Source organism: Moschus berezovskii, chromosome 21 (assembly GCF_049115385.1).
Source record: "Moschus berezovskii isolate FMDL1 chromosome 21, NW_MosBer_1.0, whole genome shotgun sequence".
Taxonomy (NCBI): domain Eukaryota; kingdom Metazoa; phylum Chordata; class Mammalia; order Artiodactyla; family Moschidae; genus Moschus; species Moschus berezovskii.
In genome coordinates this window covers 20,864,591-21,008,769 of record NC_142480.1, presented here as the reverse complement: position 1 = coordinate 21,008,769, position 144,179 = coordinate 20,864,591, and the positions used below count along the sequence as shown (strand labels likewise).

General features: G+C 38.6%; 2 protein-coding genes across 2 annotated transcripts in view; one reads left to right on the top strand and one right to left on the bottom strand.

The window, feature by feature from the left end:
• Nucleotides 1-61,220: 61,220 nt before the first annotated feature.
• SEC23A (SEC23 homolog A, COPII component) lies at nucleotides 61,221-125,162 on the bottom strand. Its single transcript, XM_055418283.2, has 20 exons — nucleotides 124,999-125,162; nucleotides 120,704-120,945; nucleotides 119,275-119,332; nucleotides 118,966-119,052; nucleotides 117,820-118,056; nucleotides 116,588-116,667; nucleotides 115,268-115,412; nucleotides 108,812-108,970; nucleotides 107,354-107,469; nucleotides 99,447-99,570; nucleotides 96,779-96,859; nucleotides 93,741-93,830; nucleotides 92,013-92,119; nucleotides 87,000-87,153; nucleotides 82,759-82,836; nucleotides 80,942-81,103; nucleotides 78,928-79,014; nucleotides 76,506-76,661; nucleotides 74,167-74,232; nucleotides 61,221-64,051 (listed from the first exon to the last, which is right to left on the bottom strand). Exons 2-20 carry the CDS (start codon nucleotides 120,922-120,924, stop codon nucleotides 63,962-63,964), a joined length of 2,298 nt encoding a protein of 765 aa, XP_055274258.1. The 5' UTR covers nucleotides 120,925-120,945; nucleotides 124,999-125,162; the 3' UTR covers nucleotides 61,221-63,961.
• A 12,214-nt stretch (nucleotides 125,163-137,376) lies between these two features.
• Nucleotides 137,377-144,179, top strand: part of GEMIN2 (gem nuclear organelle associated protein 2) — a 21,908-nt gene continuing 15,105 nt past the window's right edge. Inside the window, exons 1-4 of the mRNA XM_055418287.2 lie at nucleotides 137,377-137,561; nucleotides 137,937-138,021; nucleotides 139,361-139,450; nucleotides 139,719-139,778. Coding sequence (XP_055274262.2) covers nucleotides 137,392-137,561; nucleotides 137,937-138,021; nucleotides 139,361-139,450; nucleotides 139,719-139,778 — 405 coding nt within the window. The 5' untranslated portion in view covers nucleotides 137,377-137,391. The remainder of the gene's footprint in view (nucleotides 137,562-137,936; nucleotides 138,022-139,360; nucleotides 139,451-139,718; nucleotides 139,779-144,179) is intronic.

Sequence of the window (144,179 nt, the reverse complement as noted above, 5' to 3'; positions counted from 1 at the left end):
CATGGGTTCTCAAGGCAAGAATACGGAAGTGGTTTGCCATTCCCTTCTCCAGTGGACCATATTTTATAAGAACTCTCCACCAAACTGTAAAATTGTTAAAGAGATGGGAATAGCAGAACATCTTACCTGCCTCCTGAGAAATCTGTATGCAGGTCAAGAAGCGACAGTTAGAACTGAACATGGAACAACAGACTGGTTCCAAATAGGAAAAGGAGTTCATCAAGGCTGTATATTGTCACCCTACTTATTTAACTTATATGCAGAGTACATCATGGGAAATTCTGGGCTGGATAAAGCACAAGTTGGAATCAAGATTCCAAGAGAAATATCAATAACCTCAGATAAAGCAGATGACACCACCCTTATGGCAGAAAGTGAAGAGGATCTAAAGAGCCTCTTGATAAAAGTGAAAGAGGAGAGTGAAAAAGTTGGCTTAAAGCTCAACATTCAGAAAACTAAGATCACAGCATCCATCATTTGCTATGGTCCCATCACTTGATGGCAAATAGATGGGAAACAACGGAAACAGTGAGAGACTTTATTTTCTTGGGCTCCAAAATCACTCCAGATGATGACTGCAGCCATGAAATTAAAAGACACTGGATCCTTGGAAGAAAAGCTGTGACCAACCTTGACAGCATATTAAAAAGCAGTGATGTTACTTTGCCAACAAATTTCTGTCTAGTTAAGGCTATGGTTTTTCCAGTAGTCATGTATGGATGTGAGAGTTGGACTATAAAGAAAGCTGAGCACCAAAGAATTGATGCTTTTGAACTGTGGTGTTGGAAAAGACTCTTGAGAGTCCCTTGGACTGCAAGGAGATCCAACCAGTCCATCCTAAAGGAAATCAATCCTGAATATTCATTGGAAAGACTGATGCTGAAGCTGAAACTCCAATACTTTGGCCACCTGATGGGAAGAACTGATTCATTAGAAAAGACCCTGATGCTGAAAAAGATTGAAGGCATGAGGAAAAGGGGACGACAGAGGATGAGATGGTTGGATGGCATCACCAACTCGATGGACATGAGTTTGAGTAAGCTCTGGGAGTTGGTGATGGACAGGGAAGCCTGGTGTGCTGCAGTCCATGGGGTCACAAAGAGTTGGACACGATTGAGCAACTGAACTGAACTGAAACTTTATTATACCACACTATTCAGTTTCATTCTTTGCTTTTCTTTCTGATTATTAAAAATAACAGTGCACACGACTTTCTAAAATTCAGTGAATTTACAAATCAGTCTCTCTATACCAATTTTAATAACTAGTGAGAAAACTGGAAAACAGAAGAGCTCAGGCTTAGCAGGTGATGCTAGTGGTAAAGAATCCACCTGCCAGTGCAGAGACATAAGAGAACATGGGTTCAATCTCTAAGTTGGGAATATCTTCTGGAGGAGGAAATGGCAACCTCATCAAGTATTCTTGCTTGGAAATTTTCATAAACAGAGGAGCCTGAAGGGCTACAGTCCATGGGGCTGCAGAGAGCTGGACATGACTGAGCAGCTGGGTGACTAAGTAAACACACATAGAAGAGCTCTAAAATATCACCTTCTTCTGCCTTCAAGAGTTAATCAGTGGTAATACTTTATACATCCTTTTCTGTTTAATTTTAAGTAGTCATTCATGCAATAAATCAACAAATACATATCAGTGCCTGATATGCGCTTGTCTTTACCCTACGTATTAGCAGTACTACTATGAACAGGACAGTTAGGCTGCCTGCTCCTGTGGAATTAGCATACTGGAATGGAGACAGATTTTAAAAATATATAAATATATAATATAGTCATATACATACTCTGAAGAAAAACGATTTCAGCTAAAAAGTATCATTTACAGAAATGGGAACACTGGAAAAGGAAGGGAATCAAGAATCTGGTTTTACCTACAAGATTCACCAAAAGCAGTGCTAAAGGAAAGGTTCATAGCAATATACGCTTATGTCAGGAAACAAAAGAAAAATCAAATAAATAACCTAACTTTACACCTAAAGCAACTAGAAAAAGAAGAAATGAAGAACCCCAGGGTTAGAAGAAGGAAAGAAATCATAAAAATTAGGGCAGAAATAAATGGAAAAGAAACAAAGGAGACTATAGCAAAAATCAACAAAACTAAAAGCTGGTTCTTTGAGAAGGTAAATAAAATAGGCAAACCATTAGCCAGATTCATCAAAAAAACAAAAAGGGAGAAGAATCAAATCAACAAAATTAGAAATGAAAATGGAGAAATCACAACAGACAAAACAGAAATACAAAGGATCATAAAAGACTACTATCAGTAACTATATGACAATAAAATGGACAACTTGGAAGAAATGGATGAATTCTTAGAAAAGTATAACCTTTCAAAACTGAACCAGGAAGAAATAGAAAATCTTAACAGACCCATCACAAGCACAGAAGTTGAAACTGTAACCAAAAATCTTCCAACAAACAAAAGCCCAGGACCAGATGGCTTCACAGTTGAATTCTACCAAAAATTTAGAGAAGAGCTTACACTTAGCCTACTCAAACTCTTCCAGAAAAATTGCAGAGAAAGGTAAACTGTCAAACTCTTTCTATGAGGCCACCATCAACCTAATATCAAAACCAGACAAAGACGCCACAAAAAGAAAGCTACAGGCCAATATCACTGATGAACATAGATACTCAACAAAATTCTAGAAAACAGAATCCAACAACATATTAAAAGGATCATAAATCATGACCAAACAGGCTTTATCCCAGGGATGCAAGGATTCTTCAATATTTACAAATCAATCAATGTAATACACCACATTAATAAATTAAAAAATAAAAGCCGTATGATTATCTCAATAGATGCAGAGAAAGCCTTTGACAAAATTCAACATTCATTTATGACAAAAACCCTCTAGAAAGCAGGCACAGAAGGAACATACCTCAATATAATAGAAGCCATATATGATAAACCCACAGCAAACATTATCCTCAATGGTGAAAAACTGAAAGCATTTCCCCTAAAGTCAGGAACAAGACAAGGGTGCCCACTCTCACCACTACTATTCAGCATAGTTTTGGGAGTTTTAGCCACAGCAATCAGAGAAGAAAAAGAAATAAAAGGAATCCAGATTGGAAAAGAAGAAGAAAAACTCTCACTGTTTGCAGATGACATGATCCTATACACAGAAAACCCTAAAGACACCACCAGAAAATTACTAGACCTAATCAATGAATATAGTAAAGTTGCAGGATATAAAACCAACACACAGAAATCCCTTACATTCTTATACACTGCTGCTGCTGCTTCTAAGTCGCGTCAGTCGTGTCCGACTCTGTGTGACCCCACAGACGGCAGCCCACCAGGCTCCTCTGTCCCTGGGATGCTCCAGGCAAGAACACTGGAGTGGGTTGCCATTTCCTTCTCAAATGCATGAAAGTGAAAAGTGAAAGTGTAGTCGCTCAGTAGTGTCCAGCTCTTCACAACCCCATGGACTGTAGCCTATCAGGCTCCTCCGCCCATGAGATTTTCCAAGCAAGAGTACTGGAGTGGGTTGCCATTGCCTTCTCCAATTTCTATACACTGTCAATGAGAAAACAGAAAGAGAAATTAAGGAAACAATTCCATTCACCATTGCAATGAAAAGAATAAAATACTTAGGAATAAATCTACCTAAGGAAACAAAAGACCTATATATAGAAAACTATAAAACATATATGAAAGATATCAAAGATGACACAAATAGAGAAATATACCATGTTCATGGATCGGAAGAATCAATACAGTGAAAATGAGTATACTACCCAATGCAATCTATAGATTCAATGCAATCCCTATCAAGCTACCAACTGTATTTTTCAGAGAACAAGAACAAATAAAATCACAATTTGTATGAAAATACAAAAAACCTTGAATAGCCAAGGCAATCTTGAAAAAGAAAAATGAACTGTAGGAATCAACCTACCTGACTTCAGACTATACTACAAAGCTACAGTCATCAATATGGTACTGGCATAAAGACAGAAATATAGATCAATGGAACAAAATAGAAAGCCCAGAGATAAATCCACACACCTATGGACACCTTATCTTTGACAAAGGAGGCAAGAATATACAGTGGAGAAAAGACAATCTCTTTAACAAGTGGTGCTGAGAAAACTGGTCAACCACTTGTAAAAGAATGAAAATAGAACACTTTCTGACAACATATACAAAAATGAACTCAAAATGGATTAAAGATATAAATGTAAGACCAGAAACTATAAAACTCCTAGAGGAAAATGTAGGCAGAACACTCTCTGACATAAATCACAGCAGGATCCTCTATGATCCACCTCCCAGAGTAATGGAAATAAAAGCAAAAATAAACAAATGGGACCTAATTAATTTAAAAGCTCTTGCACAATGAAGGAAACTATAAGCAAGGTAAAAAGACAGCTTTCAGAATGGGAGAAAATAATAGTAAATGAAGCCACTGACAAAGAATTAATCTCAAAAATATACAAGCAGTTCATGTAGCTCAATACCAGAAAAATAAATGACCCAATCAAACAATGGGCCAAAGAACTAAATAGACATTTCTCCAAAGAAGACATACAGATGGCTAACAAATACAAGAAAAGATGCTCAATATCACTCATTATCAGAGAAATTCAAAACAAAACCACAATGAGGTACCATCTCACACCGGTCAGAAAGGCTGCTATCAAAAAGTCTACATACAATAAATGCTGGAGAGGGTGTGGAGAAAAGGGAACCCTCTTACACTGTTGGTGGGAATACAAACTAGTACAACCACTCTGGAGAACACTATGGAGATTCTTTTAAAAATTGGAAATAGAACTGCCATACAACCCAGCAATCTCACTGCTGGGCATACACATCGGGGAAACCAGAATTGAAAGAGACATGTGTTAACCCAATGTTCAGTGCAGCACTGTTTACAATAGCTAGGACATGTAAACAACCAAAATGTTCATTGGCAGAAGAATGTATAAGAAACTGTGGTACCTATATACAATGGGATATTACCCAGCTATTAAAAAGAATGCATTTGAATCAGTTCTAATGAGGTGGATGAAAATGGAGCCTACTATACAGAGTGAAGTAAGTCAGAAAGAAAAACACCTACATAGTATATTAATGCATATATATGGAATTTATAAAGATGGTAATGAAGACCCTATATGCGAGACAGCAAAAGAGACATAGATATAAAGAACAGACTTTTGGACTCTGTGGGATAAGGTGAGGGTGGCATGATTTGAGAGAATAGCATAGAAACATGTATATTACTATATGTGAAACAGATCACCAGTCCATGTTCGAAGCATGAAACAGGGAACTCAGAGTCAGTGTACTGGGACCACCCTGAGGGATGAGATGGGGAGGGAGGTGAGGGCGGGGTTCAGGATGGGGGACACATGTATGCCCAAGGCTGATTCATGTCAATGTATGGCAAAAACCACTACGATATTGTAAAGTAATTAGCTTCCAATTAAAATAAATTAATTTTTTTAAAGTTACCAAGATTATTTTTAAAATTTTTAATATAATTTGTACCTTTATGTTCAGAAAACTTATTAAGCACACAAATAAAAAGATCTAACCTATAAATTTTATAATAAAATAGGCAATGACTTACACCTTAATTTTCAGTTTTATATTTCATAAAAACTTAGAAAAAGAATAAAACAGAGATTCTAACTTTTAAAAAACGAATTAAATAAACAAACAAATAAATCAGAAGTTCCACAGTTGGTCACAAAGGCTGTAAAAACTCTCGCTATGGCTTTTAGAGCCTTGTTTACTGCTCATTGATCGCCATGACAATGCTACCATAAATAACCCGATAGACTGCTATGTATAATCACAGAAGACATCCATATGCATGAATCACCTGTCAGCGCTCCAATCCCATCATTTTCAATACCTGTCAACAAGCCATCAAGGACTCTCTGAGTCTGTGACACAAACAAAACTTACTCTCTCAAAAAAGTATGCAGCACTATACATATTTTGGGAGTAGAAGGAAACAAAACAAGAAATGCCCACTATTTGCGGTAAAGAATGTGTATGGGTTTGCCAGTTCACTAGGAACTGTTCTCTGACCCACACCCCTCCCCCAACAGTGCAAGGATCCATTTTCAAGCATAAAAATTCAAACCCACTTTTCATTTGTGCCTGAACAATACACACTGACTCACTTCTCATGAAAGGCAAGGCAGAGAATTCTCTCAGAATGTTCTAGAACAAACTACCAAATGCAACTAAACCTGGCATGGTGTCTATCAGCCACAGCAATTTTTCAGGAAAAGTTTTGGTCACTTGGGCAGAATTAGTTGAAATGGATCAGTAGGACCGGGAAGATGTTAGACTGAGAGGCTACTGATAATACAAGGTCAGCTGAGAATCAAGAGTCAGGACAGAAGGATCAGCCTCCAGGCCAACAAGATAAGCAGTATGCAATTACTTGAACCCAGGAACAGGACAAGGGATGAGATTTTACAGACAAAAGCTAGGACTCAAAACAATTCACAGTGAGAGGAGAGACAGGCAAGCAGTAACTCATGGAGAACGATTCATAGGTGGGGGAAGCAACGAGCAGAGGTCCAGTACCAGCAAGTAAAAGATCCAAAGCCTGGGGAGAAAAATGTGTCATTTCAAGGCATCAGCAGTCAAGGCCTCATGTTGTAAATCTGACTCTGATACAAAATTTGTCTCAGCCAAGCATCTCATATGCTGGCTGCCGAGTCTCTGCACACAGCTGCAGAGAAATAAGTGGCTTCACCTGTCTAGGAGATGGTTTCTGGTGATTCTGAAAAAGAGAAGCCAAAAATAAAAGCTGAAGTAAGAGTGTGCATTTTTATTGATCTAGTAACATATATAGAAATAAATGAGTGTGCCATTTAAATAAGACTAATAATGCAGAAAACAGTACCCCTGAATTTGTTTCACTTATGTCTACAGAAAATGACTAATGTGGGTAACAATAATAATGATAGTCATAAAAAAAAATTTTCTATAGGGACTTTTGTGGGTAACAAGAAAATAATAGGAACAATAGTAGTATCTAATATTATTAAGCACTCATTAGCCAGGCTCCATTCCTAGGTGCTTTTCATGTGATGTCTTTTACTCATCTCAACGATTCTGTTAGGTACTATTATTATCTCCATTTTACAGACAAGGCACACAGACATTAAGTAATTTTCTCAGAGTCACATAGCTAGTGAATTTTGACTTGAACACGTTTCCAACTTCAGCAGCCACGCCTAAGAGAAAGAATTAACATGACACTAGATCTTGTGATGGATCAAAGGAAAGAAAAAAAAATGTTCACATTCCAAACTCTCCCTTCTCAATTCTGATTCTGTACATCAAACAGCCTAACAGTCTCTCCTCTACCATCCTCTCCTTCTCAGACACCTGAAAATGCTAAGCATGGAAAACTTGCAAAGGATTAACATTTACTAAAATATATAGCATTACCTGATGCCAGGTTCCATCCTCAATACTTTATATAAATGACCCCATTCAGCAGGTGGCTTTAGAGTGTTGAACCCTCCAGTCAGTCCCTTCCGCAAACCGAAGTATACTTTTACTAGCAGCTATTATTGCATAACGGAGAAGGCAATGGCAAGCCACTCCAGTACTCTTGCCTAGAAAATCGCATGGACAGAGGAGCCTGGTGGGCTGCAGTCCATGGGGTCACTACTAGTCGGACACGACTGAGCAACTTCACTTTCACTTTTCACTTTCACACATTGGAGAAGGAAATGGCAACCCACTCCAGTGTTCTTGCCTGGAGAATCCCAGGGACAGTGGAGCCTGGTCGGCTGCCATCTATGGGGTCACACAGAGTCGGACACAACTGAAGCGACTTAGGAGCAGCAGCAGCAGCAGCAGCATTATTGCATAAAGCCAGAAAACAAATCCCAAGTTCATGCCAAAGGTCATAGCCAGAAAGATAGGTTTCAGAGGCTGGGGTAGATAAAAAATGAAAGAAACAGGAAGAGAACTTCTTGACAGTCTTGATGAATACTACAGAAAATGAGCTCAAACAGTGTGCTTGGCTTGTGTGTTTATGACAGACCTTCATCTGAGGAGGTCAAAAGTATCTGAACGGTGCAGGATGAAAGCAACAAGTTCTTTGAACTTCTCAAGGCTGGGCCATGCTTAGCTTTCTGTACTTCATGTGTGATGAGAGAGTATAAAATTCACTGAGAATCCCAGGGACAGGGGAGCCTGGTGGGCTGCTGTCTATGGGGTCACACAAAGTCGGACACAACTGAAGTGACTTAGCAGCAGCAGCAGTATTGTCCTTCCAAACAATGACAAATATATGGGGCGCAGTTACTCCTTGTCTATAATCAGATGCTAAAAATTGTAATAAACAGTGAATAGATTAGAAATAAAATGAGAAATGAGTATTATCATAAGGATGAGTCAGAGGATAGTTAAATGGCTGTTTCCATTCAATCTGTCTACTCTAGCCCTTCTCGTAAGGGCATTTCACACATTAAGAAGTGACAAGAAAGCAACCAATTAAACATCTGTCACCACTTTCCCTGTAGTATTTAATCTACAACAACTTTCCATTTCCTTCTAAATGAGAGTTGATTATTCAAGGGAATGCTGGCTGCATTGTACATGACTTTGACTTGGCCCAGACTAGCATTAACCAGTCAACATATCAACACTGAAACTCACAAGTTCAGCACAACAGAAAAGGAACATTTTCACCAGGGTTCAGTGAGGTTGCCTGTGTAAGCATTCCATTCACTGACAGTAACAAAATTAATGAATACAGTCATCTGGATGGTGCTTTCAATGCTACCCTTAAACTGACTTTCAAATACTACTAACCAAAGATTCAAAAATCACAAAATGAAAAAGATCATATCTAATGGCTACATAATAACAGACCTTGTCTATTAGGAAATGTAGGAAATGTTTCATGTTTTAATTTCAATCTTAAATTTTCAGGTCTTCATTATAAGGGGTGGCTACTCCAACTGCCTTTGTGACGTAAATCTATTTTGACCATTAGCTCTGCTCCTCCTTAAGGAGCCCCCAAATTTTCCCAGTTCTGCTCCTTTTGCTCGCAGGACCCTATGATCAGTATTCAAAACCAAAGATGTATGAAGCCAAATGGCCATTTGCTTTCAAGGTTATACAGTTACTCAAAGAATGCACTTAACTCTCTCATCTCCCACCACACCCGCTCCTACGTCCTTGTCTCCAGATTCACAGAGCTGCTCATCTTCCCTTAAATACACTGTGTGACTCTATGAGTTGCTCACTGTTCTAGTCTACTCCGGCCACCACAACAAAATGCCATAGGCGGTTGGCTTAAACAACAGAAATTTATTTTCTCACAGTCCTGGAAGCAAAAACTCCAAGATCAAAGTGTCAGAAAATTCAGATTCTTATGAATCTGAATCTTATGAATCTTTGCAACTTGCAGGCAACCACCTTCCTGCTTTGCCTTTAAATGAATTTATTCTGTGAGCACATGAAGAGGAAGAGAGCTCCGGTGTCTCTTTCGTTCCTTCTAAAGACATCTGTCCTCTAAGAATCCCACCCTCTGACTTCAATGGACCTTAATTACCTCCTGAAATATATAGTCACTTAGGGGGTGGTTATGGCTTCCACATATGAAGTTGTTGGGAACACAATTTAGTAGATAACACTCATGCATTATCACCAGTCGGGAAAGGTCCTCCCTCTCTCTTCCCCTGAGAGACATTCCACTTAGTGTCCACCTAAATGTTATCATCTCCAAGAAGCCTTCTCCAGTTACATTCAGGAATAATTTATTACCATTGGGCCACTACATTTTCCCCCCATCACTTCTTGTTAGCAGCTCATGTGCCTCTCCTCACTAAAATGCTATGAGTTCCTTGAAAACAGGGACTCTTCTCAGACTCATCATGCATCGCCCGTAACACCTACCACAGTCATTCTCTCTGTCTCTGCAGTGTCAAGCGGATGACTACACACAACAGGCACTCAGTTAAAAAAAAAAAAAGGGAACTTTCTTTTTCTCTCTGCTATTCACATTTTCTCCAATTCCCCTTTAGTCCTTTTTGTCCTCTTTATGAACTCTCTTCTTTCCCTTTTTCCTTTCCACAGCATTAACATTTTTCCAAGCTCCCCACCCCAAAAATATAACTTGCTCTCTCTTCCCTTATTTCCTCGCCTACATACTTTATAAAAAAGAAACACAAGAAGAAAGGCTTCAAGTATGATTCCCAAAGTGCATCTGCATCCCAGACCTCTCTGCTGAAGTCCAGTTCCGCGTGCCCATATTCCTGATTGACAGCTCTACTGGATGTCCCACAAGCAGTCCAAATACAACAATCCATCTACGCATGGAGAAGGAAATGGCAACCCCCTCCAGTATTCTTGCCTAGAGAATCCCGTGGACAGAGGAGCCTGGTGGGCTGCTGTCCATAGGGCTGCACAGAGTTGGAGATGACTGAAGCGACTTAGTAGCAGTAGTAGTAGCATCTACACATAAGTCACCCCACATCAAATCAGTCCCCAAATCCTGTAGATTAGACTGCCCCATCATCTCCCATTCTGCCACTTCCTTAATTGAGCCTGGTATGCAACTTGTCAGGATGATAACAATGATGGTGGGTGTGAGGGTAAGGTGGTGATGATGTTACTGATGATCTTGATGACAATTACTTCAGCAACAACTTAATTATTTGCCCAATTGTGGGTCTAGGCTCATTCCCACCATTCCCCTACATTCTCTTTTTGATCCCACCAGACCAAATACAATTCCCCAATTACACGTGATATTTCCTGTTATGTTTCTATACACTCCTCCCTCAGCCAGAAGTATCACCCTCCACCTTCTGAATCCAATTCATTCTCACTCATCTTTCAAAACAGGTCAAGCTGCCACTTCCTACAGGAGGACCTCCAGGATATACTTTGTAGCCAGTGGAACTGCAAGCAATATCACCTATGTGGAAAGATAAGCTAATTTTCCTTCCTTATTCCTGACTTTCCTCTTCTGAGTCAAAGGTCTTCACTGCCCCAGGAAAAGGAGTGTTCTACACACACACAAAATGTACCTATGACAGGAACTAAAGGGTCATCCGGAGAAGGCAATGGCAACCCACTCCAGTACTCTTGCCTGAAGAATCCCATGGATGGAGGAGCCTGGTAGGCTACAGCCCATGGGGTCGCTAAGAGTTGGACACGACTGAGCGACTTCACTTTCACTTTTCCCTTTCATGCATTGGAGAAGGAAATGGCAACCCACTCCAGTGTTCTTGCCTGGAGAATCCCAGGGACAAAAGGAGCCTGTTGGGCTGCCGTCTGTGGGGTCACACAGAGTCGGACACGACTGAAGCAACTTAGCGGCAGCAGCAGCAAAGGGTCATCTGACTTTATAAATAGAAATTGGATATCATGCTGCTTTCCCTAATCACAAATTTGAATTATCCAAAAGTACATGAGAACTTAGGCTCAATTTTAAAAATAAAAAACTATGTATTCTATCATATTAGATATTGTTTTTTCACACAGAATAAGCAGAGATCCTTCTACATAACTCTTTCTGGGTGAAGTGAATTAATCTCAACTGAGAGTTACTCTAACAACACTGAGATATCCTTGAAACCACTATAACTACAGTTAGTCTCAAAATAAGTTTAAAAGCAATAAAATACCTTAAAGAGTTGCAAGGTAGTCATGTTTGGGTCACATCCTTCGGAAAAAAATTGTAAGATATAAGCCTTAGTATGACTGTAAAATCTGCAACTGCCACAGATGACATACACGGCTCCGTGAGCAGTGTCATCAATGTTGCTAACACGAAACGATGAGACAGATCACCAATACCCACGGCCTGAAATGTAATCAATACTACAACATAGAAACTAGGCTTATTATGTTTCAACATGGCCAGGTTTAAAAGGATAACAGCAGAATAAAAAAACAGTTCTTTATTTACTTTTGTGAGGAGACGGAAGAAACCCTTAACAAGTGGGATAAGACGCAGCTACATGAGCAAAAAGCTTGTATCTGAGCAGCCCCTCTCTGCTCGAAGACTGCAGTAGACCTAACAGCTGAGATCTGCCGGAAAACACCAGCACAGGCAGCCACAGCAGTGAGGAATGTGGGAGGGGTGGGTTCCATCTGACTAAGGTTTCAAGCTGACCACTCCTAACTGTATACAAACTGACTGGGGAAAAAGGACCTAAGAGAAAGCTATTCGAGTGTCAAGGGTTTTCATGTAGATTTCTTCATCCAGCAATTGATTCTGGAAAAAAAAGCTATAATCTCACTGACTAATAATTAGGTTTTTAAAAATTTAATCCTACAAATTACTTTCAAAATGTTTGATGGTGCTCAACCTACATGATTTTTCACAAACTGATTTTCTAAGGTAGAAAACTAAGAAGCCATGTAGCAAAGAACAACAGACTTCAGTTGTGACTACTCAAGCAAGCCAAAAAAAATAACCTTCTGGGAACAGAGTGTGGAAATGTTCTCACAACCTCCAGTATATGCCCAAAAAGTAACCATAAGCCATTCATCACCTTTCCAGATGAAGAGCAAAGAGATCCATATAGATAATATAACAAAGATAAGCATAAAATGACAGGACTGATTTTCTTATACAATTTATACTGTCTCATTGCTCTATAATTACACTAGGTATATTTTTTGAATTACAAACCTTAACACCAAACAACCTTAATTTGCATCATAAGCTATAGATTACCAAGTACTTTCTTAGGCATTAACTCTAGTAATCCTTAAAATATTACCCTCAGATATATCTCTCATTTCTGCTGAAGAAACTAAGGTGTAGAAAGGTTAAGGGGCTTGCCCAAGGTCATGCAACTGTTGAAGTCTGAGCCAGAGCTTTGCCATAAAATCTAATTCCATCACTTTTTCCAATGCACCACTGTTGCCTCCATATACCTACGTCTATCCAATCACATCTGCGTGCCCAATACTATGAATCCACCTCTTCAATAAACACTGATCATCTACTCTGTGCCTAACAGTATGCTAAGGTATTCACATCAGCAGATTAGACCAACCACAGACAGAATTCCTGTTGGTTGAATCTCTGGATTAAGAATCCACAGGCTTGGAGGACTGACCGTACAATGCCATTTCACATAATGGAACATCCTCAGGTTTTGGTATCCACAGAGAGCCTGGACCCAGTTCCCCACAGATACCCAGATACTGACAGACAACTGCAATGATGAGTCCCATAAACAGACTACAGCTGCTCTCCAGGCTAACTGGGCAGCACTACCCCATCAGAGAAAATAGCATGTAACTTTTTAGGCACCTGGACTCAAAATATTATATACTTTTTTCATGTTGAAAAGTGTATCATAGAATGTCATATGTCTAGGTGGCCTCAAAAAGGGCTTTTCCCAACCTGCAAAATGTGGGCATTTAGGATATTTTTGCATAAAATTAATAAATTCAAGCCCCCCCCCACCGCAAAAAAAAAGCCAGGCATCCAAAGGTGACTCAGATAACATCACTGACCCCTCAGAGACACATAATCTACTAGAAAGACAGTGACATCATCAGCATTATCAAAAGAGCTAACTTTTTTTGATATTACCCATGGGCCAGGCACAATTCAAAGCACTTTATAAGTATTCATTTAATCTCACAAAGCTATGAATTGGTTAATATCTGCATTGTACATACAGATAAGGAAACCAAGGCGAAAACCAAACCGACACAAAGGATTAAAAGTAGTAAAAAGAATGGTTTGGTGCTAAAACAGTGTTAAAGACATTTTAACAGAGTAGATCCTATTTGAGTTGAGCTGTAAAAGACGAGCTGGGCTATGAAAGACAGAAAGGAAGACATTTCCAGTGGCAAGGCTGGAATCTTGGCAAGGCTGAAGAGCTGTCTCAAATGTGTTTCATGCTCTTGGCCTCCTCGTCCTTCTGTTTTCCTTTAGCTACAAATCTCTTCCCTCTTCTCCAACTGAATATATCCACCAGGGCTTATTGGCTAATTGGAAATGGTTGGAAAGAAGGAAGCAAAGGATAACTCAAAAATATTTGACTAAAACAACAAGAAAGATGGAGCTGCTGTTAGCTGAAAAGAAAACTAGGAGAAGGAAAAATCCCCAAAAGGAGGGAGGGGAGCCAAAGCTCTGCACCCTACACAGGGAGCTTCTGTTTAGAGAAAGATAAGCCTTTCTCTAATCTGCGTAAAACAAATGTATAACAACTCTAGGAAATATTGAGAGTTTGGTTTCAGGCATGTTAAGGGATTTATTAGACATCCAAGTTAATCTCTCAAGTAACTGAATAAATAAATCTGGAGTTTCCTGAACAGGTTCAGAAAGAAAATATAATTTAGAAGCTGTGAGCATAATTATACTACTTAAAACCATGAGACTGGATAAGTTTATCAGTGAAGAGGGAAAAAAATAAAGAAGAAATCTAAGGACTGAGGTCTAGAATATCCAATGTTAAGAGATGAGAAAGATGAAGAGGAACCAGCAAAGAAGATCAAGAAAGTAGAAGTATCCTGGAAATTTAAAGAAAGGGTGATAATAATACTGCTGACTGATCAAGTAAGATAAGGACGGAGAAGTGACCACTGGAGTTAACAGTATGGCAGTCACTGGTGGCTGACCAGAGTAGAATGAGAAATGAGGAATTGGGGAGATCTAGCAGAAGCAACTCTGTAGCAGTTTCGTGGAGGAAAGTAGAAAACGGAGCAGTTGCTGGCAGTTGCATTATCATTATGTTGCTGTTGTTGTTTTAAGTTGGGAGAAATAGTTGCCTGTCTGATACTCATGGAGACAATCCAATAGAGGAAAGGGAAATGATGGTGCAGAAGAAAGAGGACAGAATTAATGGAGCAATGTCCCTGAGTAAATGCAAGAGATGCGATCCAGGGCACAGGTGGGATGACGGTCATAGTTAAGAGCACAAACAGTTCCTCCACAATAATGGGAGGAAAGGCAGACTGCAGGGGCACTGATGCAGGTATGCAGGTAGAAGTAGTGATGGGAATGTGGCATGTCTCTTCTGATTATTCCATTTTCTCATTGAAGTGGAAAGGAAAGTCATCATCTTAGAATGAAGACTGCAAAATACTGCAAGCGTTGCTGGCAAAAAAAAAAAGTACTAAAAAGACTGACATACCAGAAAAAAGGAGTTGTCAATGATGTGAAACAACAGAAACTTGCATACACTTGTGGTTGTTCAGTCACCCAGTCGTGTCCGACTCCTTTTGACCCACGGACTGCAGCACACCAGGCCTCCCTGTCCCTCACCATCTCCTGAAGCTTGCCCAAGTTCATGTCTATTACATCAGTGATGCCATCCAGCCATCTCATCATGCTCTGATGCCCTCTTCCCCTTTCTGCCCTCAATCTTTCCCAGTATCAGGGACTTTTCCAATGAGTTGTCTGTGTGTATCAGATGACCAAAATACTGGAATTTCAGCATCAGTCCTTCCAATGAGTATTCAGGGTTGATTTCCCTTAAGATCGACTGATTTGATCCCCTTGCTGTCCCAGGGACTCTCAGGAGTCTTATCCAGCACCACAGTTCGAAGGCATCAAATCTTCTGCACTTCACTTTCTTTATGGTCCAGCTCTCAGAACCATATGTGACCACTGGGAAGACCACAGCCTTGACCATACGGACCTTTGTGAGCAGAGTAATGTCTCTGCTTCTCAACCCACTGTATAGGTTTGTCCTAGCTTTCCTACCAAGAAGCAAACGTCTTCTGAGTTCATGGCTGCAGTCACCATCCACAGTGATTTTAGAGCCCAAGAAGAGGAAATCTGTCACTACTTCCACCTTTTCCCCCTCTTTATTTGCTATGAGGTATTAGCGCTGGATGCCATTATCTTAGTTTTTTTAATATTTAGTTTTAAGCTGGCTCTTTCACTCTCCTCCTTCACCCTCATCAAGAGGCTCTTTAGTTCCTCTTTGCTTTCTGCCATTAGAGTAGTATTATCCACATTGTTGATGTTTCTCCCACCGATCTTGATTCCAGCTTGTAACACATCCAGCCCAGCATTTCTCATGCTGCTCAGCATATAGATTAAACCAACAAAGTAACAGTAGATAGGCCAGTCGTACTTCTTTCTCAGTTTTGAACTAACCAATTGTTCCATACAGGGTTCTGACTGTTGCTTCTTGACCCGCATATAGGTTTCTCAGGAGACAGGTAAGAAGGTCTGGTATTCCCATCTCTTTAAAAGCTTTCCACAGTTTATTATCCACACAGCCAAAGGCTTTGGCGTAGTCGATGAAACAGAGATAGATATCTTTCTGGAATTCCCTAGCTTTCTCTGTGATACAATGAATGTTGGCAATTTGATCTCTGCTTCCTCTTCCTTTTCTAAACTGAGCTTGAACATCTGGAAGTTCTTGATTTGCATAATGCTGAAGCCTAGCGTGCAGGATTTTAAGCACGACCTTACTAGCATAACCATACTTTGGCCACCTGATGCAAAGAACTGACTCATTAGGAAAGACCCTGATGCTGGGAAAGATTAAAGCCAGGCGGAAAAGGGGACAACAGAGGATGAGATGGTTAGATGGCATCACCGACTAGATGGACATGAGTTTGAGCGAGCTCTGGGAGCTGGTGATGGACAAGGAAGCCTGGTGTGCTGCAGTCCATGGGGTCGCAAAGAGTCGGACACGACTGAGCAAATGAACTGAACTATTAGCATGGAAGATGATTGCAACTGTCCGATGGTTAACATATTCTTTAGCACTACCCCTCTTGGGAACTGGGATGAGGATTGACCTTTTCCAGTCCTGTGGCCACTGCTGGTCTTCCAGATTTGCTGACATATTGAATGCAACACCTTGATGGCATTCCTTTAGGGTTTTGAATAGTTCTACTGAAATTCCATCACATCCACTAGCTTTGTTAACAGCAGTGCTTCTTTGGGCCTCCTTGACTTCTCTCTCCAGAATATCTGGCTCGAGGTGGCTGACCACACCTTTGGAGCAATCCGGTCCATTTGGATCTTTTTTGTACAGTTCTTCTGTGTATACTTTCCATCTTCTCAATCCCATCAGCGTCTACTAGGTCTATACCATTTTTGTCCTTTATTGTGCCCATCTTTGGGCAAAATGTTCCCTTGATATTTCCGTTTTCCCGAAGAGCTCTCTAGTCTTTCCTCTTCTGTTGTTTTCTTCTAGTTTTATACATTGTTGACTGAAGAAGCCTTCTTACCTCTTGGTGCTGTTCTTTGGAAATCTTCATTTAATTGAATATACCTTTCTCTTTCTCCCTTGTTTATCACTTCTCTTCTTTCTTTAACTATTTGCAAGGACTGCACAGATAACCACTTTGCCTTCATGCTTTTCTTTTTCTTTGCATACACAGAAAGTGAAATTGCTCAGTCCTGTCCGACTCTTTGCGACCCCATGGACTATATATAGTCTACCAGGCTCCTTCATCCGTGAAATTTTCCAGGCAAGATTACTGGAGTGGGTTGCCATTTCCTTCTACTGGACATGAAAACTGGTAGAACCACTTGGAAAACAGTGTGACAAAATTGAGTAATGGCTGCTGCTGCTGCTGCTGCTAAGTCGCTTCAGTCGTGTCCGACTCTGTGCGACCCCTTAGACGGCAGCCGACCAGGCTCCGCCGTCCCTGGGATTCTCCAGGCAAGAACACTGGAGTGGGTTGCCATTTCCTTCTCCATGAGTAATGGCATGCCATGATTATTCTTGTATGGGGCGTGATTACATACACACACATTTCTATAATATGTTTAACTAGGAATGACTACTGGGTCACAGGATATGAACATCTATGAGTAATGGTTTTACTACCTGCTCTTATGTAGGTAGTAAAATTATTTTTTAAAAAAAGAAACAACAGACAATCATCAACACAGTGGTTACCATTAAGAAGAAGGAAGGGGGCTGTGACCATGAATGAACATGATAAAAGATTTTCAAGTACTCACAATGTCTTATTTCTTAATCCAAATGATTTGTTAAACTGTACACATAACATTTTATGTACTTTTACAAGCTGTTCAATTTCAACATTAAAAAAATGTTTTTAATTCCTTAGTCTTGCCACTTTTGATTTATACCTGTCTCACTGGGTATTATATCAGTTCAAGAGTCTCCCATTCCCCTCCACCTTCCTTCTCCTCTGAAGATAACATAATTTCCCAAGGTGGTTGCAAGAAATCTTGGCAGCTGAAGTATCTGGTCCAGTAGCGTCTAGCTCACCCACCTGGTCGCAGGGCATCATGCACTGGTGTCTGATAAATATGAGTACAATTCCTGCCTCAACTCCAATCCAGTCTTGAAGGCAGCATATTCTGAAACCTCCTCAATCAGACCTGGGCCCTCATTTAGCCTACCAGCCCTCTCAGCACTTACGCATGGCCCTGAAGGCTCAGAAAATGTGAGGACTAAGTGAGGCTTCCCTAGGCTTATCTATTTCTCTATCCTTTGCTTTCCATCTTCCTGCACCATGCTATGGGAAATACAGCACAAATCTTTACACTCTGAGCATCTCCCTATAAATATCCACATCCTGCATCCTTTCTCTTTTCAGGTTCATTTTATTTGTACTTAGTCCATCAGACTCTGAATTTTAATAACAGTAAGAAAAGCTTTGGGGATCTAGAAAACTCTCAAGTGCCTAGTGGTTGCTATTACCTCTAATTCTGTCCAGTTTTGTTTCCTGTACTTTGAAGCTCTGCTATTAGGTACCCACGTTATTTATGACTGTTACATTTTTAACACTAATAATAACTTTCCTCTTGACGTCTAGCCTATCTGATATTCATACAGTTTACTCAGCTTTCTTTCGGTTATAGTTCACACAGTATCTCTTTCCATCCATTTATTTTCAACCTACTTTAATACTGGACCTACAGGTCTGTGCTCTCTGCTCATTTTTTAAAACCTTTTTTCTATGTCCTTCAGAAGAGATAATTTTTATCGATCTATCTTAAAGTTCACTGACTCTTCTGTCATTTTCAATCAAGTATTAAGCTCATTCAGTGAATTTTTATTTCACATATTATACTTGTCAGTTCTAAAATTTATGTCTGGTTCTTTTTTGTAATTTCTGAGATATCATTCTGAGATATATATGAGATATAATTGCTGAGATATCATTATTCATTACAGAAGTATCTTCCTTTATATCCTTTACATAGTTATAATCACTGCTTTAAAATCTGTTTGCTAAATCCAACATCCAGCTATCTTTGGGTCAGTTTTTCTCTTCGGTATGAGTCACATTTTCAGGTCTCTTCATGTCTAATAAATGGACCTGGATATATGATAAATGATACATTACAGAGACTCTGGTTACTGTTATGTTTCTCCAGAGAGATTTATTTTTATTTGTTTTGACAAAAACTTACCTAGGCTGAACTCAAACTCAAAACTCTGAAATCACAGCTCAGCTTTTATGTGTTATTCAGGGCCCATCTAGATATTTGAGCAACTGATACAAAGAATCTGGGGCTCCCTCTCCATGGCATCTCCTACTTCCTGCCTTACTCTTCAGCTGCTATGGTTATCTCAAATCCTACCTCAGTAAGGCTATGGGTTTACCATCCATGGTTTGGTTTCCTAGTGTGCCAGCCTGGGACTTTCCTAAAGGATAAAATCTATTAATATAAGAAACTGGAAACCCATTCAGTGCTGGTCCCTTCCTCTAAATATCCATAGAAAACACATACAATTGTGCCTCTTTGGTGTGCTCTCTAATGCCTTCAGATGATTGTGTTTTCCGTTTTATGTCGTGTTTATAGTTATCTGTGGAAAGGTTATTCTGACAGGAGCTTCTAAGCCATTATCAGAAGCAGAAACTAGCACCTGCTATTAGAATCCAGGAATTCTGTGCCTATTCCCTCTAGTGTCATTGCTGCTGTTGTTTAAATCTCGAAAGAAACTCAACGAAGTCCTTCCTTCTCTCTTTACTTGTCTGTATACGTCTTTTCCCTGAGAGTAGAGAATTCAGCTTCACTGTCTAATTTTAATGCTGAAAGGACTAAAGGAAATAAGAAAGGGAAACATGAATACATCCCTCTGTAAATGGAGATCTATTATGGAAGAGGTAACACACTACAATCATCATTTGAACAAATTAGGTTGCTGGCCTAGGAGGTCCTGAAGAAGAATCTGTGAGAGGAGAGAGTACAGAGGAAATAAAAACATCCATGGCTGAGTGAGAGACAGATCGTGATGAAGCCCCTTAGCGAGGTGTGAGATGGGGAGGAAAGGCTGACATGTCATAGATGAAGGAGGAGCCCCAGAGACAGCTTGTTGTTTGCTGTTATTATTAATTTGCTCACTCATGTCCAACTCTTTTCAACCGCATGCGCTGTAGCCCACCAGGCTCCTCTGTCCATGGGATTTCCCAGGCAAGAATATTGGAGTAAGTAGCCATTTCCTTCTCCAGGGGACCTTCCCGGTCCAGGGACTGAACTTGGGCAGGCAGATTCTTTACCACTGAACTACCAAGGAAGCCCGAAAAGACATTTTACAACCCAAGAAAATGGAGAATCCCTAAATTTTAGACTTACACCCTCATGACATTTTAAACCTAAAAGATATTTATCAGATCATCTAAATCAAAAGTCTTATTTTGGAGACAAGGAAACTGAGTCTCACATTTTTGCCTGCCTCATAGTTTAGTCAATTTAACCCTGTCAGTACAGAGTTGGTGCTATTCTATTCTTCTTAACAGCAGCCTGGGGCCTGCTCACATTTGTATTTTGACTAATCAATGTTCTGTATGATAGCTTTAGGTCTGAGCCACTCAATTCATTCTTAAACATGCCAGAGAATTCTAATATCGAGGCTTTTGTTCTTTCTCTGTATATCTTGGGAGTTTTAATCACAGCAGAGTGCACTGAGGCTTCTTTATGATTGCATAGAGTACATCAGGCTCCAACTCTCTTTTCTAATTACGACAAAGCCATGTGGCCTCTCATGGATTGCTCAGTGGAGTGTCCAGGTATAGATGGCTCACAGGATTTTATAAAGATTAATTCAGATTAGCTCATAAATTTATTGAAGGAGTTATCTATTAGGTGTTCCTGTCTGTCTGTGTGACTGCTATTGACAATAATAAAATGATATGAGTTTCAAACTCCTTTTGTCCCATGCTGCCTTCAGATTTAATCATTAGTCAAAATCTGCATTCTTCCCTAAGGTATTTTTTTATCATTTCAAATAAGAATGACAAGCTGAGATTAGTGAATTTAAGAAATTTTATTTCAAATACTACTTTTATCTCCACAGATTTATCCTTTCCTCTCAATATCTGGGTTATAAAACAAATTGACATCTTCTGGACAAATTAATATATAATCAAGATGCGTATAATTGTTTTTTACTCGAAAGATAGTTTGTGCTTCCAGTGACAGTGGTGGCCAACTGAAAACAGAATAAACCATTGTTCACAACCCAGGGCCAATAGTTACTAGGTTTCTTTCAAAATGATGTACCATAACTCCTGCCCACCTGCTAACCAATAAGAGCACAAATAGAATTTAACAAATAGTCCCAAGGTATCCAATGTAACCAAGAGTAACCTAGCTTTGGGGAAGAATAAAAACAAGGAGTGAGGTTTGTTTCCCTTCCATAAATAAAAAATAGAAATGCTAATATTCTTTTAAAAATCTACAAATATTCATATTATTTTTGAGGCTGTAATTATATAATCCAAAGATAATTCAAAATTCAGCACTTGGAAATACAAAAAACAGCATTTTTTAAGCAACTATTATGTGTAGAGACAACAGCCGAGGCCATATTATGTCTCACCCACTGGGGACTTTGGTCTCTTCTAATCCTAGTGATCATTGATCTTCTTTTTAAGATTTTTGCATTTAATATTAAGATCCTCACTAAGAATGCTCTCTCCAATCCCAGATTACTGCTGTTAGTTTCAGTGACAAGCCTGATGATCTCCACAATATATAATCAAAATTCATATATAAATAAGACACTGGATCAAATAACTTTTTAAAAAAGATAAAGTATTATTTCTCAACAACCATGTGTGCCAATATACTACAGGATAAATGAAATCTGATTAAGAAAATTCACAAAATCAGTGACAACCAACTCCCACTTAACATCTCAGATACCACTATCAAGACCCCAAGCATGGGTCCTGATCAATTTCAGTGGTCAGCATGAATGAACAGGAGCAAGAGGGAGAGAGAAAAGAGGCATCCTTTTGATGCTTTCACAGTATCTCTTCTACTCTGGTATGTATTCCCCGCAACATGACTCTGGTAGTTACTAGATTCGATCTTCCTTAGCCTGGAAAAAATAAACACCGTCAGCTCCCTTTAACCTCCTAACAACTTGATCCTATCTGAATATAATTGGTGTGTCATATTAATGGACACACACTAACTTATTTTCTGCTGCTTCCTCAGGCTTTAAAACCTCCTCTCCTGTTAATTATTGAATATATTCATTCAATGAACAAATATTTTGATGTGGGCTGGGTGTCAAGCAACATAGAAAAGCAAGACTGAACTAGACAAAGAAGGGGACATACACTCCAGGCAGAAGATACCCATTAAAGAGAGATTCTGTAGCAAGAAAAAGAGGTTCCATCCTATAAAGACTTGCTATTTTAGTGGCAGTTTATAATTCAGCCCACGTTATTGGTAAATCTTAAAAATTAGCCCATCAAGCTAATTCTCAAGAAAAAATGTGACAACCACACAGTATGGTTAGTAACCAGGTAAGTGACTGTCAGTGTGATCGTACCAGATGGTCACAGGGAAAATGCATCTTTGCACATATGTCTCAGCAGGGTTAATGGTGTGAGTGACAGGCAAGTAAAATGCAAATGACAGGTAAAAACAGTCAGTGCTCTCAATATGGCTTTTAAGATGAATTACATTTTAAATAATTTTGAAACTTTTCTTCAGAAACTCATACTCTCGGACTAAAATGCTTGAGTAGATAAATTATCATCACTAACATACATTAATTTTTGGCTTATGATGCTTTCAGTTCAGTTCAGTTGCTCAGTCGTGACCTACTCCTTGCGACCCCATGAATCACAGCACGCCAGGCCTCCCTGTCCATCACCAACTCCCGGAGTTCACTCAAACTCATGTCCATAGAGTCGGTGATGCCATCCAGCCACCTCATTCTCTGTCGTCCCCTTCTCCTCCCACCCCCAATCCCTCCCAGCATCAGACTCTTTTCCAGTGAGTCAACTCGTCGCATGAGGTGGCCAAAGTATTGGAGTTTCAGCTTTAGCATCAGTCCTTCCAATAAACACCCAGGATTGATCTCCTTTAGAATGAACTTTAGTAACCAAAAAAAAAAAAAAGGATCTATTTTTGAATATCTTAATTCCTTGAGTTTTTACTGAACTAATATATCTTGAAACAAAATGAAAAATATAAGCTGAGGTCCATCCTTGGTTAGACTGGAAAAGATTTGCTTGCAGTTTGGCACTATAATTATATCTTTAACACAAAAAAATGTCCCTGAGGGTTTTACTTCAGATATAATCCCCTGGGAATTTACCACAAGACATTAATATATATGCATATACAAAATGTATTAACATAAAAATGTGACGTCTTAAGCTTTAAACAAAGTAAATTTTATTTCCTTTTTTAAAATGAACTTTTAGGACTTTCCTGGCAGTCTAGTGGTTAGGACACTGCATTTCCATAGCAGGGAACATGCATCTGATCCCTGGTCAGAGAACTAAGATCCTATATGCTGCTGCTGCTGCAGGTGCTAAGTCACTTCAGTCGTGTCCAACTCTGTGTGACCCCATAGATGGAAGCCCACCAAGCTCCCCTGTTCCTGGGATTCTCCAGGCAAGAACACTGGAGTGGGTTGCCATTTCCTTCTCCAATGTGTGAAAGTGAAAAGTGAAAGTGAAGTCGCTCAGTCGTGTCCGACCCTTAGCGACCCCACAGACTGCAGCCTACCAGGCTGCTCCATCCATGGGATTTTCTAGGCAAGAGTACTGGAGTGGCTTGCCATTGCCTTCTCCATGGCAAAAAGCTAGAAAAGTTAAAAAACAGAAAGCAAAATAAAATGAGCTTTTATATTATGTCACAAAACGACATTATCAGTACAATATTTAGTATCTATACTCAAATATAAAAATTAAATGCAAAACTACATCAAGTCCATTTCCTTAAGTGTAAATAAAAAAGAAACCTATAATAACCAGATGAAGGTGCTATCAAGGAGATTATAAGCATCCCAGTGGAAAAACAAAGAATGTTACCTGATTGGGATTAAAAACAAAATGGAGAGTTTAGCTCTTCCTACTATAAGTTTTCTATAAACAACTGAAAAGAAGAAGGGGAGGTGGGCATTTCCAGAAGACCCATCCTGTGCAGCCACTGCAGTGGGCTCTGAGGGTGCAGCAGGGAACAAAACATATGTCCCTTGCCCTCATGGAACTGACATGAGACAGACGAGAACTGAGAAAAGATCATTTTTCTAAATTGTCTTTCTTCCCTCCCAAGCTCCCCTTAGCTTCCTTCCAGTATAAGGAAGAGAAATGCATCTGGAATTCCCTTTAATCCCTTTCCATTTTCTACAGAGTTCCAGCTCTCTGACCTGGTTTTCCAGGCCTTCCTTGGGCTATTCTCAACCCACAATTGCAATCTCATCTCTCCCACTTTTTCCCATGCATGTTTTTCTGAGTCAGGTTTATCCAGTCACTATTTCAAGATGCTGTTTTTACTTTTAGTCAAAACAACTCACCGAGTCCTTTAATAGCTTCTCTTCTCTCAAGGGCACTTGGAAGGGCTCCCTTTGTGGACAGCCCTGTCCTACACCTAATGAAGATTTACAGAAAGAAGCAGACACGTTCCCTGACCTTGAGGAGCTGTTGGGAAAATGAGGAGAAATGGGCAGAGTTGATCTCTTTGCATTAGCTGTCTTCATGATCAATATCTGTCTCCACTAAACTGATTTTATGGAGCCTGGAACTGATGGCTAAAAGACCAGATTGAGTATTGCAACCATGCTACATATGTCCATTCATATTTTCCATGTTGGCTGGGCCAAGGGCTACACATTCTGTATGGTACCATTATTGGGGTTAAAATTAAATATATATAGAAGCCAATCTAGAAATGAATGGCTATTCTTCATAATTTTTCAATATGAGTAAACACGAAGATCTTGTTATAACTTAAGAAAAAAGGAGTCAGGAACTATAGCCCAGAGACAACAACTTTGAGACCTAGATAAGATTTCTTAGACTTTCATGATGTCATTTACTTTTGTCACTTTCCATAGGAATTAACAACAGAAACATTAAAAGAAACAACAAAAAGGTTCTGCTTTTTCTTTATCTTTGGGAACTGGCGGCAACTAATCTAAAGTAGGCACTCAGTTGTTTCATCATGATTTGTAACACTGTGGTCTGCAGGGAGAGAGCTGGGGTGGTAAATACCCCAACTTCCCTCCCTCCAACTTCCTGCCAGAGCTGAACCCAACCAGAAGTCACAGAAGCCCACTGAAAGGTTTCTACAGGTCACCCTCCTGGGATGTGTGGCAGAATGGAGAAGAGTGGGAATCCAGAGAAGCAAATGCAGGCTATCTAGCCAGTAGACTTGAAAACCTTTAAAATTAAATTCCAAAGAGTCTTGTGCTCAGATGCACTTGGCGGCTCAGATGGTAAAAAAATCCATCTGCCTGCAATGCAGGAGAGTCGGGTTCAATCCCTGGATCGGGAAGGTGCCCTGGAGAAGGAGATGGCTACCCACTCCAGGATTCTTGCCTGTAGAATTCCATGGACAAAGGATCCTGGCTGGCTAAGTCCATGGGGTCACAAACAGTCGAACATGACTGAGTGACTAACACTTTCACTTTCATGCCACATTAAAATGGTTAGAAAGATGGGGTCTGGAGTATCAATGACTCATTCATATACATAGTACTTCTTTTAAGAAATATGGAGGAATTGGAGACCGACATGTACATACAGCTTTATTTTAAATGGATAACCAACAAGGACCTACCCCAGGGAACTCTGCTCAATGTTATGTAACAACCTAAATGGGAACAGAATTTGAAAAAGCATAGATCCATGTATATGCATAACTGAATCACTCTGCTGTAGACCTGAAACTAACGTAACATTAATTAATCACTTATACTCCAATATAAAATTAAAAGTTTAAAAAAATAAAATAAGAAATATGGAGGAATTTGAACCATGAACTCCAGGAGTTAGTGATGGACAGGGAGGCCTGGCGTGATTCATGGGGTCGCAGAGAGTCGGACACAACTGAACAACTGAACTGAACTGAACTGAACTGAACAAGAGACATCTATTAAGCTGTCTTTGAAGTGAGGAAGATTATTTACTTTAATAATTCATAGCTAGGAAATAACACCCAAATTCTCAAACCTCAAGGCCAGGTGATCTGGGAGACGACAATAAGTCAGTTATCACAAAGGGATAAGTAAACCCACTGGGTCTCTCACTTCAAACGCAACTTAGTGGATGTCTCTTTCCTGTTAAGTGGTTCAAATTCCTCCCTACTTCTTACTTTATATGTTAACTTTTATTTTATACTGGAGTATCAATGATTAACAATGTTGTGTTCGTTTCAGGTGTACAGCCTTTGTCAGCAACAAAGGCTCCTGCCTCTGATACCGTGCTCACAGAAGCTGTTAATTAACTGAGAAAGAATGGAGCATTGAGCCCAAAAGCACAGATGTGAACACACACAAATACCCAACACCACACGGAAAGAGCAGAAGGAAAATTACTACACTAGCGTGTATCTTCCTCGAAAGAGGGAAGCCCTTACCTTCAAAACTCTCTCTGCTTCCCCTGCCTCAGCAAGTACAAACCATGCGTTAACGGAACCAGACATGGTGCCGGTGAGATCAGCATCATATTCTGTGAATTCATCTGGCTTTCACATGTGGGTTGTTTTTTTTCTAGAACACAGGATTACTACATTATGAAATGCTAATTGTTTCCGCTACCCAGCATGACCTGCCTGGAAGATGAGATGCAAATTAAGACATAATGTTGATATAATTATGGCTGTTCTCATGCTATTCCAATGTATTTTTCTTCTCCAACAGGCTCAGGTAAAGTGGTCCTTATTTTGTTTAATTCCCGTAAGTCTCAACTTCTGCAGCTGACGGACTCTACCCGGTGAAATGTCTAACATTAGAATTAGACAGTGAAGCTTCTTGTTTCAAACAAACATATCAGAACTTCTGTATCCAAACAAGTCTTGTCTTTCTAAATAATCACCTTGGGAGAATAATTACTTAGGTCACATGGCTGCATTTTTATACCAGTAAGCTTTCATGAAAATACTGTGTCAAGACAAACTCTGAAAGAGAAAAGAGGCACCATCAGAGAAGGATGACACACATCAGCTTGTGGGGGGGCGTGTGGAAAGGCTGTACACTGCCTTAATGACCATGGGGAGAAAGCGAGGCAGAAACCTCTCTTCCTTACCAGCAGCTTTTAAAGCATCCTCTTAGCCTCCTTAGCCAGCTGCCCACCCTGGTATCTTACCAGAACAGAATGAAATACATTGCTAATGGAAGTGTTTCTAAAAAAAGAAAGAGACACAGGGGAGTGAGAACAGGAGAAGTTGGGGGTGGGGGGGCAGGGGGGAGGGACAGAATGAAGGAGAAATAACAGAAATTTTGGCAAAATATCTGAAAATCTCCTGTCAAGACATTAAGCACTTAAGAATGTTGTAGAGTGTGAAGCTGTTTATGATAGTAAATACTTGAAGTTGCTGAACTGTAACTGGTAAAATAATTTATGGATTATCCATGCATTAGAGTAATTGGCTGTGATTTAAAGCTATTGTATACACCTATTCTTATTGACATGGACAGTTGATAGAAGAGAAAATCACATTACAGACTACATGTATGATGTGATCTCCTTTTAAAAATATGTATGTATGTTTGCACATTTAAATGTATATGTGTACACAGAGAAATAGGGAGAAAACTACAGGAGAAAGAGAAGGAAGGGAAGAGTCTCAATAAACATCAAGATGAAAATGGATATTTTTGAGAGGCAAAATTATGAATGGTTTCTTTCTTCTTGCTTATTTCAATTATTTTTCTATAAGAGATATGACTTACAAATGTAGAAAATAAAGAAGGCTGTCATAAAGAAAAGTGAGTAGTTGTGGCTGAAGTTTATCGTTCAAGTAGTTACCCAGCATTTCTTTTTTTTGTACTAGTAACTCTTTCTAAAAGCAGGCAATGTCATGCTATAGATACAGTGATGAGATTTGTGCATAAACCTTCAGAGTCCACATATAGTGTTCTTTTAAAATCATAAGGCTTATCATCGCTAACGTGCTATTAAGTGAAAAAGCAAAATGAAGAAGCAGAAAATGTATAAAGTATGCAGCCAGTTGTTCACAAAAGGATATATCAGATTGGCTTCCCTGTGCATAAAAATTATCTGAAAGGGTAAATAAGAAACTTAACAGTGCTTGCCTGTGGGGAATAATGACTGAGCTGATGGGGGACGGAGATAAACCTCTGCATGTTTTTTTACATTTGAAACTTGTAAATTTATTACCCAGTCAAAAATAAAAATTTAAATTAATCTTTTATACTTTTCAATAACTTGTCATATATCCTCAGAAATTATAAGTGATTGGTTTAGTGGTTTACTCTTTATTTAATATTATATTCAAATATCCATCTCCATGATATTTTTTAATATTTCTACTTTCTCTCTTTTTGAATGTTAAAGATTAGATGACCTGGGTAGGTGGGGACAGTCTCAGCATCCTACCAACTGAATAGGACTGAACACTTTTGCCCCATGCTTTTCTTTTTTTGGGGGGGGTGGGGCACATGGCATGTGGGCTTTTAGTTCCCCCACCAAGGGCAGAACTCTTATCTTCTGTGTTGGAAATATTGAGTCTTAACCATAGGACTGAGAGGGAAGTCCCTGCCCAGTGTTTCTTAATAGCAGGTCTACCAAAAAGGTCAAATAGAAAACAAACCCTAGCTGGGGGTTGGCTGCTAAGAGGCACGAAAGAGGCCACGTTCTCATTCATCATTCTATTTTGGAGCCAGTATTAACGTCTCTTGGATGATAATGTGCCTCTATTATTTCCCCTTAACATGGGGCACCCAATGGGAACATCTGCCCAACATTAATGAGCTATTCACAGGAGAAACAAGAACGGGGTACCAGGAGCCAAGACAAAACAATTAGAGGGAAAGGGAGTCTGTTGGCTCCTGACCTAAATTGAATTGTTTTTAAGAGACAGAAACAGATTTTTAATTATGTAATCCCTTTGTTTCTCATTTCCTTTAAAATTTGAAGGTCAAATTTCCCTTTTAAATGCTAAAGGCCAGATCTGACATTATTGTACCTGATGTTACTGTGTCTGTGAGACTTGCTGGACTGAACTCAAAAGGGGTGCCCTGTTCAACCTAGATGGATGCAAAGCATTCTGTTGTTGTTATTATCCAGACCACTCTTTGGAAGAATGAGTTAATAACTACTTTCTCTTTCTCCATTTCATTTTTCTTTCCAAATACTGTTCGAAGAGAAAATTTAGCCTGCCTTTGCTATGAAAAAGAATTGTTTGAAGGCATGAAGATTTGGGATAAGAAGTCCAGTTAATTTCCACTTCTGCAAGACTTAACTAGGCTTTGAGATTGCTTTAATCTACTCCCTCTTACATGTTATTGCTTGCATTATTTTATTAATGGAAGAAAATTTTCTTTCCATACACTTCTCCTCTGCCCTTCCATCCCTCGTTTTCTCAGCCTACACCTTCATCCTTCCCAGCCCTTCAACATCAACTTCCCCAGTTTGCACAGCTCCCTCCAATCTTAATCTCTGACTCCCTAACTCTTTCCATTTATAAAACTCATCGCGGCACTCAGGACCACATTCTCTTCTCTTTCACTGGCAAGAAGTCTAATAAATGAACTGCACTGGTTCCTAAGGCAGAAAAAAAAAGGAATTAAGGCCCAGCTGTGTCCAGAGGTTCAGTCAGTGTCACTGGACTCTGCCTCCTTCTCCATCCCTTTGGGTCTGCTTTCCCTCTGTGCGTTTTCTCTCTCAAGCAAGTTCTCTCTATGGCTTCTATAATCCTAACAGTTGAAAATCCCAGGAGAAAAGGACTCTCCTTCCCAGAATTCTAGGAGAAGTCCTAGGGCTTCTAGAACTGATCTGCAAAGGAGGAAGGGAGAATCCCAAAAAGAAAGGAGGGATTCTGACACCAAAACCAACAGTGCTACACACACACACACACACACACACAAAAGTCATCCTCTCAGTTCAGTTCAGTCGCTCAGTCATGTCCAACTCTTTGCAACCCCATGAATCACAGCACGCCAGGCCTCCCTGTCCATCACCAACTCCCGGAGTTCACTCAAACTCATGTCCATAGAGTCGGTGATGCCATCCAGCCATCTCATTCTCTGTCGTCCCCTTCTCCTCCTGCCCCCAACCCCTCCCAGCATCAGAGTCTTTTCCAGTGAGTCAACTCGTCGCATGAGGTGGCCAAAGTATTGGAGTTTCAGCTTTAGCATCAGTCCTTCCAATGAACACCAAGGATTGATCTCCTTTAGAATGGACTGGTTGGATCTCCTTGCAGTCCAAGGGATTCTCAAGAGTCTTCTCCAACACCACAGTTCAAAAACATCAATTCTTCAGTGATCAGGTTTCTTCACACATCCTCTCAAGTTAGCACCAATACTTCGATAATGACGATTTATATGCGTCATTTATGTAGACATGGTGAATTTCCCTGGTGGTATTTCCCTGGTGGCTCAGATGGTAAAGCATCTGCCTACGATGCGGGAGACCCGGGTTCAATCCCTGGGTCGGGAAGATACTCTGGAGAAGAAAATGGCAACCCACTCCAGTACTCTTGCCTGGAAAATCCTGCGGATGGAGGAACCTGGTAGGCTACCGTCCATGGGGTCACAAAGAGTCAGACACGACTGAGCGTCTTCACTTCACCTAAACAGTAAGTTCTTGGAAATCAGAGACTTTCACTATCCTTCATCTTCCAACCTATTAGGAAACACATTGTTAGTGAATATTCTACACACACTCACTGAATAAGAAAATTCTTTTTACAAAAAGAGAGAGAAGCCCTGTGTAAGCCTCAGAGGCTCTAAAGAGCTGGATACTTCCATCAACATTGGAGGAAATTTCGATCTCTGGGGACAACAGACTGTGTTTTCAAGGGTGACAGACCCCAGATGCTCCTGATTCCCTATCTGGAAATCCCAAATGTCGGCCACTCCTTATGCTGTAGGGAAAATTCCATATGCTTGGCTTCCTTTCTGAAGAACCTACAGCAGGGACCAGTGAACTTTATCTGTAATGGAGCAGATGGTACAAATACAGGTTCTGTGGGCTACATGGTCTCTACTGCAGCTATTCAACTCTGCAGCATGAAAGCAGCCATAGACAACACATAAATGAATGTGCATGGCTGAGTTCCAATAAAACTTTATTTTTGGTACTAAAATTTGAATTTCAGATACTTTTCATGTATCACAAAATATTACCTTCTTTTGATGTTTTTTTCAACAATTTAAAACTGAGAAATAGATTCTTAGCTTGCAGGTCATACACAAGCAGGCAGGGAGCCAGAAGTGGTTCAGGGGCCATACTCTGCCAACCCTTGTTCTAGAGTATTTCAGGTTTTTTAAGAAGGACCTTTTTCTGACTTTACTGGAATAAGATAAAAGCAAAAAGTAAATAAGACAAGTTTAAACTTCCACTTGAAGGTTAACTTTTGAAAGGTGATAACCAGTTGAGCTTTCAGTGTGATGGTACGTAAGTGTACTAAGCTCTTTCAAATCTGTTCTCAGTCTGATAGCCTACAAAAAGCATTTAGCCACGTTCACTGGCGTTTTCAAGAACTGAAGCCACTGACGCTTAATACCAAGAAAACATTTGCAGATTTAAAAGTTTATCTCTAGCATACTGAATTTTAGATTACCTATACACATGTGGTTAATTTAGCTAACAGTTACATTACGATTTGCTGCTGCTGCTAAGTCGCTCCAGTCATGTCCAACTCTGTGCGACCCCATAGACAGCAGCCCAACAGGCTCTGCCATCCCTGGGATTCTCCAGGCAAGAGCACTGGAGTGAGTTGCCATTTCCTTCTCCCATGCATGAAAGTGAAAAGTGAAAGTGAAGTCACTCAGTCATGTCCGACTCTTTGAGACCCCACAGACTGCAGCCTACCAGGCTCCTCCGTCCGTGGGATTTTCCAGGCAAGAGTACTGGAGTGGGTTGCCATTGCGTTCTCCAACATTACGATTTAGTCAGCTTCAAATTGATCAAATAACCAGTTGATCCAGAGGTGGGGAGCTTTTCTAAATTTGTGTGTTGATTCAGTTAACACCATTCAGATACTGGATGACAATAGCAATGAATATTCTCTTATTCTATAAAGGAACTGAGGTAGCTAAAAAACATATATATGGTACTCATTTTTTCAAATTATTCTGAGAATAATTGTGCCATTTATGTGTCATCATGTCATTTAATTCTCCCAACTTGATGAGTTAGTTAGGAAAGTTTATATTATTATAGAAATGCACTTCGCTTTAAGAAAACAGAAAGCCAGAGAAGTTAAAGAAGTTAAAGCATCTGAACTTGAACCTAGATCCTTTGGCACTAAATGCTTGTTTTTCCATGATACTTGCTCAAGGATGGAGATTTTGTGTGTTAATTCAGGTCATTTATGAGCATCAGATATCTGTGGTGTGACTAAAAATTTAAATTCCATATATAAAGTTAGATATAGAACAATGAGACTATTGGTCTCTTTGCAAAAGAATTTTAAATTGAAAATCCTACCTTGTGAGGCAAACAGTATTTTAAAACAAGATAAAAAAAAGACAAGAAATATCAAATGTTAGAAGAGAAATACCAAGTGTTAGGAGAAAAGGAAATACCTATACACTACTGATGGGAATGTGAATTGGCACAAGTACAGTGGAAAACAGTATTCAGACTCCTTTAAAAAAGAACAGAACTATAAGACAGTAGTTCTAAACCAAAGAATACAAAAACAGATTGAAAAAGATACACGCAGCCCTATGATCATGCAACACTATTTACATTAGACAAAATATGGAAACCTAAATGTCCATCAAATTGCCAACATCCGCTGGATCATGGAGAAAGCAAGAGAGTTCCAGAAAAACATCTATTTCTGCTTCATTGACTATGCCAAAGCCTTTGACTGTGTGGATCACAATAGACTGTGGAACATTCTGAAAGAGATGGGAATCCCAGACCACCTGACCTGCCTCTTGAGAAACCTGTATGCAGGTCAGGAAGCAACAGTTAGAACTGGACATGGAACAACAGACTGGTTCCAAATAGGAAAAGGAGTACGTCAAGGTTGTATATTGTCACCCTGCTTATTTAACTTATATGCAGAGTACATCATGAGGAACGCTGGGCTGGAAGAAGCGCAAGCTGGAATCAAGATTGCTGGGAGAAATATCAATAATCTCAGATATGCTGATGACACTACCCTTATGGCAGAAAGTGAAGAGGAACTCAAAAGCCTCTTGATGAAAGTGAAAGAGGAGAGTGAAAAGGTTGGCTTGAAGCTCAACATTCAGAAAGCAAAGATCATGGCATCTGGTCCCATCACTTCATGGGAAATAGATGGAAAAACAGTGGAAACAGTGTCAGACTTTATTTTTTTGGGCTCCAAAATCACTGCAGATGCTGATTGCAGCCATGAAATTAAAAGACGCTTACTCCTTGGAAGGAAAGTTATGACCAACCTTGATAATATATTAAAAAGCAGAGACATTACTTTGCCAACAAAGTCAAGGCTATGGTTTTTCCCGTGGTCATGTATGGATGTGAGATTTGGACTGTGAAGAAAGCTGATCGCCGAAGAATTGATGCTTTTGAACTGTGGTGTTGGAGAAGACTCTTGAGAGTCCCTTGTACCGCAAGGAGATCCAACCAGTCCATTCTAAGGGAGATCGATCCTGGGTGTTCATTGGAAGGACTGATGCTAAAGCTGAGGCTGCAATACTTTGGCCACCTCATGCGACGAGTTGACTCACTGGAAAAGACTCTGATGCTGGGAAAGGTTGGGGGCGGGAGGAGAAGGGGATGACAGAGAATGAGATGGCTGGATGGCATCACCGACTCGATGGACATGAGTTTGAGTGAACTCCGGGAGTTGGTGATGGACAGGGAGGCCTGGCGTGCTGTGATTCATGTGGTCGTGGAGAGTCGGACACGACTGAGCGACTGAACTGAACTGAACTGAAATGTCCATCAATAGGTAAATGGGTAAAGAAGGTGCAGTGTGTGTGTGTGTGTGTATATTATACTTTCAGTAATTAAAAAGATGATACTTTTCAGTCATAAAAAAAAAAGATGAAATCTCACCATTCATGACAGCATGAGCCTCAAGGGCACTATACTAAGTGAAATAAATCAGACTGAGAAAGACAAATACCATATGATTTCACTCACATGCAAAATGCAAAAAGGAAACACAAACAGAAAAACAAACTATATGAACAAAACAAACCACATAAAAACAAACAAGGAGATACAGCGAACAGTGTAGAGGTTACCAGAGGGAAAGGGAGGTAGGGGACAAAATGGCTAGAGAGGATCAACTGTATGGTGACAGAAACTAAAGTTTGGCAGTTAGCACCCTGTAGCCATTACAGAAGCTGAGACGCAGTGTTGTACATGTGAAACTAACATAATGTTATAAACCAATGTTCAGTTCAGTTCAGTCACTCAGTCATGTCCGGCGATCCATGTTACCTCAACATAAACAAAAAAAAGTTTTTTTAAGGAACAAAAGATAGCCTTAGGAAAACTGGGCCTTTGGAAAACTCCAACAATGAAAATACAGGCATCATTCCTGCAAAAGCTACAAATGCATGTTCTTCTAAAGGTAGATCAACCCTAAAATAACCCTAACCCTGATTTGCCAAGTTTTACCCTTTTTGTTCTGACCACACACATGCCCACACTTCTTTCCCTCCTGAACTAAACCCTGCCCAACAAATCGAAAGGCATCTGTACTGGTGGTGGCTTAGAAAGGTTCTAAAACAAAGCAGCTGTTCAGAAAGGACTTCAGAAAACATTCCAGCTGTGGAGCCAGCTTCCCTGGTGGCTCAGATGTTAAAGTATCTGCCTGCAACGCGGGAAACCCAGGTTCAATCCCTGGGTCGGGAAGATCCCCTGGAGAAGGAAATGGCAACCCACTCCAGTACTCTTGCCTGGAAAATCCCATGGACCTAGGAGCCTGGTAGGCTACAGTCAGTCCATGGGGTCGCAAAGAGTCAGACACGACTGAGTGACTTCACTGTGGAGTGTGAACTATTATAGAACTTAACAATCATTTAGGCACACAAGCTACCTTCTTCCTCCAAGGGAAGCTCCTACCTGTCTATCAAGAATCTACCTCATTCACCACATATCGGAAACCTTGCTTGACCCTCTATCCCCTGTTAGCATGAATTTGGCACTCATCTAAGGTCTTATTGCCTTAATTCAGCGTTATTTAACAATACCTGTATATTCACTGTATCTCCAACTAGAATGTAACTTTTCAACATCAGTTTCACTTCCATCTCCACCCCTTTGTCAATATCTACCACAGCAGAAATCATTATGATAATCTATTATTAATACACCAGTGGCTCCCAGTGATCCAAAACTCCTAATTTAAACAGACTCATGTGCTTCCCTCCCCATAATTAGTGTACACCTCATGATTAGCTTTAATCATCGAATACAGAGGTGGTGCCAGTTCCCAGGCTAAGCCTTGAGAAGACCTGGAACTTCTGCTTTTGAGTCCATGGAACCCGTGGAAAGTTGGGAGGCTCTGCTGGAGAAAGAGAGGCTCCGTTATCTTCGTGTCCCAATTTAATCCAAGCCCCACCTGACCTACAAGTTGAATGAGTCACCAGAGTGACCTTCAGCAAGATCAGCAGAACTCTCCAAGTGACCCCGTATTGCAGACCTATAAGAAAATTAAGTCTTACTGTTTTAAGCAACTAAGTTTTCAGATTTATAATGTAATAAAAGATAACTGGGAAAAGGTACCTGGAAAATATATGTTGATTGAGTAAATTAATGAATGAATGAAATTCTTGATTTGTTATTGCTTTGCTACGAAATTGCCATAGCAACAAATATAACATTAAAAACTCATAAAGATAATGCATTGAGAATTTGGGGTTAGCAGATGCAAACTACTATGTATAGGATGGATAAACAACAAGGTCCTTCCTACTGTACAGCACAGGGAACTATATGCAATATCCTGTGATAAACCATAACGGAAAAAACGTAAAAAGAATGTACCTATATGTACACAAAAATATGTATAACTGAATCACTTGGCTGTACAGTAAAATTAATGCAACACTAAATTAATTATACTTCAATAAAATAAATCTCTAAAAAAACTCATAAAGAGTGGATTGAGAAAAAGCAGAATGCATGAAAAAAGAAAAAAGAACATCCCAGAAGCTTAGAAAAGCAAGAAGACAGGCTATGTGCCCCAGTCCAATGCATCACAATGCTGACCTATATCCCGGCGCATCCATGTATATGCTGGCTCAGTAAGTCTGGTGTAACAGCAAAAATATATGTACTTTTTATAAGCTCCTCAATTGATTCTGATGCACAGTCAGGTTTGCAAACCACTGTTCTGGGCCATTTAAAAATATAACTAATTCAGGAAACACTGTTCGTTATTACCCTTCAGAGCACATGTCATACTAATAGTATGTGAAAGATGATACATTTTTAATTATGTGGACTGTCTATCTTGACATCTTCAATTCACTAGATATCATCAACCATCTTCTTCAATGCTGACTTGTGTAAAATCAGTTTAGTATCTCAAAAGGTGAGTTTTTAAATCTCAGCCGTCAACCTAAAACTGGTACCATTATCCCACAAAACAACAAGGTAGATTTAGGCTTGGTTCTTTGAACAGATACTAATGTATCTTTAGTATAATGTTTCCAGCTGATATAGTACAGTAGATTCAAGCATATATAACTTACCCTCATGTTTCTCTACTTTGATAATTAAATGTAATGTGTTATAATTTCCAGATCAATGTGGAATCTGGTTTTGTGATTAGTCATTCAGTCATATCCAACTCTTCGTGACTTCATGGACTGAAGCCTGCCAGGCTCCTCTGTCTATGGGATTGTCCAGGCAGGAATACTGGAATCGGTTGGAATCTGCTTAACAGCCTCCAAAAAGATGCTCCTATGTCTGCACTAATAACCCATGGAAATATAAAACTAAATCCACCGCACACACAATGAAGTGATCAATAATCTCATGACACAATCAGTGGACTCAACACAAAGACCAAGGCACTTGGAAATACACTAAGAAAAACCTAATTGTTCTTCATCACACCACATACTCTGGTGTGAATCATGAAAAGGAAGCCACTTAAGGGAAAAAGAAATACACACCAAAAATTATTTTTAACCTTAAAAAAAACTTTTTATTGGAGTAACATATAGAAAAGTTCATGCATCATTAGGGCATATAGCTCAATGAATTTTCACAAACCAAACTCATCTGTGTAACCAGCATACAGATCAACAGACAGAATAATACCAGCTGCCCAGAGGGTTGCCTCAGGCTCCTGCCAACCACTAACCCCCACACCAAGGTTTGTAGCTTCATTTAAAATTCAAAAAAGATATTTCTATTAACCCACTTTCAGTCCTCTGACTCAGAGTCCAAAAAAATGAAGCCCACATGCCTAGAGTCTGTGCTCCACAGCAAAAGAAGCCATCGCATTGAGAAGCCTGTGCACACCGCAACGAAGGGTAGCCCCTGCTTGTCACAACTAGAGAAAGCCCCAGAGCAGCGACGAAGACCCGGCACAGCCCAAAATAAAAATAAATAAATAAAAAAGAAGGTAGCAAACAGAGACGAAGCCCTCCATGCCCCTTGGGTGTTTTTCTATGTGTGAAACACAAAACCACACAAGACTCCCCTTCCCTACCTCACTCCTCCAAATCTCTGCATCCGGGCAGAGACAGTAAACACCAGAAAGTAGTGGGACAATAAGCATGTGTACGGAGGTGGCAGAGATGCAGGAAGGGACTGGTGACATCTGTGTTCTCTGCTATGAACACCGAATGCTGAGGATTGAAGCGTGTGTGCAGTGTAGCGATTCACCCATCACAGAATCAAGCATTAGAGACAAACGATGTGTCAACTGAACAAACGCCCGCTTAGAAAAGGGAAACTTATCAACCTGCCCTTCACATGTCCTGTGAAAAAGAGATCATATCTAAATATCTCTGAACCATATCAATACACCAATGTGGTTTGTTAAAGATACGAGTGAGGAGGTAAGAAAAAGTCTACTCACCCTATCTGATGACAAATACGGAGTTTGGATTCATCTCACTTTGCTCAAGGAAACAAAAGGAGAAAAAACCAACATGAGTCTATGAAGGGAAAAAATACAGGATAAAAAAAAAGAGAACAACATGTATGAGAGTCCAGGAAAAAAAGAACTAATGTCTGAAAATAAACTCTTTATATTCCAGCAAAAATTTACAAATTCTGATTAGTCTTCAAGAACAATATAAAAAGACATCTGATCTAACGAAGAGAATCTGGACAAAGAAAGAGCAGGGTGAAATGTGAAGGTCAAAGGAATAGTTTTAAGGAAATTAAAACTACTATAGCACACAGTACTGTTCTTGTAACTGGCCTGAAGATATCTACTAGACTTGATTATCCGTGTGCTCTATTAGCCAAGAAACCTTCTAGTGGATATATAATATTTACCCTAAGAAATATCAGAGTGCGCCAGAATACAAATTTCAAGTTAATAATACTGTATTGGATACTGGAAACTTGCTTAGATTTCAGGTGCTCTAATCATTTAAAAAATGAAACTATACAAAGGAAAAATATGTTAATTAGCTTGACTGTGGTAATTATTTCACTATGTATATGTACATTGAATCATCCTGATGAGTACCTTAAATATATATACTTTCTACTTTTTTAGAGAATGCTTATAGCAGCAATTTTTTAGTAGCCAAAAACCATAGTCAACCCAACTATGTGGACCCAACCCAACCCCTGTGGACAGGGTAGTATGGCGATGTACATAACGATGAGATGCCTACCATACAGAAACGAAAATGAAGCAGACTGCACCCACTCACCCCACACAGACGAGTGCCACAAATACAATGAATAATGGGAGGAGCCAAACAAACAACTCACATTGGCTGATTTCTTGTGTTAAAAAGCTAAACTGCGACATTTAGGGATGTATACGTAGGCTGCCGAACGATTAAAGAACAGAAAGCAAGGCAGTGATTACCATCAAAGTCAGAAGACTGTTACCTTTGAAAGGAACAAGGAGTTTGTCCCTAGGGATGGGGCATGTGGAGACTTCTGGGATGCCGCCATGTTCTGTTTCTAACCTCCTTCTTAGAGAGTAAACTTTGGTTTATTCTCTTAGAATTCCTCAGTGTGTGCATTTAGGACATATACTTTTCTGTATGTGCATTACATTTCATGACTTAAAAAGTTTTGGAAACACATTAGCAAAGTTAAAATCTAGGCTGAGAGAAAATGCAGGTTTGATAAAAGAAAAAATGAGAATGAATTTGTATACCTTTTTTTTAGTATTTATTTGGCTGTGTCAGGTCTTAGTTTCAGCATGTGGGATCTAGTTCCCTAACCAGTAATCAAACCCAGGCCCGCTGCTGGGAGCACAGTGTCTTAGCCACTGGACCACCAGGGAAGTTCCTGAACTTGTATACTCTTATAAAATATAAAACAATAAGAGGTAACATGATGACAGCAGAAGAAAAATAAAAGGAAAGATTGAAATGCAGACAGCTGACATCTCTGGAAAAAAGCCCCAACAGACAGAAGGGAAAATCAAGTAAAGAAATGAGTAACATAATAGGTACTGAAGGCTTCCCAGGTGTCACTAGTGGTAAAGAACCCACCTGTCAATGCAGGAGATGTTAAGAGGTGCAGGTTCAATCCCTGAGTCAGGAAGATCCATGGAGCAACCCACTCCAGTATTCTTGCCTGGGAATTCCCACAGACAGAAGAGCCCACCAGGCTATAGTCCATAGGGTCCCAAAGAGTCAGACAATGGAAGGGACTTAGTACCGCACAGAACAGAACAATAAGTACTGGGCTAAATATAGAAATTAACTCACTGAATGCTTGCAATAACTCTATGAGGTTCAATACCATCACTGGGTTTCTTCCTCATGCTAGTGGGAAAACTGAAGCCTAACTTACCCAGGATCTTATGACTGGTAACTGGTAGGCAGGTAAGTGGCAGATAGAAACCTTAAACCTCTGTCTGTGAAGTACTAAAGTCAATCCTCTGAAACACTGTACAATACTGGCCCTCTTTTTTCCTGTCCTGGGTTAAAATAAAATGTACTGCAACACTTGAGGCCAAAGGACGGAGGAAAAAAAATCCTTTAAAAGATTTAAGGAGAAATTCATTTTTCATTTGTTTGTTTATTTGTTCGGGCATGATTTTCGGTTGGGTTTTTTTGTTCATTTTTTTCCAGAGTTCATTTAATCCAATTCTAACCATCATCACTCATTACAAAAATTATTTATTCAAACTAAACAGAATTAAGAATTTAGATTTTCCTGAACCAACAACTGTGACTCATTTATTACAAAACCAGACGTATTCCATATTTACTACAGTCCAAAATTGATAAAAAAAAAAAAAACCTTTAAATAAAAACCTTTAAATGCTTGAATGAGGAAAAAACACCTTCTACTTAATGTTCTCTATAAAAGAAAGTCAAGTTTACCTTGGTACTAACTGGGAGTAGCAATCACACGCTCTGGTTAGAAACACTAATTAATTTCTAGGTTCTTTGCCCTTGTTCTGCAGAATAAAGTACAAAATAACCAACGACAATGACCTTTAAATATGCTATTTTAGTTATTTTGTTCAGAATGTATGACCTCGTATGTTTTTTTAACCCTCTTTTGCCGGAAAAGCCTTCCAAAGCAGATCATGCATCTCTATAGGATATAACTAGGTTGTGAAACAATGAACAATCAAAGCCATCCTATATTTAGTACAAAACACTTAACCACTGGAGCCGAACCTGGGAACGTGGCGCTGCCGCGGGGGGACATCAGCTACACTAAGGCCGCCGGGCACCGGCCGATGCTCCTGGTTGGCTGCAGGGGCCACAGGTGGCCCACTTGCTGCCTGTGACCCACCTGCCCCACACTGCACACGGGCTGCGCACAAGACCAGGACCTGAGAGAGAGTCTTAGACCACGTCTCGGAGCGCAGGTGGCGGGTGGACTGTGCCAGCGCAGCACCGACGGCCACTTCCGCACAGGCCTTCAATGGCCACGGGGCTGCGGTCTCGGGCGCCGCGGGGTATAGGTGCACAGAGCCCGGCTCCGTACACAGCCTCAGCCTTTCACAGAGCCCACCGCTACTCTGCGCCAGTCATCCACACGTGGGTCGTGCTCGGCCTTTCGCCAAGTAAGGAGTCGGCCGGCTGCCTGGCCCTGGTGACCCGGCGCCGCAGGGACTCTACCAGGGCCGTGCCCTGCACAGTCGTCCCCCAGGGAACCCAGATGATCTTGAGTCAGAGGCTGGGTCCTTCACAAACCCTCTCAGCTCTCTCTTCACCTTCAGCGCTGGAGCCTGAAGGACAAACCCCAGCCAGTGCAGAGGTGTTTGCTGGGGAAAAGGCAGCAACCGGACGGGCCTCCTGGCCACCGATGGTGCCAGTGCGGGGACCAGGCCACTCTGGGGAGCAGCATCAAGTGTGTACGACCCTGCCTCTGCCCTGCTGCACCTCAGGGGAAATTCATGGTGATCCAAGAATTTTATACACAGCTGTTGACTTCAGTTCAGTTCAGTTCAGTCGCTCAGTCGTGTCCGACTCTCCGCGACCCCATGAATCACAGCACGCCAGGCCAAAAGCCTTAAATTTGATAATTGTGTTTTAGTCTGAAGAAATCCTGAGGACTTAAGCCAAGCTTTCAGCTAGCTGGAAGAGACTGCTCCAGCAGAAGTTAGAGAGGAGGTAGAGTATATATAAGCTTTGCAACAAAAACCCAGGTAGTTGGAACATCAAAAGATAACTGTTAATTAAAGAAAATCAGACATCTGAAGTTAATGAATTTAGCACATTTCTCTGTAGGGGAAGATGCAAGAGTCTGGGCTCATTGAAATCCTGTCTTTGATAGGCTGTCTAGGGTGGGTGTCCCATTTTTATCCATCCTGGATCCCCTCAGGGGGCACAGTTGGGCGTGGCTGTAGTGGCCTCTCTCTTGATGGCTGCAGCATCCTTCCTTTACTGGTATGGCAGGCAGCATTTCTCGTCCATACAACCAAGTTGTCACATAATTGTGAAAACAATAAAACAGACTCAGGCGTTTCAGGAACTGTACCCACTCATATTTTTAAAACCGTTTAAAAATATATACATTTGAAAACCAATTTCAACTGGCCAAGAGAAGAAGCCTAGAATGAGGTAAATATGAAGAAGGTAAACATAGAAGTGTTCCACAGATCCAAAAATGGCTGAAAGATGGATTTAGTCATCTAGGAAGAGTTTAAAAAGAGAAACTAAAGCAGTATCAAGACATTCCTGATGTTACAATTAAAAAGAAACCTTTTTGAAAGAAAAAATATTTTTAAAATTTGTATAATAATCTAAATTTTAAAACTCAGATTTCATTAAAAAGAACTGGGTGGGTGAGAGGTAATAAGCAAGGAGAAAGTGGTGGTGGTTGTTTAGATGCTAAGTCATGTCTGACTCTTTTGAGACCCCAGGAACTGTAGCCCACCAGACTCCTCTGTCCACAGGATTTCCCAGACAAGAATACTGGAGTGGGTTGCCATTTCCCTTCCAGGGGATCTTCCCAACCCAGGAATGGAACCTATGGTTTCTGCCACATCTCCTGCATTGCAGGCAGATTCTTTACCATTGAGCCCCCAGGGATCCTCAAGGAGGAGTCGGAGGGGAGTTTTAACTGCTCTAAACGGTAATCAAAGATATGGTTTTACTTTTTGGGAGTTACATAAATTTAAATTTATGAATGCTTTTGAAAAACTTTGAAAGCTAAGTACCACTAGCAAAATTTAAATATGTGTGTGACTATCTCCAAAGGAAGATAAAAGCAAAGAAAATGAGATCCATATTTCAAAACAATGGAAACGCACAGAAGTGGGAAAACAAAACATGAAACAAGATGACAGGTAACACCAAACATATTGAAGTCAGAGGGTTGCAGATCGAGTCCCAAACTGCTGAGTTTAAGAGCCCCATATAATATCAAGTGACATAAAAAGGAAAAAAGTAAAAGAAAAGGAAAATGTATGAAAAACAAGGGCACAGGAGAAAGAAGCAGTGATGAAAATACTAATAACTTTTTAAGAGGAATATAAGGCCAAAAGCATTACATAGGATTGTTTTACATTAAAATAGGACTATTTTACATTAATAAGTGATACAGCCCTTAGTACTTGGACAACAGTCAAATCTTTATATGCCAACTAGGATTGTATCAAAAACACACACAAGAAATATGTCCATAGGCATACAAGGATACATTTTCAGTAATGCAGTAGTGTAGAGAATTCTGACACTGTCTGCATCTTGGCCAATCAGATATAGGTCAAAAAAAATAAATAAAAAGGATGACATTTCAAGAAATACATAAGATCAACTTATTGAATATGTGTATCATATTATTTATACCACAAATGGAATACCAACTCCTATAAACCTCCTAAGTAAAACAAAAATCATTAAGATCAATTTAGAAATAGCCAAAATGAGAACACTACACATTAAAGAATAAAGTATCACCAACAAGGTACCCCGAGGAAAATATTCACGAACACCATAATAAATGAGCTGAGAACTTCTAAGAAAGCAATAAAGCAAGACAAGGGTAAGCACAAAGGAATTAATAAGAGAAGAAAGTAATGAAAAAAAAATAAAAAAAAATCAGAATAACCCCAAAAATGGTTCTTTGAAATTAAAAAAAAAAAGACAAATTTCTGTTGGCTCGAATCAGAAGGCAAAGACCGAAAGTAGTTACAGAGGATCAAGAATATAGATAAGAGAAACTTTTTAAAGTAAAAGATTTAACGTTTTGAAAATCTTGATCAAACAATGGAATATAGCTTCACACCAATTAGTCTAGCAAAAATCATAAAAATCTAACCAGTGTGGTGGATGCGCCTAGAGCTGCTTTGGTTTGGAGGGCAGGAAAGATCAGAGACTCCAGGTAGTTCAAAAAGTTGCTTTTCCTTTGATCGGCTCCCAATGCAGGAAATCATGCAAAGGATATGATGCAGGTGGGTGGATGTGGCTGCCTGTAACTTCTCTTGCTTTTCATGGTGGCACACTAGAATTCTAGTCCACCAGGTTAGAGAATTACAGACTGGAGAGATCCCTGATATTTTTTATACCCTAAGATACATTAAAATCCAGACAGGTTTTGCTTTGCAAGAAGTCAAGTTGCCTTGCTTGTGCTTAATGTTCAGATTTCACTCCTTGACATTCCTGCTGTGCCAGCTCGGGTCCAGTCTCCTTAACTAAGTCAATAACCTTGCATTGTAGGATCCAGGTGTTTTCGTTCACGTTGACTCAGGGGATTTGGGTGCCAAGGCACAGCATGGCATAACTTTCCAGAGTAACACCTAGTACTCTGATAGGTCTATCCATTTGTTTATTCATCCATTCATTTGTTAACCAAATATTTAACAGACTTTTATGTATCAAACAATGGAATAAAGTCTGAGAATACAAAAACTTTGGGGGAAAATTACTGCCCTCATTAAGGACAGCACAATCTAGTGAGAAAGACAGACACAGTAAAAAAAAAAAAATTATCATATGAAATGTGCACAGGTAGGTTATGGGAGCAAGCCATGAGAAGTAAGGGAAGTCTTAACTGGGGAACTCTTTAAGGACAAATATACAGTGTTGGTCTTCCTCTGGTATATTTCACTTAGCATAATGCCCTCCAGGTTCATTCATGTTGTTTCAAATGGCAGGATTTTTCTCTAAGGCTGAATAATATTTCTCTTTGTGTGTGTGTACACGTATATACATACTTTTCACATTTTTAGCAATACTACATTGCATGCTTGTAATTGGCTAAGAGGACCGATCTCAATTTAAATCTTCTCAAGATAAAATTGTACATGCAATTGTAACTGTGTAGAGCTGATTCGTAAATTACTTAGCTTGATTATGGTGATATTTTCACATTTATCAAAACATCAACCTGAATACTTTAAATATATACAGTTTTATATGTCAAATATATCTCAATAAAATTGTTTTAAAAAATGAAAGAATAAGTATGAATTTTCTAGCTAAAATAACTCCAGGCAGAGGTAGCCTGTCTCTTCTCCCTCCCACATCAGTCTCTGAATTCTATCCTTCTCATTACCCCTCTCCCAGCATCATCCCTCTTGCCTAGATGTCCACAAGTACTTCTCAGTTGTCCTCCTATTTTCAGGTCTGACCTAAATCAAACCCCTTACAATGATACAGTGAAAGTGACAAATAGATTCAAGGGATTAGATCTGATAGACTGAGTGCCTGAAGAACTATGGACGGAGGTTCAAGACAGGAGGTCACTACTGAGACCATCCCCAAGAAAAAGAAATGCAAAAATCAAAATGGTTGTCTGAGGAGGCTTTACAAACAGCTATGAAAAGAAGAGAAGCAAAAGGCAATGGAGAAAAGGAAAGATATACCCATCTGAATGCAGAGTTCCAAAGAATAGCAACGAGAGATAAGAAAGCCTTCCTCAGTGATCAATGCAGAGAAATAGAGGAAAACAATAAAATGGGAAAGATGAGAGATCTCTTCAAGAAAATTAGAGATAACAAGGGAACTTATCTTGCAAAGATGGGCACAATAAAGGACAGAAATGGTATGGCCCTAACAGAAGCAGAAGATATTAAGAAGAGGTGGCAAGAATACACAGAACTATACAAAAAAGATTTTCATGACCCAGATGATCATGATGGTATGATCACTCACTGAAAGCCAGACATCCTGAAGTCAAGTGTGCCTTAAGAAGCATCAGTACGAACAAATTTAGTGGAGGTGATGGAATTCCAGCTAAGCTATTTCAAATCCTAGAAGATGATGCTGTGAAAGTGCTGCACTCAATATGCCAGCAAATTTGGAAAGCTCAGCAGTGGCCACAGGACCAGAAAATGTCCGTTTTCATTCCAATCCCAAAGAAAGGCAATGCCAAAGAATGCTCAAACTACCACACAATTGCACTCATCTCACAGGCTAGTGAAGTAATGCTCAAAATTTTGCAAACAAGGCTTCAACAGTACATGAACTGTGTGAACTTCCAGATGTTCAAGCTGGATTTAGAAAAGGCAAGAGGAACCAGAGATCAAATTGCCAACATCCATTGGATCATTGAAAAAAAGCAAGAGAGTTCCTGAAAAACATCTGCTTCATTGACTATGCCAAAACCTTTGACTGTGTGGATCACAATAAACTGTGGAAAATTCTGAAAGAGATGGGAATACCAGACCACCTTACTTGCCTCCTGAGAAATCTGTATGCAGGTCAAGAAGCAACAGTTAGAACTGGACACAGAACAACAGACTGGTTCCAAATAGGAAAAGGAGTGTGTCAAGGCTGTATATTGTCACCCTGCTTATTTAACTTATATGCAGAGTACATCATGAGAAATGCTGGACTGGATAAAGCACAAGCTGGAATCAAGATTGCCGGGAGAAATATGAACAACCTCAGATACGCAGATGACACCACACTTACGGCAGAAAGTGAAGAGGAACTAAAAAGCCTCTTGATGAAAGTGAAAGAAGAGAGAAAAACCCAGCTTAAAGCTCAACATTCAGAAAACTAAGATCACGGCGTCTGGTCTCATCACTCCATGGCAAATAGATGAGGAAATAGTGGAAACAGTGACAGACTTTATTTTTTGGGGCTCCAAAATCACTGCAGATGGTGACTGCAGCCATGAAATTAAAGACACTTACTCCTTGGAAGAAAAGTTCTAATCAACCTAGACAGCATATTAAAAAGCAGGGACATTACTTTGCCAACAAAGGTCCATCTAGTCAAGGCTATGGTTTTTCCAGTAATCATGTATGGATGTGAGAGTGGGACTGTGAAGAAAGCTGATTGCTGAAGAATTGATGTTTTTGAACTGTGGTGTTGGGAAAGACTCTTGGGAGCCCCTTGGACTGCAAGGAGATCCAACCAGTCCATCCTAAAGAAAATCAGTCCTGAATATTCATTGGATGCTGAAGTTGAGAAAGATTGAAGGCAGGAGGAGAAGGGGACGACAGAGGATGAGATGGTTGGATGACATCACCAACCCAATGAACATGAGTTTGAGTAAACTCCATGAGTTGATGATGGACAGCGAGGCCTGGTGTGCTGCAGTCCATGGGGTCGCAAAGAGTCAGACACAACTGAGCGACTGAACTGAGCCTTGCCAACCTCCAGACTGTCCACTCCGATCATACACTGTCCTGCTTAAAATCTGCCATGGGATTCTCTGTGCCTTTAAGATAAAATCTAAACTTCTTAACCTGGCTTACATGGCCCCTCAATATATGACCCATGTCTAACTCAGCTGTTTCAACTACTGTATTTTCCCAGTGGATTAATTTAGAGAAGCATATATTGCCCAATTGAAATAACCCCCTAGACTCTTATAAGTTAGATTTTCTTGCAGGCTCTAACAGTCTCTTTGCAACACATCCCTAATATAATACCCGGGCCTGGGAATTTGCTGTATATTCTCAGTGATAGTGACAATGCTTGTAGTAATGATAGTACTGGAAATAGATTATACCTCCATTTAAATTAAAGAAATCAGGAGTCTGGGTTGAGAGGGGGAGGAAAGTAGGTAGGAGGTGGGTGGGAGTAAAAGAGGGATTTCTAGGAGATGTTTACGAGGTTGAGCATCTCAACTCAATATCAAAACACCCGCGGTGGAGGAGATAAGTAGTATAGAGTTCTAGTAGGTGTAAAGCCCAAATCAATAGGACTTTGAGTATTTGTTCCTGCCTGGAGTTCTATTCTAACAGGCAATTATAATGAAGGAGACAGCAGTGTGGAGAAGGTCTATGAGAACTGCACTTAACGCCAACTCAGGTGTACCTGGATGTAGGCAGGAAGCTAGAGAGAGCAACAGAGGTTTTCAGAAACTTTAATGAAGGATCCTGAAATTACTTGAAACATCACAAATCAGTGTACCAAGCAAGAGATCACTGCAGCCTGGGGCAGTGATGGAAGCCCACAGCCAGTGGCCAAAGTGTGGACCGACTGCGTTTGGGAAGATCAGTAGGACCCCTGCGAGCAGGCGTGGGAGCTAGTCAGCAGGGGCTCCTGGCGGGGCTCTCCTGAAGCATCAGCAAGAGAGACAGTCCACAAGACACAGGGGCCCCAGGCAGCGAGGGGAAGTCTGGTGACCAAACACCAAATGTAATGGCCATCCAGCCGAGCCAGTGATGACCAAATGACACTTTGTTGGTTCAACTGGCCCCATACACTGAGAGCAAGGAAGAATTGAGGAAAGGGGCAGACCACTCCAGATTGGTGGGTGATAGTTTTAATAAACAAGTAAATTTTCATGCAAGACTTGTCTTGGGTGGCCGCTAGATGAGCTGATCTCTGCACTCACCCACCAGAACCTTAAAAGCTTATACAGAGGCTTTAATTAGGTTCTGTCACCTTTTCAGTTCAGATGGTCTCCTCAACACCTATTCTTTTAAGGCTATGTCTTTGAAAGAGCCTCTAGTGTGGGAACAGTGGGCAGAGCATCATTCCAAGGACAGGGGCAGGGGTGAGGAGCATTAATTGTATTGGTCCAATTCTCCATGCAACTGGTGGTCACATCCTTTCAATGAGTTCCTCCCATATCCTTCCCTCATCTCAGGACTCCACAGAAGCTCCATAGGAACTTTTAATCACCCCCAGGGAAAACAGCAAAAATAAGTCGTGGATTCTGGGGCAAATTACCTGGACCTACTCAAGTCTATCATTAAGTAGCTATGTCATCTTGCGTGAGTCATTTGATCATTCTGTGCCTTCGTTTTCTCATCGACAAAATGAAAATAATAATGGTGCCTGTCTAGGAGGTTATTGTTAGCACATTAAACAGTGCCTGGCAGGAAGTGAGTGCTCACTTTGTTATTAATTACTGTTAAGTTTGTTATTCAGTCATGGTTCGTGGTGTATTTGTGTACAATCAGTATAATATAATCCATGTACTTCACCACTCATCAGCCATGCACACTTTTATAAGGCCTTTAAGTCTTAGTTACTTTATCTGTAAAAGGCAGATATAACGTGGGGTGCCCAACAGACAATGAAGAGTCAGAGAGAAGTAAAGCCTCCTGTGACAATGATGGCAACCAACCCTTACAGGGCATTTAATAAGTGCCAGGCACTGTTCTAAGCATACTACAGGCACTTAATCATTTAATGCTCACACAACGCTATGAGTAGGTACTGTGACTTTCCCCATCTTACAGCTGAGAAGCAGGTTCAGAGAGATGAACGTGCCCAAAGTGATTCAGCTGGGCAGTATCAAAGTTGGGACTCAAACCCATGCAGTCATGCTCCTAAACACCTCATTCGGCACCCTCTGCCCCTGCGTGTGTGCGCTTGATATCAACACCCATGGATTCTTCTTCTTAAAAGAGATAGACTTATCTGTTTCCCCCTGTTTGCTAGATAGACAAGCATTGATTATACTAAAGAAAAATAAAAAAGAAAGCACCTCTTAATCTAAACTCTGTTGGATTACTCCTGCTGGAAATAGCAAATGCTCAAACCTTGATGTTTAAAAATAGCGGAAACACCCACTATATCTAACATTTACCAAAGCTGTGTATCCCTACAGAAGATCTCCACTCATAGGACAAGTAATTCACTTGCGCATGGAAACATAAGAGTCAGCAAATTTTTGACATTTTAGGATCTTCTACTAAATATAACTTTCTTAACACAAATTCTCCTGGTTATGGTTATTGTGCTTTTGCTTAAAAAACGAACATCATCCTTTAAACCTATATTTAGATGGTAACCAAATGAAACGTGACTAAATATTAAATATTCTGCAAGAAATTATAGGTCAAACACGCGGTCAATCTGGAGATTTCAGGGTTATGTGTGACCTTGGAATCCCCTCCTAGTCTCTCTTAATTGTGCTCCAGAGTCCACAATTACTACTTTTTTTTTTTTTTCACAATTGTTACTTTTAAAAGAACTGATTTACAGAAAAGTTTAAATTTTGTGTATTTTCATCTGGGAACTCGGATTTTTAAAGTTTTCCATGCATGATGTAGAGATTCACTCAGACTTTCCAATTCTGTACACTTTCAACAAACTATATTTTTTACTTTGGGGGTCCAATTATTCCAGACAGGAGGAGGGATTAGCTGTCAAAAATCATACACTAAGGTATGGGCATTGATATTTTTAAAATCACAAAAAATAATTAGAAGTGAAATGTCCAGAATTTAAAGCAAAGGAGAAACACTAAAAAATGACTTGTTTCCGGTTATGTAGTAGCTGCTGCCCCTGTGTGGTGAAAAAGTGTTAGTGCTTTCAAGCTATTTTCACCTCTTGTTTGAAATTTCAACATTTTCTAACATTTCTCTGAAATGCTTTCCTTGCTATTTTTATTATGTCATTATTTTCTTCCCTTAGTCATTTTCTCTTTTGTTTATTGAAAGCCTAATAATATTAATGCAAAAAAACCACAATTAAAATTTTCACACAATTCAAGAACTAGTTTGGCAATACTACAAATAAGTAGAAAGTGAAAATAATACAGAGAAATGTAATGACACAGCCCTTAACATAAATATAAGCACAGAATAATTTTTGTCTCTTGACAAATTTATTTTTCAGTCCTTCTAAAATCTAATAGTAAAGAAGACATGGCAAGAAATATTTTAGTATTAATTTCATTTTAGTACAAAATTCAGAAATAAAGGACAGATACATTCTAATGTATGAATCATCTAACACATAGAAATTTTTCATTGATTATTTGAAATGAAAGTATAATTTTCTTTACAGGAAGGATAACGATAAAATACTTCATGTCTCCCTCCCTGCATATATCTGACTAGTAGGTTAGTTCTTTTTCTAACTTTCTAGAATCATCAGCAACTGATATTTTTAGCACAAAGCACTGCTCTATAAATAATTTTCATCTCTAGTCTATCAGCACTTACGTAACCTACATAGTATTGCATATAAAGTGAGTGAATGATAGTATCTCTGAGATATTTTTTAGCGACAATTACCGGGAAACACTTGCACGAGGTGTTACACAAGGTGTCATAGACTTGTGCAAAGGAGTGTCCAGTTTCAGCGTGGACTCCCACCAGGGTGGGGCTCTCGTCACTGAAACACCCTTCCCATGGTTACAGCCCACAGAGAAGCCCCACCAGCAGAGCAGACCCAGTGGGCAGAGGAGGACACGACCACCGACACTCTGCACAAAGCCGCACATCAGGTCACCACCTTCATTAACAGGGAAAGCAGACAGATGGCCTTGTCTAGTATTTGAGAGGCAAATGTAGCCTTCCACTAGAATTCATTGATAAAGATTTGTCTCTTTAGGTTTACTTTGAGCTGTTTATAAAAGCAAATCCTGTGACTTGGAATAAAGGTCCTAAAGTGAGAATTTTGTATCACAGAGCAAACGCTGTGGAGGAAGAGGTGAACAGGTCGGACCCAGGAGGCAATCTCCAGGTCCTGGGAAGAGAGTACATGGAGAATAGAACTATTCCCAAGACATGCTGATTAGGAAGCTTAACTGAGAGAAGAACCAGAGACTGACAATGGAATTCTCTGTGTATGTATAGTTTATACTCTTCTTGTAGATAAATGTGAAACAAGTGATTTGGACTAAGATAACATAGATAGCAGAATACAACATGAGCCATAAGACCGCATGCAGAACTGTGAATAAAATGATGACTGCTTTCCACCTAGCAAGAATATGGCTATTGTTAAGTGGGACTATCTCTATGACTTAAGAGAGATCTATTAGGTAGAAGTGACGCCCAAATTATCAACCTGCTAGGGTCTTCCTCAAGTGGTTGATGGATGGAAAATTACACACATTGAACAAGTTTAAAGGGACAGAGATAAAAATATAGCAGCTCTCAAAATTATGATTCACGATCCCTGCTCATTCAATGTACTAATTATAAAGACGTGGAGTGAGTCATGTGTAATTCCCATTGCTGCTGCTGCTAAGTCGCTTCAGTTGTGTCCGACTCTGTGCAACCCCACAGACGGCAGCCCACCAGGCTCCCCTGTCCCTGGGATTCTCCAGGCAAGAACACTGGAGTGGGTTGCCATATCCTTCTCCAATGCATGCAAGTGAAAAGTGAAAGTGAAGTTGCTCAGTCGTGTCCGACCCTTAGCGACCCCATGGACTGCAGCCTACCAGGCTCCTCCACCCTCCACCCGTGGAATTTTCCAGGCAAGAATACTGGAGTGGGGTGCCATTGCCTTCTCCCATTACTCATCGATATTAAGATTTTTTGTTGTCTTCAGAAAACTATAAGTTAGGAATCCCCTTGGATAGTGTTAGAAAGACACCCAAACCAGGTGAACTTTATCTGTTCCAAGTGAGCAGATAAAGCATCTTCTGGGACTCAAATGTGCCATATATCTCACTGTCTGATTAGTGTTCTCAATGCTGAATCCCTTTTCTTTCCCACAGCCAGGTGAAAAGGTAGTATCATTATTGCCACTGTGACCATCGTTTCACCAACAAGTTTAACTCTTTTTCAATAGTAGGGATTTGATGTCAGGGCACATTTGCAACTGGTTCAAGAATCCGCCTGCAATGCAGGAGACAGGTTCAATTTCTGGGTTGGTAAGATCCCCTGGAGAAGGAAGAGACAAGCCACTCCAGTATTCTTGTCTGGAGAACCCCATGGATCCTGGCGTGCTAGAGTCCACAGGGTTCCAAAGAGTTGGACACAACTGAGCGACTAAACAGCAACAACGACAACACATTTGGGAGTAAGGGTGAAAGGATTCCATAAATAGCTACGCTTCAAGACTCAAGGGCATCTAGGAACCCTCCCCCAGCCATGGCTCATGAACCTTCACCCTCTGGTTCTACAATCAACATGCCTCTTCCACTCTTGGTTTCTTCTCTATCATTTTTCTTCTCATTACAGAACAGCTGCTGCTGAGTTTTCCTATTCAAATTTTAGAGGAAAGGAGGCATACATAGTCTAATTAATTGCCAGTATCCTTACTGGGATATCCTTACGCTTGCTCCTTGGAAGAAAAGTTATAACCAACCTGCTGCTGCTGCGTCACTTCAGTCGTGTCCGACTCTGTGCGACCCCATAGACGGAAGCCCACCAGGCTCCCCTGTCCCTGGGATTCTCCAGGCAAGAACACTGGAGTGGGTTGCCATTTCCTTCTCCAATGTGTGAAAGTGAAAAGTGAAAGTGAAGTCGCTCAGTCGTGTCCGACTCTTAGCAACCCCATGGACTGCAGCCTACCAGGCTCCTCCATCCATGGGATTTTCTAGGCAAGAGTACTGGAGTGGCTTTCCATTGCCTTCTCAGATAACCAACCTAGACAGCATATTAGAAAGCAGAGATTACTTTGTCAACAAAGGTCCGTCTAGTCAAAGCTATGGTTTTTCCAGTAGTCATGTATGGATGTGAGAGTTGGACTATAAAGATAGCTGAGCACCAAAGAATTGATGCTTTTAAACTGTGGGGTTGGAGAAGACTCGGAGAGTCCCTTGTACCGCAAGGAGATCCACCCAGTCCATCCTAAAGGAAATCAGTCCTAAATATTCATTGGAAGGACTGATGCTGAAGCTGAAACTCCAATACTTTGGCCACCTGATGCAAAGAACTGACTCATTGGAAAAGATCCTGATGCTGGGAAAGATTGAAGGCAGGAGGAGAAGGGAATGACAGAGGATGAAATGGTTGGATGGCACCACCGACTTGATGGGTATGAGTTTGAGAAAGCTCCAGGAGTTGGTGATGGACAGGGAAGCCTGGCATGCTGCAGTCCATGGGGTCGCAGAGTTGGACACGACTGAGCGACTGAACTGAACTGATCCTTACTGGGAAAACTTTTTCATGCCAAATCACTTTATAGGTTAGCAGCCAGTCTGCAGATTAGAGATGCCTTTAAATGATCCCATGCCTTTGTTTAAGGAAGAAACTGGGACTGACTGCTTATCTCGGCAGAGGGGCTGCAAGCAGAGGACTTGTTGAGTGTTATAGGCGTGCTGATTGATATTCTAGAATACCATGTTAAGGATTTGGTTTTCTTACCCTGTAGTGGCAACCTTAGATTTTATTTATGAGTGGGTTTTATCTATGACAGGTGCAGAGCCATATATAACATGTAGCATGGCTACTTCATTATTAAACATATTTTGTGATTATATTCTCAGTAAATAAAAGTAAACTCTGGTCATGTTTAAACATATCTCTTTCCAGCCATCACAGTTTCATAATCTATTTAATCATAAGAAATCCTTGCAGTGTTCCATGTAACTAGTTTTGTGGAAAGTCTTGCAGAAAGGTGGAGATTTGTTTGAATCCAGTTAATTTCCTTCATTAGACAGCTGGACAGCTAATGATATGGACAGAAAGGTGCAGATGGAGAAGCAGATTAGGCTGTCTCCCATAGAGGCTGAGCAAGCACAATGGGCGCCGTGAATGTTCTTGCCAGAGAACCTGCAATAACAAAGCATGAGCTCCCTGAAACCTTGCTGGACTTTAGACTCCAAATGGAAACTAATCATTAGAGTCATTTACAACAAGCCACATCAAAAGCTGTATGATACTCAATAAGTGAACATAATTGAAAATGCTACTGTAAATAAATATATAAGAAGATGACAGAGTGGGAGGTGGGAGGGAGGTTCAAGAGGGAGAGGATATCAGTATACCTATGGCTGATTCGTGTTGATTGATATATGGTAGAAACTAACACAATATTATAAAGCGGTTATCCTCTAGTTGAAAATAAATTTAAAGAAATAAAATTTTTAAAAAGGAGATGACATAATACACACAGAACAGTAGTCTGTTGGTGTAAAGACTGCTCAGACTGTCGAGTTTATTTTTCTAATTCCATGAATATCCCTGTCTGTCAAGCTCATAATGGTTGTCTAGTGTGTTAACTGCTCAGTCATGTCTGACTCTTTGCGACCCCATAGACTGTAGTCTGCCAGGTTGTCTGTCCATGGGATTTCCCAGGCAAGACTATTGGAGTGGGTTGCCATTCCCCTCTCCAGGGTATCTTCCTGAACCAGAAACTGAACCCAGGGCTCCCGCACTGCAGGCAGATTATCGTCTGAGGCACTGGATATCCATGTCTATCTAACCCATAATTGTTGTCTAAGCAATTAATAAATATACCTAGTGAAGAACATTTTGTAACATGCTTTCACAGTTCTAAAAAATGGGATACATCTTCCCTAAAATAATTAACGCTATTCCAAAGTCTATTACTCAGAATCTTATTTTCTCAACACCTTTATCAAAATATAGAAGCTGATTCCGGGTGTTACCAAAACCCAAGATTCAATGAACACATTCTCTTCAGGTACATGATACTGTACTCCCATTAATATTTCAGAAACTTATTAACCTTTGTAATAGAAATACTTACTTGCTGAAAAGGGATATTTGATAAATCAGTTGGCTTAATGTTCTCATTAAGAACAGAATTTTAGAATGATACATTTCAAGAGATCATCCAGGATGGAATAACCTGGGCTCAGCAGAGGACTGTGTCTGACTCTGTACTCCCTACCTACCTTGTTAGCACTTAGTCAAAATCTGCACTTTATCACCACCAGGTGATTCCTATGCCTGGTCAAGCTTGAGAAGCACTGTGCTGTGATTCTCTCATCTCCGTTGAGTTGTTCTTCCCAGATATTTTCAAACATGCAAATAACCTGACCTATCAACATCTCACAAGGATTTTATGAAGATTAATTTTCTGCAGACTGTTATTTTTAAATTGCCTTCACGATAGGAACTATCAGCCCTAAACCAGTAAAACTAGTGAAATGTGATCCTCCCTTGTTGGAGGTTCTTCAATCAGAACGCTTATCACTTCAAATGATGTCTTTACTGTAACTCCTAAGTAATCTACAGATTTGTTATCCTTAGAAAAATGTCTAACCCCTGCAAAAATTGTTGATTTTATGGATTTCCCTGTTTTGCTAAAACAAACAGTGCAGTCCTCAGACAAGTTTAAATGTACACATAGGATCCTTCTGTGGCTGCTTCACCCTGTTAAGGCAGCTGAGCAAGATCTTAACACAGATCAGAAAATAGAATTTTTCCCAGCAGCAGCTCAGGCCACATTTTCCCTAGGAAACAGGGAAACAGATTCGCACCCCCTGGCTTTTCATGCCTTTGTCTCTACCTAGAAGTGTACTCTGGTTACTGCAGTTGGGAAACACACAGGGCTCTCCTGGGAAGTAGGTACATGATGGCCTGCTTGGAAAGAGTATTTCTTAACTAGCACAGACTTCCTGCATTACGGGCTACCCCGCTCTCATTTAATGACAATATCGGAGGTCCAGATGGCTTTGTAGGTCAATGGTTATAGTCCTCAGAATGTGTTGTGTAAAACAGATTTAAATGTTCGCCATCAAATTCTGGTCAAGGCTTTTATTTTGGTGTATCACATATTAACCCTTCCCAGTTCGCTATCTTTTCTTTAAAAGTGTAAGTCACTTGTAGGGTTCAGCAATTTACAGCTCTCCTCTCTTAACTGTCACTGCAAGTGATCTACAGAGGTCAATCACCCATCAGGGATATTGTGAGGAAATTCTTGAACTGGGTAAGGAAATAGGAATTAATGATCTCAACGGACTCTTAACTATAATTTCTCAACTTCATAAGTACTTCTATGTTCATAAGGAGTAAGTATATGATTTTAACATCAAGTTTTCCCTGAAATTCATTAGAGAATAAATTTTAGGTGGCTTGGTAATTAAACAACTAAACAATTATAATTCTTAATTGGCCTGGACCAAAAAACTTTGAATAATTGCTCATTTAAGATTTCAATTAAAAAACTATTCAGAAGATGAGCTGATACTCAATTTCCTTCTTCGCTTTCAAAATGCATTTAAGACTTTCAAAGCTTATTATCCTTTTTGTTTTATGAAGTATCTCCTCCATTTATTTTCTATCTCATTAAAATTCTTATTTTACCTTTATTTCCTTTCTCCTTCTTTCCCTACATTTGTTCATTTTCATTTTCTTGAGTTGAATACAAAGTTCATTTATTTTCAATCTTTTTTCTCCAGTTGCCTTTAAAACAGTATATCCCTCTAATAATCTTTTTTTCCATACCACAAGTTTTGATAGAGTACTTTTATTGTTCAATTCTATTTTATAATTTTCATTGAAATTTCTTATATAACTCATGAGAAAATAACCTTGTTTCCAAGGACAGCAGTGTAACAAGGTCAGAGCACTTGGTTTGAGTTTTATTGCCATATGCCAGCAATTCCAAATAATATCAGTGATAAAATACTCCAGCTTGAAGCAATTTTTATTGGTCTACAATCTATACAATTGCTATGGCTACCCCTGAGTTATAATGTAACTTTCTGAATATTACATTGTTACTACCTATCCTTTCATAAACATTGTGTTTGTCCCATTAAGTTCAGCTCAGTTCAGGGAACTTAATTCAGAGAAATCCCATACAATCCAGTCCCAACAAACAAACACCCTTGCCTTTGGAAGGTTAAATTAGTAACAGTTTTTGAATCATTTCATCTCCCTTGAAGAAATTTTTTTTTTTTTTTTTTTGGTCTTCAATATCCATTAGTCAAAGCATCCTAGTGTTTAAACAGTAGGTTCAATAAACAGTGGTAATTACAAAGATGAAGAAACAATTCACTCAGTCTTTATATACCCACCCAGAGTTTTTGTTTGTGGTTAAATTTTAAAACAGTGAAACAGTGTGGACTTTGAGGTGTAATCTTTTTTGTAAGTGCAAATTTTAGTGTGCAAATGGAAACCTTCACTGAGTTTTAGTATTTTCACAATTAAAACTTTCTTTTTGAACTGTTTTAAAACTAAAGGACTGACCAAGAAAATAAAACATTACATTAATGGTACAATTTAGAAATTTTTCTTGGTGCAAAGTTTCAGATGAGGTTGATCAGAAATTAAAATAGTTGCAGTCTAAACAGAACTAAACCGTGTACAGTAAAACATTTTTAAAATTGCTCCTCCATTTTTAAATTGTTAAGAGCAGCACACAGCAGTCGTAGAGAAGACTATCAGCTATGCAATGACAAAAATGTAAGATATGCATTTACATTGAATAAACAGATTTGAAGAACGCCAGGAAAGCAACAAAAAGATGTTGGTCTTAAGTGATCAAAGAAATTAAAAGAGCAATGTTCAAATGCCTTGATCATTTTCACCATAAATGGACATTTGTTCTAAATCAATGGATCAAATGTCAATGTTCACCAGCATTGAGGTATTTGTTCTCATTTTTGCCAAAAAAAAAAAAAATTTGGATGATTTTTACCAGATTTAAAAGGAATTTAGCTTGAATTCTCTGGTTTATATATATTAGTGGAATTTTTTAGTCCAAGAAGCGTTTTGAAAGCCATTAGGATAGATCCTAAAGAAAGTTTTGAGAATCCAAGAATTGCGAAATGGAATATTTATGAATATCTATGAAACTTATCTTTATTTTCCTATTCGTGTTTCTGATGCTCTAAATAATAAAGCAATTATTCACTGGTGATGGACAGGGAGGCCTGGCGTGCTGTAATTCATGGAGTCGCGGAGAGTCGGACACGACTGAGCGACTGAACTGAACTGAACTGATGAATAAAGAATGATCAACCTGGCTATGAAAACACCAGTTTTTATAGTCTCAAGACACATTGGCAGAATGATCAAAAACAGTACATGTAATGGTATTATTATAGTGAAAGGCCAACAGATATTTTTCCATTTTCATAAAATACACTAAGAAAGTGTTAATCCATTATTTCTTCCTTTTTGTGTTCATTTACCATGCTTTCCCATTTGCCATGCTGCCTTCTTAATCTTTCTTGCTTTTTCTTGATTGATCAAATTACTTTTATTACTTCTTTTCCTCTACTGGTTTGGAAATTACATATTCTGGTTTAAAAAGTATGTATCCTGGTTTTATCTTTGTTACCCTTAACTTCTAAAAATACATAGCTAATGTTATGTTGATTTAACAAAACTTTAAGTTAATATTTCTACCCATCTTCCAAATGCTTCAGATGTATTAATTACTATCTTTTTTCTATGTTTACTTAGGGAAAAAAATCCTCAATTTCCCAAGTATCACATTCTCAACCCAAATAATTTGTCTTTATTTCAGTATTAGCCATAGATAGGGATGGGGGAGGAAAAAATGTGATTTAGCAATATAACTTCAGTATTACATACTTGTTATTGCATGCCTATTATTATAGTCACCAGATAATATGTTAAACTTAGACAAACTTTTGTTTTAATATGTTAAACAAAAAAGGGACAATGCACATACGAAAGGAGAATGTATTAATTTCATAAACTATTAAAAAGTGAACAAAAAATAGAAATATCTCTGAAATTACTTGATAAAATGCTCAAGATTAATACAAACCAAGTATATAAGAGTACAAGAAGTATGTATGCATGTACATCAGAAACAGGGATAATATAGACATTAGAAAACAAATAATCCTAATTTGTCAGCATTGCTTGAAAAATAACAAAAAATATGTTCATTTTTTTAAAGCCCAGTGCAATAAGCCACAGCATTTAATCCGTAGCAGCCAATAAAGAACATATCTGCTCCCGTCACTATACTGACCCCAAACACCACACCTGACTAAAGCTTAGGTAGAACTAGAGACCACCCTCCAGCCCTACCTTTTCAATTGCATCCTTTGTACGATTTCTAGGGAGAGCTATAGATTTGATACATAGTATACAAGAGGAGAATGAAAAAGTTGGCTTAAAAAGCTCAACATTCAGAAAACTAAGATCATGGTATCTGGTCCCATCACTTCATGGGAAATAGATGGGGAAACAGTGGAAACAGTGGCTGACTTGATTTTTCTGGGCTCCAAAATCACTGAAGACGGTGATTGCAGCCATGAAATTAAAAGACGCTTACTTCCCTCCAATGAACACCCAGGATTGATCTCCTTTAGGATGGACTGGTTGGATCTCCTTGCAGTCCAAGGGACTCTCAAGAGTCTTCTCCAGCACACAGTTCAAAAGCATCAATTCTTCGGTGATCAGCTTTCTTCATAGTCCAACTCTCACATCCATACATGACCACGGGAAAAACCATAGCCTTGACTAGACGGACCTTGGTTGGCAAAGTAATGTCTCTGCTTTTTAATATACTATCTAGGTTGGTCATAACTTTCCTTCCAAGAAGTAAGCGTCTTTTAATTTCATGGCTGCAATCAGCATCTGCAGTGATTTTGGAGCCCAAAAAAATAAAGTCTGACACTGTCTCCACTGTTTTTCCATCTATTTCCCATGAAGTGATGGGACCAGATGCCATGATCTTTGTTTTCTGAATGTTGAGCTTCAAGACTGAGCGACTGAACCGAACTGAACTCCTTGGAAGGAAAGTTTTGTCCAACCTAGATAGCATATTAAAAAGCAGAGACATTACTTTGCCAACCAAGGTCCGTCTAGTCAAGGCTATGGTTTTTCCAGTGGTCATGTATGGATGTGAGAGTTGGACTGTGAAGAAAGCTGATCACCGAAGAATTGATGCTTTTGAACTGTGGTCCTGGAGAAGACTCTTGAGAGTCCCTTGTACTGCAAGGAGATCCAACCAGTCCATTCTAAAGGAGACCAGTCCTGGGTGTTCATTGGAAGGACTGATGCTAAAGCTGAAACTCCAATACTTTGGCCACCTCATGCGAAAAGTTGACTCATTGGAAAAGATCCTGCTGCTGGAAGGGATTGGGGGCAGGAGGAGAAGGGGACGACAGAGGATGAGATGGCTGGATGGCATCCCCTGACTCGATGGACATGAGTTTGAGTAAACTCTGGGAGTTGGAGATGGACAGGGAGGCCTGGCGTGCTTCAATTCATGGGGTTGCAAAGAGTCGGACATGACCGAGCGACTGAACTGAACTGAACTGATACAATGTTACCAGGTCAAAGTGTTTGGATTTTATTATGAGGGCAGAGGGAATGACATAATCATAACCCAGGTTTCAGTGAACTGAAAAGATGGAGAAAAAGAGACTGGGGAAAGCAGCCAGGTTAGAAAACTATTTCACCAAACCAGGTGAGATATAATGAAGGCAGAATAGCAGTAAAATGAAGAACAGTAAACAGTGGCTTCCCTGGTGGCTCAGATGGTAAAGCGCCTGCCCGCAACATGGGAGACCCAGGTTCAATCCCTGAGTTGGGAAGATCCTCTGGAGAAGAAAATGGCAACCCACTCCAGTACTCTTGCCTGGAAAATTCCACGGACAGAGAAGCCTTGTAAGCTACAGTTCATGGGGTTGCCAAGAGTCGGACACAACTGAGCGACTTCACTTAAATTTAAAAAAAACAGATTAGGGAGATATTAAAGAGCTGGAATCGGTACAATCTAGTTACCAAAGATGTTGAGGAGAGGAAGAGTTGAAAATGATTCCTTGGTTTCTGGTCTGGTCTGGACAACAAGCACATTCCTTAGATGCAGTCTGGGCTAGGAAATATGAAACGGAAGTTTATCAAGTGGAGAAGTGGATAGAGAAAGTATCATATCGCTTTGCAATCAGCCAATAAAAGAATAAATTTATTCTGTTACAACAAACTATAACTGTGCATCGATGAGATCTAAACTCATTTTTAGAGCTAAGGCCACCAAGGTAAGTAGGTTCAAGAATGAATTCCCACTCAGTGAGTGACATAAACATATTGTAAATTTCCGTTTTCTAATAAAAAATTTTTTAAAAAAATGAATGAATTCCTGAACAGTTCTGGACACACCAAAGCTTCTCAGTGCTGCTCATGATTTAGCAAATATTCATTATCCACTCTAAATTCATAGAAAGGGTTCACATTTCTTCCTTCAAGTCTATTTAAATAGCTAGCAATTTAGTAATAGCTAAAAAATAATCCAGGTGATTTCTTTCAAATGGTAAGTTAAAAGGATATGATGATATATTTGTTCATCCTTACCCCTTAATTACAGAGGTATTAACACTTTAGTTCTTTCAGCTGTAATGAGGACAGTTTAGAGGTAAGTACCAACTCATCACTCAAGAGAAGAAATAACAATACATTCTTGAAGGATCCAAGTTAAAGGGGCCAGGCCAACTACACATGTAACAGGGACTCTTCTCAGGTCCTGACAGCAAAAACAAATAACTACTTGGGGGATGAAAATGCTCTAAAATTGATCATGGTTATATCTACACAACTCCATGAATATTTAAAAACTAGTGAATTGTGTGAGGTGAATTAAAACTCAATAAAGCTGTAATTTTTTTTAAATAAGTGATTTTTTAATCCATCAATAGCAGGTTTTATAAATGCTCTAATTTTACACTAGGCTTTTCAGGCTTACTAGATTTCAAAATAAGCAGGAAACAGAGAAAATGTATATTTTATTGATATTTAGACCTATCATAGTTCAAATAAAATGGAACAGAGCAATTAATTTACTCTAATCTAATAAAACATATAAACAATTCATTTAAAGTATCTGTTTTACCATCAAATGATTGTGTTCATGCAAATACAATCATCGCACAGTCCTTCTAAGCCCATATAGTAGCACCACCTTTTATTGCAGTACTTGATGTAAATTTCATTGTCAAACATATCTGGCTTTAGCAATGTAAACATCAGCTACAAGTAAACTTTAAAAGGTAAAAGTGAATGATACTAATGAATAAATCAAAAGAGCACTGAGCATCATCACATGATAAAATTCAACAAAATATTAGATAATACTGTTTCAATAAGAACTACAACTTAATACAGTTCACGAAATGGAAGCAAAAACAGAAAGTAGTGTGTAAACTCCCAAGAGTTTAAAATACTGAAAGATATAAAACTTACCTCAGAAAAACAAAAGGAAATAACAAAGCATGCAGTGAATATTAAATTTGGTTTAGAAGTTACAAGTCTTTTTACTGCAAAGGCTTTCTAAAATGTACTGTGACGAAACTATTTCTTTTCTATTTCCCTTTACTAAAAAAAAAATCTTTAATCACATAGTTGGGTCCTTTGTGGGAATTTCACATGTTATCAATTATGGAATTGTCACCAAAAAAACTTTCATCTCTATTTTTTTTCAAATGACCAAAAACATTAAATTATCTTCATGAAAATTACCATATATAAACTCAAATAATTCCTAAACAAATCATCATAAAAATAAATCTGCCTTAACAGAGTAAGTACAGAAGAATTGTATGCCTAAGTGCCGAATATCATGGAAAAACATTCAATGAATAGGCAAAAATGTTCACATTTATCATTACTGTTGATGATTTTGTTTACCTTCTGGTTAAAATTAAGAAACAAGTTTTCAAAAAGTCAGAAACATTCAGTGCCACTTTGAATTTGTCTGCAACATACAAATGAGTTACATCCCTGTAGTGCAAGGCAGACTCTATTTTTATTTTTTAACATAATTAAGTTATAAAGACCTCCAATTTCTAAAACCAGTTATAATACTGTGGCAAGGAAAACAAGTTTGTTCGTATTGCTCTTATATTCCAGCTTAATCTACAAACATGAACATTTTTCCAAATGCTGTCTCAAACCACACTAATACAAAAAGAGTCTACAGAGATCTCTCTGTTGATTTCCACAGATTAACTGAAAAGAAGAGAAAAAAAAAAACAAACACTATTTCATCTTCTCAATCTTAGTAAGTTCAGCACATCAAGCAGCACTTGACACAGCAAGTTTTTTCAAGTGATCCATAAACACTTGCAAACTAACATCATCTGTGAGAATCGGTGCTCCAGACTCCTAGAAGAAAAGAGAGATATTTTCTATAATTAAAAATGCAGGATGATAACTTAAAATGTATAAGCAAATGTGTAAAAAAAAAATAGACAAGGAAATCATTTTACGCAGAATAATGTCTATGTTCTTGTATAATAAAGAATCTGACTGGTCTTTGTCCCAGATTCCTGAGAGGGAGACTACATCCTTAGAATTACCTGACAGCAGCATCTTTTATTGGAGAAGGCAATGGCAAGCCACTCCAGTACTCTTGCCTAGAAAATCCCATGGATGGAGGAGCCTGGTAGGCTGCAGTCCGTGGGGTCGCTAAGGGTCGGACACGACTGAGCGAAACTTTTCACTTTCACACATTGGAGAAGGAAATGGCAACCCACTCCAGTGTTCTTGCCTGGAGAATCCCAGGGACGGGGGAGCCTGGTGGGCTTCCGTCTATGGGGTCACACAGAGTCGGACACGACTGAAGTGACTTAGCAGCAGCATCTTTTATTCATGAGCCCTTCAGATCACACTAGAGTTTATGCTGTGAGATGATATGACTCAGGATAGGGACCAGTCACCAGAAAGATCAACCATGTAATTAGATGGCTAGGCTTTAAGAGAGCCTGATCTCCAGGGAGGAAGGGATGGTGCGAGGCGGGAGTGGGGGGTTAGCTTTTCAATCAATCATACAAAACAAAAGCAAAACAACCCTACTGGATACCAAAGCCAAGTGGAGATTCCTATTTGAGGAATAAATACATCAATACATCAGCTGGGAGGGTGACAAACCCCGATTCCATGGGAAAAGAAACTATTATCAGTTTTATGATAAAACTGTAATCATAAATATAGTGCTTTCCTGAGTTCTGTGAGTTGTTCTAGGGAATTTCCAAACCTGACAGGGGGTTGTGGGAACCCATCCTCTTATTCACCCCACCCACCCATCTCCCATCCGACCACTTTCCCTTTCTCACCACCCCCCACACATGAAGTTGTAGCCAGCTGGTTGGAAATGTGGGTAACCTGGGATTCGACTTTCGGCTGGCATCTGAAGTAGGGTAAGTCTTGTTGTGGACCATGTCCTTTAACTTTGGGGGTCTGCACTAACCCCAAGTGGTCAGAGTCAGATTTGTACTGCAATTCATCAACTGGCATTAGAATAGCTCTATATCCAATTTAGTCTTTAAAGTAGTAAAGTGTTAATTTGTCTTGAATGCATTGGTGCTTTTATCTCAACTAAGAAGTAAGCCTCCCTCATTGCTGCCTGTTTACTAAAATAAAATTTCAATTACACATATTTTAGCAGAACTGCCAGCTGGAAAGAAGAGAATTTATATCATGTTTTAAATAAAACACACATATATTTTCATTCAAGTCATTTTCATTGATTCTTGTGGATTTTATGTAATTAACAAGAGTTAGGGGAAATTCCTGACTTCTACTTTAATAAAAACTGTGTTGATGAAATGATCTTAATAATCCAATCCACTAATAATGAAATTTTATTGTAGCAAGAAAGTTTCCTGGAGTATTTTATATCTGGATTTCTAAATTCTTCACCTGATATCCAATTTCTTATTTATAGGTACATATAAAAGTCTAAAATAAGGAAGTTAAGTAATTTTCAGAGGATATCAGCAAATTAGTGGCAAACATGAGATAAGAATTTACAGCTCTTGTCTGGCATAGGCACAGACATGCCATAACCTCTCCTGAATAAAGGAAAATCAATTTTATTATGTTTTCATATGTGAATTCATAAGAACTTGAAAAACTACACAATGAAGGGAGACAAGAGCTCTGGAATTAAGAGCTTAGAGAATGGAGCCAGACAGACTGAGCTCAAGTCCTGGCTCTGCTGCTTACTGCCTGTATGACTTTGAAGAAGTGACTTAACCTCTTTGAGTTTTAGTTTCCTCATTCGTAAAATAGAGATAAGAACAGAACCTATTGCACATGGTTGTTATATTGATTAAATGAGTTAAATTGTGTAAAGCAAATAGAATACCTGACACACGCAGTTGGCCTACAACATTACTATCTATTTTAGAAAATCTATTCTTTTATAGGCTGAAATACTTCTTATTCTACATTCATAGTTAACATAAGAAGTAAGGTATTAAAAATGTGACTTAAACTAGTAATAAGCCAATGGCTCCTTTTTTTTTCTTCCTGTAATTATACCTGATTTTTTTTTCCACTTAACACATTTTCCACTTCAATTCACCCAATCCCAGATCTATTTCTCCTAGTAAAGACAAAATATATATGGGTTTTCTAATTTATATACTGTGACCTTATTTGAAATGATAAATACTAAATGCTCAACTCAATATTATAAAAATTTTCCAGTTGACTGATCTCAATTTTTCAACTGTACCCTTTTTCTCTTTAACATGCACCCAGGATTGGGCAGAAAGGGCCAAGTTTTATATCATTTAGTATATGAAGCACTACAGCATCAGAGGCCTCCAGCACCATCACAGAAGCAGTGTTGCAGTGGTGCCCCCTTCAGGTCATCCATGGATAACACTTACACTGGATTCTTGATTTCTGACAAAAAGAAAACTAAGGTATGAGATTTCATGATTTTTAGCAAAATGCTTGGCTATCATGTTAACGCCCTAAATTTCAGTCATCAATTTAGCTTAATGGTTAAAAATTCAGATTCTGGAGTTATAATGACCTAGGGTCAAATCCAAACCCTTGTCACAGTTTATGTGATTTGGAGAAAGTTACTTAATCTACGTAAGCATCAGTTTCCTCTTCTGAAAAATAAGATTAACAGTACTCACCTCACAAGAGTGTTTTAATAAATAAGAGTTTATGAAAATCTTAGTATAATGACTAAAACAGTGCAGATTCAGATTATTATTATCTATAAAAATATTAACATAATTTCTCTTATAAAAGTCATATGTCAAGAAAAACCTTAAGCTCTTGGTTTCTTTCTTACTTCTAATTATCACATTTATTTAATTTTGACATTTCAAACAGCATTACAAAAAAGGGATGCTTTCAAATTTAACAAAATACAAAGACTGAGAAACACTGATTTAAATACATCAGGCCAAAATTTCATTGTTTTTAGACACATGAACTAATTCAACACAGACTGAAAGATCTTTCAAATAGTTTGGAACCGATCTAAAAGGAGTTGTTCGTTTTGTTTTCATAAGATTCTATTCATAAAAGATAGGATCAAATGCCAGCTTCCCCCAAAGGTATAATTGGAACAAATTCTTAAATTCTCCTAAACCAGATGCATTTCTGGAAAGACTATTATATTTTCTAAAATGTAATAATGAGAAGAAATACAAACTGCTTTTAACTGCCTCTTTGAGGAAAAAACTTTATAAAATAACCTAAGGAGAGACAGACCTGATAACATAATTAAAATCACCATATGGTATAAGGATATAATTTAACTGAAAGATCGCAAATATTTAAACAAGGTTTTATCAAATGAATAAAAAGAACTCATTTAATAACAACTAAGCATATTTAAGTTTCTCCAAAGACGATGGCTTTCAAAATTGAATAGATGGATGGGTGGATGGATAAATGAATGAGTGAATAAGATAAACAATATACATGTTTGTTCCTTGGCCTGGGATTTCCTTCTCCATCATACTCACCCAATGAAATGATCTCCCTCCTTCAGGGTCTGGCTTAAAATATTAGGACTCTTATTTATGCCTCTAATGTTCCTATCTCCAGGCAGTAATAATTAAGTTTCAGTTTAATTATTATAGGTTATATTATTATAGGTTTTCTTTCCTATCTTAAATATCTTTAGAGAGAGACTGTTTTCTCCAAAGATAACAAGGAAAACTAATAACTAATATTTACTTAGTATTACTGGGCATATCAAGTATGTGTCATTAAACTCTATAATAGATAAGGAAAAGAAGGCATAGGGAAGTTTAGTAACTTGCAGAATTTTCAACTACCAGCCCAGAGTGACACATGGATTGATGCCTATCCACCTCAATTCACCCAATCCCAGATCTATTTCTCCTAGATGAGACAAAATATATAAGGGTTTTCTAATTTATATACTGTGATCTTATTTGAAATGATAAATACTAATGCTCAACTCAATCTTATAAAAAATTTCCAGTTGATTGATCTCAATTTTTCAACTGTACCCCTTTTCTCTTTAAAAATACATCCATGATGGTTTACCACCTCAATTCGCCCATAGGTTATAATGATATAACCTATAATAATTAAACTGGAACTTAATTATTACTGCCTAGAAATAGGAACATTAGAGGCATAAACAAGAGCCCTAACATTTAAGCCAGCTCAACAGGTTCTTTATAAGCCTTCCATCTACATCTCCACATTGTAATTTAAATCCCCCCAAACAAAGAACAAGTCATTATTTCCAAGAACTAAACCATGCTTTCTTAATGCAGAAATTCAGCCACAAGGAGATATGTTTTATTTGGACTTCATAACGTGAGCTCACAACACTTTGTTAATTGAATTACGTGAATACCAACAGTCATCTGGAGCGGAGGAACAACTACTCCCTTTAGAAAAAGATCTGTGGAGATGTATAGAACAGTCTTTGGGACTCTATGGGAGAGGGTGAGGGTGGGATGATTTGGGAGAATGGCATTGAAACACGTATGTTGTCATATGTGAAACGAATCACTAGTTCAGGGTCAATGCATGTTATAGGATGCTTGGGGCTGGCATGCGGGGATGACCCAGAGGGAGGATAAAGGGAGGAGGGAGGTGGGAGGGGGGTTCAGGAGGGGGAACTTACGTAAAGCCGGGGCAAATTCATATCAATGTATGGCAAAACCAACCAATATAATATTGTAAAATAAAAAAAAGAAAAAGAAAAAGATCTGTGGACCCTCCCCATAAACCCTAGTCTGCCAAGCCCCCTGCCCTCAGGCACTGCTGTCTGAAGCTGAGACTGACAGGGCCTCTCACATGCAGCCAGTTTCACTCATTTGTTCTCGCAGTCCCTACGGACAATTGATAAATGACCCCTGATGAATACTGTTTTAAAGTATCCATTAACTTCCCCTTCATAGGGATTATTCACTATTTTCATTAACTCTATTTATTGGTGCTACATTTTCTATATTCTTGTGATTTTCTTTTCTTAAATAAGTTCCTCTTAACTTGTGGGATCCAGAACCAAAACCAATACTCAACTGACTAAAGTACAAAAGAAAGGCTAACTCAAGGCCATCCTCTAGTCCAAAGTTCCACATCACAGTATTATACTTGACTTTTTGTCTCCCCCCATCCCCCACCAAGTGGAAGACGGTGAGGGATGATATTGAAAATCTATATGTACATGTATTATGAGGAGACAAATTTTTCTCACACGTGCTATGTACCCTTTGAACAATTTCCAGGAGTGAGTTCCTTTCCGTGCTATAAAAAAAACCTCCTCACTTTTCAGAACTTTTAGACCATGGACTCAATTTATCTATCTATATCACAAAAGCTTCTTAACTCCTAAAGCATCTCCACAGACTCCCCTACTCTAATCTCTATTCTCCTGTCCAGATGTATTATAGTCAATATGTGCTAATGTTTAAGGTACTGTGGAAAGTAAAAAATGAAAGTGACACAGTTATAACCCTCAAGTAATTTATATTCTAACAGGAAAAATAAGTGCCTTCAGAAATGGATGGGGAAAGAGAGGGGGAATGAAGGGTCAGGGATATTCCACAATATCCAGACATACAATCACTGAAAAAGTTTCATGGCGTCAGTAAACTTCTAAATCTGAGCCTTGAGGGATGGCTGCTATGTGTAACAAGCGGTGACAGGGGCAAGTTACATGCTCAGTATACTCAGAGTGCAAATAGGAAGACCAGTTTGATTAAAAAGACTAAACAGTAGCTAAAAGTGGGCAAAGCTATGTGGATCACACTACAAAGGACCCTCAATAGCAATACAGAGCTTTCAGTAACTCAGTAGGGGGTTATTAAAGATTTCCAAGCAGTGCTTTGACTTAGAACTGCTTTAGGGAGACCACTCTGACCAGTGCCAAAATGGGAGGAAGCGGCTGAAGTGGTGCCAGCAGGTAATTCCAACAGTCTATGTGAACAGTAACAAGTGCCTAACCTTGATTAGCGATGGGGAAAGGAGGGAATGGCCGGGGAAAATAAGTCAGTAATTAGGGGCAGAGGGAAAAAATGTACATGACTAAAGTTCCAAGCCCTGGCCAATGAGAGAATGGTAGGCTTCTCTGTAAAAATACCTGCAAGTCAGTAAGTGCAAGATGGTGTGAAAGAGCTCCAGCTGGGGCATGCTGCTTATGAAATGTCTACAGGAAACTCAAGTGCTCTGCACCTGGTGGTTATAAACTCCAGTCTGCAGGTCACTGTGAAGCCAAAGCAAAGAGTCTAACTTACAAGTTAGATTCAAATGGAAGCTGAAGCCACAGGAATGGATACAATCACCCAGAAAAAATTCTCTAAAATGTAGAGAATTCAAGGCAAACTTTTGAGGCACCTCTATTTTCAAAGGGCTTCCCTCATAGCTCAGTTGGTAAAGAATCTGCCTGCAATGCAGGAGACCCTGGTTTGATTCCTGGGTTGGGAAGTTCCCCTGGAGAAGGGATAGGCTACCCACTCCAGTATTCTTGGGCTTCCCTTGTGGCTCAGCTGGTAAAAGAATCTGTCTGCAATGTGGGAGACCTGAGTTCGATCCCTGAGTTGAGAAGATCCCCTGGAGAAGGGAAAAGCTACCCACTTCGGTATTCTGACCTGGAGAATTCCATGGACTGTATAGTCCATGGGATTGCAAAGAGTCGGACACGACTGAGCAACTTTCACTCACTCACTCACTATATTCAAAGAAAAGGGCGTGAATTCCAATTATTGCTTTATTTCTCTTCTAACCAGCCTGGGCCCCATAGTCAGTTGTCTAACAATGCTCTCAAATATTCCACTCTCTTTGCTGTGTCCATCTGTCTTACCTCTAGTTCTAAATTAGCCCCAGTTCTTTCATCGTTGATGCAATGCCTAACCAAACAGCATGGCTAAAGAACAGTATAGAACCATGTTCAAGAAATTGTAAGTAAATAAAATGAACCCTTATCACTGCTGTAAGTCTTTTATTCATCCTCTATTGCTTTCTTATATTCCTTATAGCTGTTTTTAACCTATTCTAGTCCTTAACCCCAGCATTTCTCACTCTAGCAAATAATCTATTACTGAAAAGAAACTGGCTTCTCCAATGAGAGTTTTTCTCTCCACCTCAAAATCTTTCTGTCTTCACCCTTCTTCTCACTCTGCTTTTGCAGAAAGAAATATCCTGCCTCCCTACCAGTGCTTAAACTCCACACAATGTGATCACACTGTCTCCTTCTGAGGATCTTAAACATCCATACACTGTTCTGTGTCTCCCCAACATTAGCTCCTTACACTTAGTCTACAAATAAGTTTTGTGCCCGTACTCTAATAACAATCATCCTTCTACTATTCATTCAGGCTAAATTTGCAAAAGAATCATTTACACTTAATGACCTCCACTTCTTCACCACTCGTTAATTCTTTAACAATCTATCCTCTACACAATGACTACATTAAAACTGCTTAGCAAGGGCACAAATAACCCCCTAGTCCTCAAATCAAGTATCTGCAGCATCTCAGTACTTGTTACTCCCTTTTTCTTCCTTCTATAAAGCTCTCCCTCACCACTTAAGGGAGAAGGCAATGGCAAGCCACTCCAGTACTCTTGCCTAGAAAATCCCATGGATGGAGGAGCCTGGTAGGCTGCAGTCTGTGGGGTCGCTAAGGGTCAGACGTGACTGACTGACCTCACTTTCACTTTTCACTTTCACACATTGGAGAAGGAAATGGCAACCCACTCCAGTGTTCTTGCCTGGAGAATCCCAGGGACGGGGGAGTCTGGTGGGCTTCCGTCTATGGGGTCAACACAGAGTCGGACACGACTGAAGTGACTTAGCAGCAGCAGCACCACTTAAGACATGGTGTTCCTCTCATTTCCCTTCCACTCCTCTGATTACATATAAAATACTCCTACTTCCTACTGTACTTCCTCAAGGTTCTATCTCATCCTTCCTTTGCCTCTGTAGTCTCTCCTTGGACAACTATCCACCGTGATGGCTTTAAGTATCACTTTTCTAATCCTTGCCCTGACCACCAAACCCAAAGTTTCAACAGCCTACTCATTTGGGCATCTAGATGGTATCTCAAACTCAAGGTCTAAAACGTTTTCTTTTCACTCCTTCTTACTGGCACATGCTCTCCTTAGTTACCCAGGTTCAGAACGCCTTACTTCCTTGTTCTCCCTCAACTACTTTTCAAAAATTCAAACCTTGGAAAAAAAGTACAATGAATACCAACATAGCGCTAAACTTAAAATCAGTGATGACCCTTTTGTCACATTTTATGTTTGTATCTATTTTTCCTTTTCTTTTTCTTCTTGTTGAATCATTTTTTCAAGTTGAAGACATCACAATATTTTATCCCCGAACACTTTAGGATATATCTCCCAAGATCAAGGACAATCGCCTCCATAACCACAACACCATTATTACTCTTAAGAAATTTATTACTATACTAGTATCTGACTTACAGTCTATATATTTCACAGATCATCCCAATTATGTTCTTTGTAAGCTGTTTGCTCTAATCCAGAATCCAATCAGAATTCAGATTTTGGATACAGCTGTCTGGCCCTGGAGTAAGTTTTACTTTCCTGCAACTGCTAATCAAATCTCACTGAGTCTCCTCTCAAAATATAACTCAAATCTATTCCTTTTCACCATCTCATCTTCTTTCTCTCTCACTTGGATTACTTCAGCAGGAACAGTTCCAACTTACAGACTGCTTCCAATTAATCTTAAGATTAAACTATATTATCCAAGAGTCAAAATTGGCCCTCTGGCCAAAAACCTTCAATGGCATTCCATAACTTAGCAAATAAAAACTCAGCTCCTCAGTCCTCAGCCTGGTATTCAAGAGCCTCCATAACTGACTGCACAATTACATTTCCAGTTTATTGTTCTACTATTCATCCTGACATATACTCTTTATCTTAGTCCATACTGTCGTCTACCTAGAATTCCGTTCCTCACACAATTTGAACTATGGTGCTGGAGAAGACTCTTGAGAGTCCCTTGGACTGCAAGGAGATCCAACCAGTCCATTCTAAAGGAGATCAATCCTGGGTGTTCACTGGAAGGACTGATGCAAAGAGCTGAAACTGCAATACTTCGGCCACCTTATGCGACGAGTTGACTCACTGGAAAAGAGTCTGATGCTGGGAGCGATTGGGGGTGGGAGGAGATGGGGACGACGGAGAATGAGATGGCTGGATGGCATCACCGACTCTGTGGACATGAGTCTGAGTGAACTCCGGGAGTTGGTGATGGAAAAGGGAGGCCTGGCGTGCTGTGATTCATGGGGTCGCGGAGAGTCGGACACGACTGAGACTGAGCGACTGAACTGAACTGAAGCACTCGAAAGGAAATATCTCTTCTGCTGCCATCACGTGACCCTTTCCCTCCTTCTCCTCTATTCCCCCGTAACACTTTAAATTTTCCTAAAAGCACACAACTCAATCTGCCTTGTATTTTTAACGACTTAGGTATGTGTTTTATTTCTAATACTAGACTACAAGCTCTTCAAAGGCAGGGATGATAGCTGGGATCCTGAAGTAACCAATATAGAGTTCTGCAGATTGGACACTTGATAAGTGGTGATATAGTTTATTAAGAGGTAGAATTTCTACCAAATTAAAATATATTAATAATGATGTCCAGGCCTCCAGGCTCTCTTGTTCAACCACAATCCCTGACCACTCCCAGAGTGCTGTGGCCTTTTGTGGTTCACAGCCTAGCATTAAGTCTGAATTATCAACTTCTAGTTCATTTACTATACACTTTATTGCTTTTCGTCTCAAGGGAAACATGTTAAGCTTGAAATATGAAAGGGTTCTATATATTTGATATAATCACTTCTGTATTTTCTGTGGTGCCACCAAATGCTAATTCTATTTTCACCTCCTTTTTTTTATTACGTTTCCAATAGAAACCATTACCAAAAACAAAGGCAAAAAAAAGTAGCTTTCACTAAAATAATGAACTATAAAAAACACGAAGAAATAATTTCCATGATAACACTTACCTGTCCCCAGGCATACATATTATTATGAGTCTGTGAGGGGTTAACTTTTGAAAGCAGGAAACGAGCCTTAAAAGCAAAAAAGAAATAATATTATCCATCAAAGATAAGATTTTGTCAATAGAGGCTAAACAAATACATTATGCCATATAAAATCAATTCTATTTAATATAGTTTCACAAAACTAATTTTATTAAAATGAAACTTTAAAAAAATGAGATAAATCGTTTAAATATGTAGACCACTATATTTTACAAGCAAGGGATGACCTCTCCAAATCATACATACATAATAACATTTACAGTAACAAATACAAATGTAGAATTCAAAACGGCATATAAAGAATATATGTGCAACAATTATGGCAAAGTTATTGTGACATTCACCAAACACCTGGTCTGAAACATCAACAAAGGTTCAAAGTCTCCAAAGATTCAAAGTCTCTACATGTTCTTTCACTTTAAACAATGACTCTCAAATTTTCAAACTATAGGCTATTTCATGAGAGCACTTGCCCAACATTTTGCCCATCTATCCACTATGCCTTATCATCATGAAATAATAACCAGAATGAAACAGGAATATAGCACTACATGTAGTGAGACATCAGTGAGAGAACAATTCATAAATTATTATTTCACATTAACAGGACAAGACAGTCCTATCATTTGAAATTTAGTACCATACAAAATCTTTTTCTACTACTAAAGAACATCTGGATTCAAATCCTAATTCCTCCATTTACAGTTTTCCTTGGCCACAAGTAACCTAAGTCTCAGTTTTGTTACCCATAAAATGGAAACAATAATAGGACTGCTAGAGAATCAAATGAGAGAAGTTATAGAAAGTGTTATCAGCTTTGCAAATTCTCAATAGGGTATAGTAGCTTCTATTATCGGAGAAGGCAATGGCAAGCCACTCCAGTACTCTTGCCTAGAAAATCCCATGGATGGAGGAGCCTGGTAGGCTGCAGTCCGTGGGGTCGCTATGGGTCGGACACGACTGAGCGATTTCACTTTCACTTTTCACTTTCACACATTGGAGAAGGAAATGGCAACCCACTCCAGTGTTCTTGCCTGGAGAATCCCAGGGACAGGGGAGGCTGGTGGGCTTCCGTCTATGGGGTCACACAGAGTCGGACACGACTGAAGTGACTTAGCAGCAGCAGCAGCAGCTTCTATTATAAATACAGTAAAACCCTAATAGTAATTGCTATCATTTCTGAATAATAGTTACTGATATCTACTACCTACTTTGTAATACTGTACTAGGCACTAGGGATACATCAATAAACAAAGCAAGGTCTGTACTTTCTAGGAACAAGTGAAAAAAAACTTACAATAACCTATAATTAATTTATATACCTCTAATAAGAATTAAAAGGCTGCAGTAAAAGTGATTCAAGAGTTGGGCTTTCCCAGTGGCTCAATGGTAATGAATCTACCTGCCAGTGCAGGAGACACAGGTTCAATCCCCAGTTTGGGAAGATCCCACACGCCACAGAGCAACTAAGCCCGTGTGTACTACTGAGACTGTGCTCTAAAACGTGGGAGCCACAACTACTAAACCCATGTGCCACAACCACTACAGCCTCCTCACCCTAGAGCCCATGCTCCACAACAAGAGAAGCCCCCTCGATGAGAAGCCTGAGCACCAGAACTACAGAGTAGGACCCGCTCACCACAACTAGAGAAAAGCCTGTGTAGCAACAAAGACCCAGCGTGGCCAAGAATAATAAATAAAAAAATGGAAAAAACAGAAAAAAAAATGAGTGTATGTTATGGGGTCCTAACTGAGTCTTCTGTAAGGCTAAAAAGGGCTATATGTATATGTACCTTATTTAACCCTCATAACCCTAAAAATTACACACCTTTGTATAATGCCATAATGCTTTCCTATTACATGATATTTTCTAGAAAAGTGAAATCACAGAACGAGGAAAACAAAAATTATGTTACCACAAACTTCATATTCATAGACTTTGTCAGTAAGCAAAGAGATCTGAGAAAAGTACACTAAGTTATTTCCTAAGTTGTTCATATCTACTTGCTCAACTAAAGCTGGCATATCACCAAAACACCACCCTGGCTCTTTACTAGAAGTGAGCTGGAGGAAGAAGATGGGAGAAACCACCACCTGTAGTCAGCTAGTCAATGATCTTACTGTTCTGCTCTCAAAACTAAGGCAAGAAGAAAGCACACCTTCCTCTGGAAACCATCTGCCCATCTCTTTCCTTTTCATTTGCCTGGTGAAGCAGTCTATTCAAACTAACATCAGAAGGCAAATAGGAACAACTTATTGTAAAATCAGCAACACACATGCAAACAGATGAAGAATATTACCTGACTACCCCCATGTTCAGTGTCAATGTATCTCGGCATTGGAAACCTGGAGTGAAGGATTTCCTGGGCATCATCCACTGGGGCTTGCAGAAGGTGGCGGAAATTTTCATATTCTGGCATGTCCTGGTATCCTGACTTGCGCCACTGAGCTATGGTCTAATTTTAAAACAATTAAAGGAATTATTACTTTTTTTCTTGCCTAACCAAAAAAATTTTTTTCAAATGAAACAATCATCAGAAAATAAGAAAATCATAGAATATTATCCCATTTAAAGTTACTAAATTTTTAAGTTACAATACTAATTTCAGTATTCATGAGTAAACAGATGCAAAATTAGGATATTTCTTCTTTAAAAGTAAAAAGAAATAATAATGAAGAAATATTTTAAAAGCACTACACTTATCATATTAAAGTTAGCTCAAAGGTATCGCTGGGCTTCCCAGGTGGCTCAGTGGTAAAGAATCCACAAATCAATGCAGGAGACAAGGGTTCACTCCCTGCGTCAGGAAGATCCCATGGAGAAGGAAACAGCAACTCACTCTAGAATTGTTGCCTGGAGAATTCCAAGGACAGAGGAGCCTGGTGGGCTATAGGCCATGGGGTCGCAAAGAGTGGGACATGACTTAGCGACTGAACAACAACAACAAAAAGGTATCTACCTAAGCTTATGATAAATAAAGGGGATTTCTGGTACAGAAGATTTCCTAGAGACTTCAAAGTTAATTACCTCTTATTATAAATCTTTACCAATGGAGTTACAGTCTCACAAGATACATAAAAGTAAAAACTTTAATAACAGCAATAATATTATAAAGATAATATACCTATAAAAGAGCATCTGAATCAATATTTTTAACATAAAAATATTGATTTTATTAATCAACTTTTATTAAGGTAAATGACTCCAAAACACCATTTAAGTAAATCCAAAGATTTAACCTGGCTTGATTTCTAAGTTAATTGAATCAATCAATGCATATCTTTATATCTCTATATTTAACAGAAGAATAGTCATCTGAATTTCTGATTTCTCATTTATGCATGTTAACGAGCTATTTGAAGAAATGAAACTACCGGAAGACAAAAGAAATAATCAAAAATCTAGCTCTGTCCCAGAGCTAGTATCACAGGCATTATTCTTAAAAGTTAAATAGCTCTAGTAACTGGTATCAATTAAAAATAATAATCAATAGGTCTTTAAAAGTCCCAGATACTTAAAGTGATATTTTGAATAAGATCTTCCCTGAGTGCATGCGTGCCAAGTCACTTCAGTGGCATCTGACTCTTAGCAACCTTACGGACTGCAGACCACCAGGCTCCTCTGTCCATGGGATTCTCCAGGCAAGAATACTGGAGTGGATTGCTTTGCCTTCCTCCAGGGCATCTTCCTAATCCAGGGATCGAACCCTGGGTTATGTCTCATGTCTCCTGCACTGGCAGATGGGTTCTTTACCCCTAGCGCCACCTAGAAAGCCCCTTCCCTATTAGAGTGCAAATCTAAAATCATTAACAGTTATAACACTGGAAAAATATATCTGCACAAATTACCTGAATACTAGACTATAAGCTTGAGTATAAGTTTATGAAAAAGGAGATCTGTATCTCTCAAAGCACCTAGATTTCAGTGCTTTCTTACAGACAGGAAGCACTTAAATACTGCCTGAATGAATAAATAGAGGAATCAATAGAGTTATGCTAAATAATGATAATAATTTAAGCTAAATAAATGATATAATTTAAGCTAAATAATAACTAGCTTAAACTCAACTGCTACTCAAAGAGTCTGCTCTCGTCAATCATTTACCAGTCCAATTAAGTTACAAATTTTAATTAGCTTGTGCTTTAAATGAATCTTTAAGATCAACTGAAATTTTTTTTTACTTGAAATATTTCATGTGGAATATTTGAGGGGTGGGGATGGGGTCTGTGTTGGGTTTTAGCTGCACCATGCAGGCTCCCGCTCCCTCACCAGGGATAAAACCTAGGCCCCCTGCATTGGGAGTATGGAGTCTTAACCTCTGGACCACCAGGGAGTCCCAGAATATTTTTTAAATGGATACATGAAATAATAAAAAGGAAAGCCTGTCTACTGACTTTTCCCTTCTCAGTGTCTTCAGGTAAAAACCAAAAGTATGATATGCTCACTCTAACTTTCACAGCTATGCTTTGTATAAAATTCATTTCTCCGATTATGTGCAGACAGACAAAATAATCACAGACAGGTCAACTGCAAATTAAGTCTAAAAATTCACAAAAGGAAAAATCACATTTTACACATAACTTAATAAAAGTGGAAATAAAGTTTATCATAGAGGAGACACTAGTCATATAGTAAAGGGAGGAAAGCTTCTAGCAATACGAATTAAAAGACTTTATTGAAACTACATGCATAGCATGTAGTTAAACACAAGGGACTCTTACCTCACCATGATAAATCAAAATCTGGAAAAACGTGTCCATGAGGAGAATACGATCTGCAAGAATGCTGCTGCTATCAAGAAGAACCGGCTGATGTGAGGATAATAATGAAATAGGAGGAAGGAAAAATTAATTACTTAAAAATACAAAATTTATCTTTTTAGGATATTTTTAAATGTTTAAAATGTATTATCTTACTACTTAAAACGTCTTGCTATTATGAATTCTTAAAGGATGTTTCAATATAATTTTCTGAGGAATCGCTAAACTGAAATAACAATTGAAAATGAGTCTAGTCAAGAGGAAATCAGAGATGACTCCTAAGTCTGATGGTGTGCGGCATCCCTGAGAGGGGAAAGGCTTGGGACAGAGAAAATTTGGAGACAGAAACACAGTTCTGAATATGAAATAGAAGGAAGTGACCTGAACTGACATAAATTTGGGTATTACATGCATGAAGATGGCGATTAGAGCTATGTGATTAGATTGCACTGCTTCAAGGGAATCTAGAGAAGCCAGAGATTGAGCCCGGAGCACACCAACATTTAGAGTTCAGAAAGGGAGAAGCCAGCAGGGGCAGTCTGAGAAGGAACAGGAAAGTGAGGAAGAGGAAAACCATTAGGTGCTGTAGGCGTTGGAGAAGCCTAGAGCAAAAGATTTTCAAGGAGAGTCCTCACTGGGTAAATGTTGCTGTGAGTTCCAGCAAGATGAGGGCTTGGTGGCCTTGGTAAGAGTTGTTTCAGAATAATCTCAGGGACAAGAGTCTGACTAATATAGGTTGAGAAGAGAATGTAACGTGGGAACATATAGACAACAAGTAACTCTTTGCGTTTAGCTGTGACTGGGACGAGAGCAATGAGGCGGCAATTAGAGACAATGTGAAGTCCAGGGGCTTTTGTTTAACAGGAGTGACACTAAGGTTTCTACGTTAATGAGAATGATCGTGATGAGAGAAGTGACAATGCAGAAGAGAAAGAGGATAACTTCAAATGCAAAACCTTAAGAAATGAATGGGATTCATGGATTAAATGGAGAGTTTGAAATCTGACAGGAGCAGGCAGTGGGATTCCATTTCTCTTCTAAACACTTTTTGACATTTTCCAGATGTTTACAACTTACATATATTACAATGAAATTTTTTTAAAAACAAGGTATTTCTAAAACTTACTTTCCTCATTGAAACAACTATGAGATCAAATGTATAGCTAGACCAATTAAAAATGCATTTTCTAGAAAAGTAAAAACTATGACCAATCACTTTAAAAAATAGCAACAAAATATAACTTTTTACCCACTATTTTTTTACAAAAGTGAATAAAGGCAGCATTAGAGATCATTAACCAATAGATATCATATTCTCTTTATACTGATCCTTCCTAAAGTTATTATTGTCAAATAGTCACTACATACTTTTAAGTAAACAAATTGTTTTAATCATGAAAAACTATCTATTTGAAAATAGGTTAAAATAATTGGGACAGTTTGCTAAGAAGGCAAAATTGATAGTTTTATCATTTTTCTGAGTATATATCTTTATAGTCAACTGTATCTTATGTTCCAAAAGTCTATAGGAGAATGGGACTGTATTAAAACAAGAGGTTTTGTTTATACAGAATGCCCTAATTGTCAGACACTAAACTCTGGAATACAGTTTCTAGAACTGTCATCACCTGCAGACATTGGTAAAGACATAAGACTAGTCATGAGCCCTATAGGATTTTTATCAACCAAATGACTAGACAAAATGATCTTTAAAAAGTCTGTTAAAAAATTTTTTTAAATAAATAAAAAGTCTCTTATAGCTGTTTATTTTTTTAATAATTTCCTAATATAGCCTTGCATTTTATCTAGCATATAGTAAGCACTCATAAATATTGAGTATATATGAATAACAAGAAAGTCATGCTTGAATTAAATTCTCACATCTAATAATTATATTTCAAGAAAAACCTAGTTGTTTTACTTTAATAGCACACAGCACAGTAACAAAACCAATTTCTTTTTCTACCCCTCTTACCTCTGGTGGTCCACTAAAAGAATAAGCGTACAGAATAGGCTGAATCATGATGAGAGACTGGGTCAAGTCTTGACGCATAAAGTGGTGACGATAATATGAACTCTCATCAGGACTATTGTTAAAAACTTGCAAGAAAGGAGATCTTCTTAAATGAAACATAAACTATAGGATAAAACATGCGAGATAGCTTTTACTGATTTTAATACGGCTACAGAAGCTTACTACTATGAACACATTTGATTACAACCATTAATACAAAAAAAAACTTACAATAAGAACATTCTAAATTGTATTTCTCAGAATCTTACCCATGATAATCATCAGTTACTTAAAAATTCAATTCAACAGCAACTAAAAAGCAAAAGAGATGACTCAAAAGAAAAACAAGACTAGGGACAAAAACCCCTTGTTTGTATCTAAGTCAAATATTTAGACTAAGGGCTTCCCTGGTGCCTCAGTGGTAAAGAATCCACCTGCCAATGCAGGAGACACAGTTTCAATCCCTGGGATGGAAGATCCCCTGGAGAAGGAAATGGCAACGCACTCCAGTATTCTTGACTGGAAAATTCCAAGGACAGAGGAGTCTGGCGAGCTACAATCCATCGGGTCACAAAAGAGTCGGACACGACTTAGTGACTAAACAATAATAACTTAGACTAATGCCCTCAATTCCCTTACTGTTTTCTGATATGAAGTGAGAATTCTCAAAACACAAAGGGTTGCCTCCCTTAAGACAAGTGAGTGAGTGACAGTCACTTAGCTGTGCCTGACTCTTTTCGACCCCATGGACTATATATATATAGCCTGCCAGGCTCCTCTGTCCATGGAATTCTCCAAGCAAGAATACTGCCATTAAGACAAGTAGACTCTGCCTTATTCTAATTCTCCAAAATCTCAACCAGAGACTTGGGGAAGTCTCCCCCTATAAACATGGAGTTTCTAGGTTACAGATCAATAAAATATTTTCAAAAAATAAGAGTATGTCTGAAAAGAAGGTCGAAGCTTTAAACAAAGTTTTTTTGAGAAGCAAAAATTTGAATTTCCATATCTCAATATTAATCATCCTTCCAGGTTAAGGTAAAATAAAATACCACTTCTTCCATAAAGATATACCAAATAAGAAGGATTCTTTAAAGTTTCCTTTAAATATTGTGTCTCTCTTGTAGTGTTGTATCTCACTTTCTTTTCTGCATTGTTTACATATATTTCAGATATCACCCTTCAAAATGAAAGCTCCTTGAAAACAGAATCCATGTCAACCATCTTTATTCTCCTAAATTACTTGCACTTCATATATACTCAGTTGAATAAATATTATCTCTATTACTCGTCATATAAACCTACACTTTTGAGAATATCGACCAAAACAACAGACAGACTCCACTATCCAAGTAGAAAGGTTCTGTAAGATAAAGGTTCCTTTCTATTTATCGGGATGTCTCCATAAAGTTGTCCTCGGGCAACGATACCATAAGACTAGCAGATTCTTAAAATTACTTCCTTTCAGCAGTACTGCAATTAGTTAGATCCCTTTTATCAGATGGAAAGCTAATCTGCTTCATACCAAATTGTGCCCCCCGATAAGGTTCTGATGTAAATTTCTACTCACCACAAATAAATGCTATATGCAAGGTTATCATAAAAATACTACTTACTTTTCACTAACTATTCAACCATAATACTATTTTCTTAGCTATCTCAAAATTTAAAACCTAACCAAAAGAATAATCCTGTAAGATAAGTAATAAAAGACAACAGGAAAAGTGAGACCCAACGCTACTGCCAACACTAAGAACACAGATCTTTTGTCTACTCACCTGTGGATAAAGGGAGAAAGTTTCTGAAAATCTGAAGGAACTTGGATCATCTTTGTGATACTCGCCAAACTTCTGACACTAAATAAAATAAAACTTGTTAGTAATATATTCTCTGGCACAGAGCTAAAACTTCTGCCTATGTGTTTTCTATTTTTAAAAAGTTATTCTCTTTAGAAGGCAGATACTTGACACAGGATAAAACTGGGATATTATTTATAGACTTACCAAGAGAATGATTGCAAAAAAAGACAGAAATTTGAATTTTGGAAGCAAAGAATACATTTGCTTCAGTGCAGAACAACTCATCTTAAAAATGTTTGAATTTTTTTTAAACTAAGTGTCTCTGATAGCAAATAAAGAGCTCTGGGTGATGGCCCAAAGAACTCAATATGTGCTCCCTAAGACCCTACCTGAAAAAGATGACAGTCTACAGACAGAAAGATGTACTGTCAAGATACCATAGTGACTCTAAAGGCAAAATGATGGTATAAAATTGGGTACACTCGAAAAAATACCAAAAAGAAAGAGCTACAGAGGAAAAGAAAATCAAGATCAACAGGTAAACCAGTAAAGAAAGAACACAAAGGCAGAAACTAAAGGGCAATAAAGGAGACACATATTCTGCTGCTGCTAAGTCGCTTCAGTCGTGTCCAACTCTGTACGACCCCACAGACAGCAGCCCACCAGGCTCTGCCGTTCCTGGGATTCTCCAGGCAAGAACACTGGAGTGGGTTACCATTTCCTTCTCCAATGCATGAAAGTGAAAAGTGAAAGGGAAGTCGCTCAGTCGTGTCTGACTCTTTGTGACCCCATGGACTACAGCCTACAAGGCTCTTCCATCCATGGGATTTTCCAGCCAAGAGTACTAGAGTGGGGCGCCATTGTCTTCTCCGAAACCCTCCATGATAATATAACAAAAGGCATCAAAATAACTGAGATAATCCACAGGAGAAAGTGCTCAGCACAATGGCTGACACTAAGCAATCAGTAAATGGTAGCTTCCTCTTTGTTCTTCAGCAAAGTCTCTGACCTGAAAAGTTTCTATAGTACTTATGTAACTGGTCTACTTCCTGGCAACATCTATCAGTACTGCATATGATCAAGAGCAAAAATAACAAGCAAAAAGTAACAAAAGGTTCACTGCTGAAAGTCATGTGCCATAAAGAGCACATAAAAGGCATAATTGGTTTGATCACATTTTTGGCTTTCAGGAAAAATCATTTCAGAACCACAGCTATCCAAAGGATAAAAAAGCTGCAGGTGAAGCACTAATCCTTAAAAAATAGATCTTGGTATGTGGGAATAAGAGTCTTTCTGACATCAATGTGCCCTAACATTTCACTGATGAAACTTATAGATTAGGATAATAATTTTCACTGTCCAATATGAAAGCCACTAGCTTTGATAAATTTAAATTAATTAAAATTAAATTAAAATCCAGCTTCTCAGTTGCACTAGCCGTATTTCAAGTACTCCACAGCCACATGTCCGTAGTAGTTCCATAATGAACAGTGCCAATAACAGAACATTTCTGCCATTGTAGAAAGTTCTCCTGGAAGGACTGGTCTAACATATAAAATATACTTGAGATCTAGAACATCAAACACATTGAAAAGATTCTTCAGAAAAGCCAGTATGTCACACATCATTTGATTTTATTATAAGATCAGTAACTTTTTCACGTTTATCATTTTCATTTTTATTGGTCACTGCATTCCTTCTTTTGCTAATTCCTTGTCCATGATCTTTGTTTATCTTTTACCCAAATACTACTGATTTGCAACAGCTCTCATACATGAAAATTTTCACATTTTGCCATACATGTAAAAATGTTGGTAATAATTGCACTAATGGTATTTTTACCACACATACTATTATTTCATTTTAATGTAATACATTTTTAATATTTTTATTTAATGGCTCCTGATTATATTTTCATATTTAAAGTCCTTTTTCATCCAGAGGTTAAATACATATTATCTTATTTTTTATAAATATTGCCTATGCCACAGATAACAATATAAATTTTGTATAATATACACATACATAAATTTCTAATCTTTGGGTTACTTTTTAAAATTTTATTGAACACTCAAATGCCCTAGCATTAATTACTGGAATTTTGAGGAGTAGTTCCTTATTTACAACCCAACCAGAACACTACCACAAATGAGAAAAAAAACAAAAAACTGAAGCAAAAAGGAGGTATATCAAAGATCCACTGTTTGAGTAGTAGTAAGATTGGGCTGGATGGTATCACCGACTCGATGGACATGAGTTTGAGTGAACTCCAGGAGTTGGTGATGGACAGGGAGGCCTGGCGTGCTGTGATTCATGGGGTCGCAAAGAGTCGGTCACGACTGAGCAACTGAACTGAACTGAACTGAAGACTGGGCAAATAAAGCGAGGGTAACACAATTTTCTTGGAGAAAATAACAACACTTATAAGAACTTTAGTCTTTAATTCAGCTATTACTTATGCACAAAGCCAGCCACACAAATGGGCCCAAAGGGTCAAAGCCTAACCTCTATAAGAAAATGGTAATGATGGAAGCAGTCCTCCTTAAATACAGCACAACTAAAGTGCCTGGTCCCACTAGTATACCAGAAAAAGTCCAGCTTCACACTAAAAGCTACTTATCAGTGGGTTTTACACAGGTTGATAACCCAAGTTGTACTATCCAATTTCGTGTCATATGTCATAACCTACAAATGCAGTGATAGCTCCAACAAAACAGAAGTACTTTACTACAAATCATAACCATATGACAAATAAATGTGCTGATTACTTCAAACAATCTTTTAGATTCAAAAATAGCTTTAGACTCAAATAGTTTTTAGATTCTCAAAGCAGTAAAGCATTTGTTAAAATTACATAGTCACAATCAGTCAAAAAGCTCAGGAAACAAGATATTTCAGAGCAAAATTTATTATCTAGAAAAGAAAAAGTAACACAGTGGATAAGAACCTAATAATGACCACATGTAAAATTACAGTAAGTAAAATGCTAGGATAAGATGAAGTCTGAGAAATTAAAAAGGTTCCATTGTAAAATATAAAAACTGAATGCATTCATGACATGTTACATGATGTTGAAGAGGTTTGCATAATTGGCTGAAAAATAACAGCTTCCCTATTCAAGCCAACAAGTCAACAGATTTCACCAATGGTCATGCCAAGTTGCTAAATAACAGTGAAATTCCAGAGGACTTTTCTGCTGCCCTAAATAAGCAAAGGGCAAAAGATATTTAATGTTTTGATCTTCTTATATGGAAACCAAAGTCTACCTTGGAGAAAATATGCTGGCATTTGTACTGATGGTGTACAGTTAATGGTTGACTCCGAGAGGTTTTATGACTCTTGTCAAAAAGACAAGCTGATGTTGTCATAACACTGCTTTCTACACAAAGAGGTGCCAGCATAAAAACGCCCTCAAAAGTGAAAGAATGAAAGCACTGGATGATGTTGCAAAAAGTGGTTAACTTTATTAAATAAAGACTAGTTCCCTCAATAATGTTTTATATATAAATGAAAATTTAGACAAAGAACACAAAAACTTCCTGCTAAAAAAAGAAATTTGATAGCCTAGCAAAGAGAGTTCTCAATAGAGTTTCCAAACTCGAAGAAGAATTGAAGAAGTACTTTCAAGGAAATTATAGGCCAGAATTTGCTGAGTAAACAGAAAGCATTAAGAACAGAACTTAACTAAGCATTCTAGGTCATAAGGAAAGTAATGGGTTCCTGACATGTTAAAGACCAAGTATAAGTATCATTCTTAACAACTTCTCTAACATATACTTTGGTAGCCTAGATACAGATGATAAAGACTTGTCTACATTTTGTATGTTAATGTGTATAATTTTTATATCCTAATTAATTTCTCTTCAAACTTCCACTAAAATAAAAATAGAAAATTAAAACCACAGCAGTGGAGGAAACTATGCAAAAATACAGTAAAAATAATACAGCAATTAAACTGGGAATTAATTTGGTATCAGTCCCCCAAAATAAAAATAGGTTACATAACTGTCACTCAATTTTAAGGAAAAAAGGCATTTTCATTTACTGGAAGAGATCAATGAACTCTACTATTCATTACTATGCCTTTCTCAGCCTCTTGATCAGTAGTCCCCTCACACAGTCCTTCAGTTACACTATCAAGTACCTTTGCAAGAGATTATCAGAAAATATTGACCATAAATAAATGCAAACAGATTTAGAACAGTATGTTTACTTCTTACCAGTCTAATGAGCTGTCTGTCTAGCCACCTAAGCACATCTGGACCTTCTTCAGTTTCAGCTCTATAAATCGCCAGCCGAGCCATAAGAATGGCAGCTGCCTCCTGGTCAAAAGATGCAGCAATGTTCTGGATCTGAGTTTGAGCATCTGCCCAGCTAAAAACAAGAAGAAAACACAGAATTGCTGCTAAATTATTATGTTCATGATACCTTAGTTGGCTATTACACAGATTTAAATTTAAAAGATACAGAAAATTACTTCAATATTTCAAAATTCCAATATTACCTAGAAAAATTAGGTTTAAAAAATCACTAATAGTAGTTTCAGTATAGTACTCACTGTTTTTCAGAAAAAAAATCCAAACCTTATAAAATCCTCTAAAATAACTGCATGTGCCTAGGCGCTTCAGTCCTGTCCAACTCTTTGCAACCCCATGGACCGCAGTCCGCCAGGCTTCTCTGTCCAAGGATTCTCCAGGAAAGAATACTGGAATGAGTTGCAACGTCCTCCTCCAGGGGATGTCCCTGACCCATGGATGAAACTCGTATCCCTTACATCTCCTGCACTGGCAGGCAAGTTCTTGACCACTAGTGCCACCACAGAAGCAGTAGATTTCCAAACACATTGCTTAAAACATTAAGATCTTTACACATAAAAATAATAGCATAGGTATGTGTGTGTGTATGCACACAGATACATGGGTTGGTATCACAACAAACTGTGGAAAATTCAACAGTTAGAACTGGACATGGAACAACAGACTGCTTCCAAATCGTGAAAGGAGTACGTCAAGGCTGTATATTGTCCCCCTGCTTATTTAACTTATATGCAGAGTACATCATGAGGAATGCTGGACTGGATGAAGCACAAGCTGGAATCAAGATAACTGGGAGAAATATCAATAACCTCAGATATACAGATGATACCACCCTTATGACAGAAAGTGAAGAAGAACTAAAAAGCCTCCTGGTGAAAGTGAAAGAGGAGAGTGAAAAAGTTGGCTTAAAACTCAACATTCAAAAACTAAGATCATGGCATCTGGTCCCATCACTCCATGGCAAACAGATGAAGAAACAGTGGAAACAGTGACAGATTGATGTTTTGGGGCTTCAAAATCACTGCAGATGGTGACTGCAGCCATGAAATTAAAAGACACTTGCTCCTTGGATATGACCAACCTAGACAGCATATCAAAAAGCAGAGACATTACTTTGCCAACAAAGGTCCGTCTAGTCAAAGCTATGGCGTTTCCAGTAATCATGTATGGATGTGAGAGCTGGACTGTAAAGAAAGCTGAGCGCCGATGAACTGATGCTTTTGAACTGTGGTGTTGGAGAAGACTCTTGAGAGTCCCTTGGCCTGCAAGGAGATCCAACCAGTCCATCCTAAAGGAAAACAGTCCTGGGTGTTCACTGAAAGGACTGATACCGAAGCTGAAACTCCAATACTTTGGCCACCTGATGCGAAGAACTGACTCATTTGAAATGACCCTGATGCTGGGAAAGACTGAAGGCAGGAGAAGGAACGACAAAGGATGAGATGGTTGGATGGCATCACCAACTGAATGGGCATGAATTTGAGTGAACTCCAGGAGTTAGTGATGGACAGGGAGGCCTGGCTTGCTGCAATCCATGAGATCACAAAGAGTCAGAAGTTCACGGGGTCGCAAAGAGTTGGACACAACTGAGTGACTGAACTGAACTGACATGGGTTGGTATATCAGACTTTAAAAATTCATTTCTTCAATCTTATAAAAACAGAAAAATGGAAACACAAAAAATAAAATTTTCTCCCAGACTAAAGAGTTATCATTTCCTAAACCGGCAAATGAATAAAGTATCAGAATTTTTTCTCATTCATCTTTAATTCAATTATTAGTAATAAAAATTACTTAATTAAAATTATTATGTATTCTTTTCTCTCCATATTGACACACTAAAACCAATTAAAAATAATAAGTAAAATTTTAGCCTAAGTGATTCATTTGATTATATATAAAATAGCACAATTTATTAAACTCACCTGTTCTATAAATCTAATCCAGTCAAGCTGATAATGGGGAGACCCAGCAATAGCTTTTGTTTGTCTAACATTTCAGAGGCAGGGTTTTTTAATACTTCAGCTGATCCTGCTCCTAAAGTACCTCACTTTAAGCAATTCTGACAATACTTATAGCTTCGTGAAAAGCTGAACCACTTTTACATGACTCAGAGCTCTAAGAAGGGATCCCAAGGAAACTAAGAAGGGATCCCAAGGAAACTCAGGCAGCAACACTCAAATTCTTCTCCTTTCTTCCTCTGCTTTTAATTTTTTTTCGAGTAGACAAATAATTGTTTAATATTTTCCAGGTGACTGATAGCCATAGATTATCTCAGTCTAATGAAATACCAAGAAGCAGAAAACAACAAGAATGAATAAAGGAATAAGAACTGGTCATTTTAAAGGTTATTTTTAGTGCAATTTAAACACTTAGTGATTATACTAACAGTTTAATTTAATTACTTTTTAACTAAAAAAATATCATAGTACTAAAAACAAAGCTGTTGCTTGTTTGTTTGACCACGCAGCAGGGCTTGCAAAATCTTAGTTCCCCAACCAGGGCCCACAGCAGTTGAAGTACCAATGGTTAGCACCACCAGACCACCATAGAATTCTCAAAAGCAAAATTGTTTTAAATGGGAATTTCCCCAACTTGTACGATCATGATATTCACTTGCTGAAACATTTTCCTCCTGAAAACAAAATGGTTCAGCAGTGAAAAATACATCAGCAAGCAAACACATACAAATTTACTACTTAAAAGTTATTTAGCCATAAATTTAAAATTTTATTCCTAAAGTTTAAAGGGTTTGTTCACATCACAAAATCTGTCTTCTGTATCTTTAATACTCTTTCACTATGATTCTTACCAGTAGTTTCAAACCAAACTTTCCAGATCAAATTTATTTTCTCTATACAACACAGGATAAATTGACTGCATCTCAGGAACTTAAGTTCTTTACTTTTATATGGTTTATTCACTTAACAAATGCACTTGCCTCAGCCCCTAAAGTCATATTTCTAACAAATAAAAGAAAAAAAAATAAGACTTGATTATTGAAAATGGCCAGGATAAGTTAATTTAAAGAAGCGGGTGCTTTGGTGAGACACAATGATATAAATTGCACCAAAACACACATGGTATCTCTCGAAGCAAAAAAAATTGAAAATCTATAAATCCATGAAAAATTTCTTACAACAAAAGTTCTCTTTCTCTTGAAAGATTAACCTCTTTTTAAAACTTTTCATTTTAAGAATATTTCAAACACAAAAGCAATGAGTAGAATAATCTATATATTCATCACCAAATTAAACAATTGTCAGCACTGTAACATTCTGTTTTGCCATTCCCTCTTCCTTCATACACACACACTTTTTTTTTGCCAAACTTTGTGAGAGTAAATTAAAGATTAGATATATCACCTTCTCTTTAAATATTTCAGTGTGTATCTCCTAAGAATAACAAAGTTCCCTTATACAGCTCCAGTTACAAAATTAATGAAATTAAACACTGATATAACTCCTGTATTCTTGTCTGGGAAATCTCATGGACAGAGGAACCAGGCGGGCTATAGTTCACGGCATCCCAAAGAGTTGGACACAACTTAGCAAACGAACACCACCACCACCACACAATCTGGAGATTGGGATTTGGGAAAATAGTTCTTGATGGAAATTTGGCATAAAATGGAAAGTAAAGTGACTTAGCAATATGGAATATAGACTTTTGTTAGAAATTAAAATTTGTATATAGAATAATAGTTGCAAATATTCAAACAATAAAGTCCGTGGTTAAAGGAAAAAAAATGATAAAACATTATTATCCTATATGTAGACCAAATTCAAATTTCCCCAATTGTCTCAACAATGTCCCTATAGCAAAAATTTTCCTGACAGGATTTTATCCAGGATTGCATACTGGCTTTAGTTGTAATGTCTCTTTAGTCTCTTTTTAATTTGGACAAGTTACTAACAGTTTCTTTGCCTTCTAAGATATTTTTGTTGAGTCTAAGCGAGTGGTTTTGTAAAGTATCCCTCAATTTGACATGCTCAGTTGTTTCCTTAAGCAAATATTTTGAATTCCAAACTAAGTTATACATGTATGTGGTGGTGGGATGTGTATATGGTGCTGCTAAGTCACTTCAGTCATGTCAACTCTGTGCGACCCCATAGACGGCAGCCCACCAGACTCCTCCGTCCCTGGGATTCTCCAGGCAAGAATACTGGAGTGGGTTGCCATTTCCTTCTCCAATGCATGCATGCATGTTTAGTTGCTTCAGTTGTGTCTGACTCTGCGCGCCCCTATGGACAACAGTCCACCAGGCTTCTCTGTCCATGCGATTCTCTAGGCAAGAATACTAGAGTGGGTTGCCATTTCCTTCTCCAGTGTATATGTTGAGGGGGCATAAATAAATTGACCTATTTGCCAAGAATCAATACTTCAAAGTTTGTAGTATGAAATCTGAACAAATATAAAGGAAAGCTCAATTGGCATTTTTTCTTCAAAAGAATAATATATTACCTTAACATTTATTCAAGGATTCTAAGTCAGAGCAAAGTTATAGCAGGACAATATATCTAATCTCTCTACATACTGCCCTCTACTGTTTAACAGGCCATCCAACACAACACTCTGTTGAAACATTAGGCCATGTTCATCACTCACCAAAATAGTCTCATGGTTTTCAGAAATGAAGCTGGAATTTAAATACATTTCAATAAAAGGAGAGCTATGATGCCTTCCTTCAGTGTGCATTTTCTAGACCATACCTAGATCAAGTTAAGTTTATACTGACCAACACTTCCTACCCAGACAATCAAGTCCGAGACAAACAAAAATAGACCAAAAGCCTGTTCATGTCTAGACTCACCTCATCTAAGAATCCTTTCCAGACTAACCATTCCAAAATGTCATTCAAAATAGGAAGCCAGTTTTGGGAATATGACACATAAATCTCTAACAAATACAACTTACTTCCTAGCAATGGTGGTCACTCGGATACGTCTCTGCCCACTTGAATGCTGATACTGAGTCACAAACTGGATTGCACCACGCCCTCCTTGAGGAATTGGAGCATTATGCTGCATAGAAATAAAAGAGTAGAATCTAAGCAAAGTCTATTACAACGTTGTCATATACTCATGGATTGCATATCCTAGCAGGAACAATTCATTCTAAAATCTATCAGAAGGATGCTTATTTCAAGGGCATACAGAACAATGGTGATTTGCCACACGAAAGAGAAATGGACTGGGGAGAGGAGAAAAATTCTGAAGGATAAGAGGGGATTGAGTCAAGCTAGTAAACCAATTTCAAGTAATATATAATTTAGAGAAACATGAAAAAGCAAAATGAAGGGAGAAGTGTAAAGAAATTAAAAGATAAAAAAAAGCATATGTGAGGCAATTCTGCCTAACAGTACCTGGATAAAAAGAAATGGAACTAACATAAAAAAGAATGAAACAATGCCTTTTACAGCAATGTGGATGGACTGAGATAGAATCATACTAAGTAAGAGAAACAGAGAAACATGTATATTATATGATATCATTTATATGTAGAATCTAAAAATAAGATACAAATGAACTTATTTACAAAACAGAAATAAATTCACAGACATAGAAAACACATTTATGGTTACCAAAGGGGAAGGTTGGGGTGGGAGATTAGGATTTTGGGATTAACATATACACACTACTATCTATAAAATAGATAACCAACAAGGACCTACTGTATAGCACAGGGAACTATACTCAATATTTTGTAATAACCTATAAGGGAAAAGAATCTGAAAAAGAATAGAAAAATATATATGTATAACTTTGCTGTACACCTGAAACTAATACATTTTAAATTGACTACAATTCAATAAAAGAAAAAGAACTTGATCTAAGTGCTCCTCCCCTAGGTACATAAGATGAAAACAGAGATTTTAGGAAGATAATCACATTATGAACAGATGACCAACAGAAAACCATTAATGAGAAGAGACCAACAGTAACATACAATACTAATCCTCAGAAAGAAACAAGATGGTCAAAAGGGAAACCTTCTTCCTGCCCTTTGACAACAGACATTCTGGCTTTGCTGTTGTTGTTACTGTCTGTCAATAAGAGCCACTACCTTTTTCACAAATTTTAATAGTTAAAAAAAAATTACTGCATCTATTTTAGGAAGGCTCACTACTAATACTTCATAGTTCATTTTATGCCCAATAACTACTGGTATATCAATATTTACACATTACATCATTCTTTAGTATGATAATGTTCTCCTGCAGCAGAACAAAATATCTTTCCAAATATTTGCATGTTTACCTTCTAATCTGTTTCTGTAAATTTTGATATCTTAAACTTTCTTTCAAAAGGACTCATATATCAGTATATACCTTGCAACCCCCAGGAGGAACTAGATACCTACCTACAAAAATGCACAACTAGAACAGAATTTAAGATTTTATTTATGCTACAGTTTTAAAACAAAAGACTAAAAGCTGGGTTGCCCAAGGTTGGGTATTTGTAGCTCTCCCTGACATCTCTATTATATGGAATGTCCTCTCTCCAAGGAGTGTAGCCTTGAGAAACAGAAAATGACAAAGAAAAATTTCAAAACAGAATAAGCTCTTAGTCATAGCTCTGGAAATACTCATGGCCTAAATTACGTTTTCAAATATACATTTCAATATTCAAATATAAGTCATACCTGATTGACAACTTCAAAATATATGGCTAAGGTTGTAGTGGGACTGAGTCCACATATCTTCCACTGACAAGTGCCACCTGTTCCTATCTCCTGTAAAAATAAAACACAGCATATTTGAAAGCTAGAGAATATAATTTATCTCTGGTGGTGGTGGTGGTTTAGTCACTAAGTCGTGTCCGACTCTTCCGACCCCATGGACTCCTCTGTCCACGGGATTCTCCAGGCAAGAGTACCGGAGTGGGAATTTACCGCTACACACACACACACACACACGTGGAAGTGGGAATTTACCACTACACACACACACGTGGAAAAGTAGAAAAAAATACCGGAGTGGGAATTTACCACTACATACACACACACTACTGCTACACACACACACACACACACACACCCCCAACGGGGAAAAAAGTAGAAAAAAATACTGGAGTGGGAATTTACCACTACACACACACACACACACACACACACGTGGAAAAGTAGAAAAAAATACCAGAGTGTTAATTTACCACTACACACACACACATAAAGGTGGAAAAGTAGAAAAAAATACCGGAGTGGGAATTTACCACTACACACACACACAAACACACACATAAAGGTGGAAAAGTAGAAAAAAATACCGGAGTGGGAATTTACCACTACACACACACACACAAAAAAACATAAAAAAAAAAAAAAGGTGGAAAAGTAGAAAAAAATACCAGAGTAGGAATTTACCACTACACACACACACGCATATATATAAAGGTGAAAAAGTAGAAAAAAAAATGCCAGTGAGAAAAAATTTACTTCAGGTTTCTAACTAATTCAATAAATGTCAAATGTCTAAGATGTTTTTTAAGATCATATAAATATGCCATGAAATAAAACTAAGCAGTTTTCACACAAATAAAATTAATTCAAATCCTTGCTAAGTAAATTACAAAAGTATTAGCATAAGTTCCTCATATTGTAGACATTAAAAGTATACTCAATTTAATGAAGTAATTATAACTAACATTATCCTTCTATCCAATGATATAATCCACTTAAAGAGGTAGTGATTTAACCTGCCCATATATGAATACAGGTTCTTTGGATCAGAACTGTGTAATTTAAGCAGTCTAATTCCCAAGAAAACATCTTAGATATAAATTTTTACCATGCAAACTGCTTAAAATTAATTTTTAAAGTGTCATTTCAAAGATGATTGCACACTTTGTATTTTATCCCATCATTTTCTTCACAGGTACATGATTCTACTATTTCAAAGCGCCTTACACATCTCCTAGATGGAATAATAGTAAAGAAAGGAATTAATTCAGCCTGTGGCTTAGCTGGTAAAGAATCGGCCTGAAATGTGGGAGACCTGAGTTAGAACCCTGGGTTGGGAAGATCCCCTGGAGAAGGGAAAGGCTACCCACTCCCATATTCTGGCCTGGAAAATTCCATGGACTGTATAGTCCATGGGGTCGCAAAGAGTCAGACACGACTGAGTGACTTGCACTTTCACTTTCAAAATCTTTAATTTAATTACTCCAATGGAACCTCTATTAATGAAAAAAATGGGGGGATTAATTTTGACTTTCAGAAATCTCCAACTTTCCAAATCATAATAGTTGCTTTTTTTTTCCCCCAGGCACAATAGGGCAAGGAATAACTTAGGCATAAAAAATAGAAGACCAGAGACAGTGCAAAAGTTTTCATTTAGGGACGGATAGGAATCCGCTGGATCATGGAGAAAGCAAGAGAGTTTCAGAAAAACATCTATTTCTGCTTCATTGACTATACCAAAGCCTTTGACTGTGTGGATCACAATAAACTGTGGAACATTCTGAAAGAGATGGGAATCCCAGACCACCTGACCTGCCTCTTGAGAAACCTGTATGCAGGTCAGGAAGCAACAGTTAGAACTGGACATGGAACAACAGACTGGTTCCAAATAGGAAAAGGTGTACGTCAAGGTTGTATATTGTCACCTTGCTTATTTAACTTATATGCAGAGTACATCATGAGGAACGCTGGGCTGGAAGAAGCACAAGCTGGAGTCAAGATTGCTGGGAGAAATATCAATAACCTCAGATATGCAGATGACACTACCCTTATGGCAGAAAGTGAAGAGGAACTCAAAAGCCTCTTGATGAAAGTGAAAGAGGAGAGTGAAAAGGTTGGTTTGAAGCTCAACATTCAGAAAACAAAGATCATGGCATCTGGTCCCATCACTTCATGGGAAATAGATGGAAAAACAGTGGAAACAGTGTCAGACTTTGTTTTTTTGGGCTCCAAAATCACTGCAGATGCTGATTGCAGCCATGAAATTAAAAGACGCTTGCTCCTTGGAAGGAAAGTTATGACCAACCTTGATAGTATATTAAAAAGCAGAGACATTACTTTGCCAACCAAGGTCCGTCTAGTCAAGGCAATGGTTTTTCCCATGGTCATGTATGGTTGTGAGAGTTGGACTGTGAAGAAGGCTGATCGCCGAAGAATCGATGCTTTTGAACTGTGGTGTTGGAGAAGACTCTTGAGAGTCCCTTATACTGCAAGGAGATCCAACCAGTCCATTCTAAAGGAGATCAATCCTGGATGTTCATTGGAGGGACTGATGCTTAAGCTGAAACTGCAATACTTTGGCCACCTCATGCGACGAGTTGACTCACTGGAAAAGACTCTGATGCTGGGAAAGGTTGGGGGCGGGAGGAGAAGGGGACGACGGAGAATGAGATGGCTGGATGGCATCACCGACTCTGTGGACATGAGTTTGAGTGTACTCCGGGAGTTGGTGATGGACAGGGAGGCCTGGCGTGCTGTGATTCATGGGGTCGCGGAGAGTCGGACACGACTGAGCGACTGAACTGAACTGAACTGAGGAAAAGTAGTATGTGGAAAGAACAACCACAAACAGAGGTATACCAATGGAAGCTGAATCACGTTCTACTGAAAAGCAGCCCACAGTCATTTTGAAAGGAATGCTGCATACTGCCACCCCAAGTGTCTATTGGACCTGCCCTGAGAAATAATAATTTGCTTTTTAGAAAAAAAAGGTCGTGACTTACATTTTCAGACACACAGGGTCCTTTAGAATTGAGAGACACACAGGGTCCAATAGCTCCTGAAATCTTTATTTCCCTTGAGGTCTGCAAAATAAGAATAAACAGTCAGCCCTCCATATTGGTGGGCTCCACATCGGCATCTTTTTGAATGACAGCTTTCTGGATATATGTGGCAATTTCTTAAAATAAGACAACAACGAAGTTTGCTGCATCAAATGACTCTTCTTTTCACAAGCAATTTCTCTGTAGAATGCCACACTGTTGGACAGCATTTTACCCATTAATTGAACTTCTTTTAAAATTGGAGTGAGTCCTCTCAAACTCTGTCACTGCTTCATCAACTAAGTTTATATAATACTTTAAATCCTTTCTGGTCATTTCAACAATCTATACAGTATTTTGACCAGTAGATTCTATTTCAAGAAACCCCACTTTGCTCATTCTGAAGAAGAAACTCCTCTCCATTCAAGTTTCATCATGAGATTATAGCAATTCAGTCACATCTTCAGGCTTCATTTTATTTTAAGTATTTATTTATTTCGCTGTGCCAGATCCCAGTTGCAGCACACAGGATCTTTGATCTTTACCGCAGCATGCAGGATCTTTTAGTTGTGGCACGTGGCTTCTTTCAGTTGCAACATATGAACTCCTATTTGCAGCATGTGGGATCTAGTTCCCTGAGCAGGGATGGAATCTAGGCCCCCTGCGTTGGGAGCACAGTCTCAGTCACTGGACCACCAGAGAAGTCCCCAGGCTCTAATTCTAGTTAGCTCTAATTCCCCACTTCTAATTCGAGTTCCCTAGTTGTTTCCACTATATCTATAATTACTTCCTCCACTGAAGTCTTGAACCCCTCAGAGACCCGTGAGGCTTGAAACTTCTTTCAAATGCCTGTTAAGGCTGATATTTTTTACCTCTTTCCACAAATCACATATGTTCTTAATGGCATCTAGAATGGTGAATTCTCTGCCAAGATTCATCAAAGGAATCACTGTCTATGGCAGTCATGACCTTATGAAACATATTTCTTAAAAAATATGACTTGAAAGTTGAAATTACTCCTTGATTCATGGGCTGCATAATGGATATTAGGTTAGCAGGCATGAAAACAAAATGAATCTCATTGTCCATCTGTATCAGAGCTCTTGGAGTACCAGGTGCATTTTCAGTGAGCAGTAGTATTTAAAAGAGAACCTTTTTTTCTGAGCAGTAGGTCTCAACAGTGGGTTCAAAATATTCAGTAAACATGCGGTAAACAGATATGCTGTCATCCAGGCTATGCTGTTCCACTTAAAGAGCATGGAGAGAAGATTCTTAAGGGTCCAAGGATTTTCAGAAATGGTAAATGAGTCTTAATTCAACTTAAAGTCACCAACTGCATTAGCCCCTGACAAGAGAGTCAAGACTGTCCTTTGAAGCCAGACACTGACTTCTCTCTAGCTATGAAAGTTCTCAATGGCACTTGCTTCCAGTTGAATACCACCTCACCTACATTGAAAACGTGTTTTAATTAGTACCTTCATTAATTATCTTAGCTAGATCTTCTGGATAATTTTCCTGCAGCTTCTACATCACCACTTGCTGCTTCCCTTGCACTTTCATACTTTCCTTAAACCTTTCGAACCAACTCTGTGCTAGCTTCAGATTTTTCCTCTGCAGCTTCCTCACCTCTCTCAGCTTTCCAAGAACTGAAGAGAGTTAGGGGCTGCTCGAGATTAGGATTTGGCGTAAGGGAATGTTATAGCAGGTTTTATTCTCTATCCAGGCCACTAAAAATATCCACAATCAGGCTATTTCACTTTCTTTTTGCTATCATTCATGTACTTTTAATTTCCTTCAAGAACTTTTCCTTTGCCTTCACAACTTGGCTAAATGTTTGGTGCCAAGAAGCCTAGCTTTTGGCCTGTCTTGGCTTTTGACATGCCTTCCTCAGTACGCTTTTGATTCAAAGTGAGAGATGTGGGGCTCTTTCTTTCACTTGAATGCTTCAGAGGCCATTGCATGGTTATTAACTGACCTAATTTAAAATATTATCGTGTCTCAGGGAATAGGAAGGCCTGAGAAGAGGGAGAGAGACAGATGGAGTGATCAGAACATATACATTTGCTGATTAAGTTCACTGTCTTAAATGGGCATGGTTCATGGTGCCCCAAAAGAATTATGGTATTAATGGTATCATCAAAAATCACGGATGACAAATGCAATAATAATAAAAAAGTTACAAATATTGTGAGAATTACCTAAATGTGACAGAGACATAAAATAAGCAAATGCTGGTGGAAAAATGGTGCTAACAGACTTGCTCCACACAGGGTTGCCACAAATCCTCAACCTGTAAAAAACATAGTACCTGCAAAGCACAATAAAACGAGGTATACCTAGCCTTAAAAAGTTAAACCTTATATAAACAAAAAATGGAGTCAAAGGAAATTTTACTTACATTTTTCCTTGTTTTAGCAATTACCTATGGATCCTCAAGTAAAACTCTATTATATGTTTAATAATGAACAGTATTATGGTGACTAAAATCTCTAACTCCAGTTTTCAATATAAAATAACCACTATTTTTAAAGTATATATTGAATTTGACTGATGGTATTTTAAAATTATGATCAAGCCTACAAATTTCTCTCCTGGTAACATACCACACATGTCAAGCTTTAGCTCTTACCTTTATTTCTAATGTACCACCAAAGCCCATTTTAAACTGCCCATGCATATCTTTGGTAAAAACTCTTTGAAAGGTCTGCTTGAACAAAGAAGTGTTGAAAGAGTCGCCCATTACCATGTATCCTCTGCATGAAAAGAACAAGAAACAATGTGATGCAAGTACTTGAGTCCATGTGGTAAAACCAGAAAAGCAAATTATTTCTCAACACTACTAACAACATTTTAAAGATATTTCCTAAAATGTGTTTATTAACATTAATTTTTAAAACTCAATTATATGAAAATATTCCTACCCCACAAATAATCTCAATTCTGAGGGTACCTGAGTGCCCCCAACATTCGTATTTGTCCTCAGTAATTTTTTAAAAATACTTTTTAAATAGGTTATACATCATACATTACAAAATTCAGAAAGCACACATGGGTACACAGTAACATATGTGTTGGATGTGAGAGTCGGACTATAAAGAAAGCTGAGCGCTGAAGAATTGATGCTTTTGAACTGTGGTGTTGGAGAAGATTCAAGAGTCCCTTGGACTGCAAGGAGATCCAACCAGTCCATCCTAAAGGAGATCAGTCCTAGGTGGTTCACTGGAAGGACTGATGTTGAAGCTGAAACTCCCAATACCTTGGCCACCAGATGCGAAGAGCTGACTCATTTGAAAAGACCCTGATGCTGGGAAAGAATGAGAGCAGGAGGAGAAGGGGACGACAGAGGATGAGATGGTTGGATGGCATCACCGACTCAATGGACATGAGCTTGGGTAGACTCCGGGAGTTGGTGATGGACAGGGAGGCCTGGCATGCTGCAGTTCATGGGGTCGCAAACAGTCAGACACGACTGAGTGACTGAACTGAACTGAACATATGTGTCTCTCCTACCCCAGTTACCCAGTTCTCCCTGCTAGTGGAGACATTTGAGTTAATGGCATGCATTCTCATTTTTAAAAACAAATATCTACATGTGTATGTATATATGCGTGTATTTGTCTCTGTGTGTCACATCAAACTTAACAGTGTATACCCAGTGAATGAGAATACAGGGATACTTTGGGAGCATTTTCACTTTATGCACTTAAATACTGTTAATTTTTTTTTCTATAACCATGTACTTCTGTAAATTTAAGTTTAAAAAAAACATTAATTGTCAAATAGAAACTATCTGAGATGCCATTTCCACCCTAATAAATCAGTAAGGCAGTCTGACAACGTATTCTGTTGAGGAGACTGTGGGAAAAGTAGGCACTTTCATAATTGCTGATGGGAATGGAAAATGGTGCAACCCCAACGCAAGGGAATGTGACAATATATAATAAAATTAAATATGTATTTTCTCTTTAATCCAGCAAACACACTATTACGAATCCATCCCAAAGACCACTAGGCAAACAAAAACAAAAAGCAAAATATAGGCACAAGTCTATTCACTTAAGTACTTTTTACAGTAATAAAAGATTGGAAATAATCCAGATGATCATCTGTTAAACTAGCTGAATAAAATACAGTATATCCACACAGTGGAGTAATATACAATTGATCCTTGAACAACACAGGTTTTGAACTGCATGGGTTCACTTACACGTGTGTTTTTTTTTTTAGTAGTAAATACACAGAACCATACTATTCACTGATGGTTGAATCTGAGAATGTATAACAGCAAATATGGAAGAACCACAGATATGGAGGGCCAGCTATAAATTATATTCAGACTTTCCACTATGCAAAGGGTCAGTTCCCCTAATCCCCAAATTGTTTAAGAGTCAACTGTATAAATCTATTTCCAGGATGTGAGTAAAAAATGCAAAGTAGGGGAAGGCATGTAAAATTTCTGTTTATATTTGGGGGATTAAAAAAAATTTTAATAAAAAATTAAAAGAGGACACATATACTCATAAACAACATGAGTACAAACATTTATAAACATTTTGTATAGTTTTTAAATAATAAAAACATTGTGAGCAGTTTTTAAATAATAAAAACTATCAAAATTTAAATTAGGCAAAAGAATAAAACTGATGTGGTATAATTAATCAATGGTAATTTTTTTAATGAGACTGTATTTATTTATTTATTTGGCTGTGCCAGGTCTTCACTGAGGCATGCAGGATCTGGTTCCTGGACCAGGGATTGAAACCAGGTCCCCTACATTGGGAGTGTGGAGTCTTAGCCACTGAACTACCAGAGAATTACTCAACAGTAATTTTATTTTTGATACTGCTAAAGTTCTAATTTATATCATCTCTGATGCTATTATAGATTGTATGTTGTTAAATTTTGTTTGCTCTTTATTGTTGACTCTGGAACAAAAGAGTCCGAAATGCAGTACTTGGATGCAATCTTAAAAATGACAGGATGATTTCTGTTCGTTTCCAAGGCAAACCATTCAACATTACAGTAATCCAGGCCTATGCCCCAACCAGTAATGCTGAAGAAGCCAAAGTTAATCGGTTCTATGAAGACCTACAAGACCTTTTAGAACTAACACCCAAAAAGATGTCCTTTTCATTATAGGGGACTGGAATGCAAAAGTAGGAAGTCAAGAAACACCTGGAGTAACTGGCAAATTTGGCCTTGGAGCACGGAATGAAGCAGGGCAAAGGCTAATAGAGTTTTGTCAAGAGAATGCACTGGTCATAGCAAACACCCTCTTCCAACAACACAAGAGAAGACTCTACACATGGACATCACCAGATGGTCAACACTGAAATCAGATTGATTATATTCTTTGCAACCAAAGATGGAGAAGCTGTATACAGTTAGCGAAAACAAGACCAGGAGCTGACTGTGGCTCAGATCATGAACTTCTTATTGCGAAGTTCAGACTTAAATTGAAGAAAGTAGGGAAAACCACTAGACCATTCAGATATGACCTCAATCAAATCCCTTATGATTATTCAGTGGAAGTGAGAAATAGATTTAAGGGACTAGATCTGATTGATAGAGTGCCTGATGAACTCTGGACGGAGGTTTGTGACATTGTACAGGAGGCAGGGACCAAGACCATCCCCATGGAAAAGAAATGCAAAAGAGCAAAATGGCTGTCTGAGGAGGCCTTACAAATAGCTGTGAAAAGAAGAGAAGCGAAAAGCAAAGGAGAAAAGGAAAGATATAAGCATCTGAATGCAGAGTTCCAAAGAATAGCAAGGAGAGATAAGAAAGACTTCCTCAGTGATCAATGCAAAGAAATAGAGGAAAACAACAGAATAGGAAAAACAAGAGACCTCTTCAAGAAAATTAGAGATTCCAAGGGAACATTTCATGCAAAGATGGGCTCTATAAAGGACAGAAATGGTATGGACCTAACAGAAGCAGAAGATATTAAGAAGAGGTGGCAAGAATACACAGAAGAACTGTACAAAAAAGATCTTCACAACCAAGATAGTCACGATAACGTGATCACTGACCTAGAGCCAGACATCTTGGAATGTGAAGTCAAGTGGGCCTTAGAAAGCATCACTACTAACAAAGCTAGTGGAGGTGATGGAATTCCAGTTGAGCTATTTCAAGTCTTGAAAGATGATGCTGTGAAAGTGCTGCACTCAATATGCCAGCAGATTTGGAAAACTCAGCAGTGGCCACAGGACTGGAAGAGGTCAGTCTTCATTCCAATCCCAAAGAAAGGGAATGCCAAAGAATGCTCAAACTACCGGACAATTGCCCTCATCTCACACGCTAGCAAAGTCATGCTCAAAATTCTCCAAGCCAGGCTTCAGCAATATGTGAACCGTGAACTCCCAGATGTTCAAGCAGGTTTTAGAAAAGGCAGAGGCACCAGAGATCAAATTGCCAACATCCGCTGGATCATGGAGAAAGCAAGAGAGTTTCAGAAAAACATCTATTTCTGCTTCATTGACTATGCCAAAGCCTTTGACTGTGTGGATCACAATAAACTGTGGAACATCCTGAAAGAGATGGGAATCCCAGACCACCTGACGTGCCTCTTGAGAAACCTGTATGCAGGTCAGGAAGCAACAGTTAGAACTGGACATGGAACAACAGACTGGTTCCAAATAGGAAAAGGTGTACGTCAAGGTTGTATATTGTCACCTTGCTTATTTAACTTATATGCAGAGTACATCATGAGGAACGCTGGGCTGGAAGAAGCACAAGCTGGAATCAAGATTGCTGGGAGAAATATCAATAACCTCAGATATGCAGATGACATAACCCTTATGGCAGAAAGTGAAGAGGAACTCAAAAGCCTCTTGATGAAAGTGAAAGAGGAGAGTGAAAAGGTTGGCTTGAAGCTCAACATTCAGAAAACAAAGATCATGGCATCTGGTCCCATCACTTCATGGGAAATAGATGGAAAAACAGTGGAAACAGTGTCAGACTTTATTTTTTTGGGCTCCAAAATCACTGCAGATGTTGATTGCAGCCATGAAATTAAAAGATGCTTGCTGCTTGGAAGGAAAGTTATGACCAACCTTGATAGTATATTAAAAAGCAGAGACATTACTTTGCCAACCAAGGTCCGTCTAGTCAAGCGAATGGTTTTTCCCATGGTCAAGTATGGATGTGAGAGTTGGACTGTGAAGAAAGCTGATCGCCGAAGAATCGATGCTTTTGAACTGTGGTGTTGGAGAAGACTCTTGAGAGTCCCTTATACTGCAAGGAGATCCAACCAGTCCATTCTAAAGGAGATCAATCCTGGATGTTCATTGGAGGGACTGATGCTAAAGCTGAAACTGCAATACTTTGGCCACCTCATGCGACGAGTTGACTCACTGGAAAAGACTCTGATGCTGGGAAAGGTTGGGGGCGGGAGGAGAGGGGGACGACGGAGAGTGAGATGGCTGGATGGCATCACCGACTCTGTGGACATGAGTTTGAGTGTACTCCGGGAGTTGGTGATGGACAGGGAGGCCTGGCGTGCTGTGATTCATGGGGTCGCGGAGAGTCGGACACGACTGAGTGACTGAACTGAACTGAACTGAACTGGAACAACCCAGAGTAGGGACACAGACGTTTATGCTCAAAAAATCTATGTAAAACTTTTTAGTTACCCCTTTGTATCCACGGTTCTACAAACCCAGATTCAACCAACTAAGGATGGTGTAGTAATTCAGTTTATATTTACTGAAAAAATATCCACATATAAGTGGACCTGTGCAGTTCAAATTCATGGTGTTCAAGGGTCTACTGTATTTGTTACTGGTATACAAAAATATAATTGAAGCTTGTACACTGACTCTGATTTAGAAGTCTTGACAACCTAACATACTGATTTTACAGTCAGCATGTACATTCTTTCAGATTTTCTACTTTTGTAAATATACCATCTATAATGATCTATGTTATTACTAAACCTAGTTAAGCATCCTAAGTTAATGGCAACATATACTGCACCCTATTATCTTCTCCCTTTTACAACAAACTTTTATGCAAGGGCTGTCTATACCCTTCCTAGTCAGTGTGGCCCTTTATCCATCAACATTAGCATCACCAAGGGTCTTGTTTGAAAAGCAGAATTTCAAGTCCCATCCTATGCATACTAAACCCAGAATCACCCAAGATATCCAGCTGACGTGTAAATGTGCAATGGAAGTCTGAGAAGTTCTGGTCTGTATCAGCTGCTCCGAATCCCCTCTCCTGTTCCTTTTCTTATTCATTCTAAGTCAACTTTCAAAGCTCTTAGGAAAGTCACCAATGACCTTCACAGTGATAAATTCAGTTCAGTTCATTTCGCTTCAGTCGTGTCCGACTCTCCGCGACCCCATGAATCACAGCACGCCGGGCCCGTCCCTGTCCATCACCAACTCCCGGAGTACACTCAAACTCATGTCCACAGAGTCGGTGATGCCATCCAGCCATCTCATTCTCCGTCGTCCCCTTCTCCTCCCGCCCCCAACCTTTCCCAGCATCAGAGTCTTTTCCAGTGAGTCAACTCGTCGCATGAGGTGGCCAAAGTATTGCAGTTTCAGCTTTAGCATCAGTCCCTCCAATGAACATCCAGGATTGATCTCCTTTAGAATGGACTGGTTGGATCTCCTTGCAGTATAAGGGACTCTCAAGAGTCTTCTCCAACACCACAGTTCAAAAGCATCGATTCTTCGGCGATCAGCTTTCTTCACAGTCCAACACTCACATCCATACATGACCACAGGAAAAACCATTGCCTTGACTAGACGGACCTTGGTCGGCAAAGTAATGTCTCTGCTTTTTAATATACTATCAAGGTTGGTCATAACTTTCCTTCCAAGCAGCAAGCGTCTTTTAATTTCATGGCTGCAATCAACATCTGCAGTGATTTTGGAGCCCAAAAAAACAAAGTCTGACACTGTTTCCACTGTTTTTCCATCTATTTCCCATGAAGTGATGGGACCCGATGCCATGATCTTTGTTTTCTGAATGTTGAGCTTCAAGCCAACCTTTTCACTCTCCTCTTTCACTTTCATCAAGAGGCTTTTGAGTTCCTCTTCACTTTCTGCCATAAGGGTAGTGTCATCTGCATATCTGAGGTTATTGATATTTCTCCCAGCAATCTTGATTCCAGCTTGTGCTTCTTCCAGCCCAGCGTTCCTCATGATGTACTCTGCATATAAGTTAAATAAGCAAGGTGACAATATACAACCTTGACGTACACCTTTTCCTATTTGGAACCAGTCTGTTGTTCCATGACCGGTTCTAACTGTTGCTTCCTGACCTGCATACAGGTTTCTCAATTACACAGTCTTATAATCTCATCCACTTTTACTACTTTAAAAAAACCTGTAATATTCTGGCAACTCCTACATTTATATCTACAGATATAAATCTAGACCTATCTTCTACCTTCCAGGTTCTAATATCCCACTGCCTACTCAACTCCTCCAACGGATGTCTACTGGCATATTAAACCAAACATGTTCAGAACTGAACTCCTAATCTTCTCTGCAACTGTTCTTTCTCCCAGTCGTACCCATTTCAATAAAAACAGCACAATCCTTCCAGACTCATTCGGTTTTTTCAAACCCCAGATCCAACCTATCAGCAAATCTTCTATCTTCTAAATATATCCAAAATCCAACCATGTCTCACCACCTGTGATACTACCACTTGGTATTCCTATATCTCACTGCTGAAGACAACTGAAATCAATGACCCTTTTAAAACATTTAGTCAAATCATATCACTCCTCTCCCGAAAACTCACTAATGACTTCCCATCTCACTCAAAGTAAAATCCAACAAACTAGGGACAGGAACATATTCAACCTGATAAAAGCATCTACAAAAATCCACAGCTAACATTATTCTTAATGGTGAAGGACAAAATGGCTTCCCCCTAACATCAAGAATAGGCAAATCTTTAGAGACAGAAAGTAGTTTAGTGGTTGTCTAGGCTGAAAGGGGAGGGGAAGGAAGAAGAAATAGAGAATGACCGCTAATGGGTACAGAGTTTCTTGCTGGGATAATGTAAATGTCCTAAAATTAAATTATGGTGATAGTTAGAATATACTGAATAAATAAATTATAATGCTTTAGGGACTTCCATGGCTATCCAGTGGTTAAGACTCTGTGCTCCCCATGCAGGGGGCACTGGTTTAATCCCTGGTCGGGGAAGTATGATCCCACATGCCACATGCCATGCAGCACAGCCAAAAGAAAGTAAATTATATGCTTTAAATGGTTAAATTTCATGGTATGCTAATTAAATTTCACAAAAGCCACTAAAGTAATAAAATACAACAATGACTTAAGAGTATCAAGATGAGCTTTACAAACAGAACTTGTGCCTTTTGAACTGTACTTTAGAAATAATTTAAAGTGAGCATCACTGAAAAGAGCATCAAAAACTTAACAGCTGTTGCCCTCAAGTGCCAGGATGATGACTCGGTTACTTTTCCCAAAACTGTCATTGGTTTATATTTGTAAACTCTCATTATTAGCTTATAATTGCAAAACCTATAAAAATGTGAATACATACCCGGTAAGGTTAGGACAGCATTTCATCTCCAGGAGACCGGTCTGATCTAAGGCACATGCATAGATATCGATAACATGACCAGTGGTAGCAGCACGATTAGCCAATGCTTCAAAATGCTACAACAGAATTTTTAAGATCAAATCACAGTAATGTACAAACTTCATCATCCTATAACTCTTTCACCATTAATAGATCAAGATGATCTAAGAAATGTTCAGAGTCCATAATAATTTACATGTGATTTGTCCTAATTTAATTCTCTATAATGTCTCATAAAATAATACAATAAATTCTATTAAGTCTGGCACTTTCACATTCTTTAACTGCTATTCTTTCCAAACTCCTCAATCAAGTTAACTTTGAAGAAAAGTATAGTGAACATCTTGCTCTTCATACATAAAAATAATAGAAGAATCAACACACCCAAGTAACATCAAAAATAGAGACAACAACAAAAGTGTTAAGATAAACAAATATAAAACTTTTTTTGCAGCTCTAAGAAATATTCCAAGCTCAAAAGAGAAATTAGGTGTCAGGAAAATAGTATCCATTGACAGTAACAAAAATTATCTGTTATTAACTACACACTAAAAATTGAATAATGACTACCAAAAAAACATGAGCCAATACAGCACAACTAAGCTAAAATTGTAAACTTTAGATAATTTTTTTAAAAGGGGGATGGTTGGGAATTAACAAGCAGAACCAATACAAGGGTGTCAAGAATCAAAAGCAGCAAAAATGTACTGACACAAACCCAGGTAAAACTGAAGTTTCATGAACATAGAACAACTCATGAGAAAATGATGGACTATTCAAAGTACAAGTAATACTCACATCTAAAGGGCAGCCTCTTGGAAATGAGAAATAGGAAAATTTAAGAAATTCTTCCTTATGGGAAAGACATTCTTTAACATGAATATTAAAAAGACACACAGGTTTTCTTCCAGGACTAATTTTTAAAGAGACACCTACTGGTGTCCACTATTAAGTTTTTAATTAAAAAAATTAATATTTAAATTTTTAAAGTGTTTCATACTTCGGCCAACTGATGTGAAGATCTGACTCATTAGAAAAGACCCTGATGCTGGGAAAGATTGAAGGCAGGAGGAGAAGAGGACAACAGAGGATGAGATGGTCGGATGGCATCATTGACTCAATGGACATGAGTCTGAATAAACTCCAGGAGTTGGTGATAGACAGGGAGGCCTGGAGTGCTGCAGTCCATGGGGTCACAAAGAGTCAGACACAACTGAGCAACTAAACAACAAAATTAAGTTTTTAAATATTTAAAACCAGAAAAAAAAACACCCTAAGTTATTAAGGAAAAAAAGACTATTTCTCTAATTCTGAATGACAGCTATAGGATCACCACAATATCGGATTTATCATCAAGTAATTATATTTCTCCTCCTTAATTTTTCTAATAAGGCAAAAAGACCTAAAAATCAAACTTACCTTAGTTCCCTTTTTGACATATTTGGCATTGTCTTTTTCAATGTCATGCCATGATCTTATGGGTGTCTTCAATTCATCTCCAACCACCATTCCAGGCCCCTGAGTGGCTGGACCACCAATGAACATCATGATACGAGCACCAGTGTTGGGAAAAGTACACTAACAGGAAAAAGTGACCCATGAGAAAAGTTTAAAGGGAAACATATGGATACATATTTCTGATAGTGAATTTTGATATATTCTTTCTAAACAACAGGAAAGCACACATATTCAAGAATAATCAAATGTTTAAGACAAAATTTAAACACAAGATGTTCATATCTTTCTTTTGAAATTCTATTCTAATAGCCATATTTTCCTAATTTTATTTTTATTTCCTAATTTTAAAATTATCTATAAACCTGATCGCTATAAGCAAGGTTGTTCTTCCTGCTTAACTAGTACAGACAGGAAGGAGTAGGGAAAGAAGAAGAAAATAGGGCACTCTATTTGTTCCATAAATGAATAATATCATATTCAAAATGCTTTTATTTTTAATTTCTATAGGTAATTGTTGAAAAAAAATACAGAGTGCATTTTCAAGCTACTTATTCATTACATTCAGAAAAGAACATGTCACTTCTCAGGCTTTTGGCTAAGATCAAGTGCAGAAAAGAATGTAAGTGAAACAAACTTTAATAATAATTTTAAAGATCACATAGTTAACACATCTAGGGAAGAGCAAGGAAAACTGCCTTTTAATTTTCATTTTCATATATCCTCATATATTGTTTGAATGTTTTTATTAGGTGTACTTATCACTTATATGACTTTCTTAAATTAGATTAATAAATAAAAATACTCTTTTCATCCTGGGTATCATCTTGCTGATGTAATAGCAATCATGTAAAGCTGAAACATCACTAAAAAGAACAAATAAAAGTATACAAACCACACATCTTCATAACTAGAACACAAAAATCATTTAAACTTTGAATTACTTATAAGGGAAAAAATACACATTAAGTCCCAGTGAGCTATCTCCCAAGCAAATCTTCACACAGAACAAGGGCAGTTTGGGGAAAAGAATAGGGAAATAAGAAGGGAGCAAGCAACCAGCATAGAACAACTGCCAGATTCAAATGAAAACTTAAAGGAAACTGAAGAAAATCAAGAAAATACCCAAGAGCATAAAAACAAAGTAAAGAAGAATAAAAGAGCAGAGACAAAGTGGCTGAAATGGAAAACAAGCAAAGATCCAATTTATGTGTAATTGGAGCTCTTAAGGAAGATAAAACAATGAAAAAAACAAACACTTAAAACTATGATACAAGAAAACTTTATAGAAACAAAAGATTTGAATACACATATGAAGAAGGATCACCAGACACTAGAGAAAATTTACCCACAAGACACTCTACTAATGCTATTAAGATAATAAAAATAAATTCCTCAAGACCTCCAAGCAAAATGATCAAACAATTTACATGGGCAAGAGAATCTGACTGGCATCAGTCTTCTCAAAATCATCAAAGCAAGAAAACAATGGAGCCACATTTTCAGAAATTGCCAGAAAGAAAGTGAGAAGCAAGGCTTTTTATACCCTGCCAAGTCATCCTTCAACTATAACAAAGCCACAGGAAAAGGGTTTAAACATTAGACAGTTTATGAAATTCTGTACCCTTACATCTTCTTAGGAAATTTACTGGAAGACAAATTTCATACAACAAAGGGGCTGACACTACTCTGAATATATAGTTTTGTACAACTTTGATTTGGAAGCATGTTAATGTTTCACTATACATATACACACATGCAAAACAAGGATGGAATTTTTAAAAAAGAAATGTACAGAATGTGCAACAAATGAAAAACATAACCACAAGAAGTGGGGGGAGGGTGTGGATAACTAACCCAGTTCACTTGTGAGTATAGTGTATTTTGTCTCATATAACCTCAGAACGTTAAATAAACATTGAGCCCTAACTCCTAGGCTTTTCTCACAGAGGTCTGAGCTAAAAATTCTAAAACTAGTCTATCTGTATTCTGCTGCTGCTGCTAAGTCACTTCAGTCGTGTCCGACTCTGTGCGACCCCACAGAAGGAAGCCCACCAGGCTCCCCCATCCCTGGGATTCTCCAGGCAAGAACACTAGGACTGAGCAAATAAGTAAATATATTTTGAATAGTCACAGCCAGCTTCTCATGGTCAAAGAAGGAGTTACAAATATGCAAAGTGAGAAGGACAGAATAAACCCTGTGGTACTAAATTGGAATTAGATATATCTGAAAGAACTCTTGGTTTTTAATATATATAGTGTTTATGGTTTGTTTTTTTGTGTGTGTTTATGGTTTTAATAGAGATAGACATAGATGTTTGCAAGGGAATGTAGATATAGGTGTAAATATATGCACACATATACACACATACACTTAATTATATGGGTATGTGTGTACATATATAAATATATAGCTAGAGAGAAAGAGGGAAACATACATATAGATATATCTACTTATCTTCTTCTTATACATATCTGCTTCTTAGCTCTATTCACTAGGACATAAAAGCAATGACATTCTAGTAACAGTGAGCACATGAACCATCAGTTCAGTCACTCAGTCGTGTCTAACTCTTTGTGACCCCATGGGCTGCAGTATGCCAGATTCCCTGTCCATCAGCAACTCCCGGAGTTTGCTCAAACTCATGTTCATCAAATCAGTGATGCCATCCAACCATCCATCCTCTGTCATCCCCTTCTCCTCCTGCTTTCAATTTTTCCCAGCATCAGGGTCTTTTCCAATGAGTCAGTTCTTTACATCAGGTGGCCAAAGTATTGGAGCTTCAGCTTCAGCATCAGTCCTTCCAATGAATATTCAGGACGGATTTCCTTCAGGATGGACTGGTTGGATCTTCTTGCAGTCCATGGGACTCTCAAGAATCTTCTCCAACACCATAGTTCAAAAGCATCAGTTCTTTGCCACTCAGCTTTCTTCATAGTCCAACTCTCACGTCCATACATGACTACCGGAAAAACCATAGCTTTGACTAGATGGACTTTTGTCGGCAAAGTAGTGCGTCTGCTTTTTAATATGCTTTCTAGGCTGGTCATAGGTTTTCTTCCAAGGAGCAAGCGTCTTTTAATTGCATGGCTGCAGTCACCATCTGCAGTGATTTTGGAGACCCCCAAAATAAAGTCTGTTTCCACTGTTTCTCCATCTATTTGCCATGAAGTGATGGGACTAGATGCCATCTTAGTTTTCTGAATATTGAGATCTAAGCCTATGTTTTCACTCTCCTCTTCCACTTTTATCAAGAGGCTCTTCAGTTCCTCTTCACTTTCTGCCATAAGGATGATGTCATCTGCATATTTGAGGTTACTGATATTTCTCCCAGCAATTGATTCCGGCTTTTCCTTCATCCAGCTTGGCATTTCGCATGCTGTACTCTGCATATAAGTTAAATAAAAGCAGGGTGGCAACATACAGCCTTGATGCACTCCTTTCCCAGTTTGGAAGCAGTTTGCTGTTCCACGTCTGGTTCTAACTGTTGCTTCTTGACTTGCAAACAGATTTCTCAGGAGGCAGGTAAGGTGGTCTGGTATTCTCATCTCTAAGAATTTTCCACAATTTGTTGTGATTCACACAGTCAAAGGCTTTGGCACAGTCAATAAAGCAGAAGAAGAAGCATGGTTATGTTCCAAAACAAACAGAGCTAAAAGAAACCAGGGCTTCTAAATGGCTGATTTCAGGTCAAGGGCAGGGAACAAAGCTCAGGGAAGATGAGCCTTGAACATCTTACTACACTAGAAAGCAAGTAAATGTTCAAACAATGATGAGGACATATAATAAGGACCCAGAAGCCAGCCTGAAAGGGCTCCCATTGCCCAAATCTGGACAATCTGAGTTTCAAAATAAAGTAAAGGAATACAAATCTGGACAATTTGAGTTTCAGAATAAAGTAGAGGAATATAATCTATTGGATGAAATAAGAATTCACATTGATATAAACATATAAATGAAGAATAGAACACTATTCCTCAAGTAGAGTCAATTAATGTAGAAGAAATGATGGAATTAGAAAGTCACTATTTAGCCCCCCTCACAATAATAATTGATCAAGCAAGAATCAAGAATGGACGCTAAAACTACTGGGTAAAAGTTTGATGAGTACACAAGGACTCTCCCCACTAGATACTTACAATGGGAAAAATATAACGCTACAGTGAAGAAACCTGGTAGAAACCACTTTGACCAAGTGATCAAAGCTAAGTAAACCAGCAGTAATAAAATAAGTTAACATCACATCATGGACTTCCTGAGATGCTGCACTAAGCAGATCGCAAATCAGTATTTGCATTTTTTTGCAATATTCCTGCCAAAAGTGCAAAAGCTCAATCTACTCATGAGAAAAGATCAGACAAACCCAAATTGAAAGTCATTCTACAGAATAACTAGCCTAAACTAACACAACATTATAAAGCCATTGTCCTACAATTAACAACTTCAAAATTAAAATTAAAAAAATAACTAGACTGTACTCTTAAAAAATAGTAATGTCACAAAACACAAAGAAAAACTGAGGAACCATTAGAATAAAGGACACTAAAGAGGCACGACAACTGAATACAATACAGAGTATTATTAGGATAACTGGTGAAATCTGAATAAAGTTTAAAGATTTGGAAAACAGTGTTCTATCAATGTTAATCTCATGACTGATAAATGAACTGCTTTATAAAAGGAATGTTCTTGTGTAATTAAGAAATACACACTAAAGTACTTAGAAGTAAAGGGATATGTTTATAACTGACTTTCAAATGGTTTCACTATCTATATAAATATCTAGAGAGAGAAGGACAAATCAAACATAATAAATGTTAACATTTGAGGAATCTGGTTAAAAGATATAAAGGAATTCTTTGAACAATTTTCGTGACTTTTCCATATGTTTGGAATTATGGCAAACTAGAAAGTTAAAAAACTGAAAGTAACAGATTATAACTCGTATAAAACAGGAAACCATCAATCTACAATGATATTAATAAATAAATGAATAAACTGAAAGTCTGATGAGGAATGGGATATTTTCATGGTTCTAAAGATCCTCACCATCTAATGTTTATTATCATAAAGGGAAGAGAAATGAGAGTAATTTTACAGTGGAGACTTCTGCCAGACGCATTTTAATGAATGATCAAAGTGATCATCATCAATAATGGGGCAAATGAAAATCATGTGTCACCTGATAGGCTATAAAAAGAACAGAGCATTACTTCTGGGATCTTCCTGCCAATGATGCAAGACCTCAATCTAATTGTGAGGCTACAATCAAGACAAATCTAATTTGAGAGACATTCTATATACTGGCCTGAATCTTCCAACGTACCAAAGTCATGAAAGTAAAGGAAGGCTGAGGAAATGTACTCGAGTGAAGGAGACTAAACAGACATAATCACTACATGTGCGTGCATGCATGCTGAGTTGCTTCAGTCGTATCCAACTCTTTATGACCCCATGGATTGTTGCCCACCAGGCTCCTCTATCCATGGAATTCTCTGGGCAAGAACACTGGAGAAGGCTGCATGCCCTTCTCCAGGGGATCTGCCCGACCCAGGGATCAAACCTACAGGTCTTATGTCCTGTGCATTGGCAAGCAGGTTCTTTGCCACTAGTGTTACCTGGGAAGCCCAATCACTACATGCCTCTGAATTAAATCTTTTAAGCAAAAAAAAATTATTGAGATAATCAGTGAAACTTGAATGAGTTCTGAGAATTAGATGGCAGTAATATATCTGTGTTATGTATTGTATAATTCAATGGACATTAATCTGAGCAAACTCTTGGAGGCAGTGAAGGACAGGGAAGCCTGGTGTGCTGCAGTCCATGGGGTCGCAAAGAGTCAGATGCAACTTACAACTGAACAACACAACCACAACAATACATCAGTGTCATGCATTGTATAAAACATCAGTATATATATATATATATATCTACTGATATATATATATATCACATATTTTAAAACCTGATTTTAAAAGCTGTATTGTGGTTATGTAGGAGAATATCTTAGTTTATAGAAAATACAGCTAAAGTATTCAAGGAGTTAGGAACATCACTTAATCACAAATAGTTCAGAGAAAAAAGTACTTTGCAACTTTTCTAGAAACATTTTAAACTTTTAAAAAAAATTTTTTATAAAAACTCTTCTAATTATTAATATAAACCTAAGATATATCAAGTTTAAAATTTTCAAACTGTATTTTGTAAAATTCTCCTTATCCTGCCACTCTTAATATTTGGGTAAACATCATTCCAGAAGCTTCTCTACACACAAAAGGATATACCACGGATCAAACTTTAAATAAAATCATGTATGTGCTGTCCCGTGCCCTGATTTTTCCACCCAGCATCATCTTGTGCATATCAGTCCATACACACATGTACATATTTACATTCCAAAATAAAGTTACTGTCACTACCTCAAGGAGTCCTACAGCTATGGAAAGTGCCACCCCAGAGGAACGCAAAGGTCTCTTTCCCTGTGGTACAGGCCAGGGGTCTCGCTGAAGTTCTCCCAGAAGGTCTGTGAGATTCATGTCTATCTTCTGTACTGGCTGTAAGAATCTACAAAACAAAATAAAATAAAAAGCCATTGATAAATGTTTGTGGGTGAAGGTTTAAGAAACAAATTGTCCACTTTCTTAAAAACAGGAAAAGAAGCAGAATACGTGGCAGACCAAATGGTTCTCAAACTTTTGTGTATATCAGAATTGGTGAGAGGGTTTGTACTGACACAGATTGCTGGTTCCAGGGTTTTGTTTCAGTAGGTCTGGGGTGGTGACCAAGAATTTGCATTTCAAGTAAGTTCCCAAGTGATGCTGTGTACTGCTGAGGAACTCAGTGAGTACAATTACTGTTAAAAAAACACTCAAACCAAGTATTACTTTGGGATTGCATCTTCTGTTTACCAATCTAGTAAGTTTTAGAGTTACTAAATGAATTATGAGAAGATACATCGACTCAATTTTACTAATACCACTTCTGATTAGTAAGTTTAGAGCTACCCACAAAGCTAAGAAGGCAAAATTAAAAGCTTATGGGGACCTATTTTTGCTTGGCTGCCCTCAAGCACAAAAATTAAATTTTTTGAACTTAAAAACAGAAAATCGGGAATATATCAAAACTACATTCCAGGGGCTTTCCTGGTGTCTCAGTGGTAAAGAATCTGCCTGCCAGTGCAGGAGACACAGGTTTGATCCCAAATCCAGGTAGATCCCACATGCTGTAGAGCAACTAAACCCCTATGCCACAACTATTGACCCTGTACTCTGGAGCCTGGGAGTCTCAACTACTGAGCCCATGTGCTGCAACTACTGAGCCCGTACACTCTAGAACCTGTGTTCTGCAATGGGAGAGGCCCTTGCACCAAAACTGAAGAGTAACCCCCGCTCACAGCAACTAGAGAAAAGTCTGTGCAACAACAAAGACCCAGTACCATTCAAACAAGTAAATAAAATGCCCCACATAAATTAAAAAAAAAAACTATACTCCAATATTTAAAAAAAAATTTTAAAGACTATATCAAAACTAAAGTAACTCCTTACATTGTAATGATGAAAAACCAACCATTTCAGCAATGTAATTTTACCACAACTCTTTTAAAAGTATACTAATTCAGTATTTATATTCCTAAAAATATTTAACGATATTGGATCACTGAAGGCCTGTGTTCAAGCTAAGGGTGAAGACAGATTGTATCAGCTGTAAAACTGTGAGGTTGTTTTTGCCATATTTATTACCTGTTGGAAGGAGGTGGCTGCTGTACCTGAGGACCACGTGTTGCTTGAGTAACTGGTACTTTAGAGAGCCCCAGCATTTCCTGCAAAGAGATTATTTCTGTGATGTCCATTTAATTACTCCTACAAAGGTGTATTAGAAACACAAAAATAAAGAATACAAAATCTCTTCCCTTGAAAGCAAAAGTTCCAGTTGGGAAGACTATCAGGTAAACAGTGATACAATGAAATAAACATCATAAGAGAGCAAAGTACAAAGTGCTGTGTGAGAAAAGAAGGGGGAAACTAGCCCAGAATACTTCATTTCTAATTAATAGTCAAAATAAATTACTGTGTAACTTGAATGTCTATATTCTTAACTTGTATTCATTCATTCCTTTCAGCAGCTATATAGTTCAAGTATCTGTTATGGGCCAGGTATGTAATGGTGAAATATATAAATAGTCCCTGACTGTATGAAAATTTTAAAAAAATTTGAAAAATTGAAACCAACAAAAGTTAAAGCATTAGCTAAATAAGTCTAATAATAAATATGGTGGAGAGATAGTAAGGAATTGTATAAAGGGGGGTTATAAAGTAATAAACATCTTACATGCCTATGCTTCTTAATTCTGACTTATATGAACATTCTCTGCCCTCTCAACTATCTTCCAATCGATGAACATATTTAAAGCAATATGAATATCTCTCATCATCTATCAAAATATCTAGACAGAAAAAGATTTTGAAAAATATACCAAGATAATCCTAATATGTTGCACGTAACTCCCTGCCTTGGAAGACAAGGCTTTAATTTGCTCCAAAGACAAAAATATCCCAGTGTATGAAAAAATATATATATTCACAGTTCACCCATTAACTCTCAAGCCTTAAAATATCTCCCCTTGCCAAACACAAAGTGTTTAGTTCCTAAAACATGCAAGGAAGCAAAAGCGGCTGCCTTCTCTCAGTCTTCAGCATGACTCTTCTACAAGCCTTCAAATCTTTAGTAAAATAGCTTCAGCTTCACTCTAAGCTTTACAGATCCTTCAAAAGTGAAGGGTCTTCAATCTCTATGATGACAATGTAAGGCAAACAAAAGAAAGCTGAGGCCAACACTAAATTTAAAGGCTTTGTTATAATACAACTATATTAGTCATTCATAATAGTTTCTGGAAACATATATCTAGAACGCATTTTTAGACATACGTAGAGTGATACGCAGAGACAGGAAAACTACCATTCTTGTTGCTTACCTGCAGTTGTTTGGCAGACAGATCTTTTGTTCCTCTGAAGACATAGCTTTTTGAAATGCCCTCACATCCAAGTTCATGAACCTGCACCATTCTCCCAAAAGTAATTAAGCCAACCAAAGCTGTAGGTGGTAAAAGGCTTAGTGACATCTGCATAGATTCTTTCAGGGCTTGTAAATCTTCATCTTCCATGCAAGTATCAACCACATACAGGAATATCAAAGGCATCTGAGGCCCACGCTATTAAAAAATATTGTGATCAAAAAAAATGCTGTTTTAAAAGTATAACACTTCAGCTCAACACATAGGATAATCAACAGAGGACTAATTAAATAATTTATTATATGTTTAACAATGGAATTCTAATAAAGGTATTTTACAAATGAAATATTCTATACCCAATACATCATCAAGTGAAAAATTAAGTTTATGAACATTAGTTATGTTACAAGAAAGGGATTTTCACTTTCAATTTTACTTAACTGCATGAAGTTTCATTTCATACAACAAGCATTTCTTTTAAAACAAGAAAACAGTAACTTTAACGCTTAACAGCAAAATTAGGTGATTTTTATAAAATAATTATCTAATCTGAACTGCACTGTAAGGGAACTAGAAACTAGTCAGAGTGGACAAATCAGTAACAGACTCAAGAGAGACATATTCTGCTTTCTCTACAACATTCATAAAAGACATTACCTTAATACTTAAGTATTAAAATAAATTATGTAAAGCTGTTCAGAAAGGGAAGAAAAATTATTTTCCTAACAGGAACCAATTCAAGAGTAATTTCATTATTAGACTTGGGGATATATCATTAGGCTCCAGTATCATATTGACCAAGTATCTGTAACTAATCTTCCAATTACAAAGCAAAATTGATACTTTACTATTTATTGACCTACTCTATATAGCAAGTCAAACCTCCCTGCCCAAAATCCTGGCCATCTTTCAAATAACTACAATAGAAATTACCTTGCTCAAACTGACCTTGACAGTTTTTACCTTTGAAATGCTTAATCAATTCAATGTGAGAATGAAGAATGATGCCTTTTAAGTCAGCTCAATTGAATAATTATTTTGGTATAAAGTACTGCTAAATTACTGGATATTTTAAACTTCCTTAAAGAGTTACTCTTATGTTCTTACCAGAACTACATATTCAATGCTAGAAAACTGAGGTAAAAGTTCAGCAGGCTGATTCAGTTCAGATATACCAGCATAAGTCGGTGGAAACTACAGGTAGAAAAAAGAAAAATATTTTAACAAATTATTACCAAGTAATGAAATTTTAAACTGAAAAGACTTCCTGATCACTTAATTACTTAAAAATACTTTAATCACTTATTTATTTAATCCTATAACAAATTAATCTTTATTTTTAAATATGTATTTTCCTACACCTATAGACCAGTATTAGTATTACAGCATTAACATCTACATTGGGGGCTTTCTTACCTGATTCCTCTGATAACAAAAGTTGCAAGCCCAGAGTTTTGCTCGATAATCCACTTGACTGTTTTAAGAAAAGATACAATAGCTCATGATTCAGCTAAACTGTCCAGTAATTCCAATTTCAACAAAATTAACTTCTTTCTGAAAATGAATTAATTCAAACTGACAGTGAAAGCAATCTTTAAAAGCTACGTATTTTTAGGTGTTGCCATTATTTAATTCATACTTTTAACACATACAAGCTCACCAAAATGAATATATTGTAACTTTTAATATACAGCAAATACCAACAATAAATTAAGATATTCCTATTTTTTTTCTCCAAGTGACTCAGTAACTTCTAAACTCAGCTCTAGAAAACACATATTCAATAAAAATATATATAGTTATTGAATGCCATTATTCTAGGTGCTGATAAGTAAATGAGATCAAAAGTCCTATTATCATAAAGCGTATATTCTAGAAGTGAAAGACAATAAATGCATAAATGCAGAAGATACTTTTAGACAGTGATAATAAAAACTAAAGATAACAAAGCAGGACATGAGAATGTATTTGGGAGGGCAACTTTAAAGGAAAGCTTTCATTAATAAACAACTAAAATGTAACTGAAATGAAAAGAAACTAGTTACAGGAAAACCTGGGGGCAAAGCAATCCAGGCAGCATGTATAGCTATTGCACAAAGTCTGTGGTAGAAATAAGTTAAGTATATCCAAGAACAGAAAGAAGATAAGGTGTAATGTAGGTGAAAATGAAGAAAACGGATGATACAGATGAAGGCAGAAATAAACACAGGCTAGATTATACAGAGCTTTACAGGTCTCGATAAGGGGTTTGGATTTTTCATTATAAGTGTAATTCTCCACTCTTCTGGGTGGAGAAGAGACTACTGAAAGGCAAGAATGGAAACAGGAAGATCAGTTAGGAGGATAATGAAACCACCCAAGAAAAGATTACCATCTTTTGAAGCACCATGTACTAGCAGAGAATGAGAGTAAGAGACAGGATCAGTAATGTTCTTGAGACAGAATCCACTAGATTCGCCAATGGATTGAGTGGAAAGAGAGGGAGTAGAAAGAGGAATAAAAGGTGATTCTTCAGAGTCTGGCTTATATAACACGAAATCATAACATTTTTGAAACACCATACCATTCAATTATGACTTTATAAATGACACAAAATGAGGTGAAAGTCAGCATCAGTATCTAGAGAATACTGATAGAATCTAACAGTTTACATACTGACAATTTTGTATTTGGGTTCTTTTTAACTCACAACAACTAGTATGAGTCTAAAATTTTATAGCTCTTTGGTTCTACTTTAACTTGAAAAAATAACTATAAACAAAAGCATTTTATATAAATGAACAAGAAAGAAACTACATTTTTAAATCATAAGGACCCTTTAGTGTTTTCCATATACTTTAATTACCATAAAGGGTTCAAAACTGCACGGCAAGTGGTCCTACTACAGAGAACAGGTTCATATTGAATGGGTGGCAAATCTGGTCTCTCCTTCAGTGGTGTAAATAAGGCTGCTACTGGAACGACCATTCTTGTAGCTTCCAGTCGACTTGATGGCCAAACATTCCAACTAAATCGGACTCCATCTCGTTCTTCATTTTGTTGGATGAATTCCAAATAGGTTGTCATTGTAGAGCTGTATTCTTATTTCTGTAACAAAATTAAAAGATATTTTTAAATACTATTAATAAAATTCAAAATAAGTATGTTTTTCCCAGTTCCACTCATCCATTAGAAATCATAAACGAAAGAAAATAATTATCTCAGAAAAAAATTAGCAAGTCAACAATGACCTCAATTATAAGAAAATAATGAATGGCTCCACAGAACCCAAAGCTCATTAGGCCCCAAAAGAGGTATTTTATCCTTTTTTCATTCACTCTTGAAAAAAACTACAGAAAAAATAATAAATGATAAAATTGATGTCCTATATTTAACTCAAAAATGGGGAAAATCCAGGTTCTAAGTTTTCTGTATCAACCTAATGAGTTACATCGTTCTAATAAACAGATTGTCAAAAACATTGAATTCTAAAACTCACATGCTTTTCTACCCAGAAGGTAGTAAGCTGCCACTAAACTTGCTAAAGATAATGCTTAACAGTACACAACAAAAAGACTTTTCTAAAATGAGGTACTTCTATTTTAGACAGGCAATTTGTTTATCATACTAATACAGGACATTTGAGGAACGAGAAATAAATGCATAAGTGTGTTCCATGTGATGCAAACATCATTCACTTCTTTTGCAGAAACAATTCAGAATACTTCTAACATTCCAACTTATGAGAGCATTTTAAACTCTAATTTGAGATATGTAATTTCAACATAATCATTTAAACTCACTACCAGAAGAGGGAGGTGCCATTCTGGTTAGGGCCTGGTATCAAAAGACATCTTCATCTTGTTATTCTTTAACTGCTTGACTAGGATGCTAGCTCTCCTACCTAGGCAACAGGTCTGTCTCATGCTCTCAAACTGTAGCAGTGGTTAGTGATGGAGGGAAATTATAAAATTTAAAGGTCTAAGAAGATAGAACCTCAAGTACTATCTGGCTGGCTAAAAGATTTGTGGGAGGGATGAATGGTATCAAGAATTGAAGAATTATGAAGGTAGGGTACCAACAGAGCCAGCATGGATGCTGAAGTTGCTAAGAACAATGATGGGATGAGGAACTGATTCTAAAATATAAGTTAAAGAAGAAAATGTATTATTAGATATAAGAGTTTTCAGAAAAATGCTCAAATATATTTTGATAATACAAATTACATAACCTGATGCTTAACAAACCTAAGTATATTAAACAACTAAGAACTTCCCCTTCTTTAAAAGAAATAAGAATGTTATTAGTCAATTATATCCTAATTGAAAATATAATAAGAAAATAAAAATTAGACACTGTATTTCCTCCTATCAGAATTTCAGAGACAACTAAGGAATTTTATAGTAAGCAAAAGCAATCATGACTTTTCAAAGATTGACAAAGGGTAGAGAGAAATCCTAAGATAACTAGATTTGTATCAAAAAGATTACTTTAAAGCTAAATACAGGAGATGGCTTTGAGAAAAACATAAGCATTCGAGAAGAAATGGCTGTTGAAATATAATGATAAAACAAAGGTCAAGGATAATCAGAGGGAAGTCAGAAGATGCCAACTTCAGCTTTAGCATAGGAAACAATAAAAGTTTTCCAACTATATGTTTATGTGAGGCCAGATATCCTTCATACAATTCAACCAGACAACATATCAAAACAGACAGCAAGTAGATCCAAAAATCCACCTGTCTTCTATTAAGCCTGGATCAGCTGGTAAAGAATCGTCCTGCTATGCAGGAGACCTGGGTTCAATCCCTGGGTTGGGAAGGTAACCTGGAGGAGGGAAAGGCTACCCACTTCAATATTCTGGCCTGGAGAATTCCATGTATTGTATAGTCCATGGAGTCGCAAAGAGTAGGACGTGACTAAGGGACTTTTTTTTCTTTTCTTTTCTTCTGGATCCTCAATAATGTTTAAGAGTATAAAAAGGTCCCAAGAATTACTTCCTTAGGACTCTAGGGCTTAATTTAAAAGCACAGAAGCTGGTAGAGAAAGGCTCTATGAAATTTACCATGAAGACATCTACACACAGGCAATGGCCAGGTTTAAGTTTCTATAAGAGGTAACTAGCCTGGATTTTAACTCCACATCCTTACTTTTTTATTGAGACATAGTGAGTATCACCTGATTGATATTTAAGTAAAATTCCCTTCCTCTTCCTCACCGTTTTATCCTCTCAATCGCTCTGCTCTAAGATTATGTTTGGTCTCTAAATCACATCTATTTCTTTCTTATATTATCACTTTTCAACAGCAGTCTGAAAAATGTCCCACATTTTTCTTCTTAACTGGTCCGATTACAGAGACATGCAAAACACCTCCCCAAATTCCCTCACCTTTCCAAGGGAGAAATTAATCTTAAAATCACTCACTCTAGAACAAATACTGCCAGGCTTGGTCCCATATTCAACAACAGCATATCTGAAATAAAGTCCTTTTGCAAACCAGCTCTTCATGAAATGGCATTATTTGATAAGCATTCTCTCCCCTAGTACTGTCTGTGCTGCTGCTAAGTCGCTTCAGTCGTGTCCAACTCTGTGCGACCCCATAGACGGCAGCCCACCAGGCTCCCCCGTTCCTGGGATTCTCCAGGCAAGAACACTGGAGTGGGTTGCCATTTCCTTCTCCAATGCGTGAAAGTGAAAAGTGAAAGTGAAGTCGCTCAGTCGTGTCCGACCCTCAGCGATCCCAAGGACTGCACCCTACCAGGCTCCTCCGTCCATGGGATTTTCCAGGCAAGAGTACTGGAGTGGGGTGTGCCATTGCCTTCTTTGAGTATTGTCTGTATAAAAGCATAAAACTAAAAAAATTTGATTCAAACACTAAACTAGGATGCAGACAATATACTAGTCATTACATTTTATTAAGTGGTACAAAACGTAAAGACCATTCTAAAGAAATGTCTCCTTCTCAGCACAACTTATAATCACTGGGGAATGACTTTAAATACTAAAAGTAAAGAAACATTAAGTCACTTTAACTGAGCACATCAGATATATGCCCATTAGCCATTTTATAGATAGCTAAGTGAAAAACATTTAGTAAAATTTGAGTTCCTTCCAATCAGATATATCTGTTAACAGACAATTAAATATGGCTTTCCCACTTTTCTGTCCTAAAATCCTCAATGAAGTGTCTTCAACTACTTCCCACGACTAGATTTATTATACTGCACAAAAAGCTTAACCTCTCTGATCCTCAAATTCTCATCAGTAAAATGAGGAGTTTGGGTTGGAAAACTACAAGGCCCCTTCCAAATCTAAAATTCTGAGCCAATTAAAAATGACTGAACTTCCAAAATGATGTCAGTTAAGACTACTGGAGAAGGCAGAAAAGGAAGACTTAACATACATCTATAATTAAATCTAAAACTTCTTTTAACCAAGTTCACTTGACTAGTTACCCACTACTTTGAGGGGTGGACCTTGAGGAAGCTCCCGGATTCAACATACTCAATCCAGTGATTACAAGCGGATTTACTATGACTTTTCCCTTCCCACCAAAACGGAAAACACTTAGGGCCGAATGGAAGTACGGAAGATGGGTCCAATCTGAAAACTTAAGTCTATTTGTAACCAAGACCCAAGGTGTGCGCTCTACCTGGCACTTTTCTCCTTATCCCCTTTAACTCCCAAGGCCAAACTACGAGTGACGAAGTCACCTCGGGTCAAAGTCTAGGGCTCTTCGAATGAGACAAGGAATGAACCAAGTAGCCAAAGCACCCAGAAGCGGCGATGGGGTGGGGTGGGGTGGGGTGCAGTGGGGAAGGCAGATCGGCCATGAGCGGAGGGTGGGGTGCCGCCAGAGATGCCCTAACTGCTGCTTTTCACTCGACTCTCACCTTTCACTCCTGATCCGGGGGAGGCGGGTGAGGGAGCCGGGTTCCAGGCCCTGACAGGACTAAGCAGAGGCGGTGGGTGAGAAGGTGAGAAGTTCAGGGCTCAAGGCAGCCCCCGCCGGGCCGGGCCGCAGCCCCAGCGCACCCCCACCTGGCCCGGGGCACCCGGGGGGCAGAGTGGATACCACCCTCGAGACCCCGGCCCGCGGACCCGCCGCCGCCCTTCCCCCGCTTCCCAGTGAGCGCTCGCGGCCCCGAAGTCGATCCTTACCACAGTGCCACCACGTACGAGATCCGCGCCTGTCGCAGCCTCTACCTTACAAATCCGTCCCCTCCGCCGAGCGGGAGCGGCCGTGGCACCGCAATCAGGGACCGCGCAGCCCCGCCCCCGGCCTGCGCACAGAACTCGGCTGGACCAACATGGCTGGTGCCGCCTCTGCCACGTCAAAGGGAGGGGGGGCGGGGCGGGGCGGGAGACGAGGGGGCGGGGCGAGGGGGCGAGGGGGCGGGGCGGGGGGAGGGGCGGGGCGGGAGAGGAGGGGCGGGGCCGTCCTGAGGGCGGGGGCGACCGAGCCGCAGACCCGCAGGGGAGCGAGCCGGACCGCGGCTGAGCCCGGAGGTTGAAGAAGGGGAGGCGGGAAAGGCGGAGACGGAGCTGGAGGGGCGGGCCGACAGTGACAAACCTGACACGGATACCCGCGAGAGGCGCGGAAACCCGGTGGAATTAGAACGCGAGGGTGGGGCTGCGTCGTGGCGATGCGGTCTCCCCTCCCGGGAGTCACGACGGATCCCACTCCCCGTGGGCCTCCACGATGCAGGAACCCTTCTGTCGCCAGACTCGTCACCTCGTTGAGAGAAACGGAGGTGTTCCCTAGGACATCCTCTCCTCTAGGGCCCTGGCTGATTCCAAGAACAAGCCGCATCTCCCCTGAAAAAGCAAAGTGAGAAGTGCGGTCTTTCACTTGGTGCAACAAACATTTAGTGAACATTCGTCTGCTTTGTGCTAGGCACAGTAGCGATGCTGTGGTACCGCGTAGGCAAAAAGGGCCAAATATTCGGTCTGGAAGAACTTGCATACTACTTATACACTATTGATGTCCTAGTCAGTTTACCTCCCCTCCTACACTGCCTCTGCCAGCTCTCCCCGCTAAGCACACACAAACACATACACACCCTCTACAATCTTTGGTTGATTAATCTTGATGTGTTTTCTGCTTCTCTTTCCAAGAAAAGAATTGAGTAAAATGGGAAAGACAGAAACTGGCTGGAAAGACACTGGAGCTTGATGATCTGAGGCAACCCCACCCTTCAGTGAGGAGTTTGTTGACTAAAAAATAATATAGTCACAACCTTAAAGTAGAGAGGTATTTTATTTGGTGGGAATGTTAAGGACTTTGAGCCCAGAAGCAGCATCTCACTAGACCTGAGAAAACTGCTCCAAGGAGGCAAGAGGGCGAGTCATGCTATATACAAGTTTACAACAAAGTTGGGCAGGCAGTCTGACCATCAAAGATTATTGTGAGGTAAGGGAAATCAATGGCAAGCCACTCCAGTACTCTTGCCTAGAAAATCCCATGGATGGAGGAGCCTGGTAGGCTGCAGTCCGTGGGATCGCTAAGGGTCGGACACGACTGAGCGACTTCACTTTCTTCACCTTCACACATTGGAGAAGGAAATGGCAACCCACTCCAGTGTTCTTGCCTGGAGAATCCCAGGGACCGGAGAGCCTGGTGGGCTTCCGTCTAGGGGGTCACACAGAGTCGGACACGACTGAAGTGACTCAGCAGCAGCAAGGGAAATCAACATTCAGAAAAGTAAGATCACGGCATCCGGTCCCATCACTTAATGGCAAATAGATGGGGAAACAGTGGAAACAGTGGCTGACTTTATTTTGGGGGGTTCCAAAATCACTGCAGATGGTGACTGCAGACATGAAATTAAAAGACGGTTACTCTTTGGAAGGAAAGTTATGACCAACCTAGACAGCATATCAAAAAGCAGAGACATTACTTTGCCATCAAAGGGCCATCTAGTCAATGCTATGGTTTTTCCAGTAGTCATGTATGGATGTGAGAGTTGGACTATGAAGAAAACTGAGCACCAAAGAATTGATACTTTTGAACTGTGGTGTTGGAGAAGACTCTTGAGAGTCCCTTGGGCTGCAAGGAGATCCAACCAGCCAATCCTAAAGGAAATCAGCCCTGCACATTCATTGGAAGGACCGATGGTGAAGCTGAAACTCCCACACTTTGGCCAACTCGTGTGAAGAACTGACTCATTTGAAAAGACCCTGATGCTGGGAAAGATTGAAGGAGGAGGAGAAGGGGATGACAGAGGATGCGATGGTTGGATCACATCACCCACTGAATGGACTCGAATTTAAGTAAACTCCAGGAGTTGGTGATAGACCGGGAGGCCTGGCATGCTGCAGTCCATGGGGTTGCAGAGTCAGACACAACTGAGCAACTGAACTGAACTGAACTGAAGGGAAATCAGATATCAAGCTAAGGAATTTAGCATTCTATGTATGGGAAGATGCAAGTCTCTGGGCTCACTGAATTCATTCCTTTCATATGGACCTCAACTCTCTGGGGCCAAATCCTGTCTCCTGATTGTTTACATCCTTAATTTCTTGTTCACCTTAAGGAGTGGCAAATGTGGCAGATGGCTGCTTCCCCTAGCTTCTCAGCAGTCCTGGGGGTGTAGGGTAGGGAGGGGGGCATGGCAGCATCTGCCAGACAGAAGGCATTGTGTTCCAAAATTGTTGATGTCTGTGACATTTCTTATTTATTGATATGGCAGGAGTTATTCCATGTCACAGATTGTTCATGAAATTATTTCCAAAAAGGACAACACCTAAACTCTTGCCAAGCTTAGCCCTATAAGCATTTTACTGCACAGAGAAAATGATTAACTTTTTTGTTCTTCAAAGCTTATCTTCACAAGAAAGAAGATACATAGCAAATATATATTTTATTTTCTCTAAGATTGTTTTGTAAGATAAAAGAGGATGACTTTGGTTGTCAAATTTTAAACAATCCTGAAGAGGAAATGGGAATCAAAGGCCAAAATTCTGTACAGACCTGCAAATAAAGTGGGATCAGTGTGCCACCTTAACAAGGATTCTTGACTGAAAGCACAGCAAGTAAATAGCTGTAGACAATGATATAAAGGTGGAATACGGACATTCACAGAAAAAAACAAGACCTAAGAATGACTAGGGTAAACAGACACAGATGAGAGGATTCACTGGGATCCTGGAATTCTGTGAGGAATAAATCAAAGCACAGCACCTTTGGTAATTTCATTCATTTTATGGTCCCCAGAGAGGGATCTTTGCCATCCAACTCAACGAAGTCTAAGAACTCATAATATTTATGTTTTCAACTGGACAAAAGGCTTTAATTTCCTATTAACAATGAACTAAATGTTAGGATGGGTAACAAATTCAATTATATCTGTCTTTATGTACTTCAAGATTAATGAGTTTAAGAGTTAACCCTTCTACATATTAGGACCTATTAGACCCAACTTTAGTTTTCAAAGATTTCCTCTTCTGGGAGTACTATTTGTAAGGATTGATTTTTTACAGCTTTTATTCTTTCTTAAAGGTCTTTCAAAAACAAAAAATTCATTTAAAAAAATAGGATAAAATTTAATTCTATTTGCAGTAGATACATGGGTCCATTGAACTCTTGTAAATCTAAGATACATCATGGAATCTTACTGATCTTATTTTTCCTGTCTTGCAACATTCTGCTACTTCATCATCCATGGAATTATTTCATCATTAATGATTAATTGTTCCAAATTATGCTTTAAAATATACTAAAATAATAAGAAAATGGAAAATGATATAATTACCTAAGATGATAGAATAAAGAAGTAAGTCATCACTATTACATTATCCTTCAGTTTTCTTTTTGCAATGCTCCAAGTACTGTAGCTTCTTTCAAGATCTTTGTACTGTGCCTCTAGCTTTCATTGAATATAGTTGAGAATTCAGAAGATGAAAACAGAAATAGAAACACAGAAATTGCTCTCTAATAATGAGAGCAAAACCTTAAACTAATAATCTTTAGATGACCATTTCCTAAATGAATGTGTCAAAGTCAAGAATTAATGAGTCAACAATATATTTCTAAAGATAAAAACTGTGATATTCTCATTTAGTTATTCATTCAAAAGGAATAACTTCATTCCACAAGATTTTGCAGTGAGCATCTGCATGATCTTATTTTGCTAAGAGCACATATTATGGAATTCTTTCATCTTTTATGATGTTTATATGGATAATTTATTTGATAAGATTCTTAAGAGGATATTTGCTAATGGCAGTTTTGTATACAAAGATGATAAGAAGGAAACAGATAATCTAGAAATTAAAAATTCTTTGAGTTCCTCATTTATTAAACTAAAAATACAAATGTTTTGCAAGTAGGTAGCAAAGATGGCTGTCCTCTATTCAACAAAATGATAAGCCTTTAAAGGTTTCAGAAAATTCTTTGTCTTATGTTTTGATGATGCAACTGCAAAAAGAACGAGAAGTAACAAGAAGTAATTCATAGTATGCAGTAGCAATGTATTTGTAATTTGCAGTCACTATGTGCAAGATGGATGTGTTCCAGACACATTATTGCAGGCAATGAGAAGGTAGTTGCATTCAGAGCATATTGCCCCTTTGGGGTATATCTTCAAAACTAGGAAAATAGGGAATAAAAACTGGGATTTTCTATGTTTGGATACTTATTTAAATTTCCAATGAAGTTGTTTTCCATTATCCTTTTATTCTTTTTTTAAATAATGGCTTTATTGAATATCCCTTTAATCTAAATATGTATCGGTTATTCATGAAATGACTTGAAGATATAAACTTAAAAAGGATAATGAGTCCAGATGGTAAATGGTGAAAACTATTTTTTCTGATATATTGAAAATTAAGTAGACAATGAATTGGAAAAAGGGAAAATCTCCAAGAACAATCTTCAGTTCAGTTCAGTCGCTCAGTCGTGTCCGACTCTCCGCGACCCCATGAATCACAGCACGCCAGGCCTCCCTGTCCATCACCAACTACCGGAGTTCACTCAAACTCATGTCCACAGAGTCGGTGATGCCATCCAGCCATCTCATTCTCTGTCGTCCCCTTCTCCTGTCGTCCCCTTCTCCTCCCGCTCCCAACCTTTCCCAGCATCAGAGTCTTTTCCAGTGAGTCAACTCGTCGCATGAGGTGGCCAAAGTATTGCAGTTTCAGCTTTAGCATCAGTCCTTCCAATGAACACCCAGGGTTGATCTCCTTTAGAATGGACTGGTTGGATCTCCTTGCAGTACAAGGGACTCTCAAGAGTCTTCTCCAACACCACAGTTCAAAAGCATCAATTCTTCGGTGATCAGCTTTCTTCACAGTCCAACAATCTTACTGGTTTTCTAATTTAATTATAGACATCCCTAGACCAAGGCATTTTAGATCAATCTGTAAACCTGAAGGATACTAGTTAAACATTTACCAACATGCAACTGATTATAACTGTTTGCTTTCAGTTACACCACCCTGTAAGTGCAAACACAAAATGACTGTTCTCCAAATATTTAACAATTGAGCATGAAACCTAAACAATTATAAAATACTGTTTTTATCATCATTCTTATGTATTTAGATTGACTGTAAAACTATAAAATCTGACATAAGTCCCCCCACAGAAAAAGTCTTTTTTAAAAGCAAATACTCCTAAGATAATTACTTCAAACTGGTATTTTTGAAAATGTCAGAATAGCCTGGCATACTGCAGTCTATGGGGTCACAAAAAGTTGGACACAACTGAGTGGCTGAATGACAGCAAATTAAAAAGAAAGAGGAAGGAGATCTCCCATGGTCAAATAAAGTCTGGAAATGCCAGTTTGTAAAATAGGTCTCTTAACTTGTCAAGAGTTTTAATATGTTAATATTCATTGTGAATCGTTAAGAATGGCATTTGTGTACATTTCCCAAAGATATTTGACCTTGGACTTTTTCCTGGGACTATCTAGGGCAAGTATTCGAAACAACTGTCTTCAGTCATTAATCACTTTAATCACTAGTTAATGTGTAACAGCCAGTATTTTCCTTCCCACTTTTCAACCCATTCAGTTCAGTTCAGTTCAGTTCAGTCGCTCAGTGGTGTCCGACTCTCTGCGACCCCATGAATCACAGCACGCCAGGCCTCCCTGTCCATCACCAACTCCCGGAGTTCACTCAAACGCACCTCCATCGAGTTGGTGATGCCATCCAGCCATCTCATTCTTTGTCGTCCCCATCTCCTCCCGCCCCCAATCCCTCCCAGCATCAGAGTCTTTTCCAGTGAGTCAACTCGTCACATGAGGTGGCCAAAGTATTGAAATTTCAGTTTTAGCATCAGTCCTTCCAATGAACACCCAGGATTGATCTCCTTTAGAATGGACTGGTTGGATCTCCTTGCAGTCCAAGGGACTCTCAAGAGTCTTCTCCAGCACCACAGTTCAAAAGCATCAATTCTTCGGTGATCAGCTTTCTTCACAGTCCAACTCTCACATCCACACATGACCATGGGAAAAACCATAGCCTTGACTAGACGGACCTTGGATGGCAAAGTAATGTCTCTGCTTTTTAATATGCTATCTAGGCTGGTCATAACTTTCCTTCCAAGGAGTAAGCGTCTTTTAATTTCATGGCTGCAATCACCATCTGCAGTGATTTTGGAGCACCAAAAAATCAAGTCTGACACTGCTTCCACTGTTTCCCCATCTATTTCCCATGAAGTGATGGGACCAGATGCCATGATCTTTGTTTTCTGAATGTTGAGCTTCAAGCCAACCTTTTCACTCTCCTCTTTCACTTTCATCAAGAGGCGTTTTAGTTCCTCTTCACTTTCTGCCATAAGGGTGGTGTCATCTGCATATCTGAGGTTATTGATATTTCTCCCGGCAATCTTGATTCCAGCTTGTGCTTCTTCCAGCCCAGCGTTCCTCATGATGTACTCTGCATATAAGTTAAATAAGCAGGGTGACAATATACAGCTTTTACGTACTCCTTTTCCTATTTGGAACCAGTCTGTTGTTCCATGTCCAGTTCTAACTGTTGCTTCCTGACCTGCATACATGTTTCTCAAGAGGCAGGTCAGGTGGTCTGGTATTCCCATCTCTTTCAGAATTTTCCACATAGGATTTTCCAAACTGGAGATTCCAGTAGTACAAAGAATGCAAATTTATTGGAATTGCATATGATCACCAGCAGATGGAGCCCTCGCCTCTACTTTTTCTTTCTGGTTTAATCTGTTTTTTGGGTTTTGTCCTGTGGGATCTCAGTTCTCTGCCCAGGGATTGAACCTGGGTCACAATAGTAAAAGCACCAAATCCTAACCACTAGACCAGGGAATAAATGAAGCACCTGCAGTTTTTTCTAACATGGATTGTCTTCTATTTGTTCAGATGGTGACATTATAAGACATGACCCAAGTATTTTTTAGAGTACTCACTAGAAAAAGTAATACTAAGCATCAGCAGAGTGTCCATATATATTGCATATGTGATATCATAGTCCATATACTGTTGTAGTCTGCGCATACAACTACAATTGTCGTTCAGTTGCTAAGTCGTGTCCAACTCTTTGTGATCCCGTGGACTGCAGCATGCCAGGCTTCCCTGTGCTTCATTATCTTCTGGAGTTTGCTCAGTTCATGTCCATTGAGTCTATGATGCCATCCAACCATCTCATCCTCTATCTCCCCCTTCTCCTGCCCTCAATCTTTCCCAGCATCAGTTTCTTTTCCAGTGAGTCGGCTCTTCACACCTGGTGGCCAAAGTATTGGATTTTTGGCTTCAGCATCAGCCCTTCCAATGATTATTCAGGGTTGATTTCCTTTAGGATTGAGTGACTTGGTCTCCTTGCTGTCCAAGGGACTCTCAAGAGTCTTCTACAGCACCACAGTTCAAAAGCATCAATTCTTCAGCATTCAGCCTTCTTTCTGGTCCAACTCTCACATCTATACATGACTACTGGAAAAACCGTAGCTTTAACTCTACCAACCTTTATCAGCAAAGTGATAAAAAAAAATCTGAAAAATAGTCTTGGAATGTTATATTAATTTCATAAAATAGTTTTCCATTATAGTGTTATATAGTTTTAAATCACCTTGAATGATGAATCCTTTTCAACTTCAGAAGTTTGTTTTGCTTATTCTTATTGCAGTATACACATGGTGATAAATTTTCTTTCATGTTTGACCTTAATGAAAATGTAGATCTATTTTATTAGTTCCAAAAATGGGCAGAAGACCTAAATAATCAACATCACAATTTATTCAGTTCAGTTCAGTTCAGTCGCTCAGTAGTGTCCGACTCTCCGCGACCCCATGAATCAGGGCACGCCAGGCCTCCCTGTCCATCACCAACTCCCGGAGTACACTCAAACTCATGTCCACAGAGTCGGTGATGCCATCCAGGCATCTCATTCTCCGTCGTCCCCTTCTCCTCCTGCCCCCAACCTTTCCCAGAGAAATTCAAATCAAAGCTACAATGAGGTACCACTTCACACCAGTCATAATGGCTATCATCAAAAAGTCTACAAACAACAAATGCTGGAAAGCTTATGGAGAAAAGGGAGCCCTTCTACACTGTTGATGGTGTAGTTGGTACAGCCACTGTGGAATATAACATGAAGATTCCTCAGAAAACTAAAAATAGAATTACCATATGATCCAGCAATCCCTCTCCTGGGCACAGATCCAGATAAAATTCTACTTGAAAAACATACATGCACCCCTATGTTCATAGCAGCACTATTCACAATAGCCAAGACATGCTGCTGCTGTTGCTTTTGCTAAGTCACTTCAGTCATGTCCGACTCTGTGTGACCCCATAGACGGAAGCCCACCAGGCTCTCCTGTCCCTGGGATTCTCCAGGAAAGAACACTGGAGTGGGTTGCCATTTCCTTCTCCAATGTGTGAAAGTGAAAAGTGAAAGGGAAGTCGCTCAGTTGTGTCCAACCCTTAGCGACCCCACGGACTGCAGCCTACCAGGCTCCTCCATCCATGGGATTTTCTAGGCAAGAGTACTGGAGTGGCTTGCCATTGTCTTCTCCGAGCCAAGACATGGAAACAACCTAAATGTCCATTGACAGAAGAATGGATAAAGAAGATGTGGCACATATATACAATGGAATGCTACTCAGTTATTTTAAAAATTCCATTTGTAGCAACATGGATGCAGCTAGAGATTATGATACTAAGTGATGAAATTCAGAAAGAGAAAGACAAATAACATAAGATACCACTTACTCAAGGCTATAGTTTTTCCAGTAGTCATGTATGGATGTGAGAGTTGGACTATAAAGAAAGCTGAGCACAGAAGAATTGATGCTTTTGAACTGTGGTGTTGGAGAAGACTCTTGAGAGTCCCTTGGACTGCAAGGAGATCCAACCAGTCCGTCCTAAAGGAGATCAGTCCTGGGTGTTCATTGGAAGGACTGATGTTGAAGCTGAAACTCCAATATTTTGGCCACCTGATGCGAAGAGCTCACTCATTTGAAAAGACCCTGATGTTGGGAAAGATTGAAGGCAGGAGAAGGGGACGACAGAGGATGATATGGTTAGATGGCATCACTGACTCAATGGACATGAGTTTGGGTAAACTCCGGGAGTTGGTGATGGACAGGGATGCGTGCTGCGATTCATGGGGTCACAAAGAGTTGGACACAACTGAGCGACTGAACTGAACTGAATTGAAACGTTAATTGGATGACTGAATTTATTAAAGTTTAATGGCATAAAGGGACAAGTGAAATTTCAGACTGTGGCCAAGGAGAAAACAACTGACAAAGTATGGTAACACAGAATTCTGGGGTGTGTACTAAGTTGTTTGAGTCATGTCCGACTCTTTGAGAGCCTATGGACTGTAGCCTGCTAGGCCTCTCTGTCGATGGGATTTTTCAGGCCAGAATACTGGACTGGGTTGTCACGCCCTCCTCCAGGGGATCTTGCCAACCCAGAGATCGAACCCATGTCTCTTATGTCTCCTGAACTGACAGGTGAGTTCTTTACCACTAACACCACCTGGGAAGCCCCGAATTCTAGGGGAGTAAATCTTAAAGAATAAGGAGGAAAAGATAAAATGTATGGATTAAGCTATGTTTCTCACTTGGAATGCTTTTGAAAAATTTCCATTTCAGAGTCCTACAACAAATAAACAGAGTCAGAAACTCTGGAGGAGAGAGTTACGGGACCCAGGAGTCTGTATTTTAAAGAATTTCTTCCAGATAATTCTTATGCACACTGATACTTGAAAATAACTGAGCTGCTTAAAAGGACATAAAGTACAGGGACAAATTTTTCATTTAGCTCTGTAAGTTTGACTTAGCAGATGCTGCTGCCATCAATAAACAGACATTCTGTGCTCACAACTTTCATATTACTCCCACAGCCAAGCACCAATGTGAGAAACACTGAAACACAAAAATCTTTCCACTGTAAACTGAGAAGTGACTGGAAATCTTTAAAAACAGGGTCACAGAAGCAGTGAAGTATCTTAGAAATAGTTCTTCCTAGGAAGAAATGGTTATTATAGTTTTAGAAGTTTAGACTTCTAAAAAGTTAAGTTTTTCTTCAGAATAACTTCATCAACAAAATATAGTTTCTTCTCAGCTGTCTCATATCTCAATCAAAAAATTCAAAAATACTTAGTGCAGGGGACTTCCCTAGTGGTCCAGTGGTTAAGACTTCACCTTCCAATACAGGGGTTGTGGGTTCTATCCCTGGTTGGGAAGCTAACATGCCTCATGACCAAAAAACCAAAACATAAAACAGAAGCACTATCGTGACAAATTCAATAAAGACTTAAAAAAAATACTTAGTGCAGTTTCCTATTTATAACTATATTAAACTTATTCCAAAATTCATTCCTTAATTCTTTTAAGCCAAATTAGTTTTAAAGAGCAGACAGTACCCTTATAAATGTTTAATTTCTTCTCTCTTGAATGAATTCATCCCTGTGTATTTAAAATTTTGGAAACATTTCATAATTATTGATGTCCTTTATTACACACTTCTTTTGAAAAAATTTTCTTATTATTTCCTGGGACAAGCTTTGTTCTATTTTGTTTTCTCTCTCCTTGTTTCCTTCATCCATGTGTAGTTTTGCCACGCACTTATATATGGAGTCCAGTATTAAGAATTGTTCCCTTTGTGGTTGATCTAGTAGGTTCTTTTCTACAGAAAAATGGGGGGAAATTGCTAATAAGCTAGTTTCCAAAGAAAAACGTATGTGTAAGAAAATCCAGAAATGACACATTATGATTTCTAATTTATTCTTGATCATCACCAAAATGTTTGGTGACAGGAGTGTTTCTCCACATGTCTTAGAAGTTTGTTTCTTGTAAAATCAGTAAGACTGTTTAATCAAATAACTTTTTAGTTTGCAGCCAGGCAGTTTCTTTCCATGTCTCCCAATTGTTTATTTAGTATTTATAAGCACTAATTCTTAAGCGCTTAACCTAAAGATTGTCCTTACTTTATCTCCAGTTTAGAAAGTTACATTCTGGTTTTAAAATCAGTTGCGTGCAATCTAAAGATGGATTTAACAACAAACAAAAAAGCCTTAAATTAAACAGACCCTAGAAAACAATTGTATTCACTCAGAGCTTGTTTAGAAAGGACTGAGACATAGTACTTTTATTGTTTCTTGCAATTTGTGACCTAGCATAAGTTAACTCAATCCATTTCTGCCTTGTTTACTCACTTGTAAAGTGGAAATAATAGTACCCCCTTATAAGATTGCCCCTGAGATTAATAATGATAACTTCTGGGTGTTGGCATTAACTTTGTTCTTTGCACTATTTAAGAAATCTTTCTTAAAAAGAAAAAGGGATGGCTACTCTTAATATTCATTTTGGATAAACACAAACTGATCTTTGGCACAGCCAAGTACAAGAAATTCCTCTGGGAAACTAATTTTACTTTCATTTGGCATCAGATAAATCTGGGTTGGAATTCGCTCTTCTCTTTTGTTGTTCTTGTTCAGTGGTGTCTGACTGCGATTCCATAGACTGCAGCATGCCAGGCTTTCCTATCCTTCACCATCTCCCAGAGTTTGCTCAAACTCATGTCCCTGGAGTTGGTGATGCCATCCAACCATCTCATCATCTGTCACTCCCGTCTCCTCCTGCTATCAAGACCCTCCCAGCGTCAGGGTCTTTTCCAATGGGCCTTCTTTAGAAGAAAGTTACAGTTGTCCTTAACCCCTCTCTCAGTCGATTTCCACCCCCACAAGCCTTGCGTAATACTATTTACTTTAAAAGACTGTAAAAATTAAATGAGGAAATGCAGGTGATGTGAATTTAAAGCTCAATAAATGATCGTTACAGTAACTGCTCATTAACTTTAAAAAGTACTTACAGTTCCCTCAATACTAACGATGCATAAAAGTTAATAACCCTCAGTCTTAGAAAAATACGTATAAGAATCAAACCCAGAAAAACTTCAGAACCACTTCTACAAGGAACTAAGGTCGCAGTCTTCACTACAGCACCGGACCGTTAAACTCTGGGACAAGCTTCAGGTCTGCTCATGCGCAGTTACGCCCCCTAAGGCCGGCCTCTTGCTCAACCCGGCGCCTAACGCGCCACCACGTGCGCCTGCGCTGTGACCCCTGCTCTGGCGCATGCGCTGGGTGGGACGCTCTTCTTTGAAAAGTATGGCGTGGGTACCGGCGGAGTCTGCGGTGGAGGAGTTGATGCCACGGCTTTTGCCGGTGGAGCCCTGCGACTTGACGGAAAGTTTCGATCCCAGCGTACCTCCGAGGACTCCCCAGGAATACCTGAGGCGGGTCCAGTGAGTGTTGGACCCTGTGCGGGTGGGCCACTTGACCTTACGCCCTTGGGCATGTCGCCCGTACCCAGCTCGACCCCAAAGTGCGATAAAGCCCCACTTCTGTTCCGTCCCCATACTCGATCAGAACAAAATCCCTTGATTACATCTTTGTGTGAGCGAGTTTCTGTGAACTTCATTTTATTAAACCTGATTACTCGTGACAAGATACAGGCTTGTAGATTGGTTTCAGTCCAGATAATTTCAGAAATTTGTTTAGAGCTTCAATTGCAATTCTGAACTTTGTAATTTTATATTGAACTGTAAAAGTTGGATCACTTGTTATACTACACGTGAACAATAGTAATCACGTTTTTTGCATTTATTACTTGTTTGTAGGATCGAAGCAGCTCAATGTCCAGATGTTGTGGTAGCTCAAATTGACCCAAAGAAGTTGAAAAGGAAGCAAAGTGTGAATATATCTGTGAGTGTTATTACGCGTCAGGGGATTTTTTTTTTTTTCCTCCCCGCAAATTAGAAGACGGAGGCTCACCCTATAGTGTCAGAAAGTATCAGACAGGGTCAGTTACAATGTAAGATTTGACTGCTGTATGTTGAGTTAGACAGTTGCTTGTACTTTTTCCCCCAAAAGGACAGCTGGTGTTTACTGCCTCCAGAGAGGCTTTCAGTAACCCTGACATTCGTGGAGATTTGCTCATAACACTTTAGGAGCATATCCGATCTTCATGGAGTCTTTAAATAGGTTATTTATGCTAGCCTTTATTTTTACGGTACTTTTTACCAATTCATAATTATTATTGGGCTGGCGTTTAATCTTACTTAGTTTGTATGTTTTGAATTTGACTAGGTTTTGTTTTATAAAATAGAAACCCAAGTATCACACTTTTCTACCTACTTGCCCACTGTGAACCTTTTCATTCCTTTATTTATCCAGGCACTGGGAATACAACAGAGGATGAGACAAAAAGTTCCTACCCTTGTAGAATTTTCATCTCCTGAGGAAGACATTAAAAAAGCAAACAGTTATATATTGTGTGTATTGCTGTGAAGAAAGTTAACATATAATGACCAGTAACTAACAGAACTAGTCTGGATGGAGTACCCACAGAAGGTCTACTTGATGCTGTTTAACCTGTGGTGGAAGGAGAACAGCAGTTTTTCAATTACCACAGTTCCTTTTCCTTTTGTGTTCTAAGTAATTTGTTTATCTGATGTTTATTATCAGGAGATTTTAACTCAGACACTATAATGTTTCATATAATTCCTTTACAGAAATTTTTAGTTGATGACAGATGATACCTTGTATACCTGACTTTTGAAATGTGACCACACTCAAGTTTTATTTCAAGGCAATATATGATCAGTTATGACCTATGTGATATTTTGAGAAACAAAACTAGCCCTTGTAAAGTCAAATGTCTTGAATTATTTGCATTCTGCTCGTACCAAAATGTTTTATTTGCATTATGTCTTTTTGTTTCAAATAGTTTTGCTATTATAGAAAGGTATTATTGGGTTATATCTTAGGTCTCATATTTGGATTTTGTAGAAACTCCAACTATAAACTGTTCCAGATTGCTTTTACTAAAACAACTATATAAGGATCTTTTCCTGATGTTTTAAACTGAGACATAAATGGATTTCCTCCTTTTTTACATCTGCAAAAAGTACTTCCTTTCTTGTGTAGTCTTACTTGCTTTATTACTCATTTTTCGTCTTGATTCTGCTTTTACTTTGCAGAGGCTTGAGATCCTAGTGGTAACACTTAACATTGATTCTAAAATTTATGAACTGATCTCTAGCTTTCAGGATGCCAGCCTGCCCCCGAAGGATATTCCCCCACTCTTCAGTGGCAACATCAACAAGTGGCACAATTTTCAACTGTTCGGCAGGTAAGTGTACTTTAATCATTTAATCAGATTAAAGCCTTCCTTCTCAGATTTATTTCTGTTATTAGACTGTAGTTGGAAAAATTGGGGCTACTAAATATATAAAGATAAGAATATTCATGAATCAGTTAGCAAATTATTATAATCACTTGACATAATACAATTTGAAACATTTTCCAGGCTTTAAGATTGTGAGAATGTTGTGCAGCAGTTGATTTCTTTTGAGTTATCCATTCTATGAAGATCATTTGTCTGATTTCTCTTCCTTTAGAGTGTGAACAGACATAGAAGTCACTGGAAATCACAACAGTTGGATAGTAATGTGACCATGGTATGTAAGTTTCTCTCTTTAGATTGTACAGTGTATAACTATTTGAAAAAGTCAGTATTTACTTCCAGTTCTTAAAGATTCTCTTGTTTAATCCATATTATTTTCGTTCTCTCCCATCTACCATTAATAGTAACAGTTCCATTGTCTTTTTGCCTGAAAAGGACAGAATAAGTAATGCAAGTTACGTTCATGACACCCTTAATCCACATCTTGAGAGACTTTGGATCAGTCTCTACAAGTCTGTAAAGGTACTTTTAGACATTTGGTTTTCTAGAAAGTAAATACATTTTCAGTATTTACAAAAAAGATTGAATAAAGGCTTCTTGGATTTTCCTGATGAGGTAATGGTTCCAGTACCAGTGACTGACTTTTTAGTAAAGTTTGTCATGCTTACTGGAAAGTACTATTTCATGTTTTATCAGCTTAGACTAATTTTTAAAAAATTTTAATTGGAGGATAGTTTTACAATATTGTATTGCTTTCTGCCCTACATCAACATGAATGGTATACATATGTCCCCTCCCTCTTGAACCTCATTCGCACCTCCCACCCCATCCAACCCCTCTAGGTTGTCACAGAGCACCGGATTTGAGTTCCTTGTCTCATCCAGCAAATTTCTGCTGGCTATCTATTTTACATGGTAATTTATATGTTCCATGCTGCTCTCCCAATTCTTCTCACCTTCTGCTTCCCACACTGTGTTCACAAGTCTGTACCCTGTGTCTGTATCTCCATTGAAAAAGTGAAAGTGTTTATCACTCAGTCGTGTCTGACTCTTTGCAGCCCTCTGAACTGCAGCCCACCAGACTCCTCTGTCCATGGGATTTCCCAGGGAAGAATACTGGAATGGGTTGCCATTTCCTTCTCCAGGGGATCTTTTCAACCCAGGGATTAAAGCTGAGAGTCCTGCATTGGCAGACCGATTCTTTACCATTGAGCAACCAGGGAACCTCTTTAACTTCTTAGGGAGTCTCATATTCTTCTGGAGAATCGAATGAAAGCTGTTTATTTCCAGGGGGGGAAATTCACCTACAGTTTTGCTCATTGTTTCAGGTGGTTCATAGATTTCAGGGGGTTTTTTTTGCCATGCTGCTCTCCCTGTGGGATCTTGGTTCCCTGACCAGGAATCAAACCCATGCCTCCTGCAGTGTAAGCACAGAGTCCTAACCATTGACCCACCAGGGAATTCCCCATAGATTTCAGATTTTAGAAGCTTCTTCTAGGCAGTGCTTCCTAACATCTTTTAAATGATGTCACTTTGGGATAAACGGAGGAAGCTGTTCTCATGACCTAAGACTACCAGCTGAAATCTGAGAGATTCATTGTGACCTCTCTATATGCTTCTGTATACTAGTTGGAAGCTCTGCTTTAGGAAAAGTGTGAAACCCTTTTTTTTTTTATGATGTTAACAGTAGATTTTTATTTTTATTTATTTTTTTTGACTTTTTTTTTTAAGTAATTTATTTTTTATTGGAAGGAAATTATTTTACAATATTATATTGGTTGGTTTTGCCATACATTGACATGAATTCGCCCCGGGTTTACATAAGTTCCCCCTCCTGAACCCCCCTCCCACCTCCCTCCTCCCTTTATCCTCCCTCTGGGTCATCCCCGCACGCCAGCTCCTATAACATGCATCGACCCTGAACTAATGATTGGTTTCACGTATGACAACAGATGTGTTTCAGTGCCATTCTCCCAAATCATCCCACCCTCACCCTCTCCCACAGAGTCCCAAAGGCTGTTCTATATATCTGTGTCTCCTTTGCTGTCTCGTATACAGGGTTATCATTTGCATCTTTCTAAATTCCATATATATGCGTTAGTATACTGTATTGGTGTTTTTCTTTCTGGCTTACTTCACTCTGTATAATAGGCTCCAGTTTCATCCACCTCATTAGAACTGATTCAAATGCATTCTTTTTAATGGCTGAATAATACTCCATTGTGTGTATGTACCAAAGCTTTCTTATCCATTCGTCTGCAGATGGACATCTAGGTTGCTTCCATGTCCTCGCTGTTATAAACAGTGCTGCAATGAACATTGGAGTACATGTGTCTCTTTCAATTCTGGTTTCCTCGGTGTGTATGCCCAGGAGTGCGATTGCTGGATCATATGGCAGTTCTATTTCCAGTTTTTTGAGGAATCTCCACACTGTTCTCCATAGTGGCTGTACTAGTTTGCATTCCCACCAACAGTGTAAGAGGGTTCCTTTCTCTCTACATCCTCTCCAGCATTTATTGCATGTGCACTTTTGGATAGCAGCCATTCTGACTGGTGTGAAATGGTATCTCATGGTGGTTTTGATTTGCATTTCTCTGCTTATGAGGGATGTTGAGCATTTTTTCATGTGTTTGTTAGCCATCTTTATGTCTTCTTTGGAGAAATGTCTGTTTAGTTCTTTGGCCCATTTTTTGATTGGGTCATTTATTTTTCTGGAATTGAGCTGCAGGAGCTGCTTGTATATTTTGGAGATTAATCCTTTATCAGTTGCTTCATTTACTATTATTTTCTCCCATTCTGAAGCCTGTCTTTTCACCTTACTTATAGTTTCCTTTGCTGTGCAGAAGCTTTTGATTTTAATTAGGTCCCATTTGTTTATTTTTGCTTTTATTTCCAATATTTTGGGTCATGGAGGATCCTGCTGTGATTTATGTGAGAGAGTGTTTTGCCTACGTTCTCCTCTAGGAGTTTTATAGTTTCTGGTCTTACATTTAGCTCTCGAATCCATTTTGAGTTTATTTTGGTGTATGGTGTTAGGAAGTGTTCTAGTTTCATTCTTTTACAAGTGGCTGACCAGTTTTCCCAGCACCACTTGTTAAAGAGACTCTTTTCTCCATTGTATATTCTTGCCTCCTTTGTCAAAGATAAGGTGTCCATAGGTGCGTGGATTTATCTCTGGGCTTTCTATTTTGTTCCATTGATCTATATTTCTGTCTTTATGCCAGTACCATACTGTCTTGATGACTGTGGCTTTGTAGTAGAGCCTGAAGTCCGGCAGGTTAATTCCCCCAGTTCCATTTTTCTTCCTCAAGATTGCTTTGGCTATTCGAGGTTTTTTGTATTTCCATACAAATTGTGAGATTATTTGTTCTAGTTCTGTGAAAAATACCGTTGGTAGCTTGATAGGGATTACATTGAATGTATACATTACTTTGGGTAGTATACTCATTTTTACAATATTTATTCTTCCAATCCATGAACATGGTATATTTCTCCATCTATTAGTGTCCTCTTTGATTATTTTCAGTAGTGTTTTATAGTTTTCTACGTACAAGTCTTTTGTTTCCTTAGGTAGATATATTCCTAAGTATTTAATTCTTTTCGTTGCAACAGTGAATGGAATAGTTTCCTTAATTTCTCTATTTTCTCATTATTAGTGTATAGGAATGCAAGGGATTTCTGTGTATTGATTTTATATCCTGCAACATTACTGTAATCATTGATTAGCTCTAGTAGTTTTCTGGTAGAGTCTCTAGGGTTTTCTGTGTAGAGGATCATGTCATCAGCGAACAGTGAAAGTTTTACTTCTTCTTTTCCAATTTGTATTCCTTTTATGTCTTTTTCTGCTCTGATTGCTGTGGCCAAAACTTCCAGAACTATGTTGAATAGTAGTGGGGAGAGTGGGCACCCTTGTCTTGTTCCTGACTTTAGGGGAAATTCTTTCAGTTTTTCACCATTGAGGATAATGTTTGCTGTGGGTTTGTCACATATATCTTTTATTATGTTGAGGTATGTCCCTTCTATTCCCACTTTCTGGAGGGATTTTATCATAAATGGATGTTGAATTTTGTCGAAGGCTTTCTCTGCATCTATTGAGATAATCATATGATTTTTATTTTTCAGTTTGTTAATGTGGTGTATTACGTTGATTGATTTGTGGATATTGAAGAATCCTTGCATTCCTGGGATAAAGCCCACTTGGTCATGATGTATGATCTTCTTCATGTGTTGTTGGATTCTGATTGCTAGAATTTTGTTAAGGATTTTTGCATCTATGTTCACCAGTGATAGTGGCTTGTAGTTTTCTTTTTTTCTGGGGTCTTTACCAGGTTTTGCAATTAGGGTGATGGTGGCCTCATAGAATGAGTTTGGAAGTTTCCCTTCCTCAGCAATTTTCTGGAAGAGTTTGAGTAGAATAGGTGTTAGCTCTTCTCTAAATTTTTGGTAGAATTCGGCTGTGAAGCCGTCTGGACCTGGGCTTTTGTTTGCTGGAAGATTCCGGATTACAGCCTCTAGTTCCGTGCTTGTGATGGGTCTGTTCAGATTTTCTATTTCTTCCTGGTTCAGTTTTGGAAAGTTGTACCTTTCTAGGAATTTGTCCATTTCTTCCAGGTTATTCATTTTATTGCCATATAATTGCTGATAGTATTCTCTAATAATCCTTTGTATTCCTGTGT

Excerpts from the sequence above, each read along its gene's own strand:
- SEC23A (XM_055418283.2), bottom strand. The coding sequence starts at position 120,924 with ATGACAACCTATTTGGAATTCATCCAACAAAATGAAGAACGAGATGGA. Across the intron at positions 92,120-93,740 it reads ATTTTGAAGTTGTCAATCAG|CATAATGCTCCAATTCCTCA; the intron begins GTATGACTTATA and ends ATTTCTATGCAG. Across the intron at positions 81,104-82,758 it reads CTTTCTCCCTTTATCCACAG|TTTATGTTTCATTTAAGAAG; the intron begins GTGAGTAGACAA and ends TTTATCCTATAG.